The sequence below is a fragment of the Leucopleurus acutus genome (genome assembly GCF_964270905.1).
Source record: "Leucopleurus acutus genome assembly, chromosome: 20".
Lineage (NCBI taxonomy): Eukaryota > Metazoa > Chordata > Mammalia > Artiodactyla > Delphinidae > Leucopleurus > Leucopleurus acutus.
Window position 1 is genome coordinate 51,089,992 of NC_139162.1, and position 114,125 is coordinate 51,204,116.

The following is a 114,125-nucleotide window of genomic DNA, read 5'->3' on the forward strand; positions in this document are numbered from 1 at the left end:
GCCGGGAACTGTTCTGAGCCTTTACATCTATCAATTTTTAGTTAAAACTCACAGGCAGGCTTGAGGTAGGTACTATGATATGTTTTACCGATGAAAAAACTGAGGCACAGACAGGTAATTTGTCTAGGATCAGACAGCTAGAAGCAGCAGTCAGTATTGGAACCCAAACACAAAAAGCTCCATAGCTTGTTTTAATCACATCACCTTTAAAATGGTGAAATGCATTCTTCTTACCCCAAGGAAACAGTTCTAGCTATCTATCCTGGCTAATCACCACTACCTTCTTTACTGAAAGCCTACTTTATCAGTCATGTTGGCTGATTAGCTCATTGAATCTTCACAACTACCCTGCTCTGGTTACCCCGCGTTCATTTATTCAGCATTTATTGACCACTGTATGAATTTATCTCCATAAACTGTTGCAACAACTTTGGAAAGAGGTTTATTATCCCAGTTTCTGCAGTATGAAACTGAGGCTCGGGGAGAATAAGTCCCTTGACTGATATGATAGTAAGTGGTGGAGACAGGATGAGGTCTTCTGGGATTCCTGTATATACTTGTCTCCAGAAGGGCATCAAGGGTTTGGGGACTCTATGTATACCTGTATGTTATTTCCAGAAGACATGAGTTGGCCAGCTGTCCTGGCCACCTTGAGTAATCTTCTGTCACCCCCTTCCATGCAGAAACACACACACACACACACACACACACACTGCAAGATCTGTGAAGGCAGTGACTGGATCTCCCTTGGTCACAGTCAAATCCCTGACGCCTGGCCCACAAGGCCTGACATGGAACGAGCATTTAGTAAATATGTTAAGAACCCAAAACTAGGTACCAGGCCCTTTGCCAAGCACCTGGGACACTGTTGCATAAGAGCCCTGAGAGGAGAGTTCTCAAAGGCAGACTGGATCTGGAGGGTGGTGAAAAGAAAGGAGTTTGTGTCCACTCCAGATCTGGTTATGCTATTTAGTGCTGTAATCCCAGGGTTTGAGCTAGGGCATGGCACACAGTAGGTGCTGAGTAGATACTTGCTGAGTAAATGGGGGTGGGGTCTGGTTCTGCTGCTTCTGAACAATGTTTTCTTCAGCCTTCTCCTACCTCCCTTGGTAACCTCGAAACCACATTCCCTTCATATTTGAGTGAATGAATAAACAAATGGGTTGGAAAGGAAAGAACTGTCCTGTTCAGTGGTTTCCAACCCGAAGTACACATTTGGATCACCTATGGAAAAAAACTCTCCAAAACCAAAAGGGTGGGGAACCTCAATCAAATCACAATTTATCAGAGTACAACCCAAGCTTGAGCACTTTTAATATGATTTTAAAGCACACCCAGGGTTGAGAATCACTATTTAGGTCATGGGTGGCACAAACAGATTCTCACACTACTTACTCTTCAGCCTGTGCCAAGGCAGACACTGGTAATCAAACTGAGATCTCAGGAGTCTTAACTGAGCTCTAGGCAGCCATTATGAATCGATTAGAGCTGTGGGAAAAGCTGAAGGGGACAGAGGGGCAGGACAGGGTGTCATATAGAGGCCACTCTTGACACACACTGAGCCTGAACCTTTCCTGAATTCCTTCCAGGCTCTAGGCTGGAGCAGCTCTCAGAGGAGCTTGCCCTGGTTTCCCAGGCAGCACCTCCTCTGCAGCCCCTGTTCACTTCCTGACATCATGCCACATACTGGGACACTGAGTCTGCAACTGGGCACTGACCCTCCTCCAGCTGTTCCCCTACTCCAAAGTGGGGAGCGCCCTGCCCAGCCCAGTGCCGGGTGGAAGCACAGGCACATCAGACTGTCCACCTGACAGGCAGGCCCACATGCTGGAGTGTGGAGGAGGTGGCTGATTCTTGCCCTCCTTTCCTGGGCAAAGGGCTCCCGCTGTTTCCTCTCCCACTCACCATACCCACTCGGTCCTCCTTGTACTCCGCCCGCCAAAGCCGCTCCATGCCCCCCCTTCAACAGATGGAACAGTGCCACTGGGGCTTTCAGCCCTCCCTGCAGGGAAATACGGATGTGGGGTGTGAGGCTGGAAGACTTGGTGGGCCTCCTCCAACCCTTCTTATCACCGGTGATGCATCCATCCTCCCGCCAGCTCTGGGGGAGGGGCACTGGCACCCATCACCCCAGCTGAGGAAACCAAGGACCAGAAAGCCCAGAGCTCAAAGAACCCAAGCCCATGGCTCCCAAACCCACCAGCCCTGGGCCTCCCTTCTCTAGCCTCTGACCCAGCCCATCCTCCTGGTTAAGCCTGCCCTCTTCTTTCCCAGGAAGCACACCCAGAGCCCAAGGTGGGAGGGCCAGGGAGAGGGGACACAGGCCCTGAAGGGTGAGGAGGGAGCAGAGGTGAGGAGGAAGAGACTCATGCACAAGTGTTGTCTTTTATTTCCTTCCTCAGGCAGCTGCAGCTTCCCACCAACAACACCTCGAAGCGCAGGGTGGAGATGGAGGGGTGGGCATGGGGATGACCCTCGGAGCTCCAGGGCCTGGGACTACCCTGAGAGGTGAGGGCTGCAGGAGGCTGGGAGGCTCCCGTGCTGGCTGGGGGAGGAGCCCACCCCCAGCAGTGACAGCAAATCACGGTGGCTACGTGGGCTCAGAGCTCGGCTGGGGGACAAAGGTGGAGAGACAGACACCAACCTCACGACTCAGCTGGTTGGGAGATGGGGGGCCAGATGCTGACCCTGACCCCTGGCAGCACCCACAGCAAATAGGTCTGCATCAATGATTCTCCGTGTCGGGGGGGGAGAAGGGTACCTCCGTGGGCTTAAATAAAGGGGCAGGGGGCAAGGGATGCGGCGGGAACAGAGTATGACCGTCTGGCCAGTGGGCCTAGCCTCAGGGGCCCCCGATGCAGTGCGGAGCCTGCGCCGTGGCTTGCGAGACTCCTTGGCGGGGAGGAGGGAAGGTCTCGCAGCCAACGTCTCGGGCCCCACCTCTCTGGGCTCTTCGCGATCCTCACTGGAGGGCCAGGCTGGGGGAGAGCGGACGGGGCAGGGAGATGGGTGCCAGGGGGCCAGGCGGGCCTAGCGCAGGTCCTCCTCGTCGCCCTGGATCGTCTTCTTGATGCGCAGCAGCATGGTGGTGAGCCACTGGTCCAGCCGGGAGATGGCGTCGTACTCCTTCACCTGTGTGCCCCGGGGGACCGGTGTCAGGAGGGGCGGCCCACCCCGCGCCTGGCTCCCGCCCCGTCACCAATCCTAGCCCATGGTCTCTGTTCCCAAGAGCCTCCAGGCGCGTCCCTGTCAGCCTCAGTCCCTGAGGAGGAGCAAGGGGAGGCGTGGGCCCCGACCCAAGCCGGGGCGGCTCCCTTCTGTGTCTTTACTGGCCTGGGCGTGAGGCTTCCCTTGGGGGGAAGAAAGATTTTATGGCTGAAAAAAAAAGTCCAGTTTTCTTGTTTTACGGATGGGAAATTGAGGCCTGGAGACATGACGAAGCGGCGGGATGGACCTGACGAGTTTTGTCTCTGTCATCATTCAGAGGCCTACGATTGGTGATGGGCACCCAGGGAGAGACATGCTTGACAGATACAGTCTGGAAGACATAACGTGGGCCTAAGCTGGATGTAACTGAGTTCCAGAAAGCTCAGAACAGGGTAAGGAAAGGGAGAAACATCTCCATGGGGTGGTTCTATCGGGGAAGCTGCCGGAAAGGGGGACCCTCCCAATGCTGCCTCTCCGGCACCCTTTGCTCCTCCTCCCTCCTGCTGTCGGGGAGGGGAGAGGGAATGATGCGACTCATTCCCTCCCTCCCTGCACATCCAGGACCACCCGAAGTGCCCGATGTGAGACAGCCTTAACTGCTCACCCAGGGGGACTCTGAGTGGTGCAAAGACCTTGGCCTTCAGGAGCAGACAGATATGGGCTCCAACCCCAGCTCTGGCCCCGAGAGGCCTCAGTGCCATCATCTCTAAAAAGGGGAGAACACTCCCCGCACCTCTTGGGGCTACTTGTGAGGATTCTGCAGCGACTGGAGAAAGGAGTTCATGGCCAGGGGCTGGGACTGGAGATAAAAACGGGTGAAATTGGGCTTCCCTGGTGGCGCAGTGGTTGAGAGTCCGCCTGCCGATGCTGGGGGACACGGGTTCGTACCCCGGTCCGGGAAGATCCCACATGCCGCGGAGCGGCTGGGCCCATGAGCCATGGCCACTGAGCCTGCACGTCTGGAGCCTGTGCTCCGCAACGGGAGAGGCCACAACAGTGAGAGGCCCGCGTACGGCCAAAAAAAAAAAAAAAAAAAAGTGTGAAATTCATGGGACCACATCTGACAAGGGCAGCCACCCCTGCCAGCCACTCACCGCCTCGGTGTAGCTGTCCACGTTCTGTTCCTCGTGGGCGTCTAACAATTTCTGCAAGAGAATGGCAGGTGGGGCTCAGGGGCCCAGGCTGGCCTGAGGCCTGACCTGGATGAGATTCACACACACACTATCTGGGTGAGTGAAAGTCCGGGGGACTCCCACGCTGACAGGAAGGAAGGGGCTGTGTTCCAGCCCTGCCCTCCGCATCACTAACACAGAACATCACGTGTGCACGCGTGCCCGTGTGCGTGTGAGATCCCGCAGCCTCCCAGCTCTGCCCCCAGCTCCGTCGTTGACTGAATCTTACTTGTCTCATCCAGACACTGGTGACCCAAATGGCAGACGAGGGGGAAACAAAAGACCCTTGAAAAGTACTGTACAAATCTCGGTGATCGTGCTAACCAGAGCCAAGCCTCCAGGCTCCCATCCACACGCCCCGCTCCAAGCGCAGACGCAGGAAAGCGCTGGCCTGAGCCCCCGGCACTCACTTTCATCAGCTTGCACTCCCGGGAGTCGGAGAACGCAGGGAATAGCTCCTCATACTTCTGGACAGCGAGCTGAGTGTCGGCGAGGGTGGAGGGGAGGTCGAAGGGGACAAGTTAATAAAGAAGGGCCCTCGGAGCAGCTGGCCCGGCAGCCGAGGGGATCGGGGGCCGCTCTGGCCCCGAGTCAGCTGTCTGCGCCACCCCCCAGCCTCCAGTGACACTGGGCTCTGTGCTTCACGGAGCTGAGCTCAGTGCAAGCCTGGCTGCAGAGACAGCTGCAGGGGACGGGGGGCGGCGGGGGCCTGGGGGAGGGAGGAGGGTTCCCCAGGCCGGTGCTCAGTGCCTCTCCTGCACCCGATCCACCCAGGGTAGGGGCAATGGCAACAACTGCCTGGTACTGCCTCATAACAGCCCATCCTATGTGTCAGGCCTGACGCCGGGCACTCCTCACGTTTAACCCTCACGAGGACCCGGGGAGGGTCAAACGATGGTGACCCTATTTTGAAAGTAGAAAACAGATCCAGAGATGGTAGTGACCTGCTCAGGGCACAGGGGACGTGTTGGGGATCTGAACTGGCCTGACCCCAAAGCCCAAGCTCTCACCTGCCCTGCCGGATGCCGGCAAAGGGAGCAAGGGTGGGGCTCAGACACACCATGTGGCTGAGGATGGGGCAGCTGGAGACGCCAAGAAATCCCAGACGCCAGGAGAACCCAGCTCCTCTCCCTGGCCATTCTCCAACCCCTCACCCAGCCCGGACCCCTCTCTTGCTAAGAAGCCCTGAGAACAAGCGGGTCTGGCATTTAGGCTCTGGTTCAAATCATGACACTGGGAGTCAGAAAGATCTGGAATCCTGGGGCTGCAGTTTACTAGCCATGTGCTTTGAACAAGGGACTCTGGTTTCAGCCTCAGTGTCTTCAACTGTAAAATGGGGCGCCCATGGTATCAACCTCATGGGGTGCGGTAAGGGCTCAAAAAGTGCTCCCACAAAAGAAAAAGCCTGGCACTGAGCAAGTCGCGAGTTGGAAACTCCAAGGCTGCAGGGACTGAGCGAGCGAAATCAGGGATAGAAACAAGCATTTCCTGCTCAAAGGCCGAATGCCAGGGGCCAGACGCGAGTGAGGGGCTTACCCTCCGAAGGGGAAAGAGGTGACTCGGCCTAGTGACAGACGCTGTGCTCCAAGGGCAGTCACCCTGTGTGTGGGGGGGTGGGGTAAGCTCTGGGCGGGCCCCTGGGCCTGGGCTCACCTTGGCGTTGAGCATGTCGATGCAGAAGTGGCAGAGAGCTGCCTTGAAGAAGTAGTCCTTGGCGCTGTACTTGAGCAGCGGGCTGTCCATGGCATTGGTCCCCACCTGCAGGCACGAGGAGGCGGGCAGCCAGAGGGCCAGGGTCACTGCCAGGCACTTGGGGGCCAGCTGGGAAGTGGGTTTGTTCCCCAGTGGGGCCCTGTTAACCCAGGACCCTGAGGGCAGGGAGAAGAGAGACCAGCCCTGGGGAAGTCAGCAACCAGTCTGTGAGTGACCGAGGACCAGGGCATGATGGGGAGTGGGGGTGTGGCCACAGGGCTGAGGCCAGGTGTCCGTGGGCTTCCCAAGGCGCCCGCGATGGTGGAGGGAGAGGCGGCCCTGCTGTCAGGCCCGACAGGAGGCTGGCACATCGGTGGGCAGGGGGGTGGCAGGCTGCGGGAACATGAGAGGCGGCGCCCGCCCCGCTCTCCTCCGAGGCCAGCTGCCTGCCTTTCTCCTGGCCAGGCTGAGCCCACCAGAGCGGCCGGGCCCCCCCCCCCAGCCCTCCCCGCCCAGCAGAGGGGAGCCTGCATACCCAGGGGACACCCCCTCCCGGGCCCCTTCTAGCAGGCTCCTCAGCTGCCTCTGGCTACCCCGGGCCTCGCAATTCTTCCCACTCTCTCCCTGACTCTGGTTCTTCAGAGTTGGCCTCACTCTGGGGCCGCCTGGGAAGCGCCCTGTGAGGAGTGTGGGAAGGGCCTGTCTAGGAAGAGGGCGGTGACACCGCATGGGGTCGTGGGTGGAGAGAGTGTTCAGCCAGGCGGAGCACAGGGTGAGGGCGTGGGGATGACGGAGGGAAGTGCAGAGAATGGGGGGGGAGGGCAGGGCACTGGAGAGGACGAGAGACAGGACGAGGGGCACTGGCAGGCAGGATGGGGCGCCATGCCCGCCCCGCCTGCCCCCACCTGTTCGTAGATGTCAATGGCCTTCTGATACTGCTCCAGCTGCGCCGCGTAACCCGCCACCTTCAGCAGACACTTGTTGGCAGAGCTGAATGGGGCAGAGAGAGGGGAGGGAGGTGGGTGGTAGCAGGGTCTGGGGCCCTCACCGAGGGGCTGGGGCGGGCAGGAGGGGTACCTGTTGGACTCCTCGCCTTTGTAGTAGTCTGCAGACTGCTCATAGTGGGCGATGGCCTGGGGAGACACGGGCGGTGGGGGGAGGGCGAGGGGCCAATGCAGCCTTCATCACCTTCGGGCGCAATATGGCCCGGGACTCACCGGAGCCCTTTACCCAGGCTCTGCCGGTGCCCCGTGCTCCTCTCCTGGTCTCAGAGGACTGGCCTAGGCAGCCCTCCCTGGCCACTGGCCTGGCCCCACCTGCCACTGACCTTCTCGATGTCCACCAGCTCCGTCTCGTAGATCTCAGCGATGGAGATGTGGTGCTTGGCCGCGATGGTGAACCGGCCCTGGGTGAGACGTGGGAAGGAGCCCTCAGGACGAAGGGCGTCCTGAGTGCCCCGTCCCAGCTCAACCACACCCCTCTGGGTCCCCGAAGCTGGATCCTCAGCCGCCCCTGGGAGGGGAGGTGTGCAGAAGAAGGTCCCAAGAGACAGAGGGGCACGGGGCTTAAAAGGGAGGCTCTAGCATGAGCGGCCTGGGTCCGAGTGCTGCCCTGTCTGGGTGACAGTGGGCATGTCCCTCCACAGTCTCCAGGGGACACAGGCAGATGGAGCAACACCGAGGTAACGTTTGCACAGGGACTTGCCAGAAGCTCTGGCCCAAGGAGGCATGTGACAGATGGTCCAGAGAGGCGGAAGGACCAACCCAGAGTCACCTGGTACAGGCTCCCCGCTGCCTAAGAGACAGCCTCCCTCCCGGCCTCCCTGTCCCGTGTGGCCACACAGCCCTTCTCACAGGTCAACCCCTGCTCCAGCTTCCCCTGCAGGCACCCAGGGCTTTCCCCAAGGATGCCTTCCAGCTCCCAGAGGGGCTGAGCACCTCCTACCTGCCTCCACCCGGTGGGGGTCCAGATGCCTGGCCCGCCACTCACACACGAGCCTGGTCCATGGCTACCTCCTTGCTGAGGGCAGCAGGAAGGGGCAAGGCCCTGGGCTCAGCCAGGACTAGTTTTGGGTCTCAGCGACTCCTGTTGGTAGGTGTGGGCCCTGAGCGAGTCACGTCTCTTGTCTGGGACCCTCTTTCCTGACTGTCAAACGGGATGACAACAGTGCCCACCTCACGGGGCTGCTGTAGGGGAGACTAAACCACCCAGCTCAGAGCATCTGCTTCAATACATGGCAGCCGCTACCACTGCTGTAACGACACTACTACAGCATGGCCCTGGACCCGGCAGGAGGCAGGGCCCACGCTCCTGCCCAAGGGAGGGGTCTGACAAAGGTAGAGTGCGCAGGGGCAAAAAGTGGAGTTGACAGGAGCCAGGGCCTGGCTTTGGTCCACTGTCCTGGCTCCCTGGCCTCAGGCCAGCAGCCGCCTCTCTGGACCTCATCTGTCGATGGGGATGCTCCCTGGGGCAGGGCAGGGGCTGAGCTGACTCTGGGCCCTGCCTACCCTCCCCAAATCAAATGGGACGCTGGCGGCGGGTGTCTGGGTAAAGGGAAACGCACCGGATACGCGAGGACCCCAACAGCAGTGACGTCTACGAGTGAGGACAACGACGGCCTGTGGGGGGCCAGAGGCAGGACCTGGGGAGGGGCCGCCAGCCCCTGTGACGTGCTGGGAGCTGCCACCAGGAGCCAGGCTGGTGAGGAGCTGCGTGAGGACCCAGCCAGCCCAGCCCGGCTCCGGTGACACCCCTCACCCTGCCAGTCTCCCGCCTGCTCTCAGGGCCGGAGGAGGAGAGGGGAGGCTGGGGCAATATGGTAGGACTTGGAACGGGGTGGACAGGACACGCAGTGACCCTTACCATGTCTGTGTATATCTCAATTGCTCTCATCAAGCAGTTAATGGCCTCTGGGGAGAGAAAAAGGAAGGCAGGGAGGAGAAATGAGAAGGTGAAGTCATTTCAGCAGAGGCCGAGGAGAGGAGGAAGGTGCAGGGCTGCACTGGGAGAGGCCAGGGCTACGCACCTGAGCAGGGAGGGAAGGTGAGGGGATCCCCGAGATGCAGGAAACCCGGTCAGGCTAATTTATTCTGCTGTGACTTGCCGGGCACATGCTTTCAGGGGAGCCCTGCTGATACAGCTGCCCCCTCCCTCGGGCCAACACGACGCCACCACCTTCCCAGCAACCCCTGGGACAGGGCATAGTGAGCTGGTGGCCAGACTCCCGTGGGTGTTTTGGGCCAGACCTGCCAAGGCCCTGCCCTTGAGGATGAGCTGCCGGCAGAGGCGGCAAAGGCTGACATCGGAGGAACGGCCAGGTCCCACCTGGGCTCTGCCACCCTTTCACGGTGGGACCCTGAACCAGCTGCATCCCCTGGCCTCCGTCTGCGGCAGGAGGCGGCTGGGTGCTGTGATGCTGAGGCCCCTGCGGTTGGGGTCTCCACTATTCTGCCCACATCCCAGCCTGCAGCAGAGCCCTCTGCACCCTCCTCCGCCTGGCACTGCTGCCTGCTGGCTCCTCAAGCCACAGGTTTCACCGACAAAACACACACACTGGGGTGGCACCTGGGAGGAAGAATTGGGGTACCTTTGTTGTACCACCTTTTGCAAGTTTTTAAATTTGGGAAAGGCATTTTTTTTTTTTTTGACAAGTTATTTGGAGGATAGAGGGAAGCATGAGTGGGTGGCATTTTCTAGCAGATAGAGATGAGCTCTCGGGTGGATTTTTTTTTAACACCATTTTAATGCATCTCAGGAGGAAAGGGTGTTGGGGGAGATGGAGGGAGACGGACAGAGAACCTGGACAGACCACAGCAGGTGGGCTCTGAGCTGGGGCAAGGTTGGAAATTCACCCCACAGTCCAGCATTTGTAAGCCCCCTGGTCTGCCGCTGGGGTCTCCAAAGTCAGCAGGGCCCACTGGGCTGAGATGCTGCAAAGAAACTGCAGGCCCGGTGTCTGCTCTCAAGGGGCTAATGGTCTCGTCACACAGGGAGACATGTGAACAGAGGCTCTTAGGCCCAGACCTGTGGCTGGCCCTTCAGGGAGTCCACAAGCGCCCTCCCCAAATCTACAGGCCAAAAGGGGGTGTCTGTGAGCACTACTCTGGGGGAGGGAGGATTGGTAGGTCGGGTCCAATTCTGAAAGCCCCCTCGGGACCCCTAAAATATTCAGAGAGCATACACCACTGGGTCAAGGTTCTGAGGCTGATGGGGGAAGCCTGAGGCAGCAGGGAAGAGAGAAAGAAAGCAAAAAGGGGCAGAGAAGGAGAAAAGGGAGAGAACACCACAAACAAATACAGCCTGAAGCAGTGTTACTTTAAAACACACACACAGATTTTGTGACAGAGCATTTCTGGAAGTAACTGACGAGCTGGCAACCCAGTGGTAAGGAGGATAAGGAACCAGGGGTAGGGCTGCAGTGCGGGAGCTGTGCACACCCCACCCTCCTCCATTCTCCACCCAGGGGGCTGGATGCGGCCAGCAGGTCCCCCCTGCAAGCGACTCACAGGCTCCCTCTCCTGGAACGATGGGGCGCACAAGCAGGCACCTATGGGCAGAGTGGCAAAGGTTGCCCGGGTGAGGTTAGCAGCCCTGGAGGGGGAGGCCGGAAGCTCCCCTGGCAGGACAGGCTCCCCTGCAGCGGCCGCCCCGGGCCTGCTGGCACTGGCCTGGAGTGTTGTCAGCAAGACGGCCCTTGCGGTGGCAATAGGGGAAGGAGGCTTACCCGCAGGCAGCAGCATGGATTCACAAGGTTGAGTCCCCTCGCTCCAGGACAGCTGTCTCTGAAAGCGGCAGGCTGCCAGCTGCCACCCCAGCCAGAGCACTAGCGGATTACCTGCTAACATACTGGCTAAACCAGCTTATCTCCGGTCACCAGGACCCCGGGGGTGAACAGCCCACGCACCCCGGCACACCTGCTCCCGACCAGCCACCTGCAGAAACTGGGAGCCAGAAAGGGGCTCTGGGAATGATCCAGCCCCAGAAGGTGGGCAGGGAGGGCTGAGGCCCAGAGAGGGGAAGGCGCTGGCTTAGGGAGACAGGTCTCCTCAGTACAAGGGGGCAAATCGCAGAACCCCACGAAGAAGTGGAATGGGTAGAAGGAAGACGCCACGTGTCTGGTACACAGCAGGTATCCAGTGAGGCTGGCAGTGAGGTTGGGGGAGCACATGGGGGAGGGCAAGTGGGGGTCTGGCCACTGCCCTGCCCTGGGTGCACGTGTGCGCACACACGCACCCCTGGGCCCAGCTATCAGGCGGGCAGGGTAAGAGGCCTCCCTGGCCTGAGTCTACCCATAGCAGCCGGCAGTGGCTGAGAACCAATGACAGCTGTGGTCATCACCTGCCCCCTCTGCCCTCAGCCACCAAGGAGGCAGCAGGCCACCCTTGGCCCACACTCAGGGCAGACTCGCAGAGGGAGAGCAGTGACAGGCGCCTAATTGCTTCCTTCCACCCTGGCAGTCCCAGGCACAGGCTCAGCTGCCTGTCGGTGGTGGGGAGGGGAGCGTTTCCAGGACTCCTGTACGAAGTGCTGACACAGGGCGAGGCCTCTGAGGCAGGTGAGGCAAGCAGCGAGGCCCCGGGGAGCTGGCCGCCTGCTTGGGGAAACGCGGCAGTGATCCACATGGGCCCTCCGGCTCTGCTTCACACGGCAAGCAGCGCGGGGTGGAGGCAGGGGGTGTCCAGGCCAGGCTCCCATCTGATGGGAGCCGAGGGCTGCCCCGTACTGGACGTTTATCACACTCAAGGGGCTGTGCTGGGCATGTCTGTGCTTTATCTTACGTGTGGTCTCTGCTTTACCAGACCAGGAAATGGAGACTCAAAAGATTAGGTGTCTCCCCGAGGTCACAGGGGAGCAGGCTCCCCTGGGCCTCAGAGACCACAGTGAGCCCCACCCTCCTTGACTGGGGTGGGCAGTCGAGATGCGGTGGTGCAGGGACGCTGCCGCTCCAACACCGCTCCCGGCTCAGCACCAAAAAGCTGGAACCCCAGCCGGCACCGCTCCCGGCTCTGCCCACACTAGGCTCTCCCCTGTGCCACAGCGCCTCCTGTTCCCTGAGAGCCACTGCCAGCACCAAATCCACCCCTTCCCACCTCAGCATCCAGGGCAGAGAACCAGGCTCGCTGATCTGATCCCTAGAGAAACCAAGTTGGCCTCTGAGCCCCAAGATGGGCACGTCACCACACCTAACCACTGCTGCCTTCCCACCGACGCCTCAGCCACTCTCCAGGCTTCCAGAGGCTAGGCACCGGGCCACACCCCAGACCCAAGCCCTAGCACCCCCCACACACCCTGCAGAGCATTGCTGCTAGCTGAAAAGGCTCAGGTCAAAAGCTGGGGAAGGACGCGACATCACGGTGCCAGGTGGGGCCTGTCCCCCAGAAGCACAGGGGCTTGTTTGAAGAGCAAGTGGCGCTGTGCACATGCCATGAAGCCTGGCCTCAGCTCCCGCCCCAGACATCAGTCCTTCCAGTCACTTTGGAGCAGCAGCTGAACGTCACAGATGCTAGGGCAGCATCTGCAGGTTGACCAGTTTCCCAGAGAGAAGGCAGGCTGGGGGTGGGGGCCCTCTGCGGGGGACGCACAGACTTCCCTGGGTGATTTGAGCTGAAAACAAACCCAAGGTCACCCTGGGTCATCATCACATCACCACATGGCCCTGTGGCCCAGCGCTGCCAGCCAGGTGCACTTAGCTTTGTGCGGAGCGACAGCGGCCCACCCAGTCACAAGGCCTCCCCTCGGTTCTTGCTGAGCCTGAGCTCACACGTGTGAGACACCCGGCTACACAGGAACCACCCGTCAAGTCTGGGAACAGAGAACAGCTACTTGGTCCACACAGACGCCAAATCCTCCACTGGGAACTAGATGTCCCGATGGCGATAACGAATCCACCACCAATTCCCCAGTGCTGGTGTGTGAACCAGTGCTCACAGATCCTTGGAGAGACCCCCGGGCACTGGTGACAACTGCCCTTTCTTGGGAAGGATAGGCCTTTATCCCAAGGTGATGCATCTCCTTTCTTTTAAGAAAATTAATATTCATATATTTCCCATTCTCTTATGAGTGAACAGTGATAGTAGATGGTCATTTAAAAAAATAAGATTGTTGGGCTTCCCTGGTGGTGCAGTGGTTGAGAGTCCACCTGCCGATGCAGGGGACACGGGTTCGCGTCCCGGTCCGGGAAGATCCCACGTGCCGCGGAGCGGCTGGGCCCGTGAGCCATGGCCGCTGAGCCTGCACGTCCGGAGCCTGTGCTCCGCAACGGGAGAGGCCACAGCAGTGAGAGGCCCGCGTACCACAAAAAAAAAAAATGAGCTTGTTAAAATTAAAAGTTGGCAACCAATGTCTGGCACCATGATTAAAAAATAAAATTCCGGGGAGACGCAAGCGGGAAATAAATAAATAAATGAAAATAAAATAAAATAAAATAAAATAAAATTCCGGGCTTCCCTGGTGGCACAGTGGTTGAGAGTCCGCCTGCCGATGCAGGGGACATGGGTACATGCCCCCGTCCGGGAACATCCCACATGCCGTGGAGCAGCTGGGCCCGTGAGCCATGGCCGCTGAACCTGTGCGTCCGGAGCCTGTGCTCCGCAACGGGAGAGGCCACAACAGTGAAAGGCCCGCGTACCACAAAGAAAATAAATAAAATTCCAGCTCCACGAAATCCAGAAGTCTGGTACCCACTGGGTTGCGCTTCTACTTCAGAATGAGCCCAGGGGGACAAAAACGGTTTCCTCACAGTGAGTCAGTCCCAAACTGGGCTTCTGTCCCCAGCACGCACTCATTTTAAGGAACTTGTTCTCTGCAGCTACATCTTTGGGATCGGTTCTCTCTGACCCCATCCCCACCCCCCAGGGGGTAGGGAAGCCAGGTTAGGATAATTTCCGCTCCTTTTTCGGCAGCAACTCCTACCTGGCTGGTCTCTGAACCCCCTCCCACCCCCTCTCGCATGTTAATTCTGACAACAGAACAGACTTTCCTCTCTCCTGGCATGCGGTGGGTCTGAAATGTAACTCCCACTCCCAAATGCTCCCAGGCTCCAGGAGGGGAGGGGAGCGATCAGCTGCAGGCACAGAGCAGAAGGGGAGGCGGAGGCTTGGAGCGCGATGCCAACGCCAGCCGGAAGGGAGCCAATTCTGAAGTTAGAGCGCCAGCGCCTCCGGGCCAGCCTATTGCCTATCATCTTGGGTCGGAAACCTGAGGCCTCCTCTGGGTTGGGGCTCAGCTGGCACTCTGGGCTGCCAGCTCCAGCAGCCCACAGAGGCCCTCACCTTGGGGGTCGGCTTTCTTGAACGCGTTGCCGGCGTCCACAAAGCAGGTGGCCGCGTCGTGCTTGCTCTGGAGCTGCAGGTGCAGCTGGGCTGCCTGGCAGAAGGCGTTTCCGGCAGCTGGAACAGAAAAGGGGGATCCCCGTCTTAGGGGGGGGCTCCACGCTTTAGGTTGCTCAGACAGGGCCCGGGGAGGTGGTCGAGCTCTCCAGGGGCAGGCAGAGTCGCCGAGAGAGGAAGAGCCTGGCCGGGGTGAGCCGAGGTGCAGGCCTAGACCTCGGGCCTCCTGACCCCAGAGCTGCTGCCCGCACCCCCGGCCCAGGGAAGCCTGGAAACAGCATCCCCGGCAGAGTGCCGGCTGAACCGTGGGATGGGGCTGCTCGGGGGTGCTGGGGAAGAGAGTGGCAATCAGGATGCAGCTACTCCAGACCCCCCACTGCTTCTCCCCTTCCAAGACTGACTTCTCCCCGCACGGCCCCCAGCCCTTTCAATCTAACTCTCCGGCTCCCCTGCCTCTGTCCACATGCCGGTCCCTCGTCCAGAGTCGCAGCAGGTTGAGTGGCAAGGAGGCCTCACAATGTCCACTCCCCCAGGGGCTTCACGTCCAGAAAGGGAAACAGGACGGAGATGCCACGAACTTGAGAGCGTGGGGACCAATGCCCATGGGTGCAGGGAGGCGGAGACCACACCTGAAGCCCAGGCTGTCCTGTACTCAGCTGCGAACTGCCACCTTCCAGGCGCCCCAAGCCATCCTGTTCCCACGTCTCCGGCTCCTAACCTATCTGACTTGTGGGAGACAGCGGGACCCCTCCTCCTCAAGGGGTAGGGGCTGTGCTAACTGGGAGCTCCAATGGCCAATGCCAGCTCAGTCCTGAGGCCCCTGCCCTTCGTCCTCCTCCAGCTGAGTCCGAATCACAGAATTCCTGAGCTGGAAGAGGACAAGAGGGCCTGGCCCCCATCCTGTACCTGTAGAGCAGGAGGCTAGACAAAGCCACCCAGGTTTTCACTATGCATGATTTCTTTCTTGTTTTTAAGGGCTCCAAACTTGAGTGCAGAATTTCCAGAGAAGTAGTATCATTGGGGGAAAAGTTAAAAAAAAAAAAAAGGCCTAAGAGTTTTGTTTGAATATTTGGGGGAAGGAGGGAGGTGACAAATTTTAGGAGAGAAGCACCATCTATGCGATTGAAAAAGAAATATTCTTTCTCTAATGGTATTGTTACCTTAGGAGCATATAAAAATACACATAGGATCTGGCTCTAGGCATAATACATGCTACGAAAGCTTAGGAAAAAGCTCTTCTAATTTTCAGGACACCAAAAATATTCTCAGAAAACGACAGTCCATTCTGCCCTGTGCCTCCACACCCCGCCTTCACAGCCCCATCCCAGGTTTCGTTTCCTTTGTAGTCGGAAAGTTCCTCCCTGGGTTTCAACAGTCTTTGCTTGATATTCTTGATCCAATCTTGCTGATGTCTGAAGCCATGTTATGAAGTCAGCCCCCAAAGGGCTCGAGTGCTGGCTTTTTGAACCTCTCTTCCAGGCCTGCAGGTAGCTCCCAAACAGATCTTTGGCCCCTTGGACCTCCAGGAGCTCCTCCCTGGACTTTCCTGGCAGTCCAGTGGTTAAGACTCTGAGCTTCCACTGCAGGGGGCACAGGTTCAATCCCTGGTCTGGGAACTGAGATCCCGCATACCGCACCGTGTGGCCAAAAGATTGAAAAAAGAGCCCCTCCCTGCCCACCCACCTCTCCTTGGCGGACGCCACCCAAGCTCCAGCCTTGCCAGGGTCTGACCATACCCCTCCTGGCCAAGTCAGAAGGGCCACTCCGCCCACCAACACAGCCTGTGAGAGTCTCAGGAGGCACGTGACCTGGGATGCCCTCTTCCGGGAAGAGGCCCTTCCAGTATACTATGATACTGTGTGTGTGTGTCTTGCCCCAACTGGAGTGAGAGCACACAGATGGCTGGGGACCTTGTAAGTGCTCCTGAAGTCTGCCAGTCTGTTGACTGGAGTTCTCTAAGGGCTTCCCCTCCCACTCTAGAGGGAGGGGTGCTGCTAATAGGAGTGGGAAATGGAGCTCGCAGCTGCCACTGTGCTGGGCTGACTGCTCTGCGTGGGGACGACTGATCTCAATGAACCCACATGACAGCCCCGCAGGGTCAGGACCGTTCCTTTCCCTGTTGCCGTGCTAAGGAGGAAACAGTTTTGGAGAGGCCAGGTAACCTCCCTGGGGTCACGTGGCCAGCCTGAGCTGTGACACAGATCCAAGTCACTCTGGCTCCAAAGGTCAGGAAGCCACATGGGGCAGGTTAAGCCCTCCAGCTCCAGAGTCAGAGTTCTGGTTTCTGAATTCTGCTTCAGTCACTCACTAGTCGTGGCGTGTTGGGCAAAGGGCTGGGCCAAGCCTCAGTTTCCAAATCTGTGAAATGGGGATGTTAATGGTACTGATGCTCATGGTGTTGCTGTGATGATTCAGTTAAATAATGCAAGCTTGGTGCTTAGGAGAATGCTCAATAAATGGAGCCATGATTAATGTTATTATTGGAACCACTTGAATCATCCCCAGCCCAGAATTCAGACTCTGATGGAAGTATTAGGGAACTGCCTCCACGGAAACCTGAGATTCTTTCTTTCTTTTTTTTTAGTAGAAGTATAGGTGATTTACAATATTGTGTTAGTTTCAGGTGTACAGCACAGTGATTCAATTTTACATATATATATATTCTTTTTTCCGATTCTTTTCCATTATAGGTTATTACAAGATATTGAATACAGTTCCCTGTGCTATATAGTAGTAGGTCCTTGTTGGAAACCTGAAATTCTGAATTTAAGGAGAAACCCCTCAAAGAGCTCATAATCTACATGGGTCTATCTGAATTCAATAATCTATTTATCCTTATCCTCTAAGTTCTCATTCCAAGGCCCTGTGACCCAAGTTGTAAAATAACCCAGTGGGCTCGGAATGACCAGATGGCAGGCCAGTGGGTTTGTAAAGCTGGAGATGGCATTGGTGGGGGAGCTGCAAGGCTGAGGCCTCAGCCAGGCCTCTGGGACTGGAAGCTGAGGGGAAAGAGGAGAAAGAGCTATGGAGGCGCTCTAGCAGGGATCACATACCACTCCAGTTTTTGGCCATCTTGAACATGTTTGCTGCTCTGGCGTAGATTTCACATGCTTCCTCTATTTTGGATGAGCCTCTGGGAAAAGGGAAAGGAAAAACAGGTAAGAGAAAGATCTGATCTGGTATCAAAGAGAAAGCAAGCCAGGGCTTCCCTGGGGGTCTGGCGGTTCACTAAGACTGAGCTTCCAATACAGGGGGCACTGGTTCAATCCCTGGTCAGGGAACTAAGATCCCACATGCTGCACAGTGAGGCCCCCCCAAAAAAGGAAAAAGCAAGCCTTCTGCCCCAGCGACAGTGGAGATGTGTCCTTACATCGCCCGCTGGATGGTGGCCCAAGCCCCAGCATGTCCCCGTGAAGCCAGCTTCCCAAATCCAGCTACAGCTCAGGCCTCTGCCCGGGCTCAAGGGAGATGGAGCTGGTGGCCCCCAGCCCCCATGCAAAGGCTGGCTAGGCCCTCGCTGGGCAGGTCTGGGCTGGACCCTCATTGTGGGGGGGGGGCCCTTCCCAACCACCCCCAGGAGCCCTGCCTCTGACAGTCTCCTCCACTTTCTGCTCAGATGCTCGGTGCTGACCACTGGATCCCAGGCTCTCTGCAAATCCCTTTTCCCCACGAGACTGCAAAGCATTCTGGGGGAAGAGTCCATCCTTGGACACCTTGTCCTTTCCTCAATGCCCTAACCCTGTCCCTTGCACACTGCAGCTGTCCAATGAAGACATCTCAACCCTAAAAGCGTGTTGCTGCCAATTCACGACTAGGCAGATATATAATGATACAGACATATAAAGAAATACTGTTTTTAAATATGTACACCGAAAGTTCCTATTTGTGTTAAAACAAAACAGAAAAAGAGGGTGAGAACAGAAACATACATGTAAACATAGAAGATTTCTGGAAAAATACACACACAAAAAATAGAGTATTTTTCTCTAAGGTGGGGTCTGTAGGACTGGGTGCCAGGTGTGGGAGACAGACTCATATCCCTCGTTAGGGCTGTCTGGATTTTAAAATCATCTGCACACTTCCTATTCGAGAAAAAAGATGTATATATATTTTAAATATTAGCATTTACGTTGGGTTCTGTGATCCAGCAATGAATTACATTCCTAGCAATTTATCCTAAGAAACTAAGCAGAGGGACTTCCCTGGTGGCACAGTGGTTAAGAATCCGCCTGCCAATGCAGGGGACACAGGTTCGAGCCCTGGTCCGGGAAGATCCCACATGCCGCGGAGCAACTAAGCCCGTGTGCCACAACTACTGAGCCTGCACACCTAGAGCCTGTGCTCTGCAACAAAGAGAAGCCCACGCGCAGCAACAAAGACCCAACGTGGCCAAAAATAAAAATATATAAATAGGGCTTCCCTGGTGGCGCAGTAGTTGAGAGTCCACCTGCCGATGCAGGGGACAGGGGTTCGTGCCCCGGTCCGGGAAGATCCCACATGCTGTGGAGCAGCTGGGCCCGTGAGCCATGGCCGCTGAGCCTGCGTGTCCGGAGCCTGTGCTCCGCAACGGGAGAGGCCACAACAGTGAGAGGCCCACGTATGGCAAAAAAAATAAAAAAATAAATAAACTAAAAAAAAAAAAAAAAAGAAAGAAAAAACAAAGAAACTAAGCAGAGAAGCTACAAGGATGTTCAGCACAAGATTATTTAAAATGGCAAAGTAATGGGAATTCCCTGGTGGTCCAGTGGTTAGGACTCGGCGCTTTCACTGTCGGGGCCCAGGTTCAACCCAGGTTGGGGAACTAAGATCCCACAAGCTGTGAGGCTGCCCACCGGCCACCCCCCCAACAAAAAAAATAAAGCCACACAAATAAGTCATCTTCACTGTCCTAGCCCTCAGCGCTGTGTCAACCGGCCCTGGAACCTTGCCGACACCAGCCACAGAGGGTGAGGGCCTCCGACATAATTCTGGACGCAGTATGGGGAGCACCCCTGCCCTCTGCACTGCTGGTGAGGCAGGGCCAGCGTGCCCACGCTTTGGATGCACATCAGATGTTTGTTATAATAATCAAACCAGAGCCCCGGAGTCACCCTCCCTGGAGATCTCACTCAGCAGGTCTGGGTGGGGCCTGCAATCCAGATCTGTAACAATGGCCTCAGATGATTCAGATGATCAGGCGAATCTGGGAGGGAAAAAGCTGACCTAGACTGACCTCTTGGGAAGCAGCCACCAGTGACTTGTCCCATGTCAGGTAACATCGGAAGGCAATACCCCCAGGGCGGGCTGGCAGGGTGGCTGGGACTGGAATCCTGGCTTCCTGAATCCAAATCACACCAGGTAAGCTGCTTTAGATGAAAAGTCTCCCCTCTGCCTTCTGGGGCTGTGCTGACACTGCACCCACCCTCTGCTGTCCCCAGAAAGCAGCCCTGAGGGATGTGGTGACACACACCTCCCACACTCCACCCTGCTGGGTTCCCCCATCTTCCCACCACAGCTGCATAAGATGCCTTGGGCCTGGGGCACCTGTTTGGAGTGAACCCACTCCCGGCCCTGGAGAGGTGAGGAACTTTCACAAGTTTTGGGCAGAAGAGATTTCAGAAGGGTCCCTGGGGGCTAGGCTACAAAACCCCCTGGGGGATCTTCTCTGGAAGGTTCTCTGAAAGGAGTCAGGTGCACTCACAGGCCGAACTACAGATCTGCCCACCCCATGGATCCCCTAGCGCATCCTTCCCTTCCTTGTGGGTGCAATTAAATCCTCTCCAGACCCAGACATTCTCTAAAAAAGCTCAGGTTCCCGGAGGAGCAGAAATGGCCCGTCCCACCACGGAGAGGCCCAAAGCCCGGTGATAACAACGAGCAGAGTCAGCCTCAGCTGGCTTGTCGCAGCTCAGTGGGACGGGGCAGACTCAGAACACAAGGCCTGTCAGCTGCTGGGCTGAAATTCTATGATCCCAGACTAAGCTGGGCCAACCCCGTGCTGGCTCACTGATTCTAACTGCGGGTGGAAAAGCCAGAGGGATTAACATCTGCTCAGGCCTCCAAGTCTGCCTTCTCCTTCCCCTCAAAGCTTGGGTCCTGGCCACTCCCATGACCAGGCGATGACAGGACAATCTCTGGAGCTCTAGCCTCTTGCTTTAGAGATGGAAGTGGAGTCATCAAAGGGGAAAGTAATATGGCTCGGGTCCCTGGCGAATCCTGAAGGAGAAACCATTCACATAGCCATTTATTCAACTGGGGAGCAACTATCTGAGCATTTATTACGTGCCAAGCACTGCAGGTAACAGTAGCAAACAAAGGAGAAGGGCCTGACCCTCAGTGAACAGGACATCAGCAAGACAACTGCAGAGGGACCGGGGGACGAGGGGCTTCTCTGAATGGGCAGGTCAGGGCAAGCTGCTGTGACTATGTGAGATTTAAGCTTAGTCCCCAGAGATGACGAAGGAGCCATCCATGTGAAGCGGGAAGCACATTCTAGGCAGCAGTCACAGCACGTGCAAAGGCCCTGAGACAGAAACAAACTTGGCCAGTTCAAGGAAGAGAAGGGGACCAGGATGGCTATGGTCCAGGGAGTGGCAGGCATTGAGGCTGGAGAGGTGGACGGGGGACCCCATGCTGGAAGCAAGGACAAGGGTTTAGGCCCTATAACAAGGAGCGTTCTGCAAGGAAAGAACGGGCAGAAGGAAGAAGAGCCCAGCTCCTCTGCTTTTCCAAGCTGTCTCTGCATGTGATACACCTGCATTGTTTACTACAGGATTTCTCTCCTTGGTCAGGTCACTTCAGGTCACTTATCTAAGAGTGGCCTCCCCGACAAAACCCACAAACTCGCTGAGGGAAAGAAACCAGGCCTCCCTCGGACCCCTGCACAAGGGCCAGAGGGGCTAGCTGGCCCTGCATCTTCTGAAGAGCCCAGGGGGCAGTGCCTGTGACAGCTGACTGTCCCTCCCCCCACCGATCCCCCCAAGCTGCCTCTGCTCCGTCCTTCCCATCACACAGCTCTGAGCCACACTGGGAATAGAGGGAACTGGTTTGGGCCGGGCTGGTGCAGGGCTGTCTATAATTACCCCACTCAGCTTTGCTTTCTCCCCTCCGCAAGGCGGAGGAAGCAGTCTCAGGTCTCCCAGGCATAGCTACCATCCTCCAGTGGCTGCCATATGGAGGGAAGGGGGCGGTGCCAGGCATGCACAGATAGCCTGGTGGGACCCGGGCCAGGGGGTCCGCAGGGCAGAGTCTCAGCCTCCCTCCTTCCTTTCTCCATCCCCTGGGCACTTCCTGGCTCCCAGAAACAAGCCACCCACCCAACCTGCAGTCTCCTGAGGGCCTCAGAAGGCAAGGCAGGTGGAGTAACTCCCATGCAGCCCCTGCCGACTGCACCGGGGCTGGCAGAGCCAGAGCCGCGGGGTCTCTGGGCATCTCTCGGCCTCTCCTCCTACATCACCCACGAGCGCTAAGCCCCTTGCTGCCCCCCTGGCTCTGCGGTGCATCGAGCTCCCGTAGGGCCCCAGGAACGACGGAAGAATCCAGTATTGCACACTAACTGCCCAGCTCTGAAATGCCTGGACGGGCAATGGGGAGAGAGAGAATGCACTTGGGGGCCGAGAGACCTGGGCTGAGGTCAGCCTTGGGCACTTTGCTAGCTGTGTGGCCTTGGGCTAGTGATCCCTGAGCCTTGGTTTCTTTATCTGTAACACAGAGACGATGAGCCTGACCTGGGAGGCGTCTCGTGAGGATGAGAAGGCGCAGTACCTGGCACACAGCACAGTGAGGCCCGGAGCAGGCGCTCAAGCAGCTGCTATTATATGAAGGAGGAGAAATACCCCCCAAGGGCTGCCGGCCACCCGGCAATGGGAATTCTAGAGTCGCTCAGGGTGGGTGGAAAAATCGAGGGCCACAGTCAGGCAGGCCTGGACTCCGGTGCTGGCTCGTGGCGCCCCAGCCTCTGCTTCCTCAGCTGTAAGTGGGGCTAAGACACCACAGCCGGCAGGCCTGCTGGAGGCACAAGGAGCACCCCCTGCCCCCGCAGGCAGCAGCCAGGAGAGCGCCTGCCACACAGCAGGTGCTCAGCCAACGCGAGCATCACTCGCTTCAGGATGGCGGAGAGAGCAGCTTCTGGAAATGTTCTCCTTTCGCATCGCAGTGTGGGCTTCATCGCCTTACCTCCAGATTAGCTAAGCGGCGCCCCTCCCCTGGCTTCCACAGAGCCGGGGGCCTCCCACCTACCCCACCCACCGAACACCACACTGATGGGGCTGGTTCCCGGGCCATCGCCCTCCTGCCCGTGAGCTCAAAGGCAGCGGCCACGCCTCCCACACGGCCCAGCAGGCCTTCCCATGGTTCTTATATGGATGCCCTCTGCAACCCAACAGGATTCCTTCATCCCAGCCAGAGCGCCCAATAGTTCCTATTCTTAAAAGATGTTTTGGAAAGACCCTTGCCTCTCAGTAGCCCCACTCCAAACAGGAGTGTCGAAACCTCTGTGTGAGCAGACAGCAGGGTCCCATCCATCAAGAGAGGCAGAACCCTCAGACTGCAAGGAAATGACAGCCGGCTCCCCTGGAAGCCTTGTGTCCCCTCAGGAAAGCCTCCACTCTGAGCCCAGGCAAGAGAGGCTGCGTTTGAAGTTGTGGATCTTGGCAGCTGGCAGGGGACAGCGAGTCACCTCGGTGCCCAGCTCACCGGCACCCCGGGGTCCTGCGTGCTCTGCAGGTGGAGGGTGGTCTGGAAGCCGGCACTCCTCAGCCAAGGGCCCAGGGGGGTCCTGGATGGGGGACACCTACCCGGAGGACCTTGGCCGCAATCTCTGCCTCAGGAAAGCCAGCCTCCAGGGCTCCCAGGGGTTGCTGGTGCCCAAGAGCGGTTCAAGCAGGAACTGTGTCAACATTTGATCTGCAGGCTGCTGTTTGTGCACAGAAAGCACCCCGTTATCTCTAGTTCTCCAGCGCCTCGGGCTCAACTTCCAATCACAATACCCAATACTAATACTGTTGATAATAGTAAGCACTTAATAAGCACTCACCAGGGTCAGGCACCATGCTCGCAGCGCTTCACATGCATAGCCTCATTCTCTCCTTAGGACAATCCTACGAAGTAGGTATTACTATGATCTTCAGTTCAAAGAAGAAGAAACTTAGCTAAACACACTGGTATCTGAGTGGAAAGAAGTTTTTATTTTGGATTTGGGGGAAGGGGTCACGGGGAGATGTCAGGGACGAGAAAAAGCACCAGGAACAGAACCACTGTTTGGAATCTGCGCAATCCCGAAGGGGTACAGCGCGAAGTCTGGATCCCTCGGGAGACAGGCAGCAGGAAGGAAGAAAAAGCGCATCTTGCATCTCCCCTCTCCTTTTCCACAACTGCATCGTCTTTGGGAAATCGCCACCTTTCTGCTTCCAGAGCAGAAGTCTGGGCTGCTCTCCCATCTCCTGAGCCCTGGCTGGGGAGCTGAGGAGGGGAGGGAAGGTACAGAAGCAGCTTGGATCTGTGAGCCGGCTGGTACAGCCTCCCTCCCAGGCTGCTGGTGCACCAAAGCCCCCTAGTGTCTGGCAGCCCAGAAACAATGAAGAGCAAAGAAGGCCTTAACAGCCAAGGTGACGGGGCTGCCCCCGATTCCAGGCGGGAGCAACCCTCCTTGGCCCTTTTGACATGAGCAGAGACCTCTCAGTTTGGGCTGCTGTCATCGCTGAGGTTCCTGAAAGGGGAAGGAGGAGCAAGAGGGACAAGCTGAGCCCCGACACTCCCCGCTCCAGTCCTCGGAAGCCACAGCAGGTTGTGAAACGCTGAACCCCAGCAACCCCGGCTCCAGAGGGAAGGTGTCAGGAGTGGTTCCCGCCCATGAGGCAAGTCCTCTCGGGCTGGCCCCTCTGGCAGACAGGCTCTGGTCAGGCGGGTCTCGGTCTCTGTCTGCATCCCTGTCCTGTGCGCTAGCCTTGCACCATGGCAACCGCTCTTGGAGCTGAAGGGTCTGGGATGAATACACCTGCTCTTTCTTTCAGATGTTTGGAGAAAACTGTCACGTGGGTGGGGAAGATGGGGGAATCAGAAGAAGGAAAGCTCCCTAAGACGCCTAGTTAGCCAACATCCTCCCTAAACGGAGTGCCCTGAAATGGATCCGAGCATCAAGGACAAACTTCGTGTGGCAGCAAGAAGGCTTTGGGATTAGACAGGGCAGTGTGTGAACGCGATCTCCCACTCACCAGAGAACTGGGCAAATATACCAATATCTCTAAGCCCCCATTTGTCCACCTCCACGGGGATGTCGTGAGGACTACATGTGAGGACGCAGGTAAAGCGCCTGGCCCAGGCCGGACTCGGACTCAGAGTGAGCACTTAATAAACGTTATCAGCTATTATTACTGTCACTGTCTTCACTCTCCCCAACACCAGCTGCTGCAGTCCTTTCTACAAGGCAAATGGGAACCCTCCAGCACTGGCCCTACTATGGATTGAATGCTTGGGTCCCCCACCAAAATTTATGTGTTGAAACCTTAACCTCCAAGGTGATGGTATGAGGAGATGGGGCCTTTGTGAGGAGATTAGGTCATGAGGGTGGAGCCCTCATGATTGGGATTAGTGCCCTTATTAAAGAGACCCCAGAGAACTAGTTCACCCCTCCCACCGCCCTTTCCACAATGTGAGAACACAGTGAAACAATAGCTGTCTATGAGGAAGCAGGTCTTCATCAGACACCAAATCTGTCAGCACCATAATCTTGAACTTCTCAGCCTCCAGAACCATGAGAAATAAATTTCTGTTGGTTATCAGCCACCGAGCCTATGGTATTTTGTTACAGCAGCCTGAACAGGCTAAGACAGGCCCCCATTAAAATCCTCAATACTCTCCAACACCTCCTCAAATCCAAGCCCTTTGTCAGAAGACCCTCCAGGACTGGGCCTGGTTCTTGTTCAGTCTCACCCCCTTCTGCCCATTCTACCTTTATGGGCTAACACGGAAGCCCTTGCATTAAACCTTCATCTGGGCCTTGCTCAAACTGTATCCTCTGCCTGAAGCAGTGCTCCCCCGCCAGAGGGTACCCCTGGATCTCCTGTTCATCCTCCCAGATGGAGGTCTCTCTTCTGGGGAGCCATCCCTGTTCCCTTTAGATCTTGGTTCCTCACATTTCGGGCAGAACCTCCCCTCACACTAGACCTCTGTTCACACAATTCCCTCTGCCTAGAACACCTTCCCCAGCCCCCACTCCCTTAGCATGACCTAGGGTTCCTTGGGGCCCAGCTCACACCTCACCAGAACCTTCCTTCAGCTCATGCAGCTTCCTCTCAGGTCAGGAACCTCCCACAAACGACAGAATCTAGCCCTTAGTCACATTGGACAATTTTGCTTTACTAGTGTTTTAGCAAGCGTTCATCTTGCCTTCCCAACCAGGTGGCAGGTGTTTCAGGGTCTCACTCAGCTGCTCCCTCCAAGCACGGCCCAACAGTACACTAACCCCCAGTCCAAAGGGACCAGACACCAAAAGCCACCCAGGAAAACCATTACCGAAAACTGAGCTCTTAGCCCCACCCCAGAACACTGCACTTGAATTTCTCCCCTTGTGAAGGAAGCAGAAACACACATACCCTCTCCCCACTCTTAGCCTCCAAAATAAAACATTTCTCACCTAATCAATACAGGCCATCAGCCCCGGATGTTTCTCCACACCAGGCAATTCTCAGCCAGGTTACTCAAGTTCTTTCACTAAACATAATCCACCCTCAAATAACAACGAGCAGCTCCCATCTCCTTTCCTGGAAAGAACCCTCCCCCACTTCATTTCTTACCAACCTCCTAACACCATCTCTCCCAATCCCTGGTCCTCCCCGCAAGCCCCTTCCCCAGCCTTCTGGATGACTCTCCCAGCCTCACAGCCCACCCCAACCTCTGCCTGTCTCTGCTGCCAGGCTCCATGAGGCCCCCTCCTCACAGTTCTTCCTAACTCACTACAAACTCACCCGGCCTACTGCAGCTCTCCTCCCAGGCCGATGAGCAACACAACCCTCCTCAGTCCTCCGCGGCCTTCTTCTCCCTCCACCCGGGGCCTCAAGCCCCCTCCCCTCACCCTATTAAGTCTCCATGGCCCGGAGTTCCGTTCCCAACCTCTTTCATCTCCTCTCTCATCACACCGTTTCTCCCTGCTCTGACCCCCCCCATCCCCACTTCTCCCATCAGACCCCTACCTTGATCCCCACCAGCCCCGTACAGGCTCCACACCTGTTTCCTTCCTGGAAGTAACACTAATGGTAGCTAGCACTCTCAGAGTGATAACCACGTCCCAGGCTCAATTCTAAGCACTTTACTTGCATTCTTATTCTATACTAGGAACAAACCTGAGATAGATTTCACTAAGCTCCCCTGTAACAGGGAAATTAAACAGCTTACCCAAGGTCAGGAAATGGCAGAAACTACTTCAAACCAGGGCTTTTGACACTCCTAAGCCACTAAAATTCCTCAAAGGATGGCCAGCCAAACAACTTTTACGAGCCAACATGAACTTTATGTGAAATGTCTGCCGCACCGCAGGTGTTGGTTCTGTCTCCCAGACCCCTTCAGCGGTATCCTGGGCACGCCACTCTCATCCTACTCACAATGCCCACCCAATCCTTACTCAAGGATCACACAGCAGGCCTTCGGCCCCTTTCGGTTTACTCATCTCCCTCATCTCTCCCTTTTAACCCTCCAGTTCCTAAAACAAGCCTCACCCCACCTTAGTCTCCAGCCTCCCAGTCCAGGCTTCTTCAGAAGCCATAACTCCATCACCCCAGGGATTCCTCTGCTCAGATCTCAGGGTGTCAGGTCCCCTTACACTACTCAGCCGTGACCAAGGCCATACCCATCCCAGACACCTCACACATCTCAGACTTGGGCTCATCATCCCAGGATCACCTTAGCCCTGCGCCCTGAGCCTGCGTTCACACAAATCCACCGCCCCAGGCCTTGGAAAGGTGAAGCCCTCGGGCAGGGGTCCTCAGTCCCAGGGACCCAAGACGCCCGTCTGGGATCCTTCAAATAGGTTCTCCTAGAGCTCCAAAGGCTTCTTGACCTGGTTGCCCTTCCAGGTTCCCTCAGTCCCGGCAGGCCAGGTCCCCTTCAAGGCCTGAGACCATACTTCCTCGGCCCAGGTTCTCCACCAGCCCCTTGGCCCATCTTCAACCTGGGTCCCCTTCCTGCCTCCAGATGGTGTCGCCTCGGCCTGGGTGTCCTCAGCCCAGGGCCCTTCTACCATCTGGGACAGACTCTCCTCAAACTATTCTGCCAATGCCACAACCCGGGCACCCTGGCCCTCGGCCGGTGTCACCTCTGCTGCCTTAGACCATGTCACGTAACCCCGCAAGCCGCCCCCACCCCGTCCTCTAGGTTCGAGCCCTTCGTCTCTATCGCCGCCCCAGTCTATGACTCTTCTGTCCTCTCAGTCTAGGTCCCGGCCGGACACCTCGGCGCGGTTCTTACCCAAAGAGGCCCGAGAAGAAGGACTGTGAGTTCTTCACTTTGCGCTCCGCCTCGGCCAGCAGCGCCATCGCCTCCGCTTCCTTCCCGGAGTTGTCCATGGCGGCCGCAAAGGTACTCAACAAACCGCCCGACCCGGGCCCTCGGAGGACTCAGCTGCGGCCGGGCAGCGGTACACAGGTCAGGACAGCTTAGTGGTCTGCGTTGACGTCGCACCGGCGCGCGCCTCAATGCGGCCCAGAACCACGTGATTCGCACTGGCCAACCAGCGGCATCGTAGCGCGGCGCGCGCCCCGTCGGCCACGCCCCCGCCAGCCACCGCGCGCCGCCCCGTGACTCACGGCCTCCAATTGGCGACCCGATGCTTTAACGCATGCGTATGCATCCGCGTACGGCACCCTACTCTCTTCCTGGTGCTACCGGGACAGACCACGTGACTCCGCGTAAGCCAATCGTAGTCCTCACCGCCAAGGACCCGCCTTGAGGTGCTACCTTTCTGGATCCTCCTCCACCAATCAACATCAGCTCTCGGCTCCGTCTGCACTTCCCGGCGGAATTTGGACCGTAGTCAGCTGACCATTGATCCTCACGTGACAGCTCCATGCCGGAAGACACGGCCAATCCACGCCTGGGTTTGACAGTTCCCTTGCGCAGAGTTTAGGCCCCGCCTTCGCTCTTTACCTCCTGACGTTCTCCTTCACTTGGAAAGGCGTAAGTGGTAAGACGGAAAATGGTATCCCTTTTCCTGCGCCCTCTGTCGACCTACGCTGAAATTGGTTTGGGAAGGCCAGTGAAGTAGGCGAACATCATTTTATCGTGCTTTGCTTTCTTGCCTTTCGCAGAAATTACGGTTTTCACAAATTGAAGGTTTGTGGCAACCTTGTGTTGAGCAAGTCTGTCCAAGCTGCGCCATTTCCCAAACAGCGTCGGCTCACTTAATGTCTCACTGTCACGTTTTGGTAATTCTTGCAATACTTTAAAGTTTTTTATTACTATATTTGTTAGGGTGACCTGTGATCGGTGACCTTTGATGTTACTGTTACGACTGGCTAAAGGATCAGATGATGGTTAGCATTTATTAGCAGTTTTTTTTTATAATTTCATTTTTGATTTTTTTCTTTGACCCATGAGTTATTTAGAAGAGTGTTATTTAGTTTCCAAATATTTGGAGACATTTTTCTCTTATTTCTTTTATTTATTTATTTATTTTTGGCTGCATTGGGTCTTCATTGCTGCGCGGGCTTTCTCTAGTTGTGGCCAGTGGGGTCTACTCTTTGTTGTGGTGCGTGGGCTTCTCATTGCAGTGGCTTCTCTTATTGCGGAGCATGGGCTCTAGGCTCGCGGGCTTCAGTACTTGTGGCACACGGGCTCAGTACTTGTGGCTTGCGGGCTCTAGAGCGCAGGCTCAGTAGTTGAGGCGCATGAGCTTAGTTGCTCCGCGGCATGTGGGAGCTTCCTGGACCAGGGCTCGAACCTGTGTCCCCCGCATTGACAGGCGGATTCTTAATCACTGCGCCACCAGGGAAGTCTGCAATAAAGTATTATCAAATTAAGATATGTACTTTTTTTTTTTTTACACATAATGCTACCCCACACTGAATAGACTATAGTATAGTGTAAACATAACTTATGTGCACTGGGAAAGAAACAAAACTCCTATGACTGGCCTTATTGTGGTGATCTGGAACCGGACCTGCAGTACCTCTGAGGTATGCTGATATTTGAGTGACAGGAGTCAAAACTGAGAGCAGAGGTTCTCTAACTCTGGTTTCAATAAGAACTAGCTGGTGAGACTGTGTTAAAAATTCAGGTTCAAACACACCTAGTGCCCAGATCTTAGTTTTTAATACTGTTCTCCAATAAAAGTAACCAGGGCTCCTTGGATAAATGGCTGGTTCTAGGACTGGGCAGGAAATTATACAGGATGTGCTTAGAGCATCTTGTAGTTCCAGAACAGAAGTCTCTCAGCCTCCATCTCGTTGTCTCTCTCTCTCTCTCTCTCTCTCTCTCTCTCTCTCTCTCTTTCTCTCATACGCACGCACACACACAAATGGGGTATGTCAAAGAGACACAAGAGCCAACTGAAAGAGCTCCCAATAGTCAAAGCTGGAACAATTTGAGCAACAAAGTAGCACTGGATAATAACCCAGTCTATAAAATCTCCATGAGCCCATGCTGATGTAAATGAATGACTGAACAAGTAAATAAATGGCCGTGCATAATTCCAAATAATTTATGTGGCTATTCTGCCCTCAAGAAGTTGAAGCATGACTCTTCACACCTTACGCATGTACTGTGCACAGTGACTTCCTTCCACAGATGAGAGGATTGTGGGCGGGGACTAAGTTTACAGTGCAGAAACATGACAAACATTGTCAGCCAGGTGGTGGAGTTTAACATCAACAGTGATAAGTCACACTGATACTGTGTACCCTTAATAACGTGATGACAGTGGCACTTCATTTCTGCGGTCTTCCTCACCCTCTGATCATGAGAAACATAAGACAAACCCCAGTTGAGGCACATTCTTCAAAATACCTGACCACGACTTCTCATAACTGTCATCAAAAACAAGGAAAGTCTGAGAAACTGTCACAGCCATGAGGAGCCTAAGGAGATGTGACAACTAAATGTAATGTGGTGTCCTGGGAGGATCCTGGCACAGAAGAGGGACATGAGGTAAAAATTAATGAAATCTGAATGAAGGATGGACTTTAGTTAATAATAATACGGCAATATTGGTTCATTAATTGTAACAAATGTACCATACTAATGTAAGATAATAATAGGGGAAACTGAGTGTGGGGTATATGGAAATTCTCTATACCATCTTCCCAACTTTTATGCATATCTATAAACTATTCTTCTAAGAAAGTTTCTTTAAAAAAATTTAAGTTCCAGGACCCTACCTCCAATAATTCAGATTAGGAAAGTCTGTGGTGGGGTACAGGAATTTGCATTTTTTACAGGACCTCTAGATGATTACGATGCAGATGATTTGGGGTTGAGAAAACACTGTTTTCTGGGGGTGGAGTTTGGCTGGGGGGAGGTAATTCACGAGAAACCTTTGCCCAACTCTCTTCTTACCTTCAGAGATTCTTCTGGACCACCCACTTGTGGTTGCCACTGTATTCTGACCGCAGGTAAGATGGGGGTGAGTTTGGATAACCACGAACAGTTTGGGTTCCCTGCCCCTCTAAGCAGCACTATTGTAAAAGTTTCCATTTGTTTAAAGCTGTTAAGTTTCAGCTTAATTTGTTACGCAGCAATAGATAACTAATATACCACCCGACCATGAAGCCAGAGACTTTCATTTCCAGTGTCTCGGGCTTCACTTGTTATGGAGGGCGGGACCCACACAGTGACAGCAACAGCATGAGTGCTTGTTAAGTGGCTCAACAGCATGAGTGCTCAGGTCATACGGGGCACCTGCCAATATCCGATTTACATTTTTCTCATCAACAGATATATGGGGGGCTTCCCTGGTGGCGCAGTGGTTGAGAATCTGCCTGCCAATGCAGGGGACACGGGTTCGAGCCCTGGTCTGGGAAGATCCCACATGCCACGGAGCAACTGGGCCCGTGAGCCACAACTACTGAGCCTGCGCATCTGGAGCTTGTGCTCCGCAACAAGAGAGGCCGCGACAGTGAGAGGCCCGCGCACCGCGATGAAGAGCGGTCCCCGCTCGCCGCAACTAGAGAAAGCCCTCGCACAGAAACGAAGACCCAACACAGCAAAAATTAAAAAAATAAAAAAAGTTAATGGCATTAAAAAAACAAAACAAAACAGATATATGGGGGTAGGCGTTTTCCATCCCAGTTACAGGATGAGAAAACTGAGACTCAAACAGGGAAAATGACTTGCCCAAGGTGGCAAAGAAGGAAGAGCCAGGCCGTAAATTCTGGTTCATCTGATGCCAGAGTCCTTTCCCCAACCACAATGCCCGCACCACTTCAAACTCAACTTCCTCCTTTGCTCCTCCCTCCCCGTCTTTTCAGATTTACTGAGCTGAAAGCTGGCCCTTCTGTGAAGCCTCCTGACACCACCGTTTACCCTGCTCCCCTAGCCAGTCCCTCCGAAGGCAGCACACAGTTATAGACATAATCACGCCTTTAAGCCATCAATCCTCTGATGTGTCCCTCTTCCTCATCTCAGTTAATAGCATCTACTCAGTTGCTCAAACCCCAACCTGCCATGCCAACCTCGATCCGTCCTTTTCCTTACCAGCTCTCCCTGTGACGTGTGACCCATCAGCAAGTCTGAATCTACTTCTAACGTGATCCCTAATCCTTGCGCTTCTGGCCTCTTCACTGCTACTCCAGCCCAGGCCACCGTCTCCGCTGAGAGCCTTCCAGCTACTCTCCAGGCTTCCCGTCTCACCGCCCACGGCCCCCACACAGCAGCTAGAGCTTTGAACAGCCTCCCCTGGTTCCCGTGGCAGAGTCTGCGCTCTGCCACACCGTGGCCTGGAAGCGGGTCTCAGCCTCAGCAGCCTCCTCAGTGTGGCTTCCCACCCCCGCGCCATCCACCTACCAGTGTCTGCCACTCCCTGTCACTCTCTTGAACTTGGCCCCCTGCTGTACTTTCCTCATGTCGCTTTGTGGTGGACACAAGGTCTGACTCCCCAGTGGCTATTTCTGCTTCCTCTTCTTTTCCTGGCAAATGGGATTCCAGTTTTGATCGGGTGACAACAAATTTGAGGGAACACACTGGTTCTCCCCAGTCCTGGAACTGGGGAGAACCAGGGGGGGACACAGCTTGTGCTTTTGTCCTGGAGACAAATCTTGAAGGTCCGGGATAACGGTGGCCACTTCCCTTTCCACTGCCAGGGATCAGTTTAGAAAGAGCATGGGCTACAGTTCTGGCTGAGGAGACGTGAGGGGCGTTCTGTTGGGCGCTGCTACAAGCTTTCCTCACTCTTAAAAAGGGGAACAAGGAAGGGAGGGAGCTGCTCTCTGCCCTGCACCCTCTGAAGGTTTGGGTGCTCGGCGTAGAAGAGGGGATTCTTGCTGCTGCTGCAGCCAACTTGCTGACGCTGGCCACTGCTGGCAGGCCTTGACTTCACCGTGGAGCCGCTGGCACCACCACGTGTCCTGAGAGCTTAAACCTACGCTGACGACTCTGTTATTACGGCCAAAAGCATACACACTATAGATATCTAAAGTCGCCTTTTTGCTGATTTATCACTGCTCCCTTCCTGCTCTGTGAGGGGAGGGGCCTTGTCCCTCCATCACTGTGTCCCCATCACGCGGACTGGGCGTTGCCTGGCACAGCTACAGTAGGTGCTTGATAAATGCTGGCTGCGTTAATGTATGAGGCTCCTCCAGGGCAGGGACTCAGTTTACTCGTCACTGTGGCTTCTGGGAGGGGCAGGGGCTCAAAAGCCTTTGCAGGATCAACAGGCAGGGAAGCCGTAAGACAGCTGCTTAAGAACCCAATTTAATAAGATTTACAAGTCGACAGTACAAAAAAAACAATGTATAAGTCATGGCAAGACTAGGGACAGAATTCGAAGGCAGAGAAACCCCCGGTAAGGGGCCCCAACACGGTGGAGATCTGAAGGTATTTCCCACTGATTCTCTACATCTTGGCCTTATCTAACAAACGTAACCAAAGCCCGAAACTGAGGCTAAGATTGAAGAACTACCCAGATCTAACCTTTCCCTCCCCAAGCCTCACTGCTCTGGAAGGAGTAGAACTGAAAGAAGGAGAGAGGCTATTAACCTAAAGAGAACAGAGCCTCTGCCACAGCTGACAGGGCCTTCACAGCGGTCAGATGACTGTGCGTCCCCTGCCTGCTCGTGGCCTAATGGCTTTCATGTCTGCAAGCTGGGCTGCCCGGTGGGGACAGTGACGGGGCCAGGGAGGCAGAGGGGTGCCTTGGAGTGGCTAAAGGAGACGTGACAGGGCTGGAGGTGCCCGTCCCAACTGGCTGCCCGTGCAGATTTCACCGCTGCAGAGGGCTGATGCCAGCTCCTAGCTCGCCCTCCTCCTCCTCCTCCAGCTGGAAGGGCTCCACGGGCCACCTTGCCCTGACGATGGGCTCCACGTGGTCCTGAAGCCGGTGCCGCTTCATGTGGGCATTTCGACTCTTGATCTTGTCAAACACCCTGAGGAGGCACCAGAGGACACAGGGGTCAGAGCAGGGGGAGGCGGGTAGCCCTGAGGGGGGGACCCCAGGGGGCTGAGGGCAGGTGGCGTGGGAGCATCCAGGGAAAGGGCGGTACCTCTCACACTCCCGGCAGGGAAAGAAGCCTTGGCCCTCCCTGCTCCCCGGCAGCTCAGGGGTCCGCTTCGAGCTGGCATTTGGGCTCGAGTTGAGGGTGGACTCCCTCCTGTCAGTCTTTCTCTTTAATTCGGGGATTGGACGGTGGCTGGGTCTATCCCGAGGGCTACGAGTGACCTGCAGAGGTGGCAGAGATGATGAAAGGGTGCTGACTGCCCTGCCGCCCTTCTAAGGGAGAAGCAGGTGTCCAGAGCACAAACGTCGTGGGGTGCGACCCCCCCACCCCCGCCCATCTTGGCTGGGCACTGGGCATCCAGATCCGCACTGAACTCCAGATGCCCTACCCTGAGACCCTCTACCTTCGCTTTGGTCCTGTCTGCTTCATCCGGCTCTCTCTTGGCCCTCTTTTCCGGCACTGGGGCTCGGCCGCAGTCAGACTTCATCGTTTTTTTCCAGATGTAGTAATACTCAACGCACTGGGCTACAGTTTTTGTCTGGACCTAGTGGAGGAAGACAGAAGCCGGCTAAGGACAGTGCCTCAGGAGCAGCAGTGAGTATGGCCTTGACGCCCTAAATCCCCTCCCCATGGGGCCAGCTGCCACGTTTTGAAAGCCCTCCTGAAACGTCTCTCCCCTACAGCTTGGTATGCTCCTCTGCTACAGGGGACGGAGAATCACAAAGTCCTCCCGGGGATGAAGGAGTTCAGAGAGAAGCCACCAGAGTCAACACCATCTAAGCTCTGCACGCTCTGAGCAACAAGGCTAGCCCAGGAGCGCTTCTCTCCAGGAAAACGCACACAAAGGTACACGCGAGGACGCTCACTGTGACATCACGTGGAGCCACATGTCTACCGACTGGGACTAATTAAAGCAGAGTGTCCTTACGTGGTGGATACCTCATAGCCTTACGTGACAGCTAGGCAGAGCCCTCCAAAAAACTGAAGAGGAAGGAATACTTCGCAACTCATTCCATAAGTTCAACATTTCTCTGACACCAAAGCCAGACAAAGATATTACAAGGAAAGAAAGCTACAGACCAATGTCCCTCATGAACATAGATGAAAAATTTTAAACAAAACTTTAGCGAATAGAATCCAACTCTCTCTCTCTCTATATATATAAAGGACAATATACCATGACTAAGTGGAGCTCATCCCAGAAATGTGAGGTTGGTTTAACAATCTAAAATCAATGTAATTCATCATATTAAACTTAAAAAAGAGAAATCATATGAGCATCTTGATAGGTGCAGAAAAAGCATTTGATACAATCCAATGTCCATTGCTGATGTAAACTCTCAGCAAAATAGGAATAGAAGGAACTTCTCTTCAACCTGATAAATGATACCTACAAAATCCCTACAGCTAACGGTGGAGTGGTTTTCCCTCAAATATCATGAACAAGACAAGGATTTCCACTCTTACCACTTCTACTCAATACTGTACTGGTGGTTCTAGAGTGCAAAAAGGCAAGAAAAAAAGTAAAGGCATTCAGGTTGGAAAGGAAGAAATAAAAGTGTCTTTATTTGCAGATGATATGACTGTCTATGTAGAAAATCCAGTGGAATCCACAAAAAAGTTACCAAAACTAGTAAGTTAGTTTGGCAACACTTCAGAACACAAGATCAATATAAAAATCAATTTTATTTCTATACATACTAGCAACAAACCATTGGAAACTGAAATAAAAAAGAACTGTTTATAACATCATAAAAAACAGAAGTACTTAGGAATAAATCTGACAAAAAATATGCAACAACTGTACACTAAAAACTTTAAAACATTGCTGAAAAATTAAAGATTTAAATAGAGAGATATACCGTGTTCACGAGTCAGAAGACTCAATATTGTTAAGATAACAACCCTCCCCAGTTGACCTATAGAGTCAAAAACAGTACCAATCAAGTTCCCAGCAGGAATTTTAATTTTGAAATTGACAAGTTATTTCTAAAATTCATAGGGAAATAAAAAGGATCTAGAATACAAAAAATAACTTTGAAAAAGAATAACAAAGTTGAAGGACTAACATTTTCTGATTTCAAGACTTAGAATAAAGCTACAGTAATAAAGACAGTATGGGAAGAGCTTAATAAAAGACAAACAGATCAATGGAACAGAATACAGAGCCCAGAAGTAGATGCATATATATATGGCCAACTGATATTTAACAAAGGTACAAAAGCAACTGAGTGGAGAAAGTATGATCTTTCCAACAAAAGGTATTGGAACAATAAATATCCATACGCAAAAAATGAACTCACCTCGTACCCCATACAAAAATAAACTTAAAATGGATCATAAATCTAGAAATAAAACCTAAAACTATAAAACCTCCAGAAGAAAACACAGGGGAAAATCTTTGTGACTTTGGGTTAGGCAAAGATTTCTTAGATACAACACGAAAAGCACAGTCTATAAAAGAGAAACTAATAAGTTATGCTTAATCAAAATTAAAAACTTTTCTTCAAAAGACACTGTTAGGACACTGACAAATTGCATATTGGGAGAAAATATTTCCAAAGCATATATCTGGATAAAGGACTGGTGTTCAGAACAAAATAAGAACTCCTACAACTCAATAAAAACACAGTCACTCCAATAAAAACATAGGCAAAAGATATGAACACACAGCTCACCAGAGAGGGTGCACATATAGCAAAAAAACACAAAGATGCTCAGCACCATTAGTCATTAGAAAAATGGAGTCAGATGCTACTGTACACTCATTAGAATGGCTAAAATTAAAGAGACTGAGCATACCAAGTGTTGACGAAGGTGTGGAGCAACTGAACCTTTCATAACCTGCTGGTGGGAATGGGAAGTGGTACAGCCACTTTGGAAAACAGTTTGGCAGTTTCTTAAAAAGTTAAACATACATCTACTATAACTTACCCTCATTCCCCTCCTAGGTATTTATAATCCCACCCCCATCCCTGCAAAAAAAAAAAAAGAACCCAGTACATGTCCGTACAAAGACTTGTACATGAGTGTTCAGAGCAGCTTTATCTGTAGTCATCAGTAACTGGAAACCGCCAACAGGTGGATGGTTAAATGAACGGTGGTCCGTCCATACAATGGTATACTCCTCAGCAATAAAGGGATGAACTATGGGTATACACGAAAACATGGATGAATCTCAAAATCATTATGTTGAGAAGCCAGACAAAGAAGCCAGACATTATGTTAAGAAGCCAGACAAAGAAGATCACATGCTGTATGATTATTGCATTTATATAAACCTCTAGAAAATGCAAACTAATTTATAGTGACAGAAAGTAGACAAGAGTTGACTAGGGACCCGGGTGGCAGGAAGGAAGGGTTGCAAAGGGGCAGGAGGGAACTTTTGGGGGTGACAGATATTTCCATTATCTTGATCATGGTGATGGTCTTACAAGTGTATAAATATGTCAAAAACATTAAATCTTACACTTTGATTATGTGCAATTTTGCGTACATCAAGTTAAAAAAAGAGCAAAATAATCAGCAGGATATTAAATATATGATCTCATCCTTTTTTGAGAAAGTGCATACAGGTGTGTAAAATCCATATGGGCAGTAAATGCCTGTCAGGTTATCAATCAGAAGTAGGATTGTGGGGAGGGGCCTGGAGGGCTTTATTTTGAACATGGGATTCATTTCTGCACTGTTTGGGGTTGTTCAAAGCAATGGCATTTTAGTTGTCAACTGTTCACAGCATGAGCAGAGTATCGCCCCTGACAGGCCCCGCAGTTTTAGCGCCTCGGCCGTGTGAGGGAGCCTTGTCTACACCAGCCTGCCGTGTTCGCCTTACCGTCTTGTGTATCAAGTAGAAGTCCTTCTTGTGGGCACAGAACGCCTTCTTAAAGAGCCTCTTCTCTGTGGAGGTCCAGATGTCCGAACCTATTGGAGAAACAGCCAAGAGGAGGAAGGATGTTTCTCCTTCTGGGACCGCAGCCACGGCTGAAGTGCAGACTCCCCTCCTTTTTCAGGCCACCGAGCGCCAATTATATGCCAAGATTTCTGCTAAGCCCCTTACTTGCTTTACCTCACACAATCCTCACAAAAACCGTAGCAGGTAGGGGCTATGACCTTCCCCACTTGACGGGTGCAGCAACTTGAGGCTTCCGCTGGTTAAGAGACTTGCCAAGTGCAGGCGCGGGCCCCAGGTTGCCTGACTCCAGGGCTGGCGTGCTCAGCTGCGGAACCTGAGCCCGCCCCAACCTGGCACCCCCCTTCTGGCCAGGCAGAGCTCATGAGGGAACCAGTGGAAAGGGGAAAGTTGGATCCAACTGGAGAACAGCACCCACTGAGTCCCCCAGAGAGGATGGGCCCTTCTGGGAGGGCAGCTGCAGGCCCCAAGAGAACTCCTGGAGGCAGAGCTTGCCATGGAAACTGACTGGCTCACAGGGGCTTCAGCCAGGCCAAAACCACGCGGGCAGCCACGCTCCAGTTACCTGTGTAGTGATAGTTGGCGAGAGGGTGAGTCGGTGGCTTCTGGGGTCCTTTCAGTAAGAGGGTCTCCAGGGCAACCTGGAACGAGAGGAGTGGCGGGCAACTCTCTGAGGGAGGGAAGGTGAGGTAGAGGCCCGCCTTCATTCTTTCATTCATTCAGAAAATATGTGCAGCCCTCCCCAAAGCCACCCCTACCCCAGGGCGACTCAAAGTGTGGTCGGTCTGTGGACTGGCCACCAGCTGTGAACCACTTGGGACACATTGCCCACAGCACTAAGCGTACTGTTGAGTGCAGCTGACGTTACCTTTTTCATAGCAAGATTTACTTGAAGGAAACAGTGTGTGGACTTATTCTGGCACAAGCTCCTTATTTCTTCAAGGAGCAGCATTTGGAGTGGCACTGCCCCTGCCCTACCCCATTTTATGGTCCTCATAGCACTAATCATTATCTATCACTTCAAAAAAATGTATTTCATGTGTTCACTCTCCTAAAATGTAAGCCCTGCAAAGAGAGGGCATCTGTCTTGCTCAACAGTGTAACCTCGGTCAGGACTAGCTACGCAATTTGCAGCACCCAGCGCAAAATGGAAACACGGGGCCCTGTGTTCAAAAACTGTTAAGAATTTCAAGATGGTGGCAGCAGAGCATTAAACCAAGAATGGGCCCCTGAGCTGGCCCCAGCCTGATACCATGACATCACCAGGTATCAGGAGGACCCAGTAAATATGTGCTGATTACTCTGCTGAGCACCCACCACGTGCCAGCCACTGCATCTCAGCTTGAGAAAAAGCACCATATAGCCCTGACTCTTGGGTCTCCAACTCGGGTGACGTGACTTCTCCCACTACACAGAGTTGGACTTCTTTCTTTGCTAAACTTCAGGATTGTGAGGAGGGTCCTTGGAGGAGGCAGAGGCATTTCTGTTGCATCAGAGGTTTTCACACACCATTTTTAATCAAAAAGTTAAAGTTCAGTAAATAAACCAGATTAATGCAGGCCCTGAGTTGCTTCTGCTAGGCACCCCCTCCCCAGTGCCGCTGAGATGAGGTAACGCTGGAGGCACCCTGGTGCTCTGCTGTCACCCCAGATAAATAACTGATTGACCCCGTATGTGTGCATTTCCCCTACATTCACAAGGACACCACCAGTCCCAAAGCGACCAGGGAGAAGGGTGGGTGGCCAGCCTTTGGTTCTCATGAGCTGCAAAGCCCCAAGTAGAAGGCACGTGTCTTGCGCCTACAGCCCCTGGCCGTAAGAGAGCAGGGAGCTTCTCACAGCTCCTCTGAGCCCACCCTCGCCTGCACCTCACCTGGATGTTGCCCTGGGCTTCATGCAGGCAGTGCAGAGCGAGCTCCAGGTTGGTACCCCCGCCCGGCATCACGCTGGAGCAGGCCACGTTGCAGAGCTCGGTCACTGTTTCCAGCAGGCAGCCCGGCAACGGGAAGGAGAGGAGGCACAGAGGGTCAGCAAGTGCCAGAGAGGAAACCTCCCCGACAGCACAGGTGGGGCTGGGGGCTCCTGCCACCATCTCCCTCACCTCTCTGTTAAAAGCAGGCTGAGGGAAGGGAGGGACACGGAGGACGGGCAGAAACCCTGCTCCTGGCGCCCGCTCCCGATGGCCTGGCCAGCTACTGGGCGAGAGGAGAGGTGGCGCAAGGGCCCGCAGCGCAGCGCAGCACGGCCAGCTCTGCCCGCCCCACCCCCGCCCGGGGCTCACTGCTTCTTGGTCAAGGTGAGAACTGGGAGGAGAAGCCCCTTGGAGATGGAGGAGGGCCCTTGGGAACCTGGCCCCAAAGTCTCAGCCACCTCTATCCTGCGTTTCCGGGTTGGTCATCACATCTCCCCATGGCTTCCAGACCAGAGAAGCTGCATGCTCGTCACTTCCAGCCAGTGATCTGTCCTGGAGCTCTGGGATCTCAGCCTGAAACCGGCTTCCTATGTTGATGTGTCTGAAATGAGGCCACACACACGGACATACAAGACATATGTGTGTGACCAAGATGGGAAATAAGAGAGAGATGTGCGGTGAGCCCTGCTCTCAGGCCGCAGCCCTGCTCTGTGGAACCCTTCGGCCATCTCTCAGACACCGGGAGTGCCCATCACCCCAACAGACACGCGCACGTATTCCACAGACCTCTTGCGGGATACTCTCTTCCTTCCTCCAGTTCGCTTCATAGCCAGATTTCTGGCCTCAGGCGTTTGGGGTAGGACAGAGGAGTTATGTGCTGATACCTGGAATGCTTCCACATCCAAGGTAACATCCATCTAGCCACAGCCCATGGCTATAAAAGAGTGTCTCATTGTGGCATCACCAATTCTACCTAGAACCCCAGGGTGCTGGCATTCTGTCCACAGAGATCCAACTGTGGGATGTCTGGACAGAAGGAATATTGGAGAAACACCTGGAAAAATCCACCGCTTCTCCCCTAGAGAGGCCCTGGGTGTGGGCCTGACTTCCCGTGATGAGGGCTCCCTTGGGAAACACCGACACTGGAATGCACGGAGGGTGCAAGCATCCCCACTTTGGAAGGACCCTCAGGTTCTAAGTCTGTCCCAACTCACGGTTCAGTGCTGATCCTGCTGTTGTCCTTCACCACACAGATGCCAAAAGAGCCATCCACGTGATCTGGAAAACACCCAAAGAAGAGCCTCAAGAGGACTGGCTAGAGCTGCCCCGCGAGGCCCTTTCTGCCTGCCTTTCCAGAGCAGCTAAAGGCAGGCTCTTCAAGATTGCATGGCATACACACACTACTGTATATAAAATAGATCATCAACAAGGACCTACTGTAGAGCACAGGGAACTACACTCAATGCTCTGTAAGAACCTATATGGGAAAAGAATCTAAAAAAGAATAGATATGTGACTATGCATAACGAAATCACTTTGCTGTATACCTGAAACTAACACAACATTGTAAATCAACTATACTCCAATATAAAATTAAAAATTAGGAAAAAAAACGATTGCATGGTATGGAGTTTCCTCAAAAGTTAAAAGTAGAACTACCATATCCTGCAGCAAACCTACTTCTGGGTATTCATCCAAGAGAACCACAGTCAAGACCTCAAAAGGATATCTGCACTCCCATGTTCACTCCAGCACTATTCACGATAGCCAAGATGTGGAGACAACCTAAATGTCCATTGACAGATGAGCACGTAAAGGAAATGTGATATAAACATACAATGAAATACCATTTAGCCTTAAAAAAGGGAAATTCTGCAATATGCAACAACATGGATGACCACTGAGGACATTATACTAAGGGAAACAAGCCAGTCACAGAAAGAGAAATACTGCATGACTCCACTTATATAACGTATCTAAAGTGGTTGAATTCACATCAATATAATCAAAGAGTGGAATAGGGGTAACCAGGGGTTGGGGGAGTGGGAAATGGGAGGTTACTCATCAACGGGCATAAAGTTTCAATTAAGCAAGCTCTAGAAATCTGCTGTATAACATTGTACCTATAGTCAACAATACTGTATTGCACACTTAAATATTTGTTAAAAGGGTAGATCACAGATTAACTGTTCACATCACAATAAAATAAAATAAAAAGATTGCATGGAAGGGGGATAAGACTTCTGAAAAAGTAGAGTAAGGAACTCGGCAAAACAACAAATTTACTGATAAAAATAATTAAAAAAAAAAAAAGAACAGTAAGCTAAAGTCTCTGCAAGTTGTCCTAAAGGCATACAGCATTTTAAGAAATACTCATTCAGGAAAATCTACTAAACCTTGGTAAGAACAGTGAGAGTCTGTGGCACTGGAGCCATGGCCCACTCCCTTACCCACCTAGCCCCCAGCTCTTTGTAACGGAAGCTCTACCCAGGTAGGTGCAGCCAAGGAGATGGGGGCTGCTTCTTCCCCCGGCTCCCATGCTTAAAGAATTAAAGTAAGATAAAATAAAAATTTCTCATCAAAGAGAAAATGCCATTAAGAGATGGAGATTATTTTTTAAAAAGAAACAAATGTGGACTTCCCTGGCGGTCCAGTGGTTAAGGCTCCACGCTTCCACTGCAGGGGGCACGGGTTCGATCCCTAGTCGAGGAACTAAGATTCTGCATGCTGTGTGATGCAGCCAAAAAAAAAAAAAAGAACCAAATGGAAATAATTCTGGGGTTAAAAAACTACAATAACCAAAATAAGGCTCAACAGTAGATCTGAGCTGGCAGAAGAAACGATCAGCAAACCTGAGGATAGAACAATGGAGACTATGAAATCTGAAGAACAGAGAGAAAAAAATGTAGGCAAGTGAAGAGAGCCTCAGAGAAATGTGAGATGTCATTAAATGCAACAATATATATGTAGTGGGAGTACCAGAAAGAGGGGAGAAAGGGACAGAATATTTAAAGTATTAATGGCTGAAAATTTCCCAAATTTGATGAAAAACAATATGTATATCCAGCAAACTCTATAAACTCCAAGAAAGGTTCAACACAAAGAGCTCTACATCCAGACATAACATAGGCAAAATGTTGAAAGCAAAAATAAAGATAAGATCTTGAAAGCAAAAAGGGAAAAACAATTTGTTACATACAAGAGCACTACAGTAAGATTAACAGCTAACTTAACAGAAACGATGTAGGTCACAAGGCAATGGGATAATATATTCAAATTACTGAAAGTAAAAAAGGGTCAACCAAGTATCTTATATTCAGCAAATTATCTTTCAAAAATGAAGGTAAAATAAAGACAATCCCAGATAAATAAAAACTGAGAATATCTGTTGCTGGCAGACCTGTCTTACAAGAAATATTAAAGGTGAAATATTCTTCAGCCGCAAAAAGGAACAAAGTACTGATACATACTGCAACATGGATGAAACCTAAAAACATCATGCTAACTAAAAGGAGGTGTTCATAAAGGACCACATACTGTATGATTCCACTCATATGAAATATGCAGAATAGCCAAATCGATAAGAGACAAAGTAGATTAGTCGTTACCCACGGCTGGGGGTGGGGAGGATGCAAAGGAGGGACTGCTAATAAGTACAGGGCTTCTTTTGGGGATGATGAAAATTTCTGAAAACTGATGGTAGTGATGGTTGCACAGCTCTGTGAATATACTAAAAACCATTAAATTATATACTTTAAAGGGATGAATTGTATGGTATGTGAATTATATATCCCTAATAAAAATAAATACTAGAGAAAGTTCTTCAGATTGAAAGCAAATGACATCAGATGGTAACTTGAATTCAAACGAAAAAAAAAAAAAAAGCGAAGCACTAGTAAATCTGGGTAACTATAAAACTCAGTATGATTGCATATTTCTTTTCTTAAGTGCCTTAAAAAACAACTGCATAAAACAATATGTATTGTGGGCCTGTAACATACAGAAATATGATATATGTGACAGTAACTGCACAAGGAGCACAGCTGCATTGGAGTAAAGGAATATCACCTCAGACAGTAACTCAAATCCACAAGAATAAATGAAGAGATCAGAAATGGTAAATAAGAAGGTTAATACAACAACCTCTATAAATCATGCTTGCTTTCCTTTATTCTCTCAGGTTTTTTACACAAAATAAAATTATATAAAGCAGTAAACATGACCAGTAAGGTATTACTGGGTCTCTCACATATAATAGCAAAAGAGTTAGAAAGAATAGAGCTAGATAGGGGCAGTGTTTCTATATTTCATTGTTAATGAGTTATTACACAACCTAACAGATTCTGATAAGACATATATTTTAAGTCCTAGAGCAACCACTAAGAAATGACTAAGAAAAAGTGAAAAATTAAGGAATTAAAATGTTACACTAGAAAATACTTAATACAAAAGAAAGCAGGAAAGGAGGAACAGAGGGAGAAAAAGACATGTAACATATAGAAAATAAAAAGCAAAATGGCAGATGTAAATCCAACCATATCAATATAACATTAAACAAGAATGGATTAAACAAACCAATCAAAAGGCAGAGTTTGTAAGACTGGATAAAAAAACACATGATCCAACTAATGGTGTCTATAGGTAACATGCTTTATTTTCAAAGACACAAATAGGCTGAAAGTAAAAGAAGAGAAAAATACATACCAAGCAAACAACAACCATAAAAGAGAATGGAATGGCTATACTAATGTCAGGCACATTAGACTTTAAAACAAAAAATATTACTAGAGATAATGATAAAATTATTGTAATAATGACAAATGATATCACAATCACATCATAATAATAAAAGGTCAAGCCATGAGGAAGATGTGACAATTACAAACATATACACACCTAAAAACAGAACCCCAAAATACACAAAGCAACAAACGACAGAACTGAAGGATGAAATAAAACATTAAAAAATAATAGTTGGAGATTTCAATACTTTCAACAGTGGATAGGGCAACTAGGCAGAAGATGAACAAGGAAATTGAAACTAACTAGACAAAACAGACAAAATACAGCATTCCACCAAACATCAGTAGAATACATTCTTCTCAAATTCACATGGAACATTCTTCAAGACAGACCGTATTCTAGCCCATATAACATGCCTCAATAAATTTTAAATTTTAAAATAAATTTAAGGGAATTCCCTGGCGGTCCAGTCGTTAGGACTCCACGCTTCCACTGCAGGGGGCATGGGTTTGATCCCTGGTGGGGGAACTAAAATCCTGCAAACCGCACAGCACCGCCAAAAAAATAAAAATAAATTGAATAAATTAAATTTAAAAAGAAACAAAGTATGTTCTCTGACCACAAGAGAATTAGATTACAAATCAATAAAAGGCAGCAATTTGGAAAATTCACAAATATGTGAAAATTAAGCAACACATTCCTTAATAATCAGTGTATTAAACAAGAAGTGGAATGATAAATTAGAAAATACTTTAGCTGAATGAATATAAAAACACAACATACTAAAACTTACAAAATGTAGCTAAAGCAACGTTCAGAAGGAAATCTATAGCTGTAAAATGTCTGTATTAAAAAAGAAGAAAAATCTCAAATCATTTATGGTCAACTGATTTTCCATAAAGGTACCAAGACAGGGCTTCCCTGGTGGTGCAGTGGTTGAGTGTCCGCCTGCCGATGCAGGGGACACAGGTTTGTGCCCCGGTCCGGGAGGATCCCACATGCCGCGGAGCGGCTGGGCCCGTGAGCCATGGCCGCTGAGCCTGCGCGTCCGGAGCCTGTGCTCCGCAACGGGAGAGGCCACAACAGTGAGAGGCCCGCGTACCGCAAAACAAACAAACAAACAAAATAAAACCCCACAATGAGCTACCACTTTACACCCACCAGGACGGTTATAATAAAAAAGACAGATAAGAAGTGTTAGCAAGGATGTGGAGAAACTGGAACTTTCTTACAACGCTGGTGGAAATTTAAAATGACCCGGCCATTTTGGAAAACAGTCTGGCAGTTCCTTAAACGGTTAAACATAGTTACCCTTCGACCCAGCAATTCCACTCTGAGGTATATACCCAAGAGAAATGAGGACTTATGTCCAACAAAAACTTATACATAAATGTTCTTGACAGCACTATTTGCAATAGCCAAGGGATGAAAACAACCCAAATGCTCGTCAACTGATGAATGGATAAATAAAATGTCGTCTATCCAGAGAATGGAATATCATTCATCCATGAAAAGAAATGAAGCACTGATGCATACTACAACATGGACGAACCTTGAAAACATTATTCTAAGTGAACAAACTAGACACAGAATATCACATATTGTATGATTCCAATTATATGAAATGTCCAGAATAGGGAGACCCATAGAAAAAGTAGGTTGGTAGACGGGTGGTTGCCCAGGGCTGAGGAGTTGGGGGCTACAGGGCCTGTGTGTAACCGCTCGTGGATATAATCTTCTGGGGTGATGAAAATGCTCTAGAATTAGATTGTGGGATGGGTGTACAATCCTAAGAATACACTAAAAAAAAAACACTGTACACTTTAAATGGGTGATTCATATGGCGTGTGAATTATATCTCAATAAAGCTGTTTAAAAAATTACTCGAAAGGGCAGGCAGGAGGGTGGTTAGGCTAAATGGCGTCTATTTTCTTTCTGGCTACAAAATTATAAGCACCTAGAAGGCTGCTGGTCCCAGATGGTCCTGGGATAGTTCTGAACAGCAACGGGACCCCCAGACCAGACCCAGGCATAGGCCAGAAAGAATGGCTGGACCAAATTCTACAGGGGGCGGGGGTCTGGCCCCCCGCAGGCCCGTCGTGGGGTGATCAACCTCACTCACCAAGCATGGCGCTGATGAGCCTGTCGGGGCGGGCCTGAGCAGATGTGGAACAGAGAGTGTTGAAATACAGCCCAGAGCCCTCCCGGATGGGGCTGAGCATTGGGGGCGGCGTGTAGGGAGGGCACTGGGACAGTCCCTTCAGGAGGCAGTCCACCAGGAACACGGGCGAGCGCAGGCAGCTCTGGCGGCATCCTCCCGGGCCCGGCTCCCCAGACATGGAGGGTGGAGGAGGCATGAGCAGTGCCTTGGGCCGGGGGAGTTTCTTCCGCTTCCTGTGTTGCCTGCTCTCCTTGCTGTCTCTCTCTTCCCCGTCCTTCTCCTGTCCCTGGAGAAGAAGAGACTTCAGAACCACGGGGGTCACCTGAGGCCACCGGCCCCACAGCTCAGTCCTCAAGATGGCCTGAGAGTGGGAAAGGGTACTGACCAGCCAGACGCACACCCAGCAGAGTCCTCAGCGCAGGAAGCCGGGCAGGGCCACCACGCCTGAGCCAGACTCCAGACCCTAAGCCGAGCGACATGTGACGCTGGAGCCTTCTCAGGCACCCACACCCCCCAAGGAGAGGCCCTCACTCAGACCATTTTGGAAACTCATGTCCGTTGTTAAAGTGACTGGCACTTAAAGTGTGGGGGCCAGACGGGTGCAACAGCATGACAAAAGGAAAACCTGTTCTCCTCAAAATGACAGCAGCTCCTGCGAGACCAACAGTGGGCTCCATGCACCCCGTCCCCGAGTCCAGCATGAACTTCTCCAGGTGGGGTCTTCCAGCACAGGCTGAAGAGACGATGGCTTGAGCTTGCTACACTCTCTCTTACCTCCACGCAATCTCCCCTCCTCTCTGCCCATCTTACCCCTCCTCATCCTCCAGCTCTCAGCTGCAACACCCGCTTCCTCAGGCAGGGTCTCTGGTGCCCCCGGGGCTCCCACAGCTCCCTCTCCCAGCCCGGCCCCGTTCTGGGTCGTCAGTGTCCGGGGATGGGTCTATCTACTCCGCTGGGCTGGAAGCCCCAGGAGACGGGGGCAGGCCTGTTGTGGTCGCTGCAGTGTCCCCAGCCCTGCCCAGCACAGGGCCAGACACAAAGGAAGTTCACTGCAGGTTGAATGGATGAATGAACACGCAAACCAAGCTCTTCTGGAGTCAGGATTTGGGGGCTTTTCTCACAGCTCCCACTGGCAGGTGGAAAGCAGCTGGAAGGAAGTGCACCCACCTTGCTCCCCGGGGGATGGTTCGCTGGAGCCACAGGCACCGACACAGGGACCACCAAAGGGGCTGCGGTCACGTTGTCCAAGGACTTCCTGGCTCCCGGGGGACTCTGCCTGTCGCCCTCCGGCCTCAGCACCTGTCTTGGTGGCTTGCAAAACTCCATGCCACACACCTACACACAGAGAAGAGCCAGCCCTTTAAGAGACACAATAGGTAGGGAGCAAGGGGCCCCTCCAGAGCAGCAGAGCCCTGACTCCTGGCCCCCAGCCAGGCTCCCCGCAGGAGGACGGCTCCATCCTGAGATGAATGGCAGCTTCGCGCCCCTTCACCTGCGGCTCCTGCTTCCTTCGAGGTGACGGCCACTGGTCGCTGTGAAAACACATGTGGCTGCTCAGCCCTTTCTCTGTATAAAACATCTGGCTGCAATTCTTGCAGACGTAAGTGCTCCTTGGCTCTGCCCAGTCTGTGGGACCGCCATTGTGCTGGTTACTGTGGGGAGAAAAGGGAGAATGGGACTCTGTCCCCAAACACTGATCCTCTGACAACTCTGGACGAACCCTAAGAAATGGAGATGATGCCCCCGGTTCTCCGTGGCCTGGTGCTCGCCCCTTCAGGAGTGAAGCATCCAGAGCCCGCTCCCCCACAGCCAGCACATCAAAGCCACCAGAGGACTCCCGAGGGGCTTCTGAACTTACCAGCCACCTGCCATGTTCTCCTCCTTCATCGGGTCGGGGAGCCGGTAGATATTTCCACCCTGAAGACAAAAATACATCTGAGCCAACATATCAGAAATGAGATGCAAGAGTGAAAACTATAAGACTTGGAAGAAAACACAGGTGTAATTCTTGGTGACCCTGGAGTAGGCAGTGGTTTCTTGGATGACTCCAAAACCAAACAAAAGACAGAACGTATTGGACTTCATCAAAACTTACAACTTCTGTGCTTCAAAGGACATCATCAAGAAGTGAAAAGACAGAATAAGAGAAAAAAGTTGCAAATCATGTATCTGATAAGGGACTATGTATATTTATGTATCTATAATACATAATGAACTCTCACAGCTCAATAATAAAAACACAACCCAATTTAAAAATGGGCAAAGACTCTGAATAGACACTTTTCCAAAGAGGATACACAAATGGCCAATAAACAAATTAAAAGCTGCTCAGGATTATTAGCCATCGGGGAAATGCAAATTAAACCATAATAAGATTATCATTTCCCACCCACTAAGGTGGCTGTAATAAAAAGAACCAACTGGACAATAACAAGTGTTGGTGAGGATGCAGAGAAACTGGAGGCCTCATACACTCTGCGTAGGAATATAAAACAGCACAGCTTTTTGGAAAAGTCTGGCACTCCCTCAAATAGAATTACTCTATAGCCCAGCAATTCCCCTCCTAGGTATTTCCCAAGAGAAATGAAAACATATGTCTAAACAATAATCTGTACACAAATGTTCATAGCAGCGTTATCACAATGGACAAGAAGTGAAAACAACCCAAATATCTATCAGCTGATGAATGGATAAATAAAATATGGTGTATCCATACAATGGACAAATTACTTAGCAATAAAAAGGAATGAAGTTCTGATCCATGCTTCAACACAGATGAACTTTGAGAACATCCTGTTAAGTGAAAGAAGCAAAAGACACAAAAGGCCATGTAGCGTTATGATTCCAATCACGTGAAGTGTCCAGAAGAGGCAAATCCATGGAGACAGAAGGTAGATGCATGCTTTCCAGGGGCTGGGAGGGATGGAGAGATTGCAGGTGACAACCAAAGGTGTGGGGTTTCTTTTTGCGGTGATGAAAGGGTTTTGGCAAAGAGTGGCGATGGGTGCATGACCTTGTAAACATACTAAAAACCACTGGATGGTACACTTCAAAGTGGTGAATTAGATGGTATGTGAATATTAAAGCTGTTAAAAAAAAAAAAAAAGGAGGAGGTAGCTGTGGTGTAACAGGAAGGATGCTGGACCTCGGAACATCACGAAGAGAAGTGGCCGAGCTCTCTGCGCCCAGGACCTCGTGGGCACGACGTGGGAGGACCCAAGCTGCTCCACAAGGGCAGACTGGCGCCAGGCCTGCAGCAGGGGCCAAGTCGGACTTGTGGACCTGTGATTCACAGCCAGAAAAGACACAGCATTTCACGTATGAATGTCAAGGGCAAAGGAGCTCTGCCTTTACATTCTCTGAAGAAGTGAAGGAGGTAAATCCAAAAGGAAGCGAAAGGCAGAAAGGGAGCAAATAGACAAAGTTTAGTGAAGAAGCCTGACACAAAGTGTCTCTGGCAACTCTAAAACCCTGTTCTGTTTTGTGTGTGTGTGTGTTGCAGGGCTGAGGGTGATGGGAGGAACCATCACTTCTCTGGACCTTCATTCCCCCCTCTGTAAACAAACTGCATCTGAGGATTTGCTGAGGTCAAATCCAGTGCCTGGACAAGTTAGCAACACGGAAACAGGTAAGGACGAGACTCTGCCTCCTGCACGGTCAGGTCCCGTGAGAGGGCCCTGGTACCTGGCTCCTGTTGAATATCGTCAGCTTGGACTGGGAGTCCCAGGGGCGATCCGCTGGAGGCCCGGCCGATGACGAGAAGGAAGCCATGGCTACCTGGCTTGGAGAAGCCGCACAGCGCATATCCATTTTCACCTTCTCCTTCCGGAAGCCTGAAAAGCGCTGGGCCCTGGAGTTGCCAGAGGAGAGCCTGTAGCCTCCGCCCCGGGAGCAGGCTGGGCCCTTTTCACCTTTCGTGGCCCCGGAAGCCATGCCACTCTCAGCCTGGGCCTGCTTCCCTGGGAGGCGGGCTCTGGATGGTTCCTCCCCTCCTAACTGGGTCTGACGCAGGCCCCCGGGGGAGAAGATGTCCCCCAGGTCCAAGGTCCCTTTCGAGGATCTCAACTGCTTGGCCAGAGAGGAGATGTCTGGGTTCCCAGGGGGGTCCAGGGATGACGCTGTGAGGGCAGGTGGAGCGGCAGCCACTTTTGGTCTTCCCTTTGTATCCTGGCTCACGCTGCTGGGGGAGGCCTCTGTGGTGAAAGCGGGTGTGGATTTTCTCCTGCAGGCTAGGGATCCCTCTGGCTCAGGGTTCACGGGGCCAGCATGGAGAGAGTCAACAGTGGACGCCATAGGCGGGGGCTGCTGTGGCCACAGCCCCTGCAGTGACTTCAGGGCAACTTGCTTGCCGTCGGGCGTGGGAAGCTTGGAGGAGGCGGCGGTCACCTGGGTGTGGGAGAAGATCCGCTGGGACTTGGTGATCATCTGGAACACCTGCATCTGCTCGTGGCTCACCAGAGACTCCTGAGACTTCAGGAACAGCTGCCGCAAGAGCGGCGTGGCATCCGACAGGAGGCCGCTGGGCTTCAGGCCGTCCTGGGGGCCAGACTCACCAGGGTTCTGCCACGAGAAGGAGTTGCAGTCAAACTTGCTCTTCTTGGAAGCCAAGGAGTCGTCTTCCCCGCTGGTGCTGGCATATCTGGGGTCACCCGAGGCTTCCTCCGGTGCCTTCAGGAGCGTGGGAGGGAAGGGCGGCGTGTCCTCCGGACTGGTGCCCCGGCTGGGTGAGGGCTCCCCCGCAGGGGAGTCGCTGCTGAGCCCAGGGCCAGGCTCGGAGCCCTCCCGGGACGGCACTGCAGAGGGCTTGTGGACAACAAACATACTGTTTCCTTTGCTCTTAGGGCAGCCCGACAGGTTTCGGAGCCACTGGAAACTGTGGCTTAATGGCTGGGAACTGGTGGGGACAGTCTGGCCACGGAACAGAGGCAGGCAGGTGGGCAGGGGAGCGCCCTCGGGCCAGCCCTCCAGGGATGATGGGGGCTGGAGCAGCGGCAGCTCCGGTTCGGCTGGGTCAGGGCCGCTGTTCTCCGCTGCCCGCGAGTGGACGGCTGTTAACACGTCCGTCGCAGGCTCCTTCCGTGGGGGCCAGGGCTCCTCGGGAACCTCAGTGCCCAGGGCTCCTGGGGCCGCCGGGGTGCTGGCTGGGCCGCAGAAGGAGGACCCTGACGAGGGCAGGCAGGAACAGGCCGTGTTACTCCCTTCGCCGCTGTCTGAAGGCCCTCCCGGGGCTAGCCCGGAAGGAGGGATCTTCTGCTGGACGATGCTGTTCATGATACAGCGCAGGAGGTCTCGGTTGGGCAACAGGGAGCTGGGGGATGGGGTTTCCGGGGGCACCAGGGACCACAGGCTTGCGGGTGCGGGCTGACTGGCCACCTCGTGCACGTGGGGTGAGTTCCTGCAGGCCTCCTCCTCCGGGGGGGCCTCCTTGAGGATGCACAGGCCGTGCTGGACCTCGTAGTGCCGGCGCAGGGAGCGGTAGTCGCAGTAGCTCTTGCTGCAGCCCTGCTCAGTGCACACAAAGGGCTTGGTCTTCTGGTGGGTGAGCATGTGCCCCGTCCTGGAATCACATGAGGAGGAAGTTAGCAGGTGTCTCGGCGTGGGTCACCCACTGCAGGAACCCAGGCGTGTCCCCAGGGGGCAGCAGCATCGCAACTCAGAAACTGTGCTCAGACCCTATGAGGAAAGACCCCTGCTACAGTCAAAGCCATCTGGAAGGGGGAGCTCTTTCCCTCACCCTTAAGCAAACCCCTAATCTGAGATTAAAAAAATCAGTGGGAGCCAAGTCGGAGTTCCCCAAAGTGGGTTCCTAAGGAACACTAGTCTCCAGAGTTGCTCCCTGAGGACTTGGGCTCAGCTGGCAAATAAGTTTTGAAAAAACACTGTTTACTTCTTGTAGGTTCATAGTAGCAAACTGAAAAGCCACAGAGTAGATAAAGAGATATCTGTTTAAATTTCCATGTCTCTCAAACTCATTTGCCCACAAAACCATTTTTTTAAATAGCCCCTTTTAGCATCCCCAAGAACCAGAGAACCAGAGTTCTGAGAACGCACTTGAGGAAATGCTAACTTGGGGATGATCCTTCCTTGAACAAAGGAGTCTTTGCCTTCCCATAGGATTCCTCTAGACAGCTACCTGGGAGCCCCACAGCAAAAAAAAAAAAAAAAAAAAAAAAAACACCAAATTTGCCTATAATTTCTGCAAATATAAAAGAATGCAAGTATGTATTATATTTACATCATACTTATATCTACATTAATATATTATAAATATAAACAAATGGGTAAATCACCCTCTGGGTTCCCAACAATCCTACTCCGGATGGTTCTAACCAACGTGGCCCAATAAATAATAAAACCCTTTCCCAAATGTGGACCGTTGGCCTCCATCTGAGGGAAGCAGCAGAGAGGGGATCCGGAGACCCACTTTCTAGCCCTAACTGTTACCAGCTTGTGACAGGAGTAAATCATTTCCCATCCTTAATGGGGAGAGGGGAGAGGATGAAATGAAAGCGGGATTCATCGAAGCCCTCAGTAAAGGCTGGGCGAGCTGTAAAAATGCAAGGGATCGTCCTCTCCCACTTACAAGTCTCTTGGTTTGAAAGTCTGTCTCTCTTCCCTCAGCAGCAAGAAAAGCTTATCATTTCTAAGACATGAAGAACAAACAGAATTCTGCTCCTAACTCTTATACTGAGATTGCCTTTTAAAGTCAAGTTTAAAAAAAAAATCGAGTTAAAAAAAGGGGGAATTAAAAAAGGAAAAGAAAGAGTGAACACTCCATTGCCATGTTCTAGAAACAGGCATTTCAGAACCCCTCACGCCCTGGTGTTCTCCCAACATATATTCCTCATGGAGTGCATATCTGTTCTGCTCAGACACCTACCAGGGACTCTGAAAATTTCTCTACAGAGTTAGCCCAACTCCCTCCGTGACAAAATTGCCTCTGGAGTGTGTTTTTAAAGCACAAGAGTCCTGTCTGCAAATCGCAGCAGCGCTCTCCTCACTGGAGTGAATTTGGAGGCTGGGGAGGGCGGGCTGTCCGGGGCAGTGTAGGCCCTGCCCCCCCAAACACTGGCCGTGGGAGGAGCACAGGTCGCACACACCTGGGACACCCGATGGTGGGGGGCGGTGCAGGTGGATGGGAGGGGATGCAAAAGAACCAGGAACACGCCCAGCCCCCAGCAGCCCCCTAAACAGACGTCCTGACCAGACTCCTACATACAGGTGGTCCTGACGCTTAAAGGCCTTGCTGCAGATTTTGCACACGTGTCTCCTTTCCTGGCTGTGCGTCAGGTAGTGCTTGCTGAGAGAACTGGCACTGCTGAACACCTTCCCACAGAGGCTGCAGTCCAGGAGTGGGTTCTGAGGGGAACTGTGCTGCCGCTTTCCTTTCCTTGTGCTCCCAGACGTGGCCCTGCCTCCTTTGTCAGCCTCTTTGGGCACCTTGAGCACGCCTAGCCCCAGGTCTAGACAGAGGGAGAAAGCACAGGTTATGATACCCGGGGACATCGGAGCCCGGGCGGAAGCACTCTACCACCCTCGGACCAACTTCAGAAGCTGAGTCCAACTCAGGGAATTGGCCAAGAACCCCAACTTCAGCAGCTTCACTCGCAGAGACGACCAGGTTTAGCACCAGGTGAGGGGGAGAAGGGACCCTGGTCAGGCCACCCCTCCAGGGCAGCACCCAATCTTGAAGCCACACTTGGGGGGTAAGGGAAGGGACAGCAACAGTCTGAGCGCTTCCAGGACAGAGTGACATGACGGGCAGGGCTTCATGACGGTAACATCAACAGCACACTTGCAAGTGCAATCCAGAAATGTACAATGCAAAATCTTAGAAAAGTTTAAGTCCTTTCTCCCAGCCAATTCCACTCTGGGTTTTTTAATTAAGGAAATTAACGCAGATCTGTACAAATTAACGGAGATCTTGCAGTTAACTGCAAGTGAGTTAACTGCAGCATTGTTTTTCCTGGTGAAATGTGAGAAACCACCTAATAACTGACACAAGGGCAGGTGGGTGACTGCATTCTGGTCTCAATGGTCTATGGCGCAGGCATTTAAGATAAAACTGTAGAAAAATATCCGATGACATGAAAGGATGTTCATGCTGTACCACTAAGTGCTGTGCCACTAACAAGAGGACTGTTGAAAAACAGAATGATCTAGTCTTTAAAAGGGAAAAATAAATTTGAATAGAAACAAACAGAATGGGATTGATTGGTAGGATCATGGATCAACTTAATTTTCCTCTTCCTGTATATCTGAATTTTCCATGTTTCTGTACTCCTTGGGTAAATGATAAAAGGTATTTCCACGAATGACGTCATCAGAGGAACAGGTGAAGGGGCTGGGAATGTCCACATGGGAGAGGGAGACGTCTTCAAGTAGCTGAAGGGCCAGGATGTGGAGGAGGGAGCAGGTTGCTTCTGTCTTGCTACAAGGGGCAGAGCTAGATTTGATGAATAAGAGGTAAAGGGGGGGACTTCCCTGGTGGCGCAGTGACTAAGAATCCGCCTGCCAATGCAAGGGACATGGGTTCGAGCCCTGGTCCAGGAAGATCCCAATGTGCCGCGGAGCAACTAAGCCCATGTGCCACAAGTACTGAGCCCGCGTGCCGCATCTACTGAAGCCCACGCGCCCAGAGCCCGTGCTCCGCAACAAGAGAAGCCACCTCAATGAGAAGCCCATGAACCGGAACGAAGAGTAGTCCCCGCTTGCTGCAACTAGAGAAAGCCCACATGCAGCAACGAAGACCAAACGCAGCCAAAAATAAATAAATAAATTTATATTAAAAAGATGTACAGAAAGAAAAGTATAGGGAAGCTGATTTTAAATCACTAGAAACGTAAGGACAGTGGATACAAGAACTAAGAACTCTGCAGGCTTGCTGCTGTGTTCCCAGCTCCTGGGATTCCCATTCTTGTACTCGTAGGCACGCAGTAACTGTTGGGTGGATGAATCATGGAAGATTTTTCTACCCCTTAAGACGGATTAGACTGCCTCATGCGACAGCAAGTTTAGAAACTGCCCTTCATCTAGGATGCAGCAGAGGCTGGCCCCAAGAATCCAACGGGTCAGGGCGTGGATATTGCACCAAAGGACCCCAAATGCTAATTCTCTGTGGCTGAGATGTAGCTTGAGAGACACAGCAGAAAGGAACCTCGACTCTCATCCCAACTCTGTCTCTGGCCATTTGTCACTTAACCTGCCTGGTCTACATCTTCTTCATATGAAAAACTGCTGGGTCGAGGGGTCGAATGATTCTAACAATTTAAAGGAGGGAAAATAGGACTCCCATGTGGGAAAGTCCTTGCCTTGCTAACTTACTATTAAAATGCTCATTAGAGGACTTCCCTGGTGGCACAGTGGATAAGCCTCCGCGTTCCCAATGCAGGGGGCCCGGGTTCGATCCCTGGTCAGGGAACTAGATCCCATATGCATGTGGCAACTAAGAGTTTGCATGCCACAACTAAGGAGTCCGCCTGCCGCAACTAACACCCAGTGTAACTAAATAAATAATTAATTCTTAAAAAAAAAAAAGATGAGTATTTAAAATAAATTAAAAAAATAAAATAAAATGCTCATTAGGACTTCCCTGGTGGCGCAGTGGTTAAGAATCCACCTGCCAATGCAGGGGACACGGGTTCGAGCCCTGGTCCGGGAAGATCCCACATGCCGCCGAGCAACTAAGCCCATGCCCCACAGCTACTGAGCCTGCGCTCTAGAGCCTGCGAGCCACAACTACTGAGCCCACGTGCCACAATTACTGAAGCCCATGCACCTAGAGCCTGTGCTCTGCAACGAGAAGTCACTGCGATAAAGAGCCCGCGCACCGCAACAAAGAGTAGCCCCCGCTCGCCACAAATAGAGAAAGCCCGTGTGCAGCAACGAAGACCCTACACAGCCTAATAAATAAACAGAAGTTTTTCTCTAAAAATAAATAAATAAATAAAATGCTCATTAAAGCAACTGTTAAACTAGAGAACAAAATGTGGTTTAAAAAAAATTGGCAGGGGGCTTCCCTGGTGGCGTAGTGGTTGGGAGTCCGCCTGCCGATGCGGGGGACACGGGTTCGTGCCCCGGTCCGGGAAGATCCCACATGCTGTGGAGCGGCTGGGCCCGTGAGCCATGGCCGCTAAGCCTGCACGTCCGGAGCCTGTGCTCCGCAACGGGAGAGACCACAACAGTGAGAGGCCCGCGTACTGCAAAAAAAGAAAAAAAAAAAATTGGCAGGGACACTGAAAAACAGGCACACTGAGTCACTGGCGCGGGAAGCCACTTGCTCTTCCCAGAAAGCGTGTGCACAAGCTCTAAAAGTGTGTGTGTTCTCCGACCAGCAAGCCTACAGGGAGGAATATGTGCGATGAACTCATCCAAGAGAAAACTCAATGGAAAAGTTATTCACAGATCCTCTATAACAGTCTATCAGGCAAGAATATGGTCCGACAATACAATGGAATAACCATCACAATGACAACCGAATAGTCTACCTTCATATAAGAAAGCAGACACAGTAAGTTTTAGAAACTTCAAATGAATTAGACACGTAATACATCTCTGCAAAACCATGTGTACCCTAGTGGCTTCACCTACGTTTTTTAAAAATCCACATGTGGGAGCCATGGTGGGGATTTTTCTTGTTATTACTTTTCTTTATTTTCTAAGTTTTCTATATAAATATGTATTACTTTTCTAATTAAAAAATATAAGCATATCCATTTGTATGAATCTGAATTTAAGTTAGAGAAGTGTAAAGAGTTAAAATTTAACGTTCAGTGGATTTTTTTTAATAAGGTAACCAAAAAAAAAAATCCTCAAGTTTAAAACAAATTAGGAAAAATTGAATTACATTAATGTTTTGTAACATTTGCTGGGGGACCCAGACCCATATGAAAATCTGGTGAAAAATCACAGTTTCTCTGCCCAGCAAAACGCACACGTACTCACCCTAGCAGCATTTTTAGGTAATTTCTGTGGTTCAGGTTGAGAACCTTAATTACTGTAGCCAGGCCTCGCCCAGCATCTGCGATACCAAGGATGTCCTTGGTTTCTAGGATTTCACATTTAGCCATGGTTCCAACACGGGGACAAGGCTAATGGCTTGTCTACATTGTGTGGAGTGCGGGCCTCAGTAGTTTTTCATTCTAGCGAGTATGCAGGACATTTCTTGAGCTGCTGATCCCAATTAACATTGACATTTGTTCTGCAGGGCTGTTCCGGATGTGGCCTTCCACACGTGTGGTGTGATTATAAATATCAAAGAGCTCTTAGTCAACTCGTCTAAGCAACTTACCCAAGAACCCATGAAGTGGGTTAAAAACAAAAATCAACTTTATCCTATGGCAGAAGTCTGAAGGTAAACCAAAAGGTGATTTAACCAAGGTCTTTGACTATTCCATTAGTTCTCCCTTTGCTCCTCCGCTGTGGAAGAGAAAGACTTAGAACTGCATCAATGGACTGTCGGAAGGTATTCTAACAGTATTGGTAAAAACCACTACCATCTGTCCAGTGCTTCACAGCCTGCAAAGTGCCTTTACTTTCATTTCTTCTTTTGCTTCTTACTGCTGTCACTCTGGGGGGGAAGCAGAGTGGGTATTATTGTCCCCCACGTTACAGATGGAGACAATGAGGCTTAGGTAGGTTAGACAACCAAGGATCAGGTGGACAGGATACTGGGTCATTCTGGACATCTCAGAGGCGAAAGGAGCCTCTGAGATGTGGTGATGGATGGGAAAGTGTCCCATCAACTCAAAGGTCTGCCCACACCACACACGAGATTAGGATACCCCCAAACATCCAAGTTTCTCAACGTTATTCCCCAGGATCAGTGTTCGGTTTCCTTGACTAGGAAGTTGGGAACAATTTCCAAGTAGGAAAAAAGTGACTGTTCCCTATTCGCCCGTGGAAGAGAAAAATGTTCTTAACCATTCCGGGTACACTCAACCCCTCACCAGCCATAGGAACTCTCAAAGAGCCCGCCAGGCCAGGGACCCGGGTGGACAGCCTCACCTTGTAAGGAAGTCTGAGATTCTGGATCTGCATACTCCTGCAGCAGCTTCATGGAGTCACTGTCCTTCCCTGAATACACAGACAGGGCATCCAAGTTGTCCTCCAGCACCTCGCTGGGCGCATCGGGCATCGGGAGGCTGGGGTCCAGGTCCAAGCAGCTCAGGCCGTCGTATAGCAGGTCTCGTGAGCCGGGCCCCAGATCCCGGTTGAGGGTGTCACTGCATTTGAGCGCCTGGCTCTCGGGAAACGAAGGGAGGTGCATCTCAGATGGAAGGGTGCCCTTGTCCCCCAGGCTGCACTGGTCCATGGCTCTCCACTACCAGGTCTCGGCCAAGAGCTACTCTCTAGACAAGCAAGGCCGTGTAAGGAGTCAAGGAGGAGAGAGCTCTTGGTGGTGTTTAATTCCTGAGAATGAACGAGGAGGAATCACAATTATGAGATGGCAACATGCATGGTGGATACAGCGTGGACTTGGAATTCAAACACACCTGTATGGGGGTTTTTTTCTCGGCCACTTAACAGCCACATGACCTTGGGCAAGTCACTTAAGCTCCATGAGCGCTAGTTTCCTCATCTGTAAATTGAGCGTAAGAGTACCTCCATCATAAGATTGTTGTAAGGAAAAAGCAACCTAAATGTCCATCAACGGAGGAATGGATAAAGAAGATGTGGTACATATATACAATGGAATATTACTCAGCAATAAAAAAGAACAAAATAATGCCATTTGCAGCAACACGGATGGACCTAGAGATTGTCATACTGAGTGAAGTAAATCAGAAACAGAAAGACAAATATCATATGCTATCACTTATATGTGGAATCTAAAAAAAAGGGGGGGTACAAATGAACTTATTTATAAAACGGAAGTAGAATCATGGATGTAGAAAACAAATTTATGGTTACCAGGGGATGGTGTGGGGGAGGGATAAATTGTGAGATTGGGATTGACATACACACTACTATATATAAAACAGATAACTAATAAGAACCTACTGTATAGTACAGGGAACTCTACTCAATACTCTGTAATGGCCTATATGAGAAAAGAATCTCAAAAAAGAGTGGATATATGTATATGTATAACTGAGTCACTTTGCTGTACACCCGAGACTAACACAACATTGTAAATCAACTATACTCCAATAAAAATTTTAAAAAAAAGAAGAAAAAAAAAGATTGTTGTAAGGAATAAATGAAAGGATTTTGGCAACATAGTGGACTAAACTGACCTCTTTCTCCAACTATAAACACACAGAGATATGAGAAAAGACCATTTTTAGTACAGAGTCAAGCTCAAGAGACAGGTAAGACCCCAAGTGCCAGCAACAATGAGGAAACTCAAAGCCACAGGTGCGAGCGCAAGTTGGCCCAAGGGGAAAGTCAGACTCCAACACAGGGCCTGGAACTGTCATCCAATATGGCGGCCACCAGTCACATGTGGTGATGACACACTTGAAATGTGGCCCCAAATTGAGACCTGCTGTGAGTGTCAAATACACTGGATTTGGAAGACTTAGTACCCCAAATAATTCATTTTCATATTGATTACATGTTTAAATGATAATATTTTGGATCTATTGGCTTAAATGTAATACGTTATTAAAATTAATTTCATCTACCTCTTTATTTTTTAATGTGGCTATTTGCAAATTTTAAATTATATACATGGCTCATATTACATTTCTCTTAAAGAGCACTACCCTGGAGGCTGGGACCTGAGGTTGTAACAAACACATGGAAAAGGAAACAGGGACTTGAGTTCACAGGAAAGGGAGACCTGGGACCCTGGAAGAGCCAAGCCATCCACAGGAAAACTAAATAAATGAAAGAACAACACTGCACACAAGCCTTGAAAAGCATCACAAGAACTAGTTAAAAATAGGATGAGAGACAACAAAACCTAGCAGAGAAAAGAAGAGGACACAAGGGGCAAGGACATGTTTTAAAAGAAACAAATGAAACTTCTAGAAATGAAAGGCTTTTAAATTTAAAACTCACTGGGAGGGTTAAACAGCAGATTAAACAGTGCTGAAGAGACAAATAATGAACGGGCGGGCAGAGCCACCTGAAGATAATCCCCCCCCGCCCCAGAATTCAGTGCAGAGAGAGAAACAAATGGAAAATGCAAATGAAGAAGCAAATGCAAAAGTCCAACATATGCCTAAAAGGGGCCCTGAAAGGGAGGAGGAGAGGATGGAGAAGACATGGCATCTTCGAGAGAAGGGTGGAGGGATTCCCAGAACTGCGGAAACACAGGACTCCAGACTTAAAGAGACGATTCTTGAAGGTATATGGTTAATCATGAACAAGCACTGCAAGGCCAGAGCAGGACAAATAAAACTGAATTCACTCCTCGACACACAAGCAGAACTGCAGAACCCTAAAGACCAAGAGAAAACCCTGAAGACTACCAGGAAGACGAGGCAGGTCATTTACAACTTCTCAACAGAAGCGAGGCTAGAAGACAAGTCTACCACCACCTGCAGACTGAGGAAAGGCAGGAGTCAGCGCAGAACTCAATGCGCAGGAAAAGCAGTATTCAAGAGTCCACACAGACTTTTCCAGACAAGCCATAAGACTGTACCTTGTAGACTTTGGCTCAAAGACTACTACAGGTTTTGAATCATTTAGTAAAAACAAAAGGAAAGATGAAGATTAACTTCATACTTTAAGTATTCACACTAAAAGAATCTAACCGTAACCGCAAGAGAAAAGGAATAAACTATGTAACATGTAAACTAGTAGAATTTATCCTAAAAAGAAAAAGAGAGAAAAGATTCAAAATATTAAAATCAGAAATTAAAGAAGGGACATCACTCATGATCTTACAAAATTAAAAGGATTGTAAAGGAATACTATAAACAACTGCATGCCAACAAATTAGGCAACTCAGAGAAAAACGGACAGATTTCTAGAAAGATATAAATTACCAAAACTGACTCGAGGAAACAGACTATCTGAAAAGACCTATAAGGGTAAAAAGCTTGAATTACTAATTTAAAAACTTCCCATCCATGCCAGCATAGAAACAGTGAAAAAAATCTACCTTGCCTGAACTGTGGAAAATAGTAAGGTTTACAGCAACCAAGCAAACACTTATCAAGAGAAAGGTGAAGGAACCGCCCCCCACCACTTCCCCACTCCAGCTCAGCAGTGATTCTGAAGACAGCACCCACCTTCTCTTGTGGGTTCCTGGTGTGGGAGGGAGCAGACAGGACCTTGTTCTCAAAGAACTGAGGCTGTCTGTCCTGACCTGTCAAATAGCTTCTGAAGGTCTAATGAAAAGGTGTTGCCTTTGTGAGTTGCCTTCTGAGTTGTGTCTAACTCAGAACTTGCTCAGAGCAGAGAGTGGCCATGGGGAAGGCATTTGTCAAAAACATTCAAGGCAGTCAACCAGTCACTGCAGCCTGGGGCAAAGGATATTAATTGAGGCGGACAACAGACAGCACTGAAAGCCAGGGAGAAAAGCTGGAGAGTGAGATGCTTTGGGGAACAAGGGCTCTGAAAGGGTTCCACACTGGCACTTTCTTACAAAGCTAAACATAAACAGGGCCTTACCATACCATCCAGCCATCACAATTCTACGTATCCACCCCAATGAGCTGAAAACTTATGTCCATACAAATGTTTATAGCAGCTTTATTCATAACTGCCAAAAACTGGAAGCAACCAAGATGTCTCTCAATAGAAGAATGGATAAACTGCGGTACATCATACCATGGGATATTATCCAGCAATAAAAAGCAAAGAGCTATTGGACTTCCCTGGTGGCGCAGTGGTTAGGAGTCCGCCTGCCAATGCAGGGGACACGGGTTCGATCCCTGGTCCGGGAAGATCTCACATGTCGCGGCGCAACTAAGCCCGTGCGCCACAACTACTGAGCCCGCGTGCCACAACTACTGAAGCCTGCGTGCCTGGAGCCCACGCTCCGCAACAAGAGAAGCCACCGCAATGAGAAGCCCGTGCACCGCAACGAAGGGTAGCCCCCGCTCGCCGCAACTAGAGAAAGCCTGCGCACAGCAGTGAAGACCCAATGTAAGCTGTAAGCTGCCTGCTGAATGTTGAAGGCCTGTCCCAATACTCACCCAGATCTCAACTGCAGAGACTGTGAGTTGTTTGATGTGGGGTTTGTTTGTTTGTTTTGCTTGGGACACTTAAGGAAATCTCTGTCAAATCTCAGAAGAGAGACTTCACTGACCACGCATGACAAAAAATACAATCTTTATAAAAATAGCCTAGAGAAGTCACTAAACGAACAAACAATTACAACCCACAGTGGACAACAGCAAAGCCTGGGGTGGAGATGCAGGGGAGAATCTGATTCCCAGAGTTACCATATTATAATATTCAAAATGTCCAGTTTTTCAACAAAAAATTATGACGTATGCCAAGTATGGAGAGGGCCATCCATTTCATATAAATGGCATCAAACAATATGCAGCCTTTTCTGTCTCGCTGCTTTCACTAAGCATAGCATTTTCGAGTTTGATCCCCCCCTTGGGGCACATATCATCACTTTATTCCCTTTTATGGATGAACACTATTCCACCGTGTGGATAGAACACATTTTCTTCATCCATTCATCTGCTGATGAGTATTTGGGTTGTTTCCATTCTGGGCTATCACGCGTAATTCTGTCCATAGCTAGACATTTAATAAACGCTTGACGACTCACTGATAAATCGAGCGGATCCTAGAATAACTGGAGTTTGGGCTAGTTTCCTAAGCCATAGGTTTCGATTGTTTTTAAACCTTTCATGTTGCAATGTAATAGACTAGCTGCAAGCGCAATGTCTGAGTGTCACATTATGTGTCCACCTGTGTGTCTGTGTAAGTAGCCTACTGAGGGCGCTCAAATTAAAGTTCAGTGCAGGTCTGAAATCCTGTACCAGAACTCCGGGACCCAAGTGAGTTTCAGAATTCAGAATCTGAGGGATTCAGAAAGGTAAATCAATGCATACGCCACACTGTAAGTAACCGCCAGTGGGTCCAGGGCAGCACCTGGTGACCAAATCATTCTTTCTGCATTGAAACCCTGACAACTCAGAGTGAACAGAATAAATAAAGACAGTAAAGAGCAATATGTGAGTTCAGGTATGGCCACAAAGAGGTTTGAGCCACCTGGGCATTTTCAGAGCTTTCGGGGATTCTAAACTGCAGACAAGGGAATGTGGATGACAGAAGTTTATATTTTAAGGCAAAGTGAATTTCTCTGCCAATTCCAAAGTTTCTTCTACAGTGCTGCTATAAAGTGTTCCCAGCACTCCAAGGGGAAAAGAACCCATCTCCTTCACCTCCCAACTATAAAAACAAGCAAATAATATAAAACATAAAGCATTGTTTAAAAGTAACATAAAGCAACATCTTATAAAGTAAAACTGTAAGCATTTTCTCCTTGTCAGGTATCACGCCAAGTGCTCTTCGTGCCTTAATTCACTCACCCCTCACAATGACCCCAAGGTCGGTTCTATCATTACTCCCACTTTGCAGAGAAGAAAAGGGACTCTGAGAGGGTAAATCATTTGTCCACAGTCACACACCTAACAGGTAGTTGAACCAGATCTTAAACCCAGATATTTTGACTTTAGAGCTTGTGTTCTTACCCGCTGCACAATACTGATTCCCTATAATGTGTAGATTGCACTGCACCAATTATACTAGAAAACACAAAAGGTGCCAATGGGGGCAGGGTGGGAGACAGGATTATGTCTCGGGATTTCCCCAATGCTGAATCGCCTTCCTTCCAACATATTCCTACAGTCCATAGAACAAACTGTTCCAGTTACAACCTCAGGCAGGCATGCCAGAAGTCCAAAGGCTGGGCTTTGATATTTACATCCTTTCCCAGATAGTAAAGCAACCCCCCCCCCCCCCCGGCCCCGCTCAACCAATATCGAACTTGCTCTTGTTCTGTCAACAGATAAATTCAATTCAACAAGTTTTAGCACCTTCTATGCACAGAGCTCCCCGCTAGTCTCTGTAGGGCAGGGTTTCTGGTCCCCTGGAGACATTCCCAAGCGTCCAACTACTCTTTACAAGAATTTTGTAATTTTGTGCTTTCGTTGGAGAACAATCTAAAACAAGAAAATCTGTATATCTGGATTATTGGATTACCACTTTATAACCCAGTAATACTACCATTCGGTTTCAATACCCGGGCTTTGTTTATAATTGCTCTAATGCCACTAACGCTGACTAGGGCTACTTTAATTGCTGCAGGCTAATGAGAAGAGGATAGAGGTGGATTTAGCTCATGATAATGCTTTTGGGCTCAGCTAAAGACAGCGGACATCATGGTACAAGTGGAGGTTTTGCTGCAGTTCAAACTGAAAAAAGGGATGGGAGATCTGAGATACCACAGAGACTGCTACACCCAAAAGGGCCCGGTGTGGCAAACAAATACTGCAAAGTATTCGTTTCAAGGAAGCAGCTAAATTCCAGCAAAATAGCATCCCTCCCATTAAATTAATGTTTGTAATTTGAGTTACGTTAGTTTGGTTGCTTTGTTTCTATTTGATTGGCAAATTGACTTTGGCTTTATGGTGGCACGAGAGCTGTAAGCTTTAGGAACTTGTGCCTCATTTTATCATCATTTAGGCCTTGTTTAATAGTTTAAAAAACAATTTAAGTCGACACTGGGGATCCAAAGCAATTTTAATTTTTTTTTCTTTTAAAAAAGGCCTATCGGGGCTTCCCTGATGGCGCAGTGGTGTGGTTGAGAGTCTGCCTGCCGATGCAGGGGACATGGGTTCGTGCCCTGGTCCGGGAGGATCCCACATGCCACGGAGCGGCTGGGCCCGTGAGCCATGGCCGCTGAGCCTGCGCGTCTGGAGCCTGTGCTCCGCAACGGGAGAGGCCACAGCAGTGAGAGGCCCGCGTACTGCAAAAGAAAAAATAATAATAATAAAAATTTAAAAATACAAATAAAAAAGGCCTATCATTCCACGACTGGTGGGGTAGGAGGAGAAACAGATTCTCCTGCGAAATGCTACAACCTCTTGGGAAAGTAACCCACCATAGATTCTAGACCGCAGCCATAAATCCACAATTAGGTAAATAATATTTACTGAGGCCTTGTTCGGAGGGAAGGGAGAGAACAATTTCAATATCTACCTGTTATATAAAAATGTTTTACTCAGCCTGCAGTAAATTTCAATATTCTTCAATTAGTTATCAAGTTGAAAAATCTGTCAGAGTTTTTTTGGACAGAGTATCACTGTCCAAAAGAACTTCCTGTGCTGCTGGAAATGTTCTAAATCTGCATTGTCCAATGATAGCCACTCAGCACATGCAGTTAATGAGCAGCTAGAAATGCAGCTAGTGCAACTGACAAACTAAGTTCTTTATTTTATTTAATTGTAATTAAGTTAGCTACAAGTGGCTTGTGGCTACCACCTGGGACACTGCATTGAAAATAAGGTTGTCCAACTTCTATTTAAAAACCTGGGGGAAAATATCTGATGCTCTGTCAACACTGAGTCCACAAAGCAACAACTGGCTGGAGCTGAGAAGCCACAGCTGCCTTTAGACACAGCATGCACTCTCCAGTTTGCCACAGTCCTCACCACTCCCTAACCTCTCACACCTGCCCATCCCACTCATCTATATGCCCTGCCCAGCCCCTCAAGACATCCGAATTTATGACACTGGTTTGTGCCGTTTCCCTTGACCACCTTCTCTTTACTCGGCTTTACCAAATGAAACGCTTCCAAATCAGACTGAAACGCCCCCTCTACTGCAGAGAATACTCCCAACATAACTAAGTCTGAGATTATTTCCCCCTCCTCTGAACTCTGATAAGCACTTGTCTGACAATCCACATAACACTCATCCTGAATGGCTTCAAAATTTAATTATCTTTCAGGTTCTTCTATTTTCCCCCGGACTATAAGCTCTAGGATGACTTTGACTCTGCCTTATGTGTCTATACTTCTTAGAGCATCTTATACATCTTATAGCATCTTGCTGGTCACAGGACTCTGATAAAAGAAGGCTCTCAGCATCTCTTTCCTTATGAGTGACAGGATTCCATTGGGCAACCCCTCTTCCTCTTTGAGCAGCCCTAACCTGTTGGTGTGTCAGCTTTGCCACCTCTCCCTCCCCACCTTCTCTTCCTCTCTCTGCATCAGTGTTACCAGGGAGACAGTGATCATGTCTCAGTAACATCAGGTTGTTGGGAGCTGGGAGGTAGGAGACTTGCAGCTTTTACCCCGCCGACGCCAATTCTTTCCCTATTTTCCCACTCTAAACACTGTTGTAAACTACAGGCTTGTTTTGTTTAACCTACACAGTGTTTTTAAAAACTGGATCAAAAAAAAAAAAAGAAAAGAAAAAAAATTGCATCAGATTTCCTGAATACCCAAAAAAAAAAAAAATTGGATCAGTCACCAACACTTTTTTAATGGGGAGATTACACCTAGAGATATGAATTTCTGGCTTCTCTTGAAAATGATTAATTTGATATTCCCGGATAGGTAATAATAGGATAGAGTGAGGGACAACAGCCATCCCTGGATGGGGCAATGGCCTCCAGGTCCCACAGTCCCCACTTACTTCCAGCCTGGCCCCCATAATAACCACCATCATAATACTAAGAATAGCAGCAGACATCTACCAAAGCTTTATCATGTTCCAAGCATTACTGCAATCACTCATATATCACTTCATTTAATTCCCACAACATCCCTTTGAGGCATAAACTATATTATTAACCCTATTTTATGGATGAGGGGAATAAAGTCCACAGAAGTTAAGTAACTTGTCCCAAATCAAGGTTAGCATTCAACCCTGGGAAGTCTGACTTCAAAGCCCTCACCCTTAACCACCCACTGTGCTGTCATTCCACGCTTGATGCTGGGATTCCTGCCCTATACTCTGCACTTAAATCCTTCAGTTGAACAACCAAGGAAAACTCCTCCTCTAGCCATGTAACCAATATATAATTTTAACCATAAGTTTAACTCATTTCCTCTGATCGCTCATTTAAAAAGCAGATATAAAGCTTACGCTGGAAAACAGAACGACATAGAGGAATCAGAAGGCTATGATTGCACTTGCCAGAGAGACTTCTTACATAGAATTAACTAAACGAGGAAAAGAGACATCAAAGTTTCTCACTCCACAAGCTCTTCCTACCAGAAAATGCAGATAATCGTTAAAATCTAGAATAGACATTTTCGTAGTGAGGACGATGAGATGACCCCTGGGGTCCTCGAGAGTCTTTCAGGGAGTGCGTGAGGTCAAAATTATTTTCATAACAATATTCATATGTTATCTGCCCTTCCTATTCAGTGAAACTTTCCAGGGGCTACAGGACTTATCTCAAAAGGCTGAATGCAGAAGCAGATATAAGATTCCAGATGACTCTAAAAATGTAAAACGGGACTTCCCTGGTGGCTCAGTGGTTAAGAATCCGCCTAACAATGCAGGGGACATGGGTTCGAGCCCTGGTTGGGGAAGATCCCACATGCCGCAGAGCAATTAAACCCATGAGCCGCAACTACTGAAGCCCATGTGCCTAGAGCCCGTGCTCTGCAAAACGAGAAGCCACTGCAATGAGAAGCCTGTTCATTGCAATGAAGAGTAGCCCCCGCTCACCGTAACTAGAGAAAAGCCTGCGCACAGCAGCAAAGACCCAACGCAGCCCCCCCAAAAGTAAAACGATGCCACTATTCTTGCTAAATTTTTACCTTCTGAAATATAGTTTTTTAATAAAAATGTCAATTATGTTAATATATAATGGGTTTACTATTGCTATTTTTAAATGAAATAATTTTTAAAAATTTGTTTAAACTTTTAATACAGCAAATATCAGCAGATACAGTTCACATGCACAAAAATACCCTGAGGTCTTCAATAATTTTTAAGCGTAAAGGGGTCCTAAGATAAAAAAGTCTGAGAACTGCTGCTCTGAAGAGAAAAAGTCCAGCATGTATGCATGGGCCCAAATAGGTGTGTATATGTGTCTAACCTAAACCCCAAATTCCAAACTGGCGGCCAGTAACATGTTTTGCAAGGTCTCACACCCTGGTGTGGTCTTTAATAAGGTCTTTAAATACTTTAATAATTTAAATTTTAAATATTTATATTTACTTATATTTAAATAAAGGTCTTATATTTATTTAATTTAAATATTTATATTTACTTATATTTAAATAAAGGTCTTATATTTAAATAAAGGTCTTATATTTACTTATATTTAAATAAAGGTCTTTAAATACCTATTAAATTGGTTGTCAACATTTAAAGATCAAAAAGCTTCACATAAAGACAGTGTTCTGGTTTCTTCTGGGAAAAAAAAAAAAAAGAACGTAAAAGTTCTGGCAACACTGCCCTGACATTTCCACTTGGCCATTTCCACTGGCGGCCATCGCTTAGATGGGGAACACAATCTTAGGTTCGCCACAGTCTGGGCCTTTACCTGCCCATCCCCTGTAGGTATCTAAGTTTCTGAGCTAGAGGGAAAAAAAAGGGTTTCTTTGCAATAAATGATAAAACATACACCAATCTAATAAATGTCTGCATTCCTACAGAGCAGTCAACATGTACAATAAATAACCCTTTTCCTCATCTGACCTCCCAAAGCAGCAACTTCTAATGGTTTCACCATTGGTACAGGGACCCTTGGATTGATGAGAAACCCTTCTGAGAAAGAAAGGCAAGTGGATGTCCTCGGACAAGTGCAAAGGGAGGAAACTCACCAGGAGAAGTGCGAGTGAATGAAAGAATCTCGAGGGAACAGGAGGGCCCAGTTTAGGTCCCACAGGGAAGGGGGTTCAGGTGACAGACCATTAGATATTTCCTCCTGGAATGCTGGATAATCAATTCGGGACACTCATCCAACTTCTTTTGCCCTGAAAGCAGGTGGTGGAAAGGCAGGGGCAGTCAGAACTTGGGTCCCCAAAGAAGCAAGGGCACAGGTGTGAAATTGAGGGAGATTGGCAATTTTTGGAAGAAATTGGAAGAAAGAAGAAAGCAATACTGAACTGGGGAGATCTAGGTCGGAAAAGGGATTTTGTTGTTAAAGGAGTTATTTTTTTCTTTCTTTCCTTATTTTTCCTCCCTTGGGAAGGAACCTGGAGAGCTTTGCTGGGAGAAGCCTAATTGGGGTGGAACTGGTGATGAAAAGGGGTTTTCGATGGTGAGTTGGGGAAGAGGGTTGGAAAAATAAATATTATACGAGAGAGAAAATGGAAGGACTGAGTTGGTTATCAGTGGAAAGATTTTCCAAACAGGGGGACTCTTGGTGGGAAGAAAGAATTTTTGCTGGAAAGTGATCCTCAATGGAGGAGAAATCTGGGAAAGAAAAAATAATTTTTTTGCTAAAGGAAGCTCCTAAAAGGAGGGGAGAGGCGTAATCAAGGAGTCTGGGAGGGCTTTTTGGTTTTGCTGGAAGATCCTAAAAGGAAACAAATCTGGGTCCCCTAAAGGCGTGTGTGGGGTGGTGTCTCTTCAGGAGGAAAGGAGATTTTAGCACCAGGGGCCTAGAAAGCCGAGGGCGAATGCAAGGCCGAGATGCAGAAAGTGCGGAGGTCGGGTAGGGCCCGAGGCGCGAGCTGGGCAGCTGTGAGGGGGCAGTTGGGGCCTGGGGGGACGGGGTAGGAAAGAAAAGTCGGCCAGGGGCCTCTGAGGAGAGTCTTCTCCAAGGGGGAAGGGGCTGCGGGGATGCAGAAGGTGCGTGCGTGACGCGGTGCGAGGGGCACCCGCCGCGCCTGCTGCGCCCCTCGAAAGGGAGATTGGGACCCCCTGAAGAAGAAATATAAACGAATTAAATTTTAAAAGGGGGGAGGGGTTGAAGAATGAGGAAGGGGAGGGAAAGGACGGGGTAGGAAGGAAGGGGAGCGGGGCAAGGAGAGCAGCAACCGGGTTTTACCCGCCCCCGGGGGCTCGCGCGCCGGGCCTCGCGCCTTGCGGGCCTCCCAGCGGCCCCCGCCTCCCCCGCGCAGCCCGCCGGGCGGCCGGGCGCGCACGCGCAGCCGGGCCCGCTCCCGGGGCGCCCCGCACCCGCAGCGCGGGCGCGCGTGCGTGGCCGCGGGCCGCCTCGCACCGCCCGGGCTTCCGGCGCGTGCCGCCCGGCCGCGCATTCTCTGAGGCTATTAGGCCGCCGCCGAAGGGCGGGGCCACGCGAGGGGGCGGGGCTTGGCGTGGTCAGGTGACCAGTGGCGAGCGGGAAAGGAGGCGGTTGGTCGCCATTTTGGGAGGAGGGCGGTTGAAGGCGGGAGAGTGTGAAGGCGCAGCAGGAAAGGAGATGCGGGGGGAGGGGCCGGCCCCCCACGACCCGCACCCCGAGGCCGAGAGTCGGGCAGCTCCGACCATTGTTCCTTGAGAGCGTCGTTCTGACGCAGCATGGGGAACTCCGGCTCCCCGCGGGCCGCTCTGAGCTGCAGCCTCCCGCGATGGGGGGGGGGGGGGGTTGAGAGCAGGGGCCGCCCTCGCAGAATCGTGGGGACCAGCGGGGCAGTCCCCCGTGCTCCCGAGGGGCCACCGAGGCCTGCCTGGCAGTGGGTTGGGAAGATGTGGGGCTGCAGACGCACGAAGCGGGACGCGCTGCGCTGCCTTTCTTTAAGCAAACCCTGAACCATCTGTGGATCAGGCTATGTCCTGAGCTGTGCTGCCGGACAGAAGGAAACCGGGAGGAGCAATGGCCCGGGGTGGAAGGGGGCGGGGGTTAGGCCAAGAAGTCTGAACTGTGGAACGACTTAGAAGGGGAATTCATTCTTTAGAAATTGCGCACTGAAAACCTGTGGAGATAGCAGATCCGTGGTTGCCTGGGGGCGGGAATGGGTATCGACTAGTAAACTCGAGGGGAACTGATTGGGGTGATGGAAATATTCTGAAAGTGGGTTGTAGCAATGGCTGCACAACGTGGTGACTTTACTAAAAATCGTTGTATTTTACACTTAAAATGGGTGACTTTCATGTAAATTATATCCCAATAAAGGTTTTTTTTTTTTTTTTTGCGGTACGCGGGCCTCTCACCGCTGTGGCCTCTCCTGTTGCGGAGCACAGGCTCCGGATGCGCAGGCTCAGCGGCCATGGCTCATGGGCCCAGCCGCCCCGCGGCATGTGGGATCTTCCCGGACCGGGGCACGAACCCGTGTCCCCTGCATTGGCGGACTCTCAACCACTGCACCACCAGGGAAGCCCCCCAATAAAGTTTTGATGTTTTAAAATATTGATCCCTGGGGTAGGTAGAGCAGAGAGGAGAGGAAAAGGACTGGCATAACACTTTTGGATTCCTTCATTCAACAAATATTGTTTATTGAGTTTCCGTTTTGTTCTGAAATACCGCAGTATATGAGTCAAACATCCCTGCTCTGGTTTATGTTCTAGAGCAACACTGTCTGGTAGAAATATAATACAAGTCTCAAGTGCCAGTCACATAATTTTACATTTCCTAGTAGGCATATTTTTTAAAGGTTAAAAAAAAAAGGTGAAATTAATAATACAATTTAACCCTAAATGTCATTTCAACAGGTAATCAATACAAAATTTATTAATGAGATAATTTACTTTGGGGGAGACTTTAAAATCTGGTGTATATTTTACATTTACAGTACATCTCAGTTCAGACCAGCCACATTTCAAAGGCTTCATAGCCCAGTGCGGCTAACGGCTTTGGTACTGAACAGCAAGCAGACCTTTAGTGGGGGACAGGCAAATACATTTAGAATGCAATGTGGTTATCCTTTTTGAAAAATATAAGGAAAGAAGGTAGAGACTGTCAGAGGATGCTACTTTATATAGATCAATAAAAGCCTCTCTGGCAAAGTTACACTGAGCAGAGACTGGAAGGCCATGAGGAAGGGAGCTATAAAAATATCTGGGGGAGGAGCAAGTGCAAAGGCCCTGAGGCAGGAAGATGTGGGATCCATTTGAACAGCAGTGACCGGTGTGGTTAGAACGACGTGAGTAAAGGAAAGCATAAACTAGGGGCAGATTATGTAGGGCCTTGTAGGTTATGCAAAGACAGGGATTAAAAACCTGCCTTCGTTTTAGGAGGGATTCTTCATTTATATAGCAAACACTAAAAAATACTGAGCTTCAGCAGTGCGATCTCTTGGTGGAAGAAATGAGGACCCTGGCCAATGGGTAGATGAGAGTTTAAAGAACAGGACTTAAGCTCCTGAAGGAAACTGCCATTTTCCTGTCCTTTGACACACTGATCACTTTATGGACAGAGACAAGATCCTTGCAACACATAACACAAAGAAGTAGCATTCAGAAATTATTTTAGAAGACTACAAGTTAATGCGACCGCCCAATAAACAAATAAAAGATATGAAGAGGCCTTCATACAAGAGGAAACATAGGAAAAGGGCCTAATTATAGCAAGATTTTAATGCAAATTAAAACCACAGATATTAGGTCACACCCACCAGTTTGGCAAATTTTTACATTTTTTTCTATCACGCAGAGCAAGGGGAACTCACAGTACTGGTCATGGGTAAACTTGGTACAATCGCAGTGGAGGACAAATTGAAGATATTGAATAAAATTAAAAATGTGATGTGTCCCATGCCCCAGCAATCCAGGAATTGACGGTAGAGAAACTTGCTCATATGCACTAGGAGATGTGCACAAGAATAGTCATAAGCAGCAAGGTTTGTAATAAACAAAAAAACCCCAACTTGGATTGGATGATTCTGGAACAGAAAAAGGACATTAGTGGAAAAACTAGTGAAATCTTAAAGACTGAAATTCAATGCAGGGGACACGGGTTTGAGCCCTGGTCTGGGAGGATCCCACATGCCGCGGAGCAACTAAGCCCGTGTGCCACAACTACTGAGCCTGCGCTCTAGAGCCCGCGAGCCACAACTACTGAGCCCACGCGCCACAACTACTGAAGCCCACGCACCTAGAGACTGTGCTCCGCAACAAGAGAAGCCACCGCAATGAGAAGCCTGTGCGCCGCAACCAAGAGTAGCCCCCGCTCACTACAACTAGAGAAAAGTCCGCGTGCAGCAACGAAGACTCAACGCAGCCAAAAAAAAAAAAAAAAAATTCTTGATGAAAGTTAAATTAAAATTCAGTAGTCACATTAAACTTAAATGTTAGTGATTAGATTATACTTTTTTACTAAATTTTGATTAAAATGTAGTAAATAAAAGTAAACAGTGAATTAAAATTAAATTTTAAATAATTAAATTACATTTTCTGCAGATGATGTTCTACAATTTTAATTCTACAACGAAAGGAATTCATGCAACATGTGTGTGAAGGTACCAAACGCAGGGCCTGGTGCATGGGAGATGCTCTGATGGGTGAGTTTCGAGGTGGGACGTGAGCTCAGGCTTAGGAGCTGGGGACGCTAACCTCTTGCCAGAGACCACATGCCGTGGTGGAAGGAGCATGAGCTCTGTAATCAAATATTTATCAGCAGCAGCAGCATCCCTGCCATGTGCCAGGCACTGTTTGAAGCCTTTTACATATATGAACTCACTTGAATCCTTATAAGCACCCTATGAGGCAGATACTATTCTTATCCCCGTTTTCCAGATGAGTAAACTGAGGCACAGAGACACTCACCGAATCAATGGAGGAGTCAGGATCCAAAGACCTGGATTTGAACCCAGCCTAACCCACAAGCTATATGGCCTCAGTCGAACCTCAGTTTCTGCCCCACAGATTGAGGACAGAGACCCACTGCGTGGGAGGTCACAAAGAGAAAATGGGAATACTTGGAAGAAAGCCCTCACTGAATCATAACATATGCTGAACATATGTGGATGATTAAACAGCCAGGAGGGAGGCTGGCAGTCCTGGCAGGGAAAAAGGCAGGAGCAAAGGTACTGAGGCCTCACCTTGAAGGCCTGGCCAGTATGGCTGTGCTGGAAGTTGCTATAGGAGTTGGGGAGTGAGGTGTGTTTGTGCCTGAATCCTGGATGCCTCCTGGAGCAGCCTTTTTCCTTCTGGTGCTTAGTGAATGTGCCACTTGGTGGCCACAGGACAAGGCACTCTTCTGGTAATGCTGGTTCCCATGGGTGGGGGCAGTGTGACTCTGAGGGGGTCAGCTCCTTGGGTCAGGGCCTCCCACCCTGAAGACATGTCCCATTATCTCTGGTGGAGTCTCAGAATTCCCCCCAAACCCCCAGAGAAAACTCATCTCAATTTAGGAAAGTGAAATAGGTTGTAGAACTGGAAAGAACCAGAGATGTCATCTGGTCCAACCCTTTCAATATACGCAGATCAGGAGATTGAGGCCCAGAGAGGGCAAGGGACTTGCCTAAAGTTACACAGCAAGTCAGTGGCAGAAACAGGGCCAGATGCAGCTATCTTGACTCCTGGACCTGTGCTTTTTCCTCTCCCACAGGTTTGTGTATGGGAGTATCTGGGTATTCACATGAATTGAAGAGATGGGAGCAGGGGAGGGGAGCTGCCAGCCATATTGCACTAAAGGAGAATCGGGTGGTGCTTGCCTTGACAATGAACGACAACAACCATGCTATTAAATTTTTTTTAAGTTTGACATTCAGCCATTTTACTGAATAAATGATTCAACCAAGTATTTCCTAAGTCTCTGCTATATCTCCAGTAAGCTAAGCACCAAAGGAGATTATAGACAAAGACTCAAGAAATTGTCCCACCTTGTTAGGTCTTAATGTTTGTGTCCCCCCTAAATTCATATGCTGAAACCTAACCCCCAGTGTGATGGTATTACGAGGCGGGCCTTTGAGATATGATTAGATCATGGGAGTAGAGCCCTCATGAATGGGATTAGCGCCCTTTTAATTTATTTTTTATTAAAAAAATTTTTTTATTGAAGTATAGTTGATTTACAATGTTGTGTTAGTTTCAGGTATACAACAAAATGATTCAGATATATGTATATATATATATATATATATATTCTTCTTCAGATTCTTTTCCCTTGTAGGTTATTACAAAATATTGAGTATAGCTCCCTGTGCTATACAGTAGGTCCTTGTTCATTATCTATTTCATATATAGTAATGTGTATATGTTAATCCCAAACTCCTGATTTATCCCTCTCTTTTCCCCTCTGGTAACCATAAGTTTGTTTTCTATGTCTGTGGGTCTCTTTCTGTTTTGTATATAAGTTCATTTGTATCTTTTTTTGATTCCACATATAAGCAGTATCGTATATTTGTCTTTCTCTGTCTAGCTTACTTCACTTAGTATGATAATCTCTAGGCTCATCCATGTTTGGATGCGATTAGATCATGGGGGTGGAGCCCTCATGAACGGGATTAGTGCCCTTTTAACAGAGACCCTAGAGAGCTCCCTCACCCCTTCCACCATGCGATGTTATAGCAAAAAAAAACCCAGCTGTCTATGAGGAAGCAATATCACCAGACATTGAATCTGCCGGCACCATGATCTTGGACTTTCCAGCCTCTAGAACTATGAGAAATACATGTTTAGTGTTTATAAGCTACCAGTTTATAGTATATTTGCTATAGCAGCCTGAATGGACTAAGACACACCCTTACCAGCTTCACAATTGTCATCAGATAAGGTTGGAGAAGTAAAAAGAGACACATAAAATAATAAAGAACAATGATCAAGGTTAGGATTGGCCATGATTAAAAATAACCCTAGGCAAGGCTTTGCTGTACTCTGCCGCACCTCCATCATCTTATAAGTGCATTTTCCCTTCAGTATCTTCTAGATGGACACCATCTCTTTTTATCTTTGAGTCTCCTGCAGTCAAACATTTAACAAATATTGAACACCTGCTCTGTGCCAGAATACCGCAGTAAACAAGCAGACAATCTCCCTGGTCTCATGGAATTTACGTTCTTGTGCAGAAGACAAGCAATAGACAAGGAAAGAGATAACAAGTTAACTCCAAAATGAGATGAGAGCTATGAAAGAAATGAACACGACAGTGTGATAGAAAGGGTCTGGGTGCTTTAGAACCTGGCTATTCAAAGCACGGTACCCAGGGCTTCCCTGGTGGCGCAGTGGTTGAGAGTCCGCCTGCCGATGCAGGGGACATGGGTTCGTGCCCCGGTCCGGGAGGATCCCACATGCCGCGGAGCGGCTGGGCCCGTGAGCCATGGCCGCTGAGCCTGCGCGTCCGGAGCCTGTGCTCCGCAACGGGAGAGGCCACAACAGTGAGAGGCCCGCGTATCGCAAAAAAAAAAACAACAAAAAAAAAACCCCAAAGCACGGTACCCAGACCAGCAGCGTCAACAGCTTGTTAGAAATGCAGAAGCTCAGGCCCTATCCCAGACCTCCTAAGGCAGGAGGTCTTGCATTTTAGCAAAATTCCCATGGGATTCATGTGTACCTTGAATTTTGAGAAGAACCGCCTTAGACGCATGATCCAAGAAGACTTCTCGGAGGAGGTGGCATTTGAATTGAGACTTGAAGGTTAAGAGTCAGGTTGTCAAGCAGAGGTCTGGAGCAAGAATTCCAGGCAAAGGGAACTTCAAGTACAAAGGTCATGATACCAAGTAGAGGTCTGAGGAGCTCAAAGAGGACCCGTGTGGCTATGGCAAGCAAGTTGGGGATACTGATGAGGTTAAAGAAGTGGATGAGGGCCAACCAGAGCCTGGTGGGCCCTGGGAAGGAGTTTGGAGAGCATGTGAAATCAACAGAATCCATTGAAGGGCTATATGCGAAGAGAGACACAATCTGATGGGCATTTACAACCATGTCCCTCTGGGCCTGAGGGACTTCATACTGTGACAACTTAGCTAAACTGGAACCACATTTCTCAGAATTCCCTTCCATATATGGTCTGGGTTAGTCTTGGCCAGAGGAGAAATCCACACAACGTTAAGATTCATTCAGTGATCTTTATCTAATGTTAATCCATATTCAGATTTCCCAATCATCGTCCAAATATCTCCCCTTAATAATATTAATTGGAATAATATTCCAGGTGACGATTAGAGCTGTCCTAAGGTTGATCATACACAATTGCAAAAAAAAAAAAAAAATCTGTTAGGGGTGGCAAACAGCATCTTCCAATAGTTTCTCCCCTTGGAGTGACCAAATTTTACACAACCAGCCCTAAACGGAATGGTGTCATGGGAAATGCACGTCTCATGCCTGGAGATTGTGAATGAATTGACAAGCCCGTGACCAGGGCATTGTTTGGTTTGAAAGCTTCCCCAGGTGATCACATTGTGCAGCCTGGTTTGGGAATCACTGCTGTGGCTGCAGGAAAACCTGCCTGTCTCAGAAATCAAATCCTCACCGTGCTCTCCCTGGGATGTTGGTGGATAAAGCTGCCCCCGTGGTCCTCTCTGCCTCCCACCACTGCCTGACCTGCAGGCAGACCACCTGCTCTTTTCAACAGGTCATGACAGTGCTTCTGATACTGGGATCAGGAAGGTTATCTGGTCACCGAAACTTTGGAAGGCGTGAGAATGCTTAGGAAGCCCAGGCAGAAAGGGAGAGTCAAGGGGTGGGGGGGTGGAGAGGGTGGGGTGCCCGGATTTGCACTCGGAAAGGTGCAGGCATTTGAGGAGAAGTCAATCGGTGAGGACACTGAAAAAGAAGAACCAGAGAAGTGGAAGGAAAACCATGAAAAATTAAGCCCCGGTGAAGCGAAGGGAAAAGTTGCTCTCCAGGAGTGAGGGGTCCACCCTGGCCACCGGTTTCTCCTCTCCATCCCGCTTTCCTGTCCTCACATTCATCCCTTGAATCACTTCCTTCAAGCATCCTCAAAGCCCATGCCCCTCACAATCTGCAGTAGGCACGTGGCCAAACTCTGCCATCTGCCTCTCCAAGCCAGCTGAACGCAGCGAGAGGAAACCACCCAGCCAGCCTGGCATGTTTTACCTGACTCACAGAAATCACAGACCTCAAGGGGGCACAGGGCACTCTCTCTGTGTCTCTGGGGAGCTTGCTTTCGCTCCATCACAATAGGACTGTTTCCTTCCAGGCTTCCCACCCACCCACCCCTGCTATCCACCTGATGGCCATGTCCCATGCTTCTCTGTGCAAACTGAAGCCGTCAGTCGGGAACCCCCTCATTGCCTAGCCCGAGAGCACAAGCCCCCTCATTTTCCCATTGGTTACCAGTCCCCCAACCCTTGGGTTCCATCCTGTTTCTCAAGGACTGAGGTTATTTCCTTTCTTCTTTCTTTTTTACCTTCTTTCCTTCCTTCCGCATTTCCTCTTCTGCCGCTGCTTCTACTTCTCCTCCTTCTAATTCTCCTCCTCCTCCCCGCTTCCTGTACAATCTGGCCCCATACCAGCTGCTGCAATCCTTTCTAAAAGGCAGATGGGGACCCTCTACCTCTTGGTGGGAAGAAGGGTCATAGTACTGCGGACAGATTTAGCTACTACTGTCTTGTCTAAAGGTGTTTAGGTGGTAACTGTTAGCTCCCTCCGTAGTAAAGGAAACTCTTCTCCTTTGCGAACAGCAATCTGAGACGTGATGCTTTGAGACCGTGTGAGCATCCTGCACCCCACCAACCTTTCCCCAGGGATGTTGGCACCTGGTTCTGCCCTTCACCTGGAACAACGTTTCCCAGCAGTTGACCACGTCAGAGATGATAGCAGCCTGAACTCAAGTAGTCGGAATGGAGATGATCAAAGATGATGACTCTGGGTTTAATTGTAATGAAATCAATCCCTCACTGTGTAACTAATGACTAAGTACGCATCTCCTTTGCTCGTTCCGTGAGGATGGGGGCAATGCAGGTCTTGGTCACTGTGTCTCCAGTACCTAAGAGGACCTTCCAGTAACAATAATATAAAAGCACCAGGTAGTGTTCTAGCACTTCACATCCACTCCCTCATTGAGCAAGGAGGGTTGCTGCTATGCCCATTTTACAGATGAGGAAACTAAGGCACAGAGAGGAGACTAACTTGCTCAAGGCACAGAGCCAGTAGGTGGCAGAGCTGGGATATGAACCTGGAGACCTCATTCCAGAGCCTGTACTCTTCAGTATCATACTCTCTGGCTTCAGAATGAAGCTGCAGGGCTTCCCTGGTGGCACAGTGGTTAAGAATCTGCCTGCTAATGCAGAGGACACGGGTTCGAGCCCTGGTCTGGGAAGATCCCACATACTGCGGGGCAACTAAGCCCGTGCGCCACAACTGCGGGGCCTGCTCTCTACAGCCCACGAGCCACAACTACTGCAGACCATGTGCTTAGAGACCATGCTCTGCAACAACAGAAGCCACCACAGTGAGAAGCCCATGCACCACAACGAGGAGTAGCCCCTGCTCGCTGCAACTAGAGAAAGCCTGCGCACAGCAACAAAGACCCAACACAGCCAAAAAAATATAAATAAAATAAATAAATTCAAAAAGAAAGAAAGAAAGAAACTGCAGTGCCACTATGGAAAACAGTATGGAGGTTCCTCAAAAAACTAAAAATAGAATTGCCATATGTTCCTGCAATCTCTTTCCTGGGCATATATTTGGAGAAAACCATACTTGAGAAGATACATGCACCCCAATGTTCATAGCAGCACTGTTTACAGTAGCCAAGACGTGGAAGCAAACTAAATGTCCATCGACAGATGAATGGATAAAGAAGAGGTGGTACCAATACATATACACGATGGAATACTACTCAGCCATAAAAAGAATAGAATGAAATAATGCCATTTGCAGCAACATGGATGGACCTAAAGGTTATCATACCAAATGAAGTCAGACAGAGAAAGGCAAATACCATAAGATATCACTTATATGTGGAATCTAAAATATGACACAAATGAACCTATCAACAAAACAGAAACAGACGCACAGACATAGAGAACAGACTTGTGGTCACCAAGGGGGAGGGGGAGTGGGGGACGGAAGGATTGGGAGTTTGGAATTAGCAGATGCAAACTATTATATATGGGATGGATAAACAACAAGGCCCTACTGTAGAGCACAGGGAGCTATAGTCAATATCCTGTGATAAACCATAAGAGTTTATCACAAAAGAATGTGAAAAAGAATGTATATATGACTGAATCACTTTGCTGTACAGCAGAAATTAACACAACATTGTAAATCAACTATACTTCAATTAAAAAAAGAAATCCTTTGAGACTATAATAATAAAGATATTCTCCTTAAACAAAACAAAACAAATAACAGAAGAAGCTGCAGTAAAAATTTATTGAATGAGTTAACACTGCAGGGTGTGGAGAGGATGGGGGGTGGGGAGTTTGGGAAATGTGTTCCAGGTCATTTCAGCTCCCTCTACTTAAAATCCTTTTAAGGGGGATTTTAGTCTTGTTTGCTGGGTTTTTTTCAATGATGGGAAATGTCCAGCCTTCACAGAATGCGTTTTCTGAGCACGAGAGTCGCACTGGGCCAGCCTGGCAGATGGGTCCCTGCTCTGCCATGCCAGGTCCTTTAGGGCACAAGCCTCCAAGATTCCAAAGTGCAACTCCTTTCATGAAGAAAAAAATTCAAGTGTGTCCTATGTCTGAAGCCACCCAGAATATTCATTTTCCTAACAGAAAAATCCAGATTCACAGGTACTGTCCCTTCCTTACCAAAGTCGTTGAAGTTTCCCTGTGTGGGGTCCAGAAAAGAAGAAGGGGTGTGACAAAGGCAATTTGGCCAAAGCCATCTTTGCGCAGGTGACGTGGGTGGCTGAGGAACTGTGCTTCTCTCCCTTCCACTAGTACCTCTCACCTTATTTCCTGAGATTCAGCAAGATGATCAACTGCTCTGAAATTAAGACCATTGTTCCTTGATTTCAATGATAATAATAGCTCTCAGCTAACACATGGTCCAAGTTTCAAAGCTGTTATTCTTTGGCCGTGCCATTCTCTCTTTCTTGAAATGTTAATTCAGCATCCCTGGAAGGGGCATATTTTGTATTATTAGCAGGAAGCTACGAGCTGAATATAGGAATAAGAGTTTCAAGAGGAAGTTGTTGAGGGAAAGGTGAGAGATAATTTTGGATTTCTTTTGTCATTCAATAAATACTAAAATACTGGGTATTGGGGATGCCCACACGTTTATCCTAGCGCTTAGCCTCTCCTTTGTATCAGTCAGCTACAGCTGTGTAAGAAACCATCTTGAAATTTAGTAGCTTAAAACAACAACTTTTTCTTTTTTTCTCACGTGTATTTGGGTCGTCTAGACAGTTCTGCTAATCTGGGCCAGGCTTGGCTGACCTTGGCTGGTTTCACTCATGAATCTGCCATCATCCTCTGGCAGGTTAACTAGAGGCTGGCTGATTTCGAATTACTTCAGCTGGGATGCCTCAATTCTTCTTTACCTCTCCCTCACTTCCCTCCAGCAAGCTAGCCCAGGCAGGTTCTCATGGCAAAGGTGGAGAAGAAGAGAGAGAAGTGAAATACTCTGAGCCTCTTCAGGCTTAGCCTTGGAATTTGTACACTCCTGCTGTATTCTACTGGCTAAAGCAAGTTGTAAATGTCAGTTCAGGGGATGGGAAAAGAGACTCCATGTCTCTTTTTTAAAATTTTTTAAAAATATTTATTTATTTATTTTGGCCCTGCTGGGTCTTAATTGCAGCATGCAGCATCTTTAGTTGTGGCATGCATTTGGGATCTAGTTCCCCCATCAGGGATCGGACCCGGGCCCCCCGCATTGGGAGCGCGAAGTCCTACCCACTGGACCTCAAGGTAAGTCCCAAGAGACTCCATGTCTTGATGGGAGGAGCTGTGAAAGCATACCGCAAAGCGCCCGGATAAAGGGAGGGGTGGAGAAGGGCAGCCTCAAGGCAGGGAAGAGAGGTCTTTCTTATTTCTGCTTCTCCCATGAGCCAGCGAAAGTCTGATTCCCATTGTCCACAGTTGCACAGTCCTGTTTTCTGACCTTAACCTTCACTTCTTTCTGTGAGTCCCTCAGGTCTCTTTTGGGGCAGCTCTATCCCATTCCTTACTCTCCAAGCCCCCAACCCCACCTCCACCCATCATTGGAGGCTGATGAATCCCCCTCCTACTTCAGGATAGGGCTGATTCCAGCTTCCCTGGCTTTTGTTTATTTCTTCCATCTCCTGTGAGGAAGTGTTTGTTCTCGAATGCTCATGAGGGAAGGGTTCAACCTGGACTCCTCCCACTTTCTCAGATCCACCCCCCGCCCCTGGCCCTGAGTTAGTCACCCTTCTACCTCCCTCTGGGTCAGTCCTCTTGTTTCCATCCCCACATTTCCACCCCGGTCCAGGCCCCACCATTATTTCTTGCCCTAGACTAACAACAACCATACACACAGGCATGGTGGAGGATGGTGTCTGGTTTTTAATCCTGGTTCTGCTGTTGATCAGCTGGGTGACCTCAGGGAACTGACTTTGCCTCTCTGTGCTTCAGTTTCCTCCTGCTGTAGACTGAATGTATATTTCCCCCAGCCCTCAAACTCTATATGTTGAAACCTAATCCCCAATGTGATGGTATTTGTAGATGGGGCCTTTAAGAGGTGATTAGGTCATGAGGGTGGCGTTCTCATGTATGAGATTAGTTCCCTTAGAAAAGAGACCCCAGAGAGCTCCCTCACCCTTTCTGCCATGCAAGGACGTGCAAGAAGATGGCTGTCTGTGAACCAGGAAGCACCTTGATCTTGGACTTCCCGGCCTCTAGAACAGTAAGAAATAAATTTCTGTTGTTTATATAGTGATGATAATAGTATCTGCTTATAAGGTTGTTTGCTGTAAGGATCCGAAAAGCAACCTCATCTGAAGATCTGAAGCACTTGGGACTGTCCTGGTCCTGGAAATTGACAGGGATAAATGGCAATGATAGGATGGGGTTGGGGGGATTGATTCCATCCGATGTGCTAGGTCTGTGCTCAGTATGTCACTGGTCCTCCCAGTGAGCCTAGGGGTTAGTTCCATTTTCCCGATGAGACAACTGAGGCTCAGAGAGCCTCAAGGTCACGGTTGCCCAAGGTCATGGTTACTGAATAATTGGGCCACGATTGGAACTGAGATCCATCTGATTCCTAAGTTTCTCTTTCTGACTGTGAGCACCGGCTTCTCCCTTGTCTCCCCGCTTCCCCTCTGACGCCCCCAGTCTCTGCTCCTCAGTCAGCCAAAGGGAGGCAAGGAAGGGGTAAAGCTAATCAAGTCTGCTGAAGATTTTTCAGCCCAATGCATGATCCAAGACTGGATCCTATACTGGCGAAAACATGGCTCTAAAGGACATTACTGAAGGGAAGCGAGAGATTTGAAGTTGTGGATTAAACAACAGTATTACTGTATCAGTGTTACATTTCCTGATTTTGATAACTGTCCTGGGGTTTTTGAAGAGAATGTCTTTGTTCTGTAGCTCCATGCTGAAGTATTTATAGGGATCAAGGGACAGGATGTCTGCCGCTGCCTCTCAAATGTTCAGAAAAGAGTGAGATAAAACACATGTGGTTAAATATTATTGGCTGATGAACCTAGGAGAATGGAGTTCTTTTTACTCTTCTTGTTTGAGAAGAGTAAACTGTGAAAGAGTTTTCTGTAGTTTGATCTTATTTCAGGTGAAAAACAAATCAGCAAAAACACACTCTTCATTCTGCTCCTCAGTAGGTGTCATGAGAAAGGAAAGTCTATGTCCACACAGACACTTGTACACGAAGGTTCAAAGCAGCATTATTCACAGCAACCAAAAAGCAGAAACAGCCCAAGTGTCTATCGACTCATGAATGGATAAACCCAATGTGGTGTATCCCAACAGTAGAAATATTTTTTTATGGAAGTAGAGTTGATTTACAATGTTGTGTCGGTTCCAGGTGCACAGCAAAGTGATTCAGTTATCTGTCTATCTATCTATCTATCTGTATCCTTTTCCATCATAGGTTATTACAAGATATTGAATATAGTTCCCTGTGCTATACAGTAGGACCTTGTTGTTTATCTATTTTATGTTTAAAAAATTTTTTATTGCAGTATAGTTGATTTACAATATTATGTTACTTTCTGCTGGACAGCAAAGTGAATCAGTTATACATATACATATATCCACTCTTTTTAAGATTCTTTTCCCATATAGGTCATTACAGAGTACTGAGTAGAGTTCCCTGTGCTATACAGTAGGCCTTTATTGGTTATCTATTTTATATATAGTAGTGTGTATATATCAGTCCCAATCTCCCAATTTATCCCTCTCCCCCCTTGTAACCATAAGATTGTTTTCTACATCTGCGACCCTATTTGTGTTTTGTGAATAAGTTCACTTGTACCAGTTTTTTAGATTCCACATATAAGCAATATCATATGACATTTGTCCTTCTCTGTCTGACTTAATTCACTCAGTATGACAATCTCTAGGTCCATCCATGTTGCTGCAGATGGCATTATTTCATTCTTTTTTATGGCTGAGTAATATTCCATTGTATATATGTACCACATCTTCTTTATTCATTCCTCTGTCAATGGACATTTAGGTTGCTTCCATGTCCTGGCTATTGTAAACAGTGCTGCAATGAACATTGGCGTGTATGTATCTTTTCGAATTACAGTTTTCTCTGGACATATGCCCAGGAGTGGGATTGCTGGATCATATGGTAGCTCTATTTTTAGTTTTTTTTTTTTGTTTTTTTTTTGTGGTAAGTGGGTCTCTCACTGCTGTGGCCTCTCCCGTTGCGGAGCACAGGCTCCAGACGCGCAGGCTCAGCGGCCATGGCTCACGGGCCCAGCCGCTCCACGGCATGTGGGATCCTCCTGGACCGGGGCACGAACCCGTGTCCCCTGCATCGGCAGGCGGACTCTCAACCACTGCGCCACCAGGGAAGCCCTATTTTTAGTTTTTTATGGAACTGCCATACTGTCCTCCATAGTGGTTGTACCAATTTACATTTTCACCAAGAGTGTAGAAGGATTCCCTTTTCTCCACACCCTCTCCAACATTTATTATTTGTAGACTTTTTAATGTCAGCCATTCTGACCAGTGTGAAGTGATACCTCATTGTAGTTGTTTTTTTTCTTTTTTTGGCTGCACCATGCGGCATGTGAGATCTTAGTTCCCCAACCAGGGATCAAAACTACGCCCCCTGCATTGGAAGTGTGGAGTCTTAACCACTGGACTGCCAGGAAAGTCCCCTGCCTCACTGTAGTTATGATTTGTATTTCGCTAATAATGAGCAAGGTTGAGCATCTTTTCATGTGCCTATTGGCCATCTGTATGTCTTCTTTGGAGAAATGTCTATTTAGGCCTTCTGTCCATTTTTTGATTGGGTTGTTTGTTTTTTTTTTTTGTTATCAAGTTGTATGAGCTATTTGTATATTTTGGAAATTAAGTTCTTGTCAGTTGCATCATTTACAAATATTTTCTCCCAATCCATAGGTTGTCTTTTTGTTTTGTTTATGGTTTCCTTTGCTGTGCAAAAGCTCATAAGTTTGATTAGGTTCCATTTGTTTATTTTTGCTTTTATTTCTATTGCCTTGGGAGACCCAACAGTGGAATATTATTCAGCCATAAAAAGGAATGAAGTTCTGATTCATGCTACAGCATGGGTGAACTTTGAAAACATTATGCTGGGGATTCCCTGGCAGTCCAATAGTTAGGACTCTGCGCTCTCACTGCCAAGGGCCTGGGATCAATCCCTGGTTGGGGAACTAAGATCCTACAAGCCATGAGGGGTGACCAAAAAGAAAATATTATGCTAAGTGAAAGAAGCCAGACACAGAGGCCATATATCGTAGGATTCCATTTATATGAAATGTCTGGAATAGACAAAGCCATAGAGATAGGGTCGGTGGGGAGGGGGAAATAGGAAGGACTGCTAATGGTACAGGGTTTCTTGTTGGGGTAATGAAAATGTTCTGGAACTAGATAGTGGTAATGGTTGCACAGCCTTGTGAATATACAATAAACCGTGGAATGGTCCACTTTACACGAGTAAGTTTTATGGTCTGTGGATTGCATAGCAATTAAAAGTAATCACGACAGTGACAACAAAGCCTTCAATGACTGTGTATGGCTTTTGGGATCAAACCCCAAATCCCTGGTGTAAGGTCACCCAGTCCCTGAGCCTCTCTCAGCCAAGCTCTCAAGACTCCAGCAGCCCAACCTGCCTTCCTTCCCTGCCGCTGCCACCTCTGGGGCTTTGCACCGGCCCTTCCCCTCCACGCTTGTCTGACTAACTCGATTTATCTTGCAAGTTTTAGCTTACAATTGACTTCCTTCAGGAAGGTGTCCCTTAATCCCCAGAGTCTGAGTCACCGGGTTCCCAAAGTAGCATTTGGGATGATTTCCAGGTGACATTTTAATTGTTATGCATTTATTTTAAAGCACGTTGGGGAAAAAAGGAACTGGCCCTTCACACCTGTGATTTCATGACTATTGTTCCTTGGGATCAGCCTAAGGTAGCCCCAGGGGGACCCATCAAAGGAAGAAAAAAAGTTGGTTGAAAGAACAAATTTTATTTTATTTTATTGAAGTATAGTTGATTTACAATGTTGTGTTGATTTCTACTGTACAGCAAAGTGATTTGGTGATACATATATATTTTTTCATATTCTTTTCCATTATGGTTTATCACAGGATACTGACTATAGTTCCCTGTGCTATACAGGAGGACCTTGTTGTTTATGAGAGAACACATTTTCAAGGTACAGACAATAGAGGCAGTACTCGGCAAGAGTTGTGAAATAGACTTTTAGGAGTACTAGAAGTGGAGAAACCCCGGGGGGCTGAGTTAACTCCACCTGACCTCCCATAGCAGCCGTCAGGCTAATATTTGTCACACTGCGAAATGATTTGTTTTATGTCTGTCTCCCGCACTAGAGTGTGAGTCCCATGAAGGCAGGGCTGGGCCTGGCTCTTCCCCACTGTGTCCCCAGCACTGCCCATGCAGGGCGGGGCACGGAGCAGGTGCTCAGAGAGGGTGTGCTGAATAAACTGAGGCCAAGCTGTTCTGGACTGTGGACTACCCCCAAGGGCACTAGGGAGCCTTAGGAGGGCTTCAATCAGGGGAGTGTCAAGGTTGATCTGTGCTTTAGAAATTCCAGGCTCCCTTTCTACTTTGGACCCGGAAAATCCACATTCCTCCCCGTCTGACCTTTCCTATCAGACTCCTCTTTACCCTTCTCCTCCTCCAGGAAGCCTTCCTGAACTGCAGGCTGGGTCAGGTGCCTGCTCTGGGCTTCCACAACCCCCCACTTCCCCCATCCCAGCCCTGTCTACCCTGGGGGTGGGTCTGTATCCTCCAGAGACTTGTGAGATCTCCACAAGTTCTGCCCTAGGCTCTCAGGAACCACTCCAGAGCAGGTGCGTTGACTGGACCTCTCTCCACTGCCATCTCCCCAGATCTCACTCCATTCTTTTCCTCCACCAGCCCCTCCCTAGCTGTTTTTGGATCCTCTCCTCATATACACTGCCATGTGTATTATTTTTTAAATCGTGTGCTTAACACCACTGCTTTCTCACCATTTAAAATTAAAAAACAATTTTTGTGTCATGAAATTGACTGTTGTCACCATTTAAAATGGACAATTCAGTGGCATTAAGTACATTCACAGTGTTGTACCACCATCACCACTATCTAATTCTCGAAATTTCCCATCACCCCCAAAGGAAACCCTATGCCCATATAGCAGTCACTAGCCATTCCCCCCTCCCCCCAGGCCCTGGCCACCTCTGCTTTCTGTCTCTATGGATTTGCCTCTTCTGGACAGTTCGTATAATGGACTCGCCCAATATGTGGCCTTTTGGGTCTAGCTTCTTACACTTAGCATCATGTTTTCAAGGTTCCATGTCATAGCATGGATCCGTTCCTTTTTGTGGCTGAATAATATTCCACTATGTGGATAGACCACATTTTGTTGATTCATTCATCTGCTGGTGGACATTTGGGTTGTTTCCACCCTCTGGCTATTGTGAATAATGCTGCCGGGAACATTCATGTACACATTATTGTTTGAACACCTGTTTTCAACTATTCTGGGTATACACATAGGTGTGGCCATGTAGTAATTCCAGGTGCAACTTATGGAGGAAACAGCCAACTGTTGTCCATATTGGTGGCCCCTTTACCCACCAGCAGTGTGTGAGGATTCTGATTTCCCCACATCCTTCCTAACACTTGGTATTGTCCCTTTTTGGATTATGGCCATTCTGGCAAGGGCGAAGTGGCCTCTCATGGTTTTGACTTGCATTTCCCTAATGACTAATAACCTTGAACATCTTTTTATGTGCTTCTTGGTCATTTTCTCACTACCTTTTGCAAACTGACCTCAGCTCCTACCACCTTGCTAAAGCCATTTTCCCCATATTCACCAGTCCACTGGCTTCCCTTTTTAAAAATTTTTAAAAAATTTTATTTTATTGAAGAATAGTTGATTTACAATGTTGTATTAATTTCTGCTGTACAGCAAAGTGATTCAGTTTTATATATATATATATATATATATATATATATACACACACACACTCTTTTTCATATTTGTTTCCATTATGGTTTATTACAGAATATTGAATATAGTTCCTTCGGCTATACAGTAGGACCTTGTTGTTTATCCACTGGTTTATCTTAATTCCCATTTTTTCCTGTCTCTCAGCAACTCTGGACGCCTTCCTCTCTCTCCCACCATGACCTACCCATTCTTGGTCTTCCTCTTCTTTTTCTGGAGAGAGATGTGGGACCTTGGGCCAGTTATTTAACTTCTCTGTGCCTCGGTTTTTTCATCTGTGAAATGAGACCGCTAACTATTTCGACTTCTTGGTTGTTGTAACAATTCAATGAGCTTAGAACTGTGCCTGATGATTACACAGTAATGATCAGGGAAGTATTTAATGGTGAGAGGAGTCGGAGGGCTGAGGGCAGAACATTTCCTCGTGAAAGGTACTTAAAAAAATTAAAAAGCTGGAGGGTGAAAAAATAAAATAAAATTTAAAAGCTTGCCCTGATACAGAATTTTAGGAAAAACCATCAGAAATTATTTTATTTAAAAAAAAAACCCACAAGAATATTACTCAGCCATAAAAAAGAATGAAATAATGCCATTTGCAGCCACATGGATGGACCTGGAGATTATCATACTAAGTGAAGTAAGTCAGACAAAGACAAATATCATATGATATCGCTTATATGTGGAATCTAAAAAGAAAAAAAGAAAAACAAATGAACTTATTTACAAAACAGAAAGAGATTCACGGACATAGAAAACAAACTTATGGTTACCAAAGGAGAAAGGGGAGGAGGGTAGGGATAAATTAGGAGTCTGGGATTAACATATACACCTACTATATATAAAATAGATAACCAACAAGGACCTACTGTATAGCACAGGGAACTATACTCAATACTTTGTAATAACCTACAAGGGAAAAGAATCTGAAAAAGAATATATATATATATAAAATATATATATATATGGACTGAATCACTTTGCTGTACACCTGAAACTAACATGACATTGCAAATCAACTATACTTCAATTTAAAAAAGTAAAAAAAAAAACAAACCCACAAAACTCCTCTACGACAGAAAGTATACAAAATAGTTCACCTTCATTAAGAATCTGCATTAAGAAATAGAGACACAGATGTAGAGAACAAACGTATGGACACCGAATGGGGAAAGAGGCTCGAGGCGGGGGCGGTTATGAATTGGGAGATTGGGATTGACATATATACACTAATATGTATAAAACAGATAACCAATAAGAACCTGCTGTATAAAAAAATAAATAAAATTCAAAGATTGAAAACAAAATCTGCATTAAGCTTCTTATAGCTTCTAAAACAATGCATCAAAAGACAAAAACGTTTTTAGGGGCAAGTGTAATATGGTGGTTAAATGTATGAACTTTGGAGAAGGGCTGCCTGGGTCCGAATCCCTGTGACGCCTGATGTGGGCAATTCTATAACTCTCTGTGACTCAGTTTCCACATGCGTAAAACGGGATGCTGTTAGAACCTTCTAGGATCTTTAGGGGCATTCACCGAGTTTATCTATGTACCTGAGCCGGCAGCGCCAGCTCTGGTAGGCGTTAACTTAGAACTACATCATGTCGTAGCCGCTCAAGTTTTCACTCCAGGCCTGGGTGACTTTCCCAGCCATCTAAACAATGTTTCATAAGCCCTGTAGCGAACTTATACAGAGGAAGTCTTGACAAGTAAGATCCATAACAGGTCAAATCTCAGCTGCAGGAAGTCGTTCTCATTCTCTGCTCCAGATCTCCCGGAACGGAGAGTAATAATAAAAGTCAAAACCCGGACAACTCTCCCTTCTGCAGGTCAATTCCGCCAGCGTCGTTTTCCGGAGGAGGCAGGCTTCCCTTCTTAAAGGGGCCTCTCCTAGTTTTGACTTTCTCTTCTCTCTCCTAAGAGGGCCTGGCTGGTTTCTCCTTCTCATCCCCCACTCAGCATCTCTCAGGAAGCGGCCCCTCCCTCTCCGTTGGGATGTTAAATCCTGCAGTGATTACTATTAAATAAAGCCACTCTTCATTGAATCTGGATTTCTGTTGGTCCTGAGTACATGAAGCAGCTCAATTCCCCAAATACCACTGTGGGTTGTAGGGGGCGCAGGTCGGGGGTCCATGGCCTCTATAGCCAAGTCAAGAAGTTTCCTAGGGGCCATTGCTTCGAGGTACGTGGATGAAAAGGGAGAGTTCTCAGAACTTAATATTTGTTTACAAGTTTCTAACTTTACAAAGGTCCAAATAGATCTACCCTCCACGCACCCCGGTCTCCCTCCCCACAGACGCTGCAGTTACCAGTTTCTGCTTTCGAAGATATTCTGTGCATTTAACAAGCAGAAGCTTATATTTTCTCACCTCCCCCTTAAATTATTATACACTCTTCTTCCTTCATTGCCTTTTCCCCTTAACTGAATTCATAGCTTATTCCGCGTCGGTTCATGTATTACTTCCTCATTTTACGGTTATTTCATGTCCCCCTGTGGGCCAGACCACAGCTTATTTAATGAGTCCCCTATCCATGGACAGCTAGGTTGTTTGCGGGTTTGTTTATCCTTACTACTTTTCATGAAAACAAAAACAATGTTCCCTACTCCCTTGGTTAGCATTTATCAAGAAACCTGCAGAAGCCTCAACCTGCCCGCCCCCGCTGCCAGCCTCCACTTAGAGTATCCCCATCTCCAGGGTTCCAGTGCTTTGGCGGCTCGTCTTCTGTGGGTTGCTTAGCTGAAGCTGTCAGGCGCAGGCCGGGGCCCTCTGGCGCCCCGCCCCGCGGCCGGCCCGCAGTCGGGCCGATTCAAATCCAGCCAATGGCAGCGTGTAAACAAACCCAGGCCCCGCCCCACGATGAATAATTCCCCGGGCCGGCGCGAAGCCTATTTAACTAGGCGGGGGGTGGGGGCGGGACGGAGATGCGGCCCCGCCCCCCATCCTGGGCCAATGGGCGACTAGACCCCGCCCCCCGCACTTGCCGCTCTGAGGACCCAAGGTCGGGGTGGGCTTGTAGCTGCCTGATTTGCCGCCGCTCGCCGTCTTGGCGCTCCAGGCGAGCCAGCGTAGCTGCGTGCTGGGGTAGCACTGTCCCGCTGTACGAGCCATATTTAAAGGGCGCGGTCAGAGGGCGCAGGTCGCTCCGGAGTCAGTTCCCTCCTAGTCCTCCTATTTTTCCCCTCCTGGCGGCTAGAATTCGGATCGTGGAGAGGTCTTTGATGAAAACTTTCCCCTGAAGTCGGATTGAACGAGAAGTGGAGGGACCGCAGGGGTGTTTTGGGCAAGGTTTTTTCTTGCTTTGTTCCTTCTTGTTATTGAAGTGTTACATGCCTCCAGAAAAGTGCACGGATCCTAAGCGTGCTGCTCAACTGAAAACGAAAAACACCCTTGGAAACATCTTGCCAGATCAAGAAACAGAACTTGGGTTGGCCAAGTTTTAGACTTTGCAGTTGCGGGTGCGAGGGAGGAGCCGCGATGGCCGTTCCTTTGACTTTCAGAGGCACAAACAACTTGTTTAAAAAAAAAAAAAGAAAGAAAGAAGGAAAAAGGAAAACCACGCCTCTGTAGAGAAACGGGAATCAGGCCAGACTCTGGTCAGGCTCCCTCAGGGTAGGAACTGGGCTGTTGGACGGGTAGGAGGTGTAGGACTCAGAGATAAAGGGCATTAGGATCTGGTTGGGAGAGCTGAGGGTGGGGTGGGGAAGGACTAGAAATTTGAGGGGATAGAAAATGCGCTTGTACTGGGGGTGGGAGAGGGGAGGTTTCTGGGCTGGAGGGTTGGGAGGACCAGGGGGACTTGGAGCCGGTGGGCTAAAAGTGGAACAAGGCATCACCGCCCCTGGGAGAGAGCAGGTTAATTCTCCAGTGTCCTGGACTTTCCACAGCAAATGGGTTTCCTGCTGTTCCTTTTCAGCTGCACGGTTATAATTAAAACAGTCCATGAAACGTTGAGATGAGGGGCCCAGAAATCCAAGCTCATTCAGCAAATATTTGTGAGGTGTCTGTCTCCTGCCCAGACTTATGTTAGGAGAGAGGGAATATCATGACCTATATGGGATTAAGTTCCATATTGGCAGGCAAGGACCCTGTGTCCAGAGCCCAGCTGAGCACAGAGGTGTAGCGTATTTGGTAGATGAGAAAAGGTGGGTGCATCTTCTCCCGTCCTAATTTCTCACATCTGGATGCTGCTCTGTCCCTGTCCCATAAGAGCTTCTATGTGCCTCGTCCCATTTCATCCTTTCCATAGCCTTCATAACGTCTGGACTCTGGGGACAAACAGAGCTGGGTTTGACTCCCCGGCTGTGTGACATTGATCCGGTTTCTTACCCTCTCTGAACTGGTTTCTCCACACAAAAAAGTTAGAATTGAGGTTTAAATGAGAGTCAGGGCCTGGCCCAGGGGGTTGGTATTAACAGTTGTCAGAGTGTTTATCAAAGCAAGGAGTTAGTTAGGATTACCAGCTTAATGATGTGTTTGGGGGAGATAAACAGATGTCTGCAATGCATCAAAAACTGAGATGGATTTGATGGATGGATAGATGCACAGATGTGTGATTAAGCTAGTAGAGTAGGATGCTGATGGTTGAATCTGGGTGGTGGGTATTTATCCTATTTCTTCGACTTTTCCATATTTGAAAATGTTCAGAATAAAATGTTGGGGGGCGATGGATTTTGGTGTCTGACTATACAGTCCCATTTTACAGATGAGAAAATGGAGGAGCCGGAGAAGTGACTTGCCCCAGGTTCATCTGGTGACTCATAACAGAACGTCTGGGATTAGTCCCTCCCCTGGCTGGGTATCCCTGGGGCAAGTTGCTGAACCTATCTGGGTCTCACTGCCAACCCGATTCTGAACCTGGAACTTACAACTTGCATCTGATTTTCAAAGGGCAGGGGTGTGTCACCCCCTAAAGAATAGCAGGTCTCTTCCCATTTGGGTGCATATAGACCCCTCCTCTGGCCTTGGACATTTGACCTCCCAGGGCTTTGCCAGCGATGGCTAGATTGGGGGCTTCTTTCACACCCATGCCCATTCCAGGCCGCCTGGCCTCAGGACCATCTTCCTAAGGGGTCAGGTATGCCTGTGGAAGGGTGGGTATTACCTCATTGCTCAGCAGAGCTTTCTTGAGCACTTATTAAGTGCCAGGCACTGTTCTGGGGTGTGTGTTGGGGGAGTGGTAGATACCATAATGCACCTAAGAAGCCTGGAACCTGCTACAGAGGGCAGGGGAAACTGAGGCTAAGTGACTTATTTCTTACTTGCTCATTGTCTGTGTCCCCTAATAGACTGTGAGCTGCAGAATGGGGGTAGGGGGTAGCGATGGGGCAGGAACCAGGGTGTTCTCGGTCACTGCTATATTCCTGGCACACACTAGATACCCATAAACAATACTTCCTGTATGAATGAATAAACTTGGACAGTCACCCCCCGCAATGCCTCAGGTCTGCTACCTTTGAACCCCAGTCAGTTCCCTAGTTCCGAGTCCCCCAGGGTTGGCAGCTATAACAAGAGACACCAGTGCCACCCAGCTCAGATCAGGTGCCACTTCCCGGTTGTGTGACCTTGGGCAAAACACTTCCCCTCTCTGAGCCAATTTAGTTTTCTACACTGCAAGGTGGGAATAACTAAAGGTCTCTAGGTGGGAGTTCCTGGAGATCTCTTCTTGGTGAAGACTGGAAAAATGGCACCCAGGTAAATGAATACTCAAGGTGTAGCCCAGTGGCTCAATCTTAGCAAATGGAAGGGCAACCTGCACAAAAATAATGTCCTCCTATGTTGCTGTTCCTGGAACGGTCACATACCTCAGTGGGCCATGGATTACTATAACTATATGAGTTATAGATTGACCACTGTCTCATGTTTGCGGCAACACGTGTTCACTTCTGGAATTGATAAAGTTTCCTTTTACTATAATAGTAAATAATAACAGCACTTATCTGGCACTTCCTGTCAGATGCTGCTCCCCATGAGAACATTTTCTCCTAATGACCTTATGAAATGAGGCCTATTAATTATTTCCTCTTGGAAATGGAGGCACGGAGAGGTGAAGTAATTTTTCCAAGGTCACACAGCAAAGGAAGCGGCAGGATGTGAAGCACAGGCTCACTGGTTTGAGTCAGCGCGCTTAACCTCCGTGGTCTCTTAAATAATACGCGTAGTGCCACCAAGATGCCAGGATCAATTCTAAAGCTTAAAACACATAGGTCTCAATCACTCATTTATTCAACACACATTTATTGAACTGCTTCGGTATACACATGGCTTTTCCAGGGCATCGGGGAAACAGAAGGTAAGAAGAGACCAGAATATAAGTCCCGTTGGCCTGTGCGCCCCGGCAGGGTAGCTCCGAGCTGTCTGGGTGCTCGACGGGCCCCGAGCAAGGCTCAGGGCACACAGCAGGCGCTCAGCAAGCGTTCCCTGAACGAACGCGCGAACCGAAGTGTCACGCCCGCAAGGCGTACACGGCCCCGCGGGGCGGAAACAGACCCAACACCACCGAGGCGTCCCGGGGCTTCTGGGAGTCCCATCTGCGCGGCCCGAGAGGCCTCGAGGAGGCTCTAAAACAGGTCGGACCCACGTCCCCGGCGCCCTCCCCGGGGCGTAGCAGCTCAAAAGACCGATTGAGGTGAGTGAGCGAGCCGCGTTCGGGGTCCCGGCCAGTAGCCCCAAAGCACCCCCCGCCCCCGCGCCTTCCACCCTTTTGGCTCCGACTCCCGGCTCCTTCGCGATTCCACCTGCGGGGCCTCCCCCTCTCCTCCAGCCGCGACTCCCGCTACCTTTTCGAACCTTCGGCGCTCCCCCTGGTCGCGTCCTCCCGCCCGGCGACCATCCCCCGCGTCGGGGCGCGCCCAGGGCGCACCGCGCCCGCTCCCCAGACGGGCTGGGCGCCCGGGATACGGGAGGGCGAATCCTTTCAGCCTTTTCCCCTAATTCGGAGCATTGCTCGATGCAGTCGGCGGACTCCACCGTAGCCCGGGAAGGCGCGCCCCTGAACCCCCGGGACTAGGGCTGGGGAAGGGGCGGCGCCGGTGCGGAGGTCACCCTCCCGGGGCGTTCGCAGCCTCCCATTCGTTCGCGGGCCCGCAGCTCGGCGCCCAGAGCCGAAGCTGGTTTGCTGAGTCGCGGGGCGGGGCCTCCCCCAAGCCCGTCCCTCGGCGAGGGCGGAGGGAGGAGGAGGAGGAGGAGGAGGAGGAAAGGGGGGGGCGGAACACAAAACCTGCAAGGTTTTTTTTTCTTTTGCATGTAATTAAAAAATATATATATATATTTTTTTTTTTTTTGCAAACCCGAGGGGTCCCGCCCGGAGCGGGCGCGGGTCCGGGGTGCCCGGGCCGCGGCGCGGGGCGGCGGCAGGGGCCTGGCGGAGGCTGCCGGGCGGCCGCCATGCGATCAGGCAGTGCGCTGACCGGCCCGGCCGGTCGGCCCCTTCTGGGTCCTCCCTTTGCAGCCCGTGCGGGGCCGTCTCGGAGACCCCGCGCCGACGGCTGCTCAAACATCAGGGTGAGTTTCTCACAATGTAGCAATTTCTCTTTAAATCTCTTAACTCTCTCTACCTGCGAGTCGGGGCTGTGACAGGGCGCAAAAGCGAGGGGGGAGTGGGGGTTGGCGGCGAGGGTGTGTGTGGGGGGAGCCGGAGCCGGGGCCGAACCCACCCCCCCGACACTCACACACTTAGCCCCCCAACCGGGGCGCATCGCCCGCTGCCTCTTTTTCTGTTCGGCGCCCACCACCCCCGGCAGCCCCCCCTCACCCCCCGCGTCTCTTCATCACCGCCGCCCCGATTCTGCGGGGACCCCCCCCTCCACCCACCCTGGGCTCCCCTGCCCAAACCCGGCGCCCGGTGCCTCCCCGGCCCTCCCGCCGGCTGCCGGGGATACAATGGAGCGGCGGAAAAACGAGACCTAACGTTCCACGGGGGGAGGGGTGGGGAGACCCCCTCCCCCGGCCCGGGGGCCCCCCCTCCCCTCACCCTGCTCCCTGCCTTTTGGGGAAGAAGAGGGCAATGGGGGCAGCGGATGGTGGTTTCCCGGCCGGAGCTGGCGAGCCTTCATCTCCCCCTCTCGCCCGTCCCCTGCGCTCCCTCCTCAGATCCCTCCGGGGGTGCCGGAGAGAAACGGGGCCTCCGGCATGCTGGGGAGGGATGGATGCGGAAGGAAGCCACTGGGTCTCCTCCTCCCCACCGCCCCGAAACAATGAAAGGAGTTGACTTGGTCCCCCACCCCCCAGCAATGAAAGGAGTTGACCCCCGCCCCCGCTAGCTGGTTGTTCCTGGAGGGGGCCGTTACGGGGGGTGGGGGGAGGAGGGAGGTGAGCCTTACCCCTGTCACCTCCGAGATTTGGGGCGGCCCCCCATCTCCACCCCCTCGGCCTAGCAATGGGAGGCACCAGGCCCAGCCCGGGCACCGCGCTCGGGTGGTGACCTTTAGACAAAGGCAGCCCTTTCCCTGTGGTGAGCCCGGACGAGCCGGGCCCGAGGCCTCCCCTAGCCCCTGCGGAGGGCGGCCGGGCCGCGGGCACCCGGAGGGAGGGATGGAGCAGGAGGGAGGAGGGATGGAGCAGGAGGGAGGAGGGATGGAGCCATCTGGTTTTCCCATCCCTCGCTGCCCCTCGGCTGCTTCTCCGGCTCCTGTCACGGGCGGCCGCGGGGAGACCAGGGACCGCGGGCTGCCCAGGCCTTGGTCCGCGGCCAGCGGCGAGCGGGGCGAGCAGCCGCGGGCGGGCTCGGGAGGCAGCGGTGATTGGAAGGCACGGCGGCTCCTTCCTCTCCGCACCCCTTTGTTTTGCTTTGTGGTTCTGAGCAGCTGAACTTCCCGGGAGGTGGGGTCAGAGGCCGCTGTGTCAGCTCTCCCCGGAGGCCAGGGTGACAGGTCCCAGCCCTCTGGTGTACCTGGACCGGGGCTCCTGCCCGTGCTCGGCCTTCTGTCCGGACAGGCAGCCCCTTTTGTCACACAGCCCTCCGATAGTATAGATCTGGGGATGTATTGAAGGTTTGCTTTTCCCTCACACCTCCTCTCCCGGGGCGCTTGTCAGGCAAACAGTTTTTAGAAACACCCCCAGACTTCACGGCCTGAGACTTCTGAGAAGTGCTCTGTGCTTTCACACCTCTCCCCTCACCTGGGGTGGGGATGGGGGCCTCAGTCAACGCCGACCTGCTAGGGTGGTGGGAGAACAGGGGAGGAGGACAGCTGAGGAGCCACCCCCTTCCCATGTGCCAGCGTCCAGTGAGACTTAAGGGGTGTGCTTAGCTACACCCCCCTCCCCCAGAGCTCCCCCACTCCTGGAAGGCGGAAATAACATCTCCTACCCAGAGAGCATTAGGGATTGGCTACTGTTAGGTGCGCTACCCACTGGCCACCACCCGAGGAGGAAGTTGGGTCAGTTATGTGATTCCCATTTTGCAGACAGGCTAATGGAGGCTCAGAGAAGCTAAGTGACTTGCCCGGGGTCACACAGCCCCAATCTGTAACCGTCTCAGGTTTTTCCAACTCAGCTCAAAACTCTTAGGTTCTCCTGTACCCCTCTTTGGCAATTTGTCCCTTTGACTTCAGTTGAGTCTCAAATGTAGATAATACCAGGAAGGAGCGGCCGAATTCACCCCGCACCCCCCCCCCCCCCCACCGAGTGCTCGTTTGGGGAAGGGGTGAGGAGCATCTGGAAGCTGGGCTGAGGGCAGGATGCTTTCACCTGTGGCTGGAGCAGAGTGTTTGCCTGCAGGAGCTGAGGATTGGAGGTGTGGAGTCAGGAGAAGGGGGGGCCCCGGGCCTCGCTGGCTGGGGTTTGGGGGGCACTTGGTTGGTGGCCCCTCTGTCATCCTCTTCCTGTTCCACCTGAGCTGGGACTCGGCCCCGCTGGGAGGGAATCTGAGCTGCCGGGGACCTTCGTCGTCGCTCTGCCCTGTGACCCTCCGTGGCTCCGTGATGTAGCTGGCAGAGAACTCCCCTGCCCGTTCTCCTCTCAGCCTGGGTGGCAGACTCCCTGTCCCACTCTGTAACCTCAGTCACTGGTCCTCAGTTTCCTCATCTGCAGGTGGGGATCAGTAGAGCTTCCTTAACTGACCTTGCGGTGACTGAAAGTTTTATCCAAACGTGTTATTTTTATTTCTTCTTCAGCATACGGGGATATGGCAGGCCTGTAGGAGTGGGGAGGAGAGTTGGGTGCTGGGTATTTTAGGGTGAATGGCAAAAGGCATCTACCCTGGAGGAATTCCCTGGGGTGGTGGGTGAGGGCAGGCAGTAAGGAGTTCCACTTTGGTGGCTCTCCATCTCCAGCTCTCTGGGACCCCACTCCTTCAGCACTTACTGGTGCCGAATACACATTTGGCCGGTGGGCTGTGGGGGGGGGGAGGAAGGGGAAGGGCTGGGGAGGGCCCAGCTTACCCAGTGAGGGGGGCAATACGGGGCGATCTTGCCATTTTACAGATGAGGAAACCGAGTCCAGCGGAAACCTGTTCCATGGCTGAGAGGGGACTCCAGCCCAGACTTCAGGGACGGGGGTGTGATTGGAGAGGGGCTAACACTTTGAGGGACACCCTGCAAATACCTTCCTGAGGTGACAGGCATCATAAGTAATCATAATTCCTGTGGGGCGGGGGCAGGAGGGGAGGGGCTGTAGGTCTCTCTAGGGTGAGTGCTTCCTGAAAGTTGGAACTGATTTTTGGGGGGGCAGGGTGGCAGTGGAAAAGGGGGGAAGTGTGAGGCCCAAGAGTGACAGGCCTATGCCCCGCCCCCCTTTTTTGCCCGCTTCCTTCCCAGAGGCCTCAGGGGCCTTCCCCAACCTTCCCTGGGGATGTGGGGTCTTCCCCCTCTCCCCTGTGAGAGTCTGTGAAAGGGTCCAGGGGTCAGCCCCAAGCCCAGGGGGCCTGGCAGGAGGGTCCTGGGGTGTGTGTGGGTACCCCGGGGTCCTGGGGGGGTCACCTTTGAGCTCCAGGCCCAGCCACCATCAGAGTTCCCTCCCGCCCTCCCAGCTCTCCCCCGTGGCTGTCTTGACTCCTGGTCTCAAGAATGCAGAGGGCTGCTGGTGGGGGGAAGTTAATTGGAAACAGGAAAACATGGCATTCCTTTCTAGCCGGCCTGGGCCTGGAAAGCAGTGAGGGGCTGCCTTTCTCCCTCTCCCGCCCTGCAGGGGAGAGGTGGGGGGGGGCATGGTTCTCTTGCCTCTGTCTCTTCGGGGTCTTTCCCCCACCAGGCTCCCTGTCTCTTAGTGGAAACAGCAAGTTGCCTGTTTTACATCCATGATATAAAATGTTCTCCCCCCAATCCGAATGACTTGCCCCCCTTTTTCACCGGGTCATATCCAAGTTTGTCCCCGTTCTCTGAGGGTGGAGGGCCTGTCTCAGTTGGCTCCCCAGTGTAGGATGTGTCACACTAGAGACACATGGGAAATGTTTGGTTGACTGGTCCCCAAGGATTCCCTCCTCCTTCCTTCCCTAGACTTCTCCCCTGCCTGGGGTACCACCAATAGAGTTTTATCCCCATTGACTGAAGCCTTTGTGTCTCAGTGGCATGCAAGATCCCCCAACGGGAAAAGAGAAGGTTTTCTAAGACATTTCTAGTTTGGCCACAGTTAGTTTTGTGTCCTGAGTTTGCAGGTATTCATGGTGGCGGGGGATCTGTTGGCAGGAGAAGCTGGAGAGAGGGCCTGTCTGTCTTTAATTGTTCCCGATTAAACTTCCTGAGGGCCTACTGTGTGCCACGGCCCTGGGGCCCAGTTGTGATATTGGGACCCAATCCGGGAGGAGGCTAGAGAGAAGTGTTGTCTTCAAGGCCGCTGGGGGACTTTGATGCCTTTTGTCTGGGTGGTTTGCAAAGGCTCCAAGGGGGAAGCAGCTTCTTTCTCTCTTTCTCTTTTTTTCTAACTGATACATCCACGTGGGACAAAGTCAAAATCTCAAACATAGTAAGTCTCCCCCTTTACCCTCCGGGGCATCCCTGGTCCCCCAACTCGCCTCCCCAGAGCACCGCCTCAATCCTGATGTTCTGTGCACACACATTTATATACATGTGTATGTCTTAAAAAATATTTATTTTGCACAGATGGTAGCACCCTCTTCCCATCGTTCTGCACGTTGCTTTTTTCACTTCATCTCCCTGGGACATGTACACCATACATGGGGGGGTCTCTTTGGCTTTTTCTCAGCTGCGTTGTATTCCTCAGTGTGGGCAAATCCTCCTTGACTCAACACGGATATGGAGGTGTTTCCTAAAGTTTCAGCGTGCAGAGCCAGAGGGCATGCATCCATTTGTCTTACTGGGAAGTGGGTATGCCAGCGGGATAAACTCCTGGAGGCGGGGTTGCTGGGTCAAGAGCCTGCGTTTTGTCATTCGGTCACTCTTAGGAGGCACCTGTGGAGCTGTATCTTGAAGGAAATCGTTTCCGCTCCTGTTCAAGTCATCCCACCCATCCATCCATTGTCTTTGCCTCTTGTGACCTCCTTGCCCCTTCCTTCCTGCCTGTGGCCTGCACCCTGTGCTTGCCACTTGGTGTAGAGGTCAAGGGTGGGGGCGCTGTTGATTTGAATCCCGGCTCTGCCGCTTGCTGGCTGAATGGATGCAGGCAGGGGGCTTGCTGGCTCTGGGCCTCAGTTGTCCCCTCTGTTAAATGGGTTCACCTCAGTACCTACTTTTGGAAAGGTTGTCGTGAGGATTAAATAATACCCATCAAGGTGCATGGGTAGCCTAGCTGAGTCATTCAGTGGAGGTGTCATCTGTCATTCTATGGCAGTTCTGTCTCCTGGGGTCAGGAACCCATTAATTCTGGGCTGTGAGCCCCCTTACTGGCAGGCAGGGGAGGGAATGCTGGCTTTTCCACTCCCCTGCAGCGTGACCGTGGGCAAGCGATCCTTTTCTGGGTCTCGATTTTCTTGTCTGTAGAATGGGCCCATGATGGCTCCCTGTCAGGTGGGCTGTGAGGGCCGAAGGAGGCACTGCCCTCCCCAGCCGGGTGTGCAGTAGCCGTTCAGGAAGGAGCATCTGATGTTACTGTTATCTTCACTATGATTACTGTTCTCCTGTGGGCCCCACGCTGACTTCGCCACTCTGAAAGCTCTCCATTGTCTTCCTGAAAGGCACATAGGGAACATTGTTGGCATTCTAAACCGCACAGCAGCGGAGGGCACAGGGCAGGCTGCTGCGGCGGCATGGCCCTGGGGACAGACAGGGCTGTCCTGCTCTGGGTCTCGCTTTCCTCATCTGGAAGAAGGGCTGTGATGGGAGACCTACCTGTGTGCTCATGGATGTTCCGAGCTTAACACAGTGCCTGACATATCACAAGTGCTCAGAAGATGTCAGTGGCTGTGATGGTGTTGGTGGTGATGGTGTTGGTGGTGATGATGGTAATGATGGTGGTGATGATGATGATGATGGAGAGAAATCTCCCGTGGAATTAGATACCTGCGTCCTTGCCTCCTTCCCCTAAAACCCCGGGCAGTCAATGTTGGCATTTTAATCAGAGGGAAGGTTCCAAGGCAATCAAATACCCTTCGGGCCTCAGTTTCCTCATCTGTAACAGAACTCATGGAGTCTTTGTGAAGCTTAAATGAGTGAAGATGTAGAAAGCTTTTAAGACAGGCCCTGGCTTGCAGGAGTGCGGTGAAAATTCACTTTGCTTGTTATTATTTTAATTTTTTATCATGGAAATTTTAAAGTACCCACCAAGAGTTGAGAGAATAAAATAATCAACCCCTGTGTACCCATCGCCAGCTTCACCAATTTTCTACTGATCCCTCCTCCCGCCCCCCCCCACCCTCCACGCCACCCTGCGCTTTCTTTTCCCTTTTCTACTGGAGTACATTTAAGCAGATTCCAGGTATCATATCAGTTCAACTGTATCATTATCATTACTAATGGTGTTATTATTTTTGGTATCCAGAATCTGTTTCATCACCTGCGGGTTCTAGCCTGTTCTGTGATGGAAGAGACATTAGGCCCATTTCATAGATTGGGGAAATCGAGGCTGCGGGTAGTAAACTTTGGTCAGGTTGTCCTTGATCTGTGTTCCCATCCTGTCTTGGCCACCTCAGGCTTTGCACCTTGGTGGCTGTTTCAGATCACACGGGCTTGGGGATTTATGCCTGGAAGTGGGTTCTGATATTCTGTGCAGAAATCACAGTCAGAGAAGGTGGGCCAGTGGCAGGGGGATGGACAAATGACCCCGGCAGTGAGGGGTTACTAGGTCAGCCGCCCGGGTTCGAGTCCTCTTTCTGCCCCTTCTAACCTTGTGACTTGGCGGCAAGTTACTTCCTTTCTCTAATTCCAGATTAGAGAACCAGAAGTACAGGAATAATAAATCGATGCTTCTCTCAAGAGCTTTTGCATCAGTTAAATCAGGTCCTGAGTGGAAAAGTGTTTTGCAAGTACCTGGCTCAGAGTAAGCGCTCTGCAGAAGGTAGCAGTCACCATTGTCACTGTAGTTAGTTATCACTTCCGTGGAGGCTGTAACCAAACGCTCCTTCCAGGGGTAAGAGGGTCAGAGGAAGGGTTATATCCCTGGAGCCTCTGACCAGGTCTGGCTGCCTTAATCCCCTCCTTTTGCTCACTCCATCCTCTATAATTCTCCTTCAAAGTGTTTCTTGTCCTTCGAGGGGCTAGAGGGGGCTGTTGACGTCTAGGTAAACCCCCCCCCCCAGCCTCCTGTGTCCCCTACGTCCCATCCTGGCAGCCTTGGGTGCGGAGTGAGGGAGGAACATCTCTATGGCTGTGGGACCCTCGTTAATGACCCCTGGGGCCCTGGAGGGAGCCCCGGTGGCCTCCGCAGCTTGGAGGTGAAAGCGGTCCGTTCCTCCAGGACACCTGCAGATCGAAGGTCCCTGGAGCCCCCTTTCCAGAGGGTGCATGCCGCCCTGCCTCTCGTCCACTATGTGGTACTGGGCAGGCTGTTGCTCACAGATGCTCACGGGATGATTGTGGCAGTTGGCTAGACTGTAACCTCCCTCCTGTCCTTCAAGGCACCTCACCCATCTTCGAGCACCAAGCCCTCCAGGCTAGGTGACGGGGGGCCCCCGGAGGAGTTCTCAGCTCTTTACCCTCTCAGGCCAGGCTCCCCTCGGCCTAGCAGGCCCTGGCCACGGTGACCTCACTTCTCTCCCCAGAACATGCCCAGTGCCCTCCCGCTTTTGTGGACATGCATCCCTTTTTTTTTTGGCGGTATGCAGGCCTCTCACTGTTGTGGCCTCTCCCGTTGCGGAGCACAAGCTCCGGACGCGCAGGCTCAGCGGCCATGGCTCACGGGCCCAGCCGCTCTGCGGCATATGGGATCCTCCCGGACAGGGGCACGAACCCGCGTCCCCTGCATCGGCAGGCAGACTCTCAATCACTGCGCCACCAGGGAAGCCCCTGTGCATCCCTTTTCACAGAAAGTTTTGTGTGTGTGTGTGTGTGTGTGTGTGTGTGTGTGTATGTATGTTTTTCTCCCCCATCCTCTCATTGAGTGTAACTGGCATACGATGAAATACACAGAGGTTAAGGGCGCGTCTCCACGAGTCTTGCCAAGCCCTAGCGGCCTGTGTAATCCACACCCCATCGAGATCCAGAGCGTTCACATCGCAGCCAAAAAGTTGCTTTGTGCCCCTTCACAGTCAGCACCCCCTCCCAGAGCAGCGGGTCACGGGCCCGCTGCTCGTTTATCCTGTTGTGGGTCTGCCCTTGCCTCTTCTTGAATCCCGCAGACTTGTGTGGTCCTTTGGGTTGAGCACCTCAGCTCAGCATCACTGCTTTGAGATTTAGCCTTTTTATCACTGAGCAGGAGTCCCTGGGAAGGCTTTACCTCCTTTCTCTCGGGAGAGAGAAATCTGCCCCCCCAGCCCCGCCTTGAAGTCTCACCATCCCATTCACCCCTCCCCTGGGTGCCCTTCCCAGCCTCAGCCTCTGGCGTCGGGATGCTCTCCCATTTCACTGTTCCACCCCTCGTAGCCCCATTGGGATGTAGGTATCCCGTGAGCTTTTCTTCAGGCCTGGCTTTCTCACTAGATTCTATAAACAGAAGGAGGGAAATGATGTGCCTCGTGTTCTCAGCTCCTGGTGTGCAGTAGGAATCCTGTAATGTTTGTTGACTGACCCACTGACTGACTGAAGGATGGACATGTCACAGGCATGGAGAAAGGGAGCAGAGAGCCTGTGCTTGCAGTCGCTATTCTGTTTCTTAAAAAGTGTGACCCACCTGCTTCCAAAGCACCAAAATGCCAATCTCGGGGTGCCACGCATCTCCTGGGAGTCCTGGTGGGTGGGGCCCGAGAGGCCCCCAGCCAGGCTCAGCTGCCTTCATTGCCCCCCTCCGGGCCCATCCCCCTACCACTTTTATCAAGCCTGGCCCCTGAGTGGTTCCTTGGCTCAGGAAGCCCAGCCCTCAAAGCTGCAGGGCTCTGCCTGCAGTGGCAAAGCTCCACCGGCAGGCCCCTCACCCAGGACAGGCAGCCATGGGTCTCCCAACTGCACTTGACACTTGGTCCATGGACGTTGCCCATCCTGCCCTAGCCACCTTCCCACTGCCCAGTACTCGCTCCCTAAGTGTCTTCAGAGAGGGAGTGAATCAGGGCCCAGGGGGCAGGTCAGGACTGCCCACTGCTCAGCAGGGAGACTGAGGCTGGAGGGGGGCGCTCAGGTGCTGTCCTCCTCAGTTCAACCAGGACTGGAAGCCACACATGCTGTGTTCACATGAGCCATTTGTTGTAAGTTACGCCTCCTTTTACAGAGATGCTAAAATGGGGAAAGAGTCAGGTCTCGAAGTTGATAAAAATGTCCGGGAAACTTCTGCTCCGTCTTTGCCTTCTGGTTTCTGGGGCCCTCCCGGGCTGCCTGTGCTTTGCCACCTAAAGTCTCAAAGCTGTTTCGTGAGGAGCTGTTTTTCTTTGTCAGATTTCTGTCTCCTTAGCTGGACCAGCAGAATTCCCTAACATCTGCCCAGCCCTTGCCCCTCCCCGAGCCCGTCCCCCTTCCACAGTCCTATTTTTTCTTTGCGACCTTTAAGGGTCAGGGAGCTGTGTCTGCATTGGTCACAGGGAACACTGAGCCAACTTCTGGGCCTGAAGAGCCCCCGGCCAGACTCTGTAGCAGAATAGGGAGATTTATTTAAGGGAGTTCCTGACGGAAGTCTGCTTTCAGCAAACGAACGGTAAAATATATATACCCACACACATACATTAATATATGTTACATATTATTATACTTTATGTAATAATTGAGTGGTAAATTTAAACTTAGCAGTATAATAGGCATATAGTAAATGTATAATTGTATACACGTATATGCAAGTGCATATATATATATCTGTGTAAGATTCCCTTGTATTCCCGTTCCCTTCCCTGGCCCAATGCCCTGGCAAATTGTTCTGTGCCCTGGCGAATTGTTTGCTTTGTGTGGTGGAGTTTTGCTTTCTACAGAGGATCCTGCTGTATTTCTCCTTCTGAGTCTTTTTCGCCCAGCACCCGCTTTCAGGCCTCCTGTGTTGTTACTTGTCCATCTTGTCTGTTGCTTCTCCTGGCTGTGGGACTGCGTGCGGTGCAGTTTTCATGGTTTGCTTAGAATTCTCCCCAGGGCCAGACCCCCGGGTTGCCTTCCTCTCCCTGTTACAGCGAGAGGTGAAACGCCTTGTCCAAGGTTACACAGCTAGTTGCTGGCAGAGCAGGGATTTGAATCCAGGCGCGTCGTACTGGTTAATTCAGACCCACATAGCAGGCCTCCCTTGTGCAGGGCCTCAGAGCTCTGCACTCGGGACAGGGGAGCGGGGTAAGCCCAAAACACGCCCATCCTCCCTGCAAGGTGAGATCAGTGTCTCAGGAGTGTCAGCTGGGCTGGTGGAGGCCAGGAGGAGGCATTGCTTCTGGGGTATGTGGGTGCATCAGGGCAGGCTTCCTGGAGGAGAGGGCTTCTGGGGGCAGGCTTTGGGCTCCACGCCGTTTCTAGCAGAGAGAAACCTGGCATGCTTTGCACAAAGGCCAGCTGAAGCTTCATGGGGAAAGAGGGCCCAGGACACTGGGGCTGAGGTCTGGGGTGCTTTGGTTTTGTTGATGGCAGGTAAGAGAAAGAGGGAGTCCAGGATGATCCAAAGTCACTGGCCTGAGCAACTGAGTGGATGCAGGTGCCCTTTCTTGAGATGCTGTAGTGGTGTCTATAGTTTGGGGAACACAAACCCCAGAGAGTAGAGCTCCAGCTCCCTCTCGGCTGGTGGTGAGGTGCAGACGGAATGAATGAATGAACCGGAGGCATTGTGAGTGAGAGATGGTGACACGGAGTGATCACTGAAGCCCCAGGGATGGGGATGATTCCCCAGGGAGAGGACAGGAGCCGGTGGAGAATCAACTTAGGCGGCCACCCACGTGTGGGGCGGGGTGGGAGCTTCTTTGGCCAAAACAGAGAAAGGGAGGAGCAGGATGAGGCACTATCAGCGTCTCAGGAACAAAGTGGGAGAGTTTTTAGAGAGGTTTAACTTCCATGGACCTGAGGACAGGCTTCCTGGGTTGGATGAAGCTGTTCTGGAAGCAAAGATTTCCTGGGTTTGATGGGTATGTAGGGGCGGAAGCCAGACTGGAATATGGTGCGAAGTCATGAGAGAAGGATGGCTTCGTGGATGGATGGATGGATGGATGGACGGACGGACGGAAGGCAGGCAGGCAGATGGAGCTCTTGGCAGCCAGAGATTGAAAAAAAAAAATCTTGCTACCCTTTATGGCTCCCTAGTGCCCTCAGGTGAAAGTCTAACTCTCACCTCCCCCCACAGAGCCCCATTAGTCTGACCTGGGCTTATCTCCCTGACCTCATCTCCTGCCCTTTCACCTTGCTTTCTCCCCGCACCCAGCTTGTTCCTGCCTCCCCACCTTTGCCCTTGCCTCTACTTGCCGTGATCTTCTCCCATTCCTTCCTGTCTCTGGGCTCCTCGTCCTGTCCTGCAGGCCTCTGCTTAAATACTGCCTCCTCTGGGAAGCCTTCCTGGACTACCCTGTCCAAATTCCTCCATGTCACACGGTTTATTTCTGTATGAGGATTCTTCCCCTGGACCTGACTGGGAATGCGTCCAGACTCAGTATTCACTGCATGAATGAGGGACCAGGCTTAGAGAGTTTTAGGATCTGAGCAGGCTTAGAGAAAAGGAAAGGAGCGAAGGAAGATTCTAGAAGAAGAGGGAGGAGGGGCGGTGCTGGGTTGGACTCAAGAGTGAAGCTTCCTTACAGGTCAGGAGGTGAGGAAGAGAGGGGTGTGAAGGCAGAAGAAAGATGTTTGTGCAGTTGGGAAGGAGTTCAGGAGGCCAGTGCAAACCTGCTTGGAGACAGGAGGGGGTGACAGGAGCTGGGGGGCAGGAGAGGGGGAGGCCGGTGGTATTGCCAGCTGTTGGGAGGGCGAGAGCTTTGGCCGTCCTGCCCCAGCTGGGAGAGGCAGCCACCTTTTATCTTTTCCAGGGCAAGGTCTTAAGAGCACGAGGTAGTCCTTAGTGTGGGGGAAGGAGGGCTCAGGTCCTTTGGGGAACCTGCTCGGAGGCCTCCGACGTTTCCCCCAGAGAAACGCATGCTTGACTCCACATCGCAACCTTTGGCGGAGGACTTCAGGGGTGTTGTGAATCCAGTTAGGAGCTTTCCACAGCTCATGACTGTAGCAGCAATAATAATAACAGCCCACACGGCCATGGGCACCAGTCTAGGGCCCTCACAAGTCCTGACTCAGTTACTCGCGTTAGGACCTTAGGAGGTAGGTGCAATGAGCATCCCCATTTTACAGATGAGGAAACCGAGGCACTGGGCAGTTAAGTGACTTGCCCAGCGTCACACATCTGCTAAAGGGTAGACTGGGGATCCCCCACCCAACCCCGGGGGGCGCAGTCTGGCCCCAAAGCCCAGGCTTTAGCCATAAAGCCTCACTGTTTGCTTGTTACAGGGACCAGGACCGAAAGCCCACAGTCAGGAAGTTGCCTTTGCCCCGCCCCCCTCCACTCCGCTTTTTGCCCTGGGATCCAGCTTGGGTCTCAGCTTAGCCAGTGGAGGCCCCGGCTCGGCAGGGTGCCGTCCCACCCTCCTCTTTCCCTTTTTACCCTCCATGGTGTCTTCATTAACATAACTGCGGCGCCCCCAGCTTCATCGGATGTGTTTGTGAGTTTGTGAGCCCGGGTGGGTGACTGACGGTGAGACCTGCAAGGAAGGGGTCAGGACCCCGGAAGCAGATCTGGCCTGGAGGCAGCTGCGGGACTTGGAGCAGGGGCCCACCACCTCTCGCAGCCTCAGTTTCCCCATCAGCGAGGGGGGGCCTGATGCCTTCCTCTCGGAGTTTTCATAGATGATGTCACATGTCAACAGATGTGCTGCAAATTGATGGCGGTAACCAGCTTACGAGGTGCGTCGACATTCAGAATATTTCAGACCACAGCGCAGGCTGGAATGAGGTGAAACAGCCCTCAGCCAGGCAGGGCAGCTCCCCTTCCCCAGACAGGCTAAAGATTTCTGCAGCAAGTACTATTCCTGCTGCTAATATATCTGTGACTTTTACACTAAGAAGGATACGTAAGGATAGTCATTGCAGGTTAGCTTTTGCCCCACAATGAATAAAGGGGAAAACAAAGAGATGGCTCTTAGAGATTTTTGGAGGTTGGAATTGCAGATCTGCGGTTGTAGATCGAGATGATCTGCGACGTGGTGGGATGTCTGTGGAGTTTCATTGAGATAAGGTACCGCCTAGCAGTTAATAAGCCCGTTGAAAGTGCTGGTTGCTATTACTATCACAGCGGTTGCTATTATTATCACTGACCAGCCTTTAGTCTGTACCTACTAAATCTGTGCAGACAGATTGGGCTGTGTTGCAGATCAACAGTTTCTCAAACTTGAACGTGCACACGAATCCCTTGGGGAGCCTGTTCAAATGGGGGGTCTGATTCAGCGGGTCTGTGGCGGGCCTGAGACTCTGCATTTCTAGCAGGCTCCCAGGGGACACTGAGGCTGCTCCTTTGAGTAGCAAGGGGTAGAGTGGTTTCCGGACGATTTCCGAGTTGCTTCAAGGGCCCTGCACTGGATGCCGAGGCTAAGATCAGATTCCTTAACTCTTTGGGGTTTGCCAATTTGAGGGCAGATCTGTATGAATTAATTAGGCACGGAAAAAAGTCATATATAACACTATGAAAGTCTTTTCACTGTCCCCTTGTCCTGCCCTCTCCAGAGGAGAGGGTGCATTCTTTCTACCCCTCTGTTCTGTGCATACATTTTTTTCCTCTTGGTCACACGTACCGTATGAATTATTCTACACCTTGCTTTTTAACTTGAACAAATGTCTTAGAATTATTTCCATGGCAGCAATCTAGAGCGCCACTCTTTTTTTTTTAATTGAAGTATAGTTGATTTACAATGTTGTGTTAATTTCTGCTGTACAGCAAAGGGATTCAGTTATACATCTATATTTACATTCTTTTTCGTAGTCTTTTCCATTGTGGTTTATTACAGAACACTGAATACAGTTCCCTGTGCTATACAGTAGGACCTTGTTTTTTTTTTAATATTTATTTAATTAATTTATTTATTTTGGGCTTTGTCGGATCTTAGTTGTGGCACACGGGATCTTCACTGCGGTGCATGGGCTTCTCTCTCCAGTTGTGGCATGTGGGCTCCAGAGCACGTGGGCTCAGTAGTTGCGGCGTGCGTGGGCTTAGGTGTGGTGTGCAGGCTTAGTTGCCCCAAGGCATGTGGGATCCTAGCTCCCTGACCAGCGATCAAACCCACGTCCTCTGCATTGGACGGCAGATTCTTAACCACTGGACCACTAGGGAAGTCCCCAAGACCTTGTTTTTTTTGTTGTTGTTGTTTTTGTTTGTTTGTTCGTTTGTTTTTTAAGTTTTTTTTTGGCTGCACTGTGCTGCATGTGGGATCTTAGTTCCCCAACCCGGGATCAAACCCTGCATTGGAAGCGCAGAGTCTTAACCACTGGACCGCCGGGGAAGTCCCAGGACCTTGTTGTTTATCCATTCTGTATATAATAGTTTGTATCTGCTAATCCCAGACTCCCAATTCATCCGTCCCCCACCCCTCCCCCCGAACCCATTCTTTTAGCAAACTAAAGGAGGAGGAGTATTCCGTAATTTATTTAACCTCTACTCTATGGATTTGTTTGTTTTTTGGTTCCAATTTTTACTGTGAGCCTGTATATGTCTTTATATTTAAAGTGTGCTTACATTTAAAGTGTGTCTCTTGCAGAGAGCAAATAGTCTATATCCTTTTGATGATTGGAATGTCGAGACCAGTGCTGTCCAGTAAGAAAATCCTAGCCACTTATACGTTACTTAAAATTTTCTAGTAGCCACAGGAGAAAGAAATAGGGAAAATTAATGTGAATGTATTTTATGCAACCTGTTATATACAGAATACTATTATTTCAACATGTAATCAGTCTAGAAGTCACTAATGAGATATTTCACAGTCTTTTTTATTGTGGTAAAATGCACGTGACATAAAATTTCCCATTTTCACCATTTTTAAGTGCACAATTCAGTGGCATTAAGTATATTTACAATGTTGTGTAACCATCACCGCTATCCATTTCCAGAACTTGTTCATCCTTCCAAACAGAAACTCTGTACCCCTTAAACAATAATTCCCCATCCCCCTCTCCCACCACCTACTGGCAACCTCCATTCTACTTTCTTTCTCTATGAATTTGACCACTTCTTCCTCATATAAGTGGAATCATACGGTATTTTTATCCTTCTGTGTCTGGCTTATTTCACTTACCATAATGTCTTCAAGGATAGTCATCACATTCGTAGCATCTATCAGAATTTCCTTCCTTTTTAAGGCCGAATACTATTCCATTGTCTGAATAGACCACACTGTTTATCCATCCAATAATAGACAGACACTTGGGTTACTTCCGCCTTTTGGGTATTGCGAATAGCGCTGCTATAAACATTGGCATACAAGTATCTGAGTCTGCCTTCAATGCTTTTGGATATATACCTAGGAATGGAGCCACTTGGTCATCTGGTAATTGTCTTTTTAACTTTTTGAGAAATCACTGTTGTGCACGGTGGCTGCACCATTTCACATTCCCGCCAGTAATGCACAAGGGTTCCGATTTCTCCACATCCTCGCCAACACGTGTTGTACAGTGTTTCCCCCCTTCCACCCCGCACTGAGTTTTTGAAATCCAGTGTGCACTTTCCACTCAGAACATCTTGTTGGACTAGCTCTGTTCCCAGGGCTGGGCAGTCACATGAGGCCTCTCTGAGTGGACAATGCAGGGTTAGGCCGTTCGTATTTGCCCTCATTACTGATGCGGCTGCGTTGAAATCTTCTATCTTACTATTCATTTTTGGTTTATCTCTGGTGTTCTTTGTTCCTTATTCTCTCGTTTCCTGCCTCCTTTCGATTAATTGAGTAATGTGGCCTTCCATCTTATCTCCATTAGGAGCTGATTCATGCTACCTCTTTATTACCCTAGAGTTTCCATTCTGCGTCTTTGACCAGGACCTGGGCTCTGATCCTGAGTGAGATGGGAGCCGTGGCAGGCTTTTGAGCAGGGGAGTGACCCGACCTGACATTTTTGTATCCACACCTGCAGTTGCTTGTGCAAGAGCGTTTCTACTGGCCAGATTCCTGGAAGAGGACTTGCTAAGGCAAAGGGAAGCGTGTGCTGAGGTTTGAGGAGGCCCTGGCAAATGGCATTCCAGAAAGGCCTCACTATTCTCATCCCTTGCAAACAGCAACCAGAATTTACTGAGTGACTGCTTCGTGCCAGGCCCTAGAGATGCTGGCGAGAATCAGCCCAAGTCCTGCTACTTAAATAACTCTTGGTCCTGGAAACGCGGGGCAGCCTCTGGAGCAGCCTCTGAGCTCAAAGGAAGGTGAAGCTTTCAGAGGAACCAAAAAAGGAGAGGCCAGAGGCTATTCTAGGTGCCAAAAGGAGGCCTGGCACAGCCCTGGTGTGAGCTCTGGCTGGACCAAGAAGTGGACTGTATTGGCCTGGAGACTGCATGTGTGGGCACCCCACGCATGTGGGACATATCGAGGTACAGCTAAGGAGTAACGTAATAGTACCTACCTCCCCCTTGGGGCTTGTTTGGGAGGGTTCAGCAGGAAGCAGACAGCACACGGGTGGTTGTTTGGCAAACTTATCCCCACTGGGAGGGGATCAGCATCAGGGACGGGGCGGCCTGACCTAGGGACAGGCACGATCCATGCTTTGGACATGGTTAGGCCCTGTGGCAGATAGACTTGGACTTGGAGCCCCAGCTGTCTCCTTCTTGAGGCCAGCTGCGCCAGGCCTCTGTTAAAAGAGGATAAATAACAGTAGAAGCTGCTTCTCAGGAGAGTGATGCGGGTCAGGCAATGAGACGGTGGCCACATGGAGCTCAGGGCCCTCCTGGACCAGAGTAGGGTTCCATAAAGGTCAACCACTATTATTATTATTGCTGCTGCTGCTGTCATTGTTGTTGATTTAAGGCTTATAGGGAACAGCCAGATCCTTCCAGACCCGCCCCCCCAGGACGGAGACCCCCTGGAGAAATGAGGTCGGTTGCTCAGGGTCAGGAAATTGCAGAGCAGGGATTTGAAGCCAGGTTTGTCTGACCTGAGCTCAGGGGCTCCCCGCTTCCAGGCCTTGGGGGAGCCTTGGGCTTAGCACAAAGACTCTTCCCTTCTTAGATCAACCAGCGAGCAAGGCGTGCTTTCACCGTAACACCACCTCCATCAGTAATGATAACGGCAGCTCGCCTGCAGTGACTCAACAGGCAGCAGGACCTGACCCGAAGCCAAGCTATTTGTGGTCTGTCTTTGCTCTCCATGTGAATATTCATACATTTGGCTGCAGAAATATTAGTGTTTGGTTACTGGGTGGCGTCTCAGAGCTGGTTGTGGGTGTTCCGTCATAGACAGGTGCGCATCCCAGCACCTGGCAAAGTCTGAGAAAGAATCTGCTTTTCGGAAAGCATCTCCCCTCAAAGGTTTTGAACAAAGGCTCTTGGACCTCTTAGAATATATGTTCTGTCTCGCGCTTGCCCACCCCCCAGGGTGCACGTTGCCTGTACTGTTTGGCGACGTTGGATGGTGTTTACTATTCAGATCCCGCGCTCCTCGCTAGACAACGCAGAATGGGCAGCCACGTCAAGCCTTGATGGGCTCCAAAGGCGAGGAAGCCGGGTGGGTGGTAGGGGTGGGCAGGGAGGCTTCTGGAAGCCTGTTCCCCG

General features: G+C 50.4%; 2 protein-coding genes across 2 annotated transcripts; both read right to left on the reverse strand.

Annotated features, from left to right (window-relative positions):
- Window positions 1–2,384: 2,384 nt before the first annotated feature.
- NAPA (NSF attachment protein alpha) lies at window positions 2,385–28,039 on the reverse strand. The gene is made up of 11 exons (XM_082863179.1): window positions 27,836–28,039; window positions 17,452–17,531; window positions 14,342–14,458; window positions 8,934–8,980; window positions 7,399–7,476; window positions 7,149–7,204; window positions 6,977–7,061; window positions 6,033–6,137; window positions 4,790–4,858; window positions 4,302–4,352; window positions 2,385–3,132 (listed from the first exon to the last, which is right to left on the reverse strand). Exons 1-11 carry the CDS (start codon window positions 27,931–27,933, stop codon window positions 3,031–3,033), a joined length of 888 nt encoding a protein of 295 aa, XP_082719305.1. The 5' UTR covers window positions 27,934–28,039; the 3' UTR covers window positions 2,385–3,030.
- Window positions 28,040–33,779: 5,740 nt separating this feature from the next.
- On the reverse strand, window positions 33,780–59,052 carry ZNF541 (zinc finger protein 541; the record flags this gene model as incomplete). The annotated part of the gene is made up of 15 exons (XM_082861917.1): window positions 33,780–33,942; window positions 34,060–34,235; window positions 34,418–34,558; window positions 37,847–37,935; window positions 38,490–38,565; window positions 39,797–39,900; window positions 40,294–40,436; window positions 41,050–41,113; window positions 46,701–47,025; window positions 47,907–48,074; window positions 48,232–48,391; window positions 48,598–48,656; window positions 50,424–52,296; window positions 53,959–54,202; window positions 58,746–59,052. The coding sequence occupies 15 exons, from the start codon at window positions 59,050–59,052 to the stop codon at window positions 33,780–33,782; spliced, it is 4,092 nt and encodes a 1,363-aa protein (XP_082718043.1).
- Between the last annotated feature and the right edge of the window lie 55,073 nt (window positions 59,053–114,125).

Bases quoted from the DNA above. Each gene is read 5' to 3' on its own strand.
- NAPA (XM_082863179.1), bottom strand. From the start codon at position 27,933: ATGGACAACTCCGGGAAGGAAGCGGAGGCGATGGCGCTGCTGGCCGAG. The intron at 7,205-7,398 runs GTCAGTGGCAGG...GTGTCTCCCCAG, and splicing joins AGCTGGTGGACATCGAGAAG to GCCATCGCCCACTATGAGCA. The intron at 3,133-4,301 runs GTGAGTGGCTGG...CGGGGCACACAG, and splicing joins TGGACAGCTACACCGAGGCG to GTGAAGGAGTACGACGCCAT.